At 37.9% G+C, this 121,896-nt stretch overlaps 1 long non-coding RNA gene across 1 annotated transcript; it reads left to right on the top strand.

Moving 5' to 3' along the window:
- Positions 1-15,635: 15,635 nt before the first annotated feature.
- LOC137253713 (uncharacterized) lies at positions 15,636-63,611 on the top strand. Its single transcript, XR_010953867.1, has 4 exons — positions 15,636-16,137; positions 47,475-47,646; positions 63,095-63,252; positions 63,453-63,611. It is a non-coding gene; the product is annotated as an uncharacterized lncRNA (long non-coding RNA).
- The last annotated feature ends 58,285 nt before the right edge of the window (positions 63,612-121,896 follow it).

Raw genomic sequence — 121,896 nt, 5'->3', positions numbered from 1 at the left:
GCGGAAGGACAGACGGACGACTGTGTATAAAAACTGGACGTGGCATCAACCGATTTCGCCCATTTTCACAGAAAACAGTTAACGCCATAAAATCTATGCCCCTACCAAATTTCAAAAGGATTGGTTAATTTTTGTTCGACTTATGGCGTTAAAAGTATCCTAGACAAATTAAATGAAAAAGGGCGGAGCCACGCCCATTTTTAAATTTTCTTTTATTTTTGTATTTTGTTGCACCATATCATTACTGGAGTTGAATCTTGACATAATTTACTTATATACTGTAAAGATATTAAATTTTTTGTTAAAATTTTACTTTTAAAAAAATTTTTTTTTAAAAGTGGGCGTGGTCCTTCTCCGATTTTGCAAATTTTTATTAAGCGTACATATAGTAATAAGAGTAACGTTCCTGCCAAATTTCATCATGATATCTTCAACGGCTGCCAGATTACAGCTTGCAAAATTTTAAATTACCTTCTTTTAAAAGTGGGCGGTGCCACTCCCATTGTCCAAAATTTTACTAATTTTCTATTTTGCGTCATAAGTTCAACTCATCTACCAAGTTTCGTCACTTTATCGGTCTTTTGTAATGAATTATCGCACTTTTTCGGTTCTTCGAAATTTTCGATATCGAAAAAGTGGGCGTGGTTATAGTCCGATATCGTTCATTTTAAATAGCGATCTGAGATGAATGCTCAGGAACCTACATACCAAATTTCATCAAGATACCTCAAAATTTTCTCAAGTTATCGTGTTAACGGACGGACGGACGGACGGACGGACGGACATGGCTCAATCAAATTTTTTTTCGATCCTGATTATTTTGATATATGGAAGTCTATATCTATCTCGATTCCTTTATATATGTACAACCAACCGTTATCCAATCAAACTTAATATACTCTGTGAGCTCTGCTCAACTGAGTATAAAAATATTAGGGTGGATAGTTAGAAATGAGTGTCGGGAGACGTCATTACTGATGATAGTATTTGAAAAGGTTTATTTGCATGTATGCACAGTGGGTCCTTGCAGCTGCTTAACTTGAAAAAAGGTTAACGCTTTAATACTTCAACTGCCATAACCATTTAAACAATAAAGCACCAATAAACTGACTGTTTCGCTAATTTTATACCTTTCATGAAAATGAAATGGTATATTAATTTCGTCACGAAACCCAAACTTGTAAGTCCTTAAAGGAAAATAGATAGACCCACCATTAAGTATACCGAAATAATCAGGATGAAGAGCTGAGTTGATTTAGCCATATCCGTCTGTCCGTCTGTCCGCCTGTCTGTTTGTATGCAAACTAGTCCCTCAATTTTTGAGATATCTTGATAAAATTTGGTGAGCGGGTGTACTTGGGTGTCCGATTAGACATTTGTCGGAACCGGCCGGGTCGGACCACTATAGCATATATCCTCCATACAACCGATTTTTCAGAAAAAGAGGATTTTGCCATATCTTACTCAATTTAACAGATTGAAGCTTCAAACTTCACCATATAATTTCGTATATTGCACATATTGTTGCCTGAAAAAATTGATGAGATCGGTCATATATATAGTATATATCCCCCACAACCGATTGTTCAGATAAGAAACTTTTCGTAATTACTGCCATATTTTAAGAGCTAGCGGCTTCAAATTTCAGCGAATGCTTACGCATATAGCATATATTGTTGTCTGAAAAAATCATAAAGATCGGTGGTATATATAGTATGTATATGGTGTTATATGTAGTATATAGTATATATATATATTTTCGCAATTTTAGCCCCTTTTTAACAGCTAGAAGCTTCAAATTTCCCCGAATGCTGACGCATATAGCATATATTGTTGTCTGAAAAAATCATAGCGATCGGTTGTATATATAGTATATATCTCATACAACCGATTGTTCAGATAAGATACTTTTCGCAATTTCTACCCCATTCTAACAGCTATAAGCTTCAAATTTCACCGATTGCTTACGTATATAGCATATATTGCTGTCTGAAAAAATCATAAAGATCGGTGGTATATATAATATATATATGGTGGTATATATAGTATATATATAGTATATATGGGATATTTCATCCCATTTCGACCAATTTTGAACCCGACCCTTTTAGAATTGGCTGAAAGTTTTTCTTCTTTTTCTAGCTTACGAAAGACGTTTTTCAGAATTTTTTAAAATTTTTTCATCCAACTCAAAAAAAGTTATGAATTTTTAAAAAAACACCGTTTTTGTTTTCAAAATGCTATAACTTTTTCAAAAATTGACCGTTTGGGATAATTTTTTTTTATTGGTTTTTAAATGCACTTTTCGGAAAAAATTCACAAAAATTTTTAAAGTTTTTTTTTTTTTGTAATTTTTCAGTTTTTCGAGATTTTTCGAATTTCGCCCTTTTTTTCTCATAAAAAACTTCAATCAATTCTGCAATCATCCCCACTAATCCCGGAGTGGGCCGAGAATTTTTTTTCTTATTTAATTGAAAAAAAAAAAACTTTAAATTTTTTTTTTGTATTTTTTCCGAAAAAAAGTACATTTAAAAACATATTAAAAAAAAAAAATGATCCCAAACGGTCAATTTTTGAAAAAGTTATAGCATTTTGAAAAAAAAAAACACCATTTTCCAACTCAAAATAAGTTTTAAATATTTTGAAAAAAACCGTGTTTTTTTCAAAATGTTATAACTTTTTCAAAAATTGACCGTTTGGGATCATTTTATTTTTTAAATAGGTTTTTAAATGTACTTTTCGGAAAAAATACAAAAAAAATTTTCGGCCCACTCCGGGATTAGTGGGGATGATTGCAGAATTGATTGAAGTTTTTTATGAGAAAAAAGGGCGAAATTCGAAAAATCTCGAAAAACTGAAAAATTACAAAAAAAAAAAAAAAAAAATTAAAAAATTTTTTTGAACTTTTTCCGAAAAGTACATTTAAAAACAAATTTAAAAAAAAAGATGCCAAACGGTCAATTTTTGAAAAATTTATAGCATTTTGAAAACAAAAACAGTGTTTTTTTTTAAAAATTCATAACTTTTTCTGAGTTGGATGAAAAAATTTGAAACACTTCTGAAAAACGTCTTTCGTAAGCTAGAAAAAGAAAAAAACTTTCAGCCAATTCTAAAGGGGTCGGGTTCAAAATTGGTTGAAATGGGATGGAATACCCCATATATATTTTTTTGCGATTTCGGCCCCATTTTAACAGCTAGAAGCTTCAAATTTCACCAAATGCTTACGTATGTAGATCTGTTCACTATATATTTCTTATCTTATACATCCGATTATTCGGAGATTACGAACGGGATAAGATTATTGTTCAGCCCCATTCATGAAAGGTATGAAATCTTCGGCATAGCAGAAGACAGTCCCGTTCTTACTTGTTATATTTAACATTATTATTATTATATTATATTTATTACATAAATCGCGGGTTCGAATCGAGCATTTATTTTTGCTTTGAGGATTGCTTTTAAGATTATATTGAAGCTTTTGTGAAAAAATTTCGGGACTGCCTCTGTATCACTGAAGCAATGTGTATATATCGTATTATTATTGTTTTCAAGATAATTGCAAAAACCTTTCGCAATTATGCGGGTGTCGTCTTCTGGATTATTTTGAGATCACTTCGCGACCATTTTGGTATTTTCTTGTCTTTTATTTTCAGTCTATTTTGGGTTCACTTCGGTATAGTCAAAGGCTTTTTTTGGATACATTTCCGATAGTATTTCAAAACCAATTGGGGATAATTTTGAGACTATTTCCGGATCGCTTCGGGATAGTTTCGGAATTTTTTTGGGATCATGCATGGAATTTGTGGGACTGTTTCAAGATCTTTTATGCACTATTGCGATAATGCTTTTTTGAATCTTTTCCGAATTGAGTTCGGGAGAATTTTGGGCCCCTTTCGGGATTGTTTTTGCAATTTTTTCTTTTTCGATGTAATATTCTTTTTCTTTTCTTTCTCTTGCATTTTATTTATTTGTTTTTTCACCTTCTCTTTCCCTCTTATTTCTTTTTGTTGATTTTCCGACAGGGTTGATAAATGATGTATACTGGAACGATTTTTTCAAGGGATGATGGAAAATCGTTCCAATATACATAATTTCTCTTTCCCTTCTTTTTCAATTTTTGTTTCTGCTTTTTTTACTCCTTGAGGTTAGTGTTTTCTTTTTCGTTTCCTTTTATAACTCCTCATTTCTTTTCACCCTTTTTCCCCTTGTTTTCACGTTTACTGTTTTTTGTGCTTTTTAAATACTAAATTCTTTAACTAAGATTTTTTATTAGGCTATTTTGACCATTTGGCATTTGATGCAAATAAAACAACTTTTTTCATCTTTCTAGCTTTTTCAAGGGTGATCTCTGTATTTAACAACAGTATTAACTAAGATTTTTTATTAGGCTATTTTGACCATTTGGCGTTTGATGCAAATAAAACAACTTATTTCATCTTTCAACACGACGTTTCGCTAGTCTCCCTAGCTTTTTCAAGGGTGATCTCTGTTATTAAATACGTCGGGTTGAAAGGTGAAATAAGATGTTTTATTTGCATCAAATGCCAAATGGTCAAAATAGCCTAATAAAAAATCTTAGTTAATACTATAAATAAATTGACCGAAAATTTATATACTCAATTTTTTATTACCCCTTTATATTTGCGCATTTCTCGTTCTTTTTCCCCTTTTTTAATTCATTTTTTTTATTTTGCTTTTGTTATGAAGTATAATTTCCTTGCTTGAAACTTTTTAATTTTTATTTTTTTCTTATTTTCCTGTTTCTTTTTTTCTTTTTTTTGGGGTTTACTTATTTTTTTATTTTTGATTTTCATTTTGTTTTCCTTTTCTTTGTTTTCTTTTTTATTTTTTATCTTTGTTTTCCTTTTTCGCTTTTTTGTGTTTATTTTCGCTTTGTTTTTATTTTCCTTTTCTCTTTCCTTTTTTATTTTCCGTTATCTTTTTATTCTCATTTTTTTCTAATTTTCTTTCTCTTATTTTTCTTTGCCCTTTTCTTTGTTTTATTCTTTTTCTTTTTTTGAATCTTTTTTATTTTACTTTGCCTTTTTCTTTATTTTTATTTTTCGTTTTTCTCTTTTTGTTTATTTCTTTATGTTTTATTTTTTTTTCAGGAAAAACTTTTCAAGGCAAATTTTCAATAGCATTTTCATAGCCAACAACAATAGCACTAGTAACGAAAACAACAGAAGCAATAGAAGTAATCGGCCAGCTACAATCGGCCAATGTAAAAAAAAAACAAATCGAAAACTTACGAGCGACTATCAAATGATCAACAACAATATTACGTAGAACAAAAAAAAACGTTTTAACCTCATATTTATATAACAGATAGATACTCGGTTAGGCTGATCAATAGATGTAGGTAGGTAGGTATACCTATATGGATGAATTGACATTAGACCCGCCAGAAATAAGCGATTTTTTTGCTTTCGAGATTCGGTTTTATGTTAAGCGATCATCACATCAGGTGATCTCGGTGATATCACCAATAGTATTTCATAAGATTTTTGAATAGCAGTTAGTTTCTTTACAAAGCCATACCACATCAGTTTGTAACAAACTGTAATGAGTTGATTTGAGGGAAAGCGATGAAGTGAAACTCCTTTACGACAGCTTGAAACAAAATGATGTGATCACAAGATCAATTGAATCAGATGTTCAAATGATATTCATAACATGTGATGATTAAGTACTCATATTGAATATGGTGAGGATATTAAAAAACCACACCAAAATGCCATTGACCGCTATCATGTCTTAAAACTATTGATTATATATAAAATAAATTAAATAATCAAATTTAAATTATCGAAATCACATTATTTTGAATCCTATTAGGCTCATGCGATCTTGCGATCATTTCGCATTTAGTATAGGAAATTATAGCTTTAATGAAGTAAGTTGAAGTTTGGGGAATCAAGTAGTGATATTATAACAACCTGAATAATTGACCACGACGTATTCTTAAAAGCTTTTTGATCATATCATGAAAGATAAGATGAAGAAAATAGCTAAACGAAATCTAGTCAACGTATTGATATTATACATGTGAAAGTTTGGAGATGTCTGCCTTTGTACGCAACCATTCCAGAACGCTAAATAGATTTGAATAAAATATGGCAGGTATATAGCTAATATTCTGGTTCCACGGCCCCTGATAACAATTAATTTTTATATTTTTTTCTCAATCGCCTTTGTGACTAATTCGTGATTTTAGGGATCATCGAAACTGTGTTCGGATTGATTTATGCATAATTTCTGAAGAATTTTGTGACTATTTCGGGATTATTTCTTTGCTATTCTGGATAGAGTTGGGATTGCGTTGGTAACATTTTTAGATTATATCTCCAGATCATTTCGTAATTTTTTTCGGAAATTTTTGGAACAGCTTTCACATAAAAAGCTAGCTAAGGAATGAGGAGGATCAGATTGGTCAAAATAATAGCGTCTTCTTCTTCGACAATGCAATTGAGTGATCATGATATAATTCCAGACACGCCTTGAAACAATATGATATGATGGCAAAGTCACATGATATATTTGATTTATCATACGATATTAGTGAATCATACCCACATCATATCAAATCCCATTAAAATTATTGCTCAAACTGAGATATATTGTGAAAATAAGTGATCAATATGATTACTAGTAATTCTTGATTTTATTAGTAAGGAACTTAGTGACTAATCTTTTTTTTTGAAATCTCTGTATTCAATATATTATGACTCACATATATATATATATGGTAATGCAAGTGATCTTGTGGTGAAATCAAATTTCGTAAATGACAATAAACTAAAATAATATAAGAGATATTGGATTATGACAAATTATACAGTACTTATATTATATAACATTTTAGTGATCGAGTAATCATCATAAGAGGTTCAGATCATTAAACGCAAGATCAGTAAGATCAAAATGAAACAAAGACGAAAAAATGTGATGAGATGCCAACAGCAGCTTCAAATACAATGATGTGATCACAGAATCAAATAATATATTTGATAAAACGGTACTCACAACCTACCACCAAGATCACATTAAACAGGATGTTAATCATCAGAATAACCCAGCCATATTTAAGCATCAGTCGTCGCTACAAAGCTGGATATTGTTGATTTTATCAACAAAGGATTTAGAGATTTTTGATTTCGCTTTCTTCAGAAATGTGTGCCTGTAATTTATATATGATTATTTACATTACGTTACGGTGCTTTATTGAACGATCTGTTCGACCTTGGAATTAGTGATCAGGTGCTACTCATAAATAGTTCAGCTTATAAAAGACCAGATCAATAAAACAAAAATCCTTTCTCGAACCTTCCAATCTTTGATTCAGGTGATCTTGACAGCAAAATTTCAAATCCTAGAAAAGGTCTCATTTCTATGGTCAGTCTATTGCTTATTTCCACATAATTGCATATATGTATATGAACTTTTATGTAGTAAAAATGTATGTACGCGTCAGTGTAATCGCGAACGTTCACTTATCGCATTAGGTTAGTTGCTCAGTAAAAAAAAAACGCGAAGCATGGGCGGTGCGAGGACCGCCACAGTCGCTTAGGAGCTAGTCACAGTGAGAGCCGACGAATTAGCAAATCAACCGCACTGCGCCTAAAAGGCACAAATAGAAAATGCAATAATAACAATAACAAGTGCAATAATAATACAAATTTTGCTTATATTTAACAGTAATTTGCAATAAAAAAGACAACGGCTAAATTTTTGAGTTGTAAAGAAGGAGCGAATTTTTTTTGATGCAGCAGTAAAGCTGATGCTGGTTCGAAAAAGGACTATCTCAGAAGTTTACTCAGGGTTTTTTATTTTTAAAATCACTTTATCTCAGACTTGCACTTCACAATACCCATTTCAGTAATTTATATATATCAAAAACGTTTTTTATAAGAAAAAAAAAACCACCTCATATAAGCGTTTCGAAAATGCTCTCAGCTGACAATGTAAAAAATATATATCTCCAAACAGTTTTCTTCCTAGAACGTTTTTATACTCAGCTGAGCAGAGCTCACAGAGTATATTAATTTTGTTTGCATAACGCCGTAACGGCATAAACTAATCGAGATAGATATAGACTTCTATATATCAAAATGATCTGGGCAAAAAAAGAAATTCATTTAACCATGTCCGTTCGTCCGTCCGTCGGTTCGTGAATACGATAACTTGATTAAATTTTGAGGTACGAACGGGATCGGACTATAACCACGGCCACTTTTTCGATATAGAAAGTTTCGAAAAATCGAAAAAGTACGATAATTCATTACCAAAGACGAATAAGGCGATAAAACTTGGTAGGTAGGTTTACCTTATGACGCAGAATAGAAAATTAGTATAATTTTGGACAATGGGCGTAGCACCACCCACTTTTAACAGACAGTAATTTAAAAGTTTTGCAAGTTGTAATTTGGCAGTCATTGAAGATATCATAATGAAATTTGGCAGGAGCGTTACTCCTATTACTACTTATATATGTTCTTAATATAAATTAGCAAAATCGGATGATGAACACGCCTATTTAAAAAAAAATTTTAAAAGTAAAATTTTAACAAAAAATTTAATATCTTTACAGTATATAAGTAAATTATTCAACATTCAACTCCACTAATGATATGGTGCAACAAAATATAAAACTAAGAAAAAATTTCAAAATGGGCGTTGCTCCGCCCTTTTTCATTTAATTTGTCTAGAATACTTTTAATGCCATAAGTCGAACAAAATTTAACCAATCCTTTTGAAATTTGGTAGGGGCATAGATCTTATGACGTTAACTGTTTTCTGTGAAAATGGGCGAAATCGGGTGAAGCCACGCCCAGTTTGTATACACAGTCAACCGTCTGTCCTTCCGCTCGGCCGTTAACATGATAACTTGAGCAAAAATCGATATATCTTTACTAAACTTAGTTCAGATAGTTATTTGAACTCACTTTATCCTGGTTTTAAAAATGGGCGAAATCTGACTATGGCCACGCCTACTTTTTCGATATCAAAAATTTCGAAGAAAGATAGCAAAGGCAAGTTGCTCCACTTTTTAGTATTACCATTTGTATGTATCCATGAAAAAGACGATTTTGTCTCCAGAGCTCTAAGCTGAGTATGTAGTGTTCGGTTAAACCCGAACTTAGCCTTCCTTATTTGTTTCTAATTATATTCTTTCAAAGAAAGTTGTGAAATAATTTCTGATTGGTCCTCAACCAATTGTGAGATATGGCATTAATAAAAGGTTTTTCAGTTTACATTATGTTCTTTATAAAAAAAATAGAAACTTCTGTTGAATGTTTCGTGCCTCGGAATCATCGCATTTTATTAGCTATAAAAAATGGTTTAAAATTTTATTTGAAGAAGTTATAACTATATTGTTTAAAAACTGTACGCTGCATTTTTATTGCACACCACTGTGAGCATGTATATTTCAGCAAAATAGCCTTATATGTATGGGTATTACTCTGTGCTGGAGGGATTTGGGCGATGGTGCTGGAAGTGCCATGTGTTGCTAGTAGAAAATATTAAATATGACATATACTCATGTACATTAGGCTGGGTAAAATTTTAGAGCAGATTCAAGAGTTCTATAAATAATACACAATTTAACATATAAACCAATATCTAGAGCTGCTTAAATATAATTATTTTTGATTTTAAAAACTGAAGCGCGTAGAAGAATGTTGGATAGCTCTCCAACTTTACGTAAAAATATAGATTTCTAAGACCTTGGCTCTTTTTCCGTCTATCACAAATTTGTAGACTTGGATATTCTTTCAAGTCTTTTCTGAACTATCTTTCAATGGGGTAAAGCGATTACGCAATACAGAGTGAAGCCGCGATCTCTAATCTGCTACGAATGATGGGGGAAAAAACGGTGCTAAAAAAATTTGACCCACTCTAATGTACATGTGTGCCATAATTATATTCACACAAATTGACATAGATGAAAAATAACAAAAGAAATTCAGCAAAAAAACAACAAAATTCTCGCACACATGCAAACACAGTAAAGTATATAATCATCTGAATTAAATATGGATAGCTTAATGTAAGAATATTAGGCCGTTTCGAATTATAAAATGTTGACAGTCAAAACGATTTACATCTCCAAGTTTGTTGGTTTTAAAAATGCTTTCCTGCCCAGCAAGAAGTGCTAATGTTCTAATTGTTGATGGCTCGGTGGAGATTAGTACTGGTCGTGTAATAATTCCTTTAATCCATCTTCCGAACAGACCATCTTAAGTTTTTCAAGCCCTACGAATCCTTGCGCCCGATAAATATTCTTCCAGTGAAACTCCGAAAATTGGACTTTCTACGCATTGTGCCTCTAATTTGACTTAATTGCTTTCAGCTGAACTTCATACTAACTTCAAGTCAAAGAATATACCTGCACCAGCGAATTTTTTACCGATCAGTATTTCGTCGTCCCCTCAAAAAATGTAGGAGCTTCTCAAGATCATAAACATGAATATCCCCAATGAAAAGCGACACAATAATACTCGAGAGTCCACATACAGGGGCAACATAACTAGGAAAAACGGAGGAAAAGAGAGGAGGTAAGATGATCAGACGATAAGATACAAAAGCTCGCCGTTCGGGAGTACACAGCACACCAAGCAAGGTCATCGTAGATCTCTGACTCTGAGATAGAGGCTAAAGAGACGTAGCGGAGAGTACTAGGCTAAGGCAAGTTAGGTAGTTCGAGTTCAAGTTGAATAGGGTTGAGCGAAACCAGTGTGAGATGGTGCTTTCGATACCTACATTAGCCATAACAACCTCCGATACCGCTCGTGAAAAAGTGCTCCAATATATGAAGCAGAATAAGACGAATCCACCCACCCGGAAACCAAGGCGTGGTCATTCCGAACTTTATTAGGAAAGTCGTTAAAATAAGCCTAGACAAACGATTACAAATTTATAGTCAAAACATGTACTTTGAAATATTGTTTTTCGTTGGTGGTTTAATGCTAATATTTGATCTTCTGTTACTGTCTAATGTACATATACACATGCTTAAATATATGTAAATCATAAAGAAGGCCGAGTGCGAGCAAAGAGCGTTGAAGAAATAAATCGCAAAATGTGGTTACGTGAAAAATTATTTCAATAAAATATTATTTTGCTTACGTTTTATTTATGCACAAATACAGCTATTCATATAAATACAAATAAACAAATATAGATGTGTTTGGTTTTTGCGATTATTTAGCAGGTGTCCAAAATAAGATTTGTATGAAATATCAGTTTTTCGAACAAGCGAAACGTTAATTTCATACAATAATTCGTCTTACTTAATAAAACTTAACAGTTATTTCCTGACCGAAATTTATCTCTCTTTCAGTAACAATTAACATGAAACCTTCAAATGTGCTTATAGTTATTTGGGAGCTCTGTTATGTATTAATATGTATATGAATATGGCGCTACATGTTATGAAGTGAATGGATAGTGGAACTGTAAGTACTTGTACAACTGTATTTGTCCAGAGTTGGCTTAGCTCTAATTGAAGGTGGGAAAAGGTGTTTGTGCAAAGAGGGTGAGCGGGGTCAAAACGGGGATGAGGCTTTTTCTGCTATCACAGGCAAAGTAGCTAACTTATTGTATGGATCTATATATATATATATGTTTATATATAAACGTTAGGTCGATAAAACCGTTCATAAATATTTTTTACATGCATTAGTTGATAAAATATTCTTAGAAGAGCTTCAATGGTTAATGGCTATGAATTGTTGGTAATGTGATTATCGTTTGGTTAAAAATTTTTAAGTTCTGTTCTTTGAATATACATATTCGCTTGTTTTTTTTTACTCCAAAAGAGATGAACTAGATGTAAGGAAGTCTAAGTCATATATATGAATTTATATATATGCACATTAAGGATACATTTAAGGAGAATGTGACTAACACAAAATGATATTAATGCTGAAATATACTACTTATACACATGCAAATATCGCCCTGCGTAAGCAGCTTTAAAACAGTTACTCTCAAAATCAAATCTCTTTAAAATTTTCCGCTTTTTGTTCGATTTTGGAATTGAAAGTTTTGTGTGAGTACCAGAACCATTTATAATGTTTTCAAAATTTTCGTACTTTCCTCTAACTTAGGTTTTGTTGAGTTGGCCGGTCCGGTTCAGTTACATACCACAAGCGTGTTGAATAATTTGTTAACAAGCATGTTCGAAAGCAGTTTTTTTAAGTGGGCGTTGTCACAAACCGATTTTTCTAATTTCCCAAGGGGTATTTAGAATAAAAAGGATAACCTTCTTGCCAAATCCTCAATGGATTTTGATCTATGCGCCGCGAAATTTTGAATTTTCTTCCCCTAAATGTAGTCGTAACCCCGCCTATTACTAAACATTTTACCAAGTTTGTATTTTCCATAAAGCAATCCAACATATTAAATTTTAATAAATTATCAGTTCTTGGTAATGAGTTGTAGCATTTTTTTTAATCTTTCGAAATTTTTATAGTTTTTTTTTAAGTGGGTGTGGTCGCCAACCGATTCCGCTTATTTTAACAAAGCACATATCTGTGCTAAATTTCAACATGATATCATCTAGGGATTTTGATTTACTTTTAAATTTTCTTCTTCTAATTGTAGGCAATGCCACGCCTATTATTCAAAATTTTTTAAAATTTCTGTTTTTACTGACAGTGGCAATCAACATATTAATATCCAGCACCTTACTCGTCTGAAGCACCTTACCCATCTGGAGTATTGAATTGTTCCCATTTTTCCAAACTGCAATAAAGTGTTTTTTTTAAGTGTACGTGGTCGCCAGACGATCCCGTAAGGGTAACCTCACTATTAAATTTCAACATAATATCTGCAATGGCCTGGGATTTATGGCTTCTCCCAAATGTAGGCGTTGCCACGCCCATTTTCCAAAACTTTTCCAAATTTTTATTTCTCATTATAAAGTCAAGTCACATATAAAGTTTGGCAATGAATTATCGAATTTTTTCCATTTTTCGCAAGATTTTGATTTCGAAAAAGTAGGCGAGGTTATGGTGTGATTTCGCACATTTTCAATATAGATCTATTCTGCGCCCAGATAAGCTAGTATACCAAATTTCGGAAATATATATAGATTTTTGCTCAAGTTATCGTGTTAATGGACCGATGGACGGATGTACATGGCTAAATTAAACTTTTTCCATGCTGATAATTTCTGATATGTGAAAGTATATATCTACTGATCTCGATTTCTTTATGCCATTGCGTGCTACCGTTTGCCAATCAAAGTTATACTAATCTTGTGTACAAGCACACGTTGGGTATAAAAAGTATTTAAGCCTAGAAGAATACATTGATAAGGTTTTATTGTGATTAGAGAAGGAGAAGAAAGAACTCAACGGAAACATCGGAGATGAGAGGGGGAAGAAGAAAAATTACACTTTCTTTACACAGCAATCATTAATTAACCAAACTGTGGCGACAAGTAAAACCAAACCTGACAAATGAAGTAGATAAGTAGAGCATGAAAAATGATATGAGCTAAATGGCAGGGAAACAAATGACAAAAAAAAAATTGCAAAAAATAACTACGGATATATGAAACGAAAACAAATTGAAAATGTAAAACAAAATTAAAAAGTTCTGGGGGAAATTATGAAACTGGCGACCGCAATTTGCAAATTATGACGAAATCCGTGCACATGTATATCCGAAGGTACACATAGACATAGCCGTAGCGAGAACCAAAGTTAGAGCGGGGAAAAGATATTTCTGAAGATGACACTAAAGTGCCTCAACGATTTTTCCATGATTATTATATTTCTGCAAGTGCGTATCTTGCTTCAAAAATGAATGTATTCGTTCACGTTTTTAACGAACAAGTTCATCACGGGAGGAGGGAATATAATGAAATTGACGGATCTAAGTGGTAATGTCAATATATTCTTGCGATAGGAGGTCAAATTAATTTGATTCCAAATCTTCGGTTGGCTTCAACAACGACAACGACTATGACGGATACGGATATGAACGATAATCAGTACGACTACAACTATGACTATGACGATGAATGCGAAAACGAATGCGACAAAAACTACGACAACGACTAAGATTATACAAAATCAACGGCAATGAATACAATTGTGATGATGCAGCTCTTTTAGTATTAAAAAGCTAATAATATGACTACGGTGAACGAATAATGAAATTTAACTATGAGTGGGTACTATAACTACGGCTACTACAACTAAGTACTTACGACTAAGACGACGATTACCACTGCGCCAGTACTTTAATTTACTATTCCAGGCTGGGTCGAACCAAAAAATTTGCAAAAGTCCGACTTTAAATTTGAAGCTTATGTTGCGAGGGTCTCGAATTCTGGCTTTTTCTGTGATCCTTGCAAATACAATTCAAATTTATTTTGATGTAAGTTGTTATTCTGACATCTGCTTGTAAAATTTTATCTGTCATAGTTTTTATCTTGTGAATCTCTATAAATCCTTTTAATGCCGTTTTTAGCTCTGTAGTTGTAGCCTCTTTATTTTCATCAGGCTAAGGAAAAAGATTATGTGAAAGCGACTACAGACCTTTACAACACGATAAGAGGAATTATAGATCTTCTCAAGGCAAGGGTAGTAAAGAATCAATTTAAAAAAAAAATATGTCAAACAGCCAAGTTTCAAGAAAAAAACAATTTTGAATGTACTTTGAAGTACTAAAACAAACGTTTAAAATTTAGAGGAAGATTGCAGGGTACTATTTTATTCTTTACTGTACTATAATGTACTTTTCTGTATTTTTCTGTATTGTACTGAACTGTACTGTACTGTAATTAACTGTATTTTACTTTACTGTACTATACTTTACTGTTCCGTACATTACTGTACTCCACCGTAATTTTCTGTATTTTACTGTACTGCACTGCATTGTTCTTTACAGTACTGGACTTTATTGTACTGTTTTCTTTAAACCCAACTGTGCTGCACTATACTGAACTGTGCTGTACTGTACTTCCTCGTACTATACTTAGCCGTACTTTTCTTTACTGTACTGGATTTTACTGAACTTTACTTTTCTTTTCTGTTGCACCCAACTGTGCTGTACTTTACTGAACTCTGCTTTACTGTAATTTACTGTACCGTAATTTAGCATACTGTATTGTACTGTACTGCACTTTTTTTTACCGTACTGCTCTGTACTTTACTTTACTGCAGTGAGGTGCTCATTACTTTCCGGTACTGTATTATACTGCACTGCACCGTACTGTACTGCAGTATACAATATTTTACTATACTTTACTATAATGTACTATACTATGATGCACTTTACTGTACATTCCTGAAGGATCTACCTGGTCAGCTTTTTCCTTCGGAGCAACAGCTTTTTTCACATATCTACTAACATGAGTATGTATTTAATGCACTTCACTTGATGATCCGTGCAGGTGAATGTAGCTGCTCTTCGACCACATATTGCCCAACTCATAGGTATTCAAACACATATATACCCGCCAAAAAATTGTCAGCTTGTATTAGCTTATTTTCATTTATTGCAATGTTTTTTTTTTTTTTTTTGTTTATATAATCAGGCATGATTTTCATCTAAGAAGCGAACATTTATACAAAGCTGAAAGGTCATAAATATAATGAAGTCAATACAAGGAAAATACTTCTTACAATAACTTATAGTTTTGTTTTGGGTATTTCAACGTCACACATATGTCCAGGCGTATGTAAATAAATGCATTTATAATAACTTACTTGCACAAAGTTACAACAACTGAAACGCCAGAATGCAGCTGCAAATGTGGCCACTAACAATCACCGCCAGTCACTAAAAGCAGAACTTCAATCTAAACAGAAAATCGTTCACATCATCGGTTTAATATCTACGCAAACATACATATGTACCTACAAATAAAAGCTTAAGTGATAACTTTATACAATACAGGAGAACTCGATGCTTAAAAACACTGCCCATCACTGACCGTTGGTTGCTGACACATGCAAACATTCCCATTCCATTAGCTACATACTCGTCGTCAATGTAGCAAATTATTTCGAGCCGGAATTACTATAGTACGATGGCAACAAAAACAACAGCAATAGCAACAAAATCTCATCACATCACACCAAGTCAAGGATGCTGCACACCAACAATATTTGCCATGTAAGTATGTGCTTATATGGATGGCTATTTTAAAGCTTTGCCGCTGCTTGTCTTTGCTTAATGCGCCCACCCACGTCAACCCGCAAAGTTGTTTTTGCTTTTATGCAAACATGCATTGAGCAAATCTATCCTCCTATATCTCGATTGCATAGAAATGCATATCACTCAGCTTTTGTTGTAGCATATCGTACTAATAATTGTTGTTGTTGTTCTATAATCTTCAACGATTGCTTCTGACAGTAGTTGATGATTTCGATATGTTTGTTGTTGTTATTGTGCTACAGTGTTACCACCCAAAAAAGGCTATGATGGCTCCTGCTGATGCGATAAGATAGATTTTGTGCAATTCATTGAAGTGGCTTTGAAACGCTTTGATTGAGATCGGTATTTTTTGTTGCTGTTATATCTAAGTGTGTAAGTATTAATTGCGTACCTTTTAGGGGCACTCAGCATGCAGTTCGAATAGATAAGATATTGTGTGTTTGAAAAATTTTCAGCTTCATTACCTTGAGTTGGGATTATTAGTAAACAATAATTTTAAGGGCAAAAACTACCCTCAGCTGTATTATTTTAATCCGTCATGGAATACAATTGAAGTCGTTGTTAAAATGAGTGAGGAAAATAGTTTAAATCGCCATTTGATTTGTAATTGGAATTCAGTTGCATTTGATATTTTTGTTAGGGTGAATTAAATTCGCACATTTGGCATTTGTTATCATTTTAGATCTGCACATTTTCTGCATATCTGGATTTCTGGCAGTCGAATGCGTTAACACAGCAGACGCTAACACAGGTGAGATTAGTTTTAGGCCAGCCTACGATAATCGCCAGACAAGCAATTAAATCATCGGTTGGAGTTAAAGCTCGAACGCATAAGATTTGTCGCTTCCCATGCAAACGCATGCAATCTAGTCATCTATCAATGCACGATGCTGCATTAAAAATCTTATGTGTTCGAGCCATTAAATGAGCTTGATTCAAAGTTAAAGCCGAGACACAGTGAAGTTTTTCATATAGACGCGTTCAACGCAGTCTTATGCATGGCATAAGATCGCCACAATGACACGAGATGTTGTGTTTGTAAATATAAAGAACCTTCAGACTTAGAAATTGAAACTTATTTCACCTTGCCCAATCACATACAAAATTTCGCGAAGCACTGTTAGAAATACTCTCACTATGCAAAAAAACAAAAAGAAAATACTTCCTAACATATTTTGTCTCCTATTCATTTGTTAACATGCAATTTATTCACGCAGGTAATGTGCTACTTCTCTTTGTTGCCCTCCTCGCAGCTGCTTCTGCAAATGCAGTTAAGATAGATCCCTATTCTCTGAGCATGGAAGCCAAGCGGGCAGTGGCTCATGATTGTGGCAGTGATCATAAAGATTACCTATTAAGTAGGGTCCTCTGTTCGCTTACTGTTGTAATTGAGACAAGCTTGTACGGTTATCTTGCAACTGTCCGAGGAGTACGAATTGAAGGCTCCTAACTCCTTGAATCGCTATGTACATTTCTTTTGATTGATATAATTGGAATCTGCATCTCGACCGCTTCCGCAGCCTCCAGAAGTGCCCTTGCCCTTGCAAGTTCGTCTACCTTCTCGTTGCCCTCGATGTTCCTGTGACCAGCTACCAATATAAGGGCTATGTTTGCCAAGTTAGCTGCGCCTTGAAGCGATCTCATGCAGCTGCTGACAGCCTTAGACGAAGTGATGGGGGAGTTAAGGGCCATGAGCGCTCCTTGGCTATCTGAGTTAATGCACATAACTCCCTCCATTATTTTCACTACTTTAGCCTTTACCTATCTTATTCTCCCCTCATTGTGTGGGACTCTGCTCCTTCTCCACGCTTCCCTTAGCCTTTAAATTTTGGTTCTATTTCCTCTACTTTTAGTTCTTTGCTTTTCCGGCCCACTCTTTGTTTTATCCTCTGCTTCCTTTCTCTTTGACCTTTTATACCTTCTCGTTGACTCTTATCCTACCCCCTTTCCTATTTCTTCTTATTTCTATTTCACACTCTTATAGATCTTGATAGTATCTTCTTCATCACTTTCTTTCTCCTTTTTTATCATCATTTTATATATTTGTTCTGCTCCATGCACCAATTGCTCTTCTCTTCGTTGCCTTGTTCTCTCTTTTAACCGTTCCTTTTGCCGCCGCTTTTTTACCTGTCACGCTAGGCAGGGGTAAGAGTATTTCACTTCCTCTTCGTTTCCCTATCCCTTTTCTCCTCACACCCATTGGAACCATACGGGAAACATATATGTAGCAAGTATCTACTTGAAGCAAACTCGGACGTTAATAGAATTTTGTTTTCAGATATGCTTTCAACTTTGTGTATAAGAGTGCAATATCACCCTAACTTGGCTTTCCTATCTCAGAAAACTTTTGAAAATTACTCTATTTCAGAATATATTTCAAAAACCCTTTGCTTCACAGTTTTATTCATAAATTCCCAATCTAAGGCCCACTTGCAGAACGACAAATATTTTTTTAACCCAGAGGTCAATTTAAAAAACTTGTCGAAAACTGCATGAGTTTAGCCTCTCATATGAAGTTAACTCTGAGTTATAAAATAATTTGCCATTCTGAAAGTGGGCCTAAGCATAATTTTAAAATATTTTGTTTTGAAGAAAATGATGAAACGCACGTTTGCATCAAATCCTCAGGCAGAGCGTTTTTGAAAAACATTTTGAGAAAGAGCACTTTAGAACTGGGAACAGAATTCATAATTCTCTCGCAATCCTTACCTATATACATTTTTAAAGCTTTATGATTGTTTTTTTTTCAATTTTTTCGATATTTTATATATTTTTTTATATATACATATTGAGTGCTAAACGACTTATGTATATACATAGATAAAAACAAACACATTTTTGTCGTTTAAATTTATAAAAATTGTTCCGAAACTTCGATACTATTTGCACTTCCTTTACTCACCTTTATTTTAAACTAGCCTTTACCCGCGGGCCCGTCCGCAAGGAGAAAATAAAATATATGTGCTATTCACGTTAGATAACTTATTAAGTGATCTGTTTAAAAATTATTTTTGTCTAATGTATTTAATTTTTGTAATTAGGAAAAAAAAAGAACTAAATGAGAAGATAAGCTGAAAGGCACGCTTTCATGAATAGTACAATACAGTTTTTTCGAATTAAAAAAATACATTTTGTTTTTAAATTAAATTAACTAATATGAAAGGGGTGACATAATTACTACTCATAGAACAAAGGAGTGAAACTACAATTAGCTAAAACCAAAGAGAATTTTTAGACGAAAATAGTGTTGCTTTTTCGGGTATTTAGTTGGTTAAAATATTACAAAAAGTGTAATTATAGTTATAACAGTTCCTTACACGATTATAGAACGAAAAAGCTGTTGTTAGATTGAAGATAAAACATACCCAATTTTAATTACGAATAATTAGAAGCAAATCCACGGCGATAAAAGCTCATAATTTAAAAAGGCATGTGTGCTGAACTACCGATTGCGAAGAGACCTAAAATGATCACGGAAGGGTCCCAAGATGATACTAAAATTCCAGGACAGATCCCGAAAATCATCCAGAAATTAACCAGGAGGGGTCCCAAAGTGATTCAGAAATAGTCCGAAAAGTCCCGAAATTACCCTTATGGGTTCTCGTACAGATCCCGAAAACCATCCAGAAATGATACCGAAAGGCTCGCCAAATCATCCCGTATTATTCCCGAAAAAGTAGAGGAGTGGCCCCGAGGGGATTCCTGACGGATCCAGAAAGCCACCCAGAAATTATGCCGGAAGGGACACCAAATGATCCCGAAATGGCCCCGACGGAATCCCGGATGGATCCCGAAAACCATACTGAAATGATGTCGAAAAATACCCCAAATCATCCCGAAATAGCCCCGAAAAAGTCCTGAAATGATCCCGACGGTATCCCGAAAACTATCCAGAAATGATGCCGGAAAGGTCCTCAAATGATCCCCTAATAGTCCCGAAATGACCCTGACGGGATCCCGGACGGATCCCGCAGACTATGCAGAAATGATGCCGAAAGGGTCTCCATTTGAGCACGTATCAGTCGATAAAAAGTCCCGAAGTGACCCCGACGGGATCCAGAAAACTATCTAGAGATGATGCCGGAAGGTACCCCAAAATGATCCCGAAATAGTCCCGAAATGACCCCTACGAGATCCCGAACGGATCGCGAAAACTATCCAGAAACGATGCCGGAAAGATCCCCAAATGATCCCTTAATAGTCCCGAAATTACCCTGCTGGGATCCCAAACGTATCCCGAAAACCATCCAGCAATGATGCCGAAAGGGTCTCCAAATGATCCCGAATAAGTCGAGAAAAAGTCCCGAAATGACCCCGACGGGATCCCGGACGCATCCCGAAAACCATGTAGAAATGATGCCAAAAAATACCCCAAATGATTCCGAAAAAGTCCCGAAATGACCCCGACGGGATCCCGAAAACCATCTAGAAATGATGCCGGAAGGTACCCCAAATGATCCGGAAAAAGTCCTAAAATGACCCCGACGGGTCCCGGACGAATCTCGAAAACCATCCAGAAATGATGCCGGAAGGGACCCCAAATGATCCCGAAATAGCCCCGAATAAGTCCCGAAATGATCCCGACGGGATCCCGGACGGATCCCGAAAACTATCCAGAAATGATGCCGGAAAGGTCCTCAAATGATCCCCTAATAGTCCCGAAATGACCCTGACGGGATCCCGAACGGATCGCGAAAACTATCCAGAAACGATGCCGGAGAGGTCCTCAAATGATCCCCTGATAGTCCCGAAATGACCCTCACGGGATCCCTGACGGATTCCGAAAATCATCCAGAAATGATGCCGAAATGGTTCCTAAATTATCCCGAATTATTCGAGAAAAAGTCCCGAAATTACCCCGACGGGATAACGGACGGATCCCGAAAACCATGTATAAATGATGCCGGAAGGTGCACCAAATGATCCCGAAATAGTCCCGAAATTACCCCAACGGGATCCCGGACGAATCCCGAAAGCCATCCAGAAATGATGCCGGAAGAGACCCCAAAAAATTCCGAAAAAGTCCCGAAATGACCTCGACGTGATCCTGGACGGAAACCGAAAACCATCTAGAAATGATGCCGGTAGGTACCCCAAAATGATCCCGAAATAGTCTCAAAATGACCCCGTCGGGATCCCGGACGGATCCCTAAAACCATCCAGAAATGATGCCCTGAAATTACCCCAACGGGATCCCGGACGAATCCCGAAAGCCATCCAGAAATGATGCCGGAAGAGACCCCAAAAAATCCCGAAAAAGTCCCGAAATGACCTCGACGTGATCCTGGACGGATACCGAAAACCATCTAGAAATGATGCCGGTAGGTACCCCAAAATGATCCCGAAATAGTCCCAAAATGGCCCCGCCGGGATCCCGAACGGATCCCCAAAACTATCCAGCAATGATGCCGGAAAGGTCTTCAAATGATTTCCTAATAGTCTCGAAATCACCCTGACGGAATCCCGAACGGATCCCGAAAACCGTCCAGAAATGATGCCGAAAGGGTCCCCAAATTATCCCGTATTAGTCGAGAAAAAGTCCCGAAATGACCCCGACGAAATCCCGGACGAATCCCTAAAACAATCCAGAAATGATGCTGAAAGGGTCCCCAAATGATCCCGTATTAGTCGAGAAAAAGTCCCGAAATGACCCCGACGGAATCCCGGACGAATCCCTAAAACAATCCAGAAATGATGCTGACAGGGTCCCCAAATGATCCCGTATTAGTCGAGAAAAAGTCCCGAAATGACCCCGACTGGATCCCGGACGAATCCCGAAAGCCATCCAGAAATGATGCCGGAAGAGACCCCAAAAAATCCCGAAAAATTCCCGAAATGACCTCGACGTGGTCCTGGACGGATACCGAAAACCATCTAGAAATGATGCCGGTAGGTACCACAAAATTATCCCGAAATAGTCCCAAAATGGCCCCGTCGGGATCCCGGACGGATCCCTAAAACCATCCAGAAATGACGCCCTGAAATTACCCCGACGGTATCCCGAAAACCATCCAGAAATGATGCCGGAAGGGACCCCAAAAAATCCCGAAAAAGTCCCGAAATGACCCCGAAGGGATCCCGGACGAATACCGAAAACCATCCAGAAATGATGCCGGTAGGTAACCCAAATGATCCCGAAAAAGTCCCGAAATGACCCGGCGGAATCCCGGAAGGATACCGAAAACCATCCAGAAATGATGCCGGTAGTAACCCAAATGATCCCGAAAAATTCCCGAAATGATTGCGACGGGATCCTGGACGGATACCAAAAACCATCCAGATGTGTTCCCGGTAGGTACCCCAAATGATCCGGAAATAGTCCCGAAATTACCCCGTCGAGAGCCCCGACGGATCCAGGAAACTATGCAGAAATGATGCCGGAAAGGTCCTCAAATGATCCCCTAATAGTCCCGAAATGACCCTCACGGGATCCCTGACGGATTCCGAAAATCATCCAGTTATGATGCCGAAATGGTTCCTAAATTATCCCGTATTATTCGAGAAAAAGTCCCGAAATTACCCCGACGGGATAACGGACGGATCCCGAAAACCATGTATAAATGATGCCGGAAGGTGAACCAAATTATCCCGAAATAGTCCCGAAATTACCCCAACGGGATCCCGGACGAATCCCGAAAGCCATCCAGAAATGTTGCCGGAAGAGACCCCAAAAAATCCCGAAAAAATCCCGAAATGACCTCGACGTGATCCTGGACGGATACCGAAAACCATCTAGAAATGATGCCGGTAGGTACCCCAAAATGATCCCGAAATAGTCCCAAAATGACCCCGTCGGGATCCCGGACGGATCCCGAAAACCATCCAGTAACGGTGCCGAAAGGGTCCCCAAATAATCCCGGAATGGTCTGGATATGACCCCAATGGGATTACAAATAAGGCGAAGCTAATTGTAGAACCATTTTAGTAAGGCAGCAGGCGCGTTGGAGCGAATGAAGAGTTACATATAAACATACAGGTAAAGCTAATAAAAGCGTGCTAATAAAAACAATTGATGGAGGGCGGATGGCGGGAGGAGAAGTACCGCTGCTAGTTTTTCCAAAATTGTTTAGATCTCGATCTGTGTGTGCCAGATACCAAAAGCTATTGATTTAGGAGAAAATTTATATTGAGTTATAACAATTTATAGATTTTACACCAGATGGGAGAAAGGGAGGGGGGGGGGGGGGGAGCGGAGGGTGTCTCTGCTCACTTTGTAAGCCCTCGACTTATTTGACCCATTGAGTCTGTGATATTGGTGAAAGCCAGTATACGTACAGTTATTATGTGTAAAAATTATTAAAAAGTAATTGCTCGAAGGGGTCGTGGGACCCCCACCCCTCATTTCATGTTCGAAAAAAATTTCGCTAGTAGACTACTGTCTGTGTCCCAAATTTCATCAAAATCCGTGTAGCCGTTCTGGCGTGATTCAGTCGCAAAGACTAAAAAATATAATAATTAAATTATAACTGTTCGTGGGAGCGGGGACCTCCCCCCTTTTGAAAAATATATAGCTAGTAGATCCTTCTGGACTATTGGCTATATGAGTGCCAAATTTCATCCAAATCCGTCCAGCCGTTCTTGCGTGATTGAGTCACAAAAACAAACGTCTGGACAAACATCCAAACATCCAAACATCCAAACATCTAAACATCCAAACATCCAAACTTTCCCATTTATAATATATACTAGCCTTTACCCGCGGACCCGTCCGCAAGGAGAAAATAAAATATATGTGCTATTCACGTTAGCCGGCTTATCAAGTTATCTGTTTAAAAATTATTTTTGTCTAATGTATTTTATTTTGGTAATTTTGTAAAAAAAAAGAAGAACTAAATGAGCTGATAACCTGAAAGGCACGCTTGCGTGAATAGCACAATACAGTTTTTTCGAATTAGAAATATACATTTTGTTCCTAAGTTAAATTAATTGATATCAGAGGGGTGAATGAATTACTATTCATAGAACACAGGAGTGAAATTACAATGAGCTAAAACCAAAGAGAATTTTTTAGATGAAAATAGTGTTGCTTTTTCGGGTATTTAGTTGGTTAAAATATTACAGTGTAATTATAGTTATAACAGTTCCTTACACGATTATAGATTAAAAATCTGTGTTAAAAAAAAAAAATGTATGTAAGGCGCGATAACCTCCGAAGAGATCTAAGGCCGAGCTTCTCTTCCAATTTGCATCGTGCTCCTCTTATTGGCCGGACAAGACCTACATGTTTTATACCGACTCCGAACGGCATCTGCAAGGCAGATGAGTTTTCACTGAGAGCTTTTCATGGCAGAAATACACCCGGAGCGCTTGCCAAATACTGCAGAGGGGCGACCCCGCTTAGAAAAAATTTTTTGTAATTGAAAAACCTTATTTCCAAAATTTTGATGTTGCTTTGCCAGGGGTGTGAACCCAGGGCATACGGTGTGGTAGGCGGAGCACGCTACCATCACACCACGGGCTGTGTTAGACTGAAGATAAAACATACCGAATTTTAATTACGAATAATTAGCAGCAAATCCACGGCCATAAAAGCTAATAATTTAAAAAGGCATGTGTGTTGAACTACCGGTTGCGAAGAGACCAAAAAGTTTCCCGGAAGGGTCCTAAGATGATAATAAAATTCCAGGACAGATCCCGAAAATCATCCAGAAATTAACCAGGAGGGGTCCCAAAATGATTCAGAAAAGTCCCGAAAAAGTCCAGAAATTACCCTTATGGGTTCCCGTACAGATCCCGAAATCCATCCAGAAATAATACCGAAAGGCTCCTCAAATCATCCCGTATTAGTCCCGAAAAAGTAAAGGAATGGCCCTGACCGGATTCCTGGCGGATCCCGACAACCATCCAGAAATTATGGCGGTAGCGACACCAAATGATCCCGAAAAAGTCACGAAATGGCCCCGACGGGATCTCGGATGGATCCCGAAAACCATACTGAAATGATGTCGAAAATACTCCAAATGATCCAGAAATAGCTCCGAAAAAGTCCCGAAATGACCCCGACGGAATACCGGACGGATCCGGAAAACTATCCAGAAATGATGTCGGAAAGGTCCTCAAATGATCCCCTAATAGTCCCGAAATTACCCTGACGGGATCCCGGACGGATCCCGCATACTATCCAGAAATGATGCCGAAAGGGTCCCCATTTGGGCCCGTATCAGTCGAGAAAAAGTCCCGAAGTGACCCCGACAGAATCACGAAAATTATCTAGAGATGATGCCGGAAGGTACCCCAAAATGATCCCGAAATAGTCCCGAAATGACCCCTACGGGATCCCGAACGGATCGCGAAAACTATACAGAAATGATGCCGGAAAGGTCCCCAAATGATCCCCTAATAGTCCCGAAATTACCCTGCCGGGATCCCGAACGGATCCCGAAAACTATCCAGAAATGATGCCGAAGGGTATCCAAATGATCCCGAAAAAGTTACGAAATGGCCCCGACGGGATCCCGGATGGATCCCGAAAACCATACTGAAATGATGACGGAAGGGACCCCAAATGATCCCGAAAAAGTTCCAAAATGACCCCGACGGGATCCCGGACTAATCCTGAAAACCATCCAGAAATGATGTCGGAAGGGAACCCAAATGATCACGAAAAAGTCCCAAAATGACCCCGACGGGATCCCGGACGGATCACGAAAACCATCCAGAAATGATGCCGGTAGGTACCCCATTATGATCCCGAAAAAGTCCCAAAATGACCCCGACGGGATCCCGGACGAATGCCGAAAACCATCCAGAAATGATGCCGGAAGGGACCTAAAATGATCCCGATAAAGTCGCGAAATAACCCCGACGGGTTCCCGGACGGATACCGAAAACCATTCAGATAGGATGCCGGAAAGGTCCTCAAATGATCGCCTAATAGTCCCGAAATGACCCTGCCGGGATCCCGGACGGATTCCGAAAATCATCCAGAAATGATGCCGAAATGGTTCGTAATTATCCCGTATTATTCGAGAAAAAGTCCCGAAATTACCCCGACGGGATAACGGACGGATCCCGAAAACCATGTATAAATGATGCCGGAAGGTGCACCAAATGATCCCGAAATAGTCCCGAAATTACCCCAACGGGATCGAGGAGGGATCCCTAAAACCATCCAGAAATGATGCCGGAAGGGACCCCAAATGATCTCGAAGAAGTCCTGAAATTACCCCGGCCGTATCCCCAAAACAACCCAGAAATGGTCCCAGAAGGGACACCAAAAAATCCCGAAAAAGTCCCGAAATAACCCCGACGGGATCCCGGGTGGATACCGAAAACCATCCAGAAATGATGCCGGAAAGGACCCGAAATGATCCCCTAATAGTTCCGAATTTAGCCTGCTGGGATCCAGAACGGATCCCGAAAACTATCCAGAAATGATGCCGAAAGGGTCTCCAAATGATCCCGAATTAGTCGAGAAAAAGTCCCGAAATGAGCCCGACGGGATCCCGAAAAACATCTAGAAATGGTGCCGGAAGGTACCCCAAATGATCCGGAAAAAGTCCTAAAATGACCCCGACGGGTCCCGGACGAATCCCGAAAACCATCCAGAAATGATGCCGGAAGGGACCCCAAAAAATCCCGAAAAAGTCCCGAAATTACCCCGACTGGATGCCGAACGGATCCCGAAACCCATCCAGAAATGTTGCCGGAGTGGTCCCTAAATGCGCCTCGTATATTCCACCGAATAGTGCAGATGGTTTATACTTTGCACATGCTGACAATGTTGTTGCATTAGCATCAAATATTGTTGGTGACAACCATCTTTGTGTCCTCGGGGATTTTAATTTATGCCATTTGAATTGGTCCCGAATTGATAACACGGGTGCACTTATGGCCACTAATGTCAACTCTTCAGCCGAAATTCACCTTATAGATAATATTTTAAGTACTGAATTAGTTCAAATTAATCATTTCTATAACGGTTTAAATAGAATTCTAGATTTAGTATTCATTTCTAATAATATTCATTACACTTTGTCGGAATGCATCACACCAATCTCGCAAGCCGATAAACATCACGTTCCTCTTTCTCTGGAGTTGGAATTTTATGAATTTGCCGACGTTGCTCCTGAGTCTGGTATAAAATTTAACTATAGCGCTTGTGACCTATCTACCTTAAATGAAATCTTGTCAAGCATTGATTGGTGCGATGCTTTCTGTGGCAAAGATGTTACATCTTGTTATTCATCTTTTAAAAATAAGGTTTATGAGTTGTGCTTGCAGCATGTTCCTATTTTAAAAATAAAACCATACAAGACACCCTGGCATTCCAAGCGGTTAATGCATTTGAGGAATCTAAAAAACAAATTTGGGAAGCTGTACAAAAAAACTGGGAATGCAGTACACCACTCTAAATTTCAATACTATTTGATGGAGTTCAACTGTTTGAATAAGTTTCTGTATAGAAACTACATTTTAAGTTTTGAGAAAAATATAGTTTCTAACTCGAAGGCTTTTTGGGGCTTCATAAAATCTAAAAAGGCTTCTTCGACAGTTCCAAATAATGTATTCTACGATAGCACATTTGCTAATAGTGCTGTAGATTCCGCTAATTTATTTGCTGATTTTTTTTGCTCCAACTTTGAATCCGATTTGCTCTCTGATTCAAGTTTTCCTTCCACGAAGGATTTTTCTCTTAACTTCGGGTCTCTGCGTGTATACGTTTCGGATGTTATAAACGGCATAAAGAAACTTAAGCCGTCAACTAAGACTGACTCTGACGGCCTCTCGGTCATTTTGCTAAAAAGCTGTCTGTGTTTGGCAATGCCACTCACAATCATTTTCAACAATTCTCTGGCCGCTGGTCTTTTTGTGGATGACTGGAAATTGACAACGGTTTCACCTATATTTAAGAGTGGAAATAAAAACGATGTTCGCAATTATAGACCGATTTCGAAGCTATCTTCGGTGTCCAAACTTTTTGAAATTATTGTCAATGACAAATTGTATTTTGCGGTTAAAAGTTTAATCACTATCAACCAACACGGTTTCGTACCAAATCGCTCAACTGTAAGCAACCTAACAGTGTTTAGTGAATACTGCATTTCTGCTTTTCAGAATAAATTTCAAGTTGATACAATTTATACTGACTTCTCGAAGGCATTCGACAAAGTTTCTCACAGAATACTTTTATTGAAGCTGGCTGCTTTGGGTTTTCACTCTACTTTTTTGATGTGGATTAAGTCTTACTTATCTAACAGGCGCTGTGTCGTAGATGTTGATAATACCACATCCCGTCCCTTCATTGCATCCTCAGGAGTCCCACAAGGTAGCATTCTAGGACCTCTCCTGTTTATACTTTTTATAAACGACATTGGCTCATGCTTCTCGTTTGCGGAATATCTGCTGTATGCGGATGATCTAAAAGTGTTTGCTGCTATAAATAGTTCTGGCGAATCTGAACGTCTGCAATCAGACCTTAATAATGTCGAAAACTGGTGTAGTTTAAATCGTTTATCGTTAAACATTAAAAAATGCTTTCATGTGACTTTTTCCAAATCAGTTAATACCCTTCGTACTTGCTATAGTATCGCTGGCTATCTATACATTGCAATCTGTTGAAGAAATCAAAGACCTAGGGGTGTATTTTGACACTAAATTTAATTTCTCTACGCATGTTAACTATGTCATAACTCGATCTTACGCAATGTTTGCGTTCATACGACGTAATTGTTCCGCATTCACCAGTCCCTACACTATGAAGTCACTATATTGTGCCTTTGTCAGGTCGAAGTTGGAGTATGCGGCTGTCATATGGAGACCCTACCAAATTGGCGTCTCTAATCGGCTTGAGCGTGTTCAGAAAGTTTTTTTACGATTTGCTCTTCGATCTTTAAACTTCTCTGAGCCAATGCCTTCATATGAATCTCGATGCCTTTTAATTGATCTAAACACGCTTGCAAATAGACGATCCATTCTATCTTGCTCATTTGTCATTGGCATAATTTCAGGGACTGTTGATTGTCCATCACTTCTTGATAAAATTCAGTTTAATGTACCATGCAGAAACCTCCGACAGTTTGAACCCTTAAAAATTGGGTTTTCTAGAACTATTTATGGTATAAATGCTCCCATATCTAGGGCTTGTGCTGATCTGAATATGTTTTTTAACTCCTCAGGTGCTGACTATACATTTCCTTACGCTGCCTTAATTAACAATCTAAGATCTTATTTTTCTTAGGATTAAGTTAATGTAAAAATTTGCATAATATAGTCTGTAAGAATCTATAAATTCAAAGACTCAAATAAATAAATACATAAATACATAAATGATCGCGAAATAGTCCCGAAATGATCCCGGAATAATCCCGAAAATATCCCAAAATATAATCCCGACGAGATCCCGGACTGATCCCGAACACTATACAGAAATGATCCCGGAAGTGTCCCAAAATGATCCCGAAATAGTCCCGAAATGACCCCGGCGGGATCCCGGACGGATCCCGAAAACCATCCAGAAATGATCCCGGAAGGGTCTCGATATGACCCTAACGGGATTACAAATAAGGCGATGGTAATTATAGAACCATTTTAATAAGGCAGTAGGCGCTTTGGAGCGAATGAAGAGTTACAAAGAAACATACAGGTAAAGCTAATAAAAGCGTGCTAATAAAAACAATTGAAGGAGGGTGGATGGCGGGAGGAGAAGGAGAGGACCACTGATCGTTTTTCCAAAATTGTTTAGATCTCGATCTGTATGTGCCAGATACCAAAAACTATTGATTTTGGAGAAAATTTATATTGAGTTATAACAATTTAAAGATTTTACACCAGAGGTGGTGAGAAGAGGGGAAGGGGGGACGGAGGGTGTCACTGCTCATTTTGTAAGCCCTCGACTTATTTGACCTATTGAGTTGTAATATTGGTGTAGGTCAGTAAAGGTAAATTATAATGTGTAAAAATTATTAAAAAGTAATTGTTCGAAGGGGTCGTGGGATTCCCACCCCCCTTTCCATGCTCGAAAAAAATTTCGCTAGTAGACTATTGTCTGTGTTCCAAATTTCATCAAAATCCATGTAGCCGTTTTGGCATGATTCAGTCACAAATACGAAAAAATACAATAATTAAATTATAACTGTAACTAGGGGGCGGAGACCTCCCCCCTTTCCAAAAAAATATAGCTAGTAGATCCTTCTGGACAATTGGCTATATGTGTGCAACATTTCATCCAAATCGGTCCTGCCGTTCTTGCGTGATTGAGTCACAAAGACAAACGTCTGGACAAACATCCAAACATCCAAACATCTAAACATCCAAACTTTCCCATTTATAATATAACTAGCCTTTACCCGCGGCCCCGTCCGCAAGGAGAATATAAAATATATGGGCTATTCACGTTAGCCTGCTTATCAAGTAATCTATTTAAAATTTTTTCCTGTCTAATTTATTTTATTTTTGTAATAGAGTAAAAAGAAGAGCTAGATGAGCTGGTAACCTGACAGGTACGCCTACGTGAATAGTACAATACACTTTTTTCGAATTAAAAAAAAATACATTTTGTTTCTAAGTTAAATTAATTGATATGACAGGGGTGAAAGAATTACTACTCATAGAACAAAGGAGTGAAACTACAATTAGCTAAAACCAAAAAGAAGTTTTTAAATAAAAGCAGTGTTGCTTTTTCGGGTATTTAGTTGGTTAAAATATTACAAAAATTTTAATTATAGTTGTAATAGTTCGTTACAGGATTCATTTAAAAATAGAACGAAAAAGCTGTGATATATTAAAGATAAAACATACCGAATTTTAATTACGAATAATTTGCCGTAAATCCACGGCCATGTGTGCTGAATTACCGGTTTCGAAGAGACCTAAAATGATCCCGGAAGTGTCCCTAAATGACACCAAATAGTCACGAAATGATGCCGACGGGATCCTGGACAAATCTCGAAAACTATCCAGAAATGATGCCGGAAGGGTCCCAAAATAATCCCGAAGTAGTAACGAAAAGTCCCGAAATGACCCTGACGGGATCCCGAAAACCATCCAGATTTGATTCCTGAACGGTCCGCAAATGATCCCGATATAGTCCGAAAAAGTCCCGAAAAAACTCTGACGGGATCCCGGACAAATCCCGAAAATCGCCCAGAAATTATCCCGGAGGAGTCCCAAAATGATTCCGAAATAGTAGTCACGAAAAAGGCCCGAAATGACCCTGACGGGATCCCGAAAACCATCCAGAAATGACTCTGGAGGGATCCCCAAATGATCCCGGAAAAGTCCACAAACCATCCAGAATTGATCTCTGAAGGTTCCGCAAATGATCCCGAAATAGTCCCGAAAGTCACGAAAAACTCAGACCCATCCCGAAAATCATGAAGAAATTATCCTGGAAGGGTCCCAAAATTACCCCGAAATAACTCCGACGGGATCCCGGACAGATCCCGAAAATCATCCAGAACTGAGCTCTGAAACGTCCGCAAATAATCCAGAAATAGTCCGGAAAAAGTCCCGAAAAAACTCCGTCGGGATCCCGGACAGATCCCGAAAATCACCCAGAAATTTTGCCGGAGGGGTCCCAAAATGATTCCGAAATAGTCCCGAAAAAGTCCCGAAATGACCTTGAGGGGATCCCAGACCGATACCGAAAACCATCCAGAATTGATCTCTAAAGGGTCCGCAATTTATCCCAGATAAAGTCGCGAAAAAACTACGAAGGGATCCCGAACAGATCCCGAAAATCATAGAGAAATTATCCCGGAAGGGTCCCAAAATGATCCCGAAATAGTCCCGAAAAGGCGCGAAATAACCCTGACGGGATCCCGGACGGATCCCGAAAACCACCCAGAAATGATCTTTAAGGGCAGCTGACCCCGAAATAGTCGTGAAAGTCCCGAAATTACCCCGACGGGATCCCGAAAACAATCCAGAAATTATCCCTGAAGGATCCCCAAATGATCCAAGAACAGTCTCGAAATTCCCTGACATTTTCCCGAAAAAGTAAAAAAATAAACCCGACGGGATCTCGGACGGATCCCGAAAACGATCCAGAAATGATGCCGGAAGGGACCCCAAATGATCCCGAAAAATTCCCGAAATTCCCCCGATGGGATCCCGGACGGATCCCGGATCATCCAGAAATGATGCCGGTTGGTACCCCAAAATGATCCCGAAATAGGCCAGAAATGACCCGTCGGGATCCCGGACGGATCCCCAAAAGTATACAGAAATGATGCTGGAAGGTGAAATGATCCCCTTAAAGAAAGATGAAAAATGAAATGATCCCCTTATAGTTCCGAAATGATCCTGACGGGATTCCCGACGGATCCCGGAAACTATCCAGAAATGATGCCGGAAAGGTTCCCAAGTTATCCCCAAATAGTCCCGAAATTACCCTGACGGTATCCCGGACGGATCACGAAAACCATCCGGAAATGATGGCGAAAGGGTCCCCAAATGATCCCGCATTAGTCGCGGGTTCCGAAATGACCCCGTCGGGATCCCGGACGGATCCCCAAAAGTATACAGAAATGATGCTGGAAGGTGAAATGATCCCCTTAAAGAAAGATGAAAAATGAAATGATCCCCTTATAGTTCCGAAATGTTCCCGACAGGATCCCGGACGGATCCCGAAAACCATCCAGAAATGATGCCGGAGGAGACCCCAAATGATCCCGCTAAAGTCCCAAAATGACCCCGACAGGGTCCCGGACGGATCCCGTAAACCATCCAGAAATGATGCCGGAAGAGACCCCAAATGATCTCGCAAAAGTCCCAAAATGACCCCGACAGGATCCCGGACGGATCTCGTAAACCATCCAGAAATGATGCCGGAAGAGACCCCAAATGATCCCGCAAAAGTCCCAAAATGACCCCGACAGGATCCCGGACGGATATCGAAAACCATCCAGAAATGATGCCGGGAGAGACCCCAAATGATCCCGCAAAAGTCCCAAAATGACCCTGACAGGATCCCGGACGGATCCCGTAAACCATCCAGAAATGATGCCGGAAGAGGACCCAAAAGATCCCGCAAAAGGCCCAAAATGACCCCGACAGGTTCCCGGACGGATCCCGTAAACCATCCAGAAATGATGCCGGAAGAGACCCCAAATGATCCCGCAAAAGTCCCAAAATGACCCCGACAGGATCCCGGACGGATCCCGAAAACCATACAGAAATGATGCCGGAAGAGACCTCAAATGATCCCGCAAAAGTCTCAAAATGACCCCGACAGGATCCCGGACGGATCCTGTAAACCATCCAGAAATGATGCCCGAAGAGACCCCAAATGATCCCGCAAAAGTCCCAAAATGACCCCGACAGGATCCCGGACGGATCCCGAAAACCATACAGAAATGATGCCGGAAGAGACCCCAAATGATCCCGAAATGACACCGACGGGATCCCGGACGGATACCGAAAACCATCCAGAAATGATGCCGGAGGAGACCCCAAATGATCCCGCTAAAGTCCCAAAATGACCCCGACAGGGTCCCGGACGGATCCCGTAAACCATCCAGAAATGATGCCGGAGGAGACCCCAAATGATCCCGCAAAAGTCCCAAAATGACCCCGACAGGATCCCGGACGGATCCCGTAAGCCATCCAGAAATGATGCCAGAGGAGACCCCAAATGATCCCGCTAAAGTCCCAAAATGACCCCGACAGGGTCCCGGACGGATCCCGAAAACCATCCAGAAATGATGCCGGAAGAGCCCCCAAATGATCCCGAAAAAGTCCCCAAATGACCCCGACATACTCCAAAAAAAGTTCCGAAATGGCTCCGAGGGTATCCACGACGGATCGCGAAAACCATACAGAAATGATTCCGGAAGGATTCCAATATGATCCCGAAATATTGCGGAATTGACCCAGATGGGATCCCACACAGATCCAGAAATGAACCCGGAAGGGTCCAAAAACTATCCCGGAAAAGTTACAAAAAATCCCGAAATGGCTCCTACGGCATCCCGGGCGGATCCAGAAATGATCTCGGAAGGGTCCCCAAATGATCCAAAAATGGTCACGAAATGACCCTGATGGATCCGGCAAACCATCATGAAATTATGCACGAAGGGTCCCCAAATGATCTCGAAATAAAACAGAAAAAGTCACGAAACGACCCATAGAGGATCCCCAAATGATCCCGTATTAGCCGCGAAAAGGTCCCGAAATAACCCCGACGTGATCCCGAACAAATCCCGAAAACCATCCAAAAATGGTTCCGAAAAAGTCCCGCAATGATTCCGACGGGATCCCGAACGGATACCGAAAATCATCCAGAAGTGATGCCGGAAAGGTCCTCAAATGATCACCTAATAGTTCCGAAATTACCCTTAAGGGGCCCTGGACGGATCCCGTAAACCATCCAGAAACGATCCCGATATAGTCCCGAAGAAGTCCCGAAATGACCCTGACGGGATCTCGAACGCATCCTTAAATGACCCTGACGGGATCTCGACGGGATGCCGGACGAATCCCGAAGACCATCCAGAAATGATACCTAAAGGGACCCAAAATAACCAGAAAAAGTCCCGTAATGATCCCGGCAACCATCAAGAATTTATCTCTCGAAGGTACGCAAATGATCCCGAAAGTACCCCGACGTGATCCCGGAAGGATCCCGAAAACCATCCAGAAATGATGCCGGAAGGGTCCCCAAATGATCGCGAAATAATCCCGAAATGATTCCGGAATAGTTCCGAAAATGTCCCAAAATAACCCCGACGGGATCCCGGACGGATCCCGAAAACTATACAGAAATGATCCGGGAAGGGTCCCAAAATGATCCCGAAATAGTCCCGAAAAAGTCCCGAAATTACCCCGGCAGGATCCCGGACCGATCCCGAAAACCATCCAGAAATGATCCCTCCATATGAGGTGAAGCTAATTATAAAACCATGTTAATAAGGCAGCAGGCGCAGGAGCGGATGAAAAGTTACATAGAAACGTACAGGTAAAGTTAATGAAAGCGTGCTAATAAAAACAATTGATGGAGGGCGGATGGCGGGGGTAAAAGGAGAGGACCACTGATCGTTCCTCCAAAATTGTCTAGATCTCGATCTGTATGTGCCAGATACCAAAAACTATTGTTTAGGAGAAAATTTATATTGAGTTATAACAATTTATAGATTTTACACCAGAGTGGGTGATAAAGGGGGGAAGGGGGCGGAGGGTGTCACTGCTTACTTTGTAAGCCCTCGACTTATTTGACCCCTTCAGTCTGTGATATTGGTGAAGGCCAGTATACGTAAAGTTATAATGTGTATAAGGGTCACAAAATGATCCCGAAATAGTCACGAAAAAGTCCCGAAATTACCCCGTCGGGATCCCGGACCGATCCCGAAAACCATCCAGAAATGATCCCGGAAGGGTCTCCATATGAGGTGAAGCTAATTATAAAACCATGTTAATAAGGCGGCAGGCGCAGGAGCGAATGAAAAGTTACATATAAACGTACAGGTAAAGTTAATAAAAGCGTGCTAATAAAAACAATTGATGGAGGGCGGATGGCGGGGGTAAAAGGAGAGGACCACTGATCGTTCCTCCAAAATTGTCTAGATCTCGATCTGTATGTGCCAGATACCAAAAACTATTGATTTAGGAGAAAATTTATATTGAGTTATAACAATTTATAGATTTTACACCAGAGTGGGAGATAAAGGGGGGAAGGGGCGGAGGGTGTCACTGCTTACTTTGTAAGCCCTCGACTTATTTGACCCCTTGAGTCTGTGATATTGGTGAAGGCCAGTATACGTAAAGTTATAATGTGTAAAAATTATTAAAAAGTAATTGCTCGAAGAGGTCGTCGGACTCCTTCCCCTCTTTCCATGTGCGAAAAAAATTTCGCTAGTAGACTACTGCCTGTGTCCCATATTTCATCAAAATCCGTGTAGCCATTCTGGCGTGATTCAGTCGCAAAGACAAAAAAATATAATAATTAAATTATAACTGTTCCTAGGGGGCGAGGACCTAGACTATTGGCTATATGTGTGCAAAATTTCATCCAAATCGGTTCAGCCGTTCTTGCGTGATTGAGTCACAAAGACAAACGTCTGGACAAACATCCAAACATCCAAACATCTACACATCCAAACATCCAAACTTTCCCATTTATAATATATATTAGATTAGATTAGAATAGATTAGATATTAGATTAGATTTTTTTTACTTTCCCATGCATTCATACATACATACATTCTTCGAAGTTGGATAATATATATATGGCGGCCACCGTGGTGTGATGGTGGCGTGCTCCGCCTACCACATCGTATACCCTGGGTTCGAACCCCGGGCAAAGCAACATCAAAATTTTAAAAATAAGGTTTTTAAATAAGAAGAAAATTTTTCTAAGCGGGGTCGCCCCTCGGCAGTGTTTGGCAAGCGCTCCGGGTGTATTTCTGCCATGAAAAGCTCTCAGTGAAAACTCATCTGCCTTGCAGATGCCGTTCGGAGTCGGCATAAAACATGTAGGTCCCGTCCGGCCAATTTGTAGGGAAAATCAAGAAGAGCACGACGCAACTTGGAAGAGAAGCTCGGCCTTAGATCTCTTCGGAGGTTATCGCGCCTTACATTTGTTTTATTTTTTATATTTATATATCTAATATATATTATAAATGGCAAAGTTTGGATGTTTGGATGTTTGGATGTTTGGATGTTTGTCCAGACGTTTGCCTTTGTGACTCAATCTCGCAAGAACGGCTGGACCGATTTGGATGAAATTTTGCACACATATAGCCAATAGTCTAGAAGGATCTACTAGCTATATATTTTTCAAAAGGGGTTTGGTCGCCACCCCCTAGGAACAGTTATAATTTAATTATTATATTTTTTCGTCTTTGCGACTGAATCACGCCAGAATGGCTACACGGATTTTGATGAAATTTGGGACACAGACAGTAGTCTACTAGCGAAATTTTTTTCAAACATGGAAAGAGGGGTGGGGGTCCCACGGCCCCTTCGAGCAATTACTTTTTAATAATTTTTACACATTATAACTTTACGTATACTGACCTTCACCAATATTACAAACTCAATGGGTGAAATAAGTCGAGGGCTTACAAAGTGAGCAGTGATACACCCCCCCCCCCCCCTCCTTTCCCCTCTCGTGCAAAATCTATAAATTGTTATAACTCAATGTAAATTTTGTCCTAAAATCAATAATTTTTGGTATCTGGCTCATACAGATCGAGATCTAAACAATTTTGGAAAAACGATCAGTGGTACTCTCCTCCTCCCGCTATCCGCCCTCCTTCAATTGTTTTTATTAGCACGCTTTTATTAGCTTTACCTGTATGTTTCTTTGTAACTCTTCATTCGCTCCAACGCGCCTGTTGCCTTATTAACATGGTTTTATAATTATCTTCACCCTATTTGTAATCCCGTTTGGGTCATATCGAGACCCTTCCGGGATCATTTCTGGATGGTATTCGGGATTCGTCCACGATCCCGCCGGGGTCATTTCTGGGCTTTTTCGGGACTATTCCGGGATTATTTTGGGACCCTTCCGGGATCATTTGTGTATAGTTTTCGGGATCCGTCCGGGATTCCGTCGGGTTTATTTTGGGACATTTTCGGGACTATTCCGGGATCATTTCGGGACTATTTCGCGATCATTTGGGGACCCTTCCGGCATCATTTCTGGACGGTTTTCGGGATCCGTCCGGGATCCCGTCGGGGTCATTTCGGAACTTTTTCCCGACTAAGACTGGATCATTTGGGGACCCTTTCGGCATCCTTTCTGGATGGTTTTCGGGATCCGTCCGGGTCCCGTCGGTGTCATTTCTGGACTTTTTACCGACTGATACGGGATCATTTGAGGACCCTTTCGGCATCATTTCTGGATGGTTTTCGGGTTCCGTCCGGATCCCGTCAGGGTCATTTCGGGGCCCTTTCTCGACTAATACGGGATCATTTGGGGACCCTTTCGGCATAACTTCTCGATGGTTTTCGGGATCCGTCCGGGTCCCGTCGGGGTCATTTCTGGACATTTTACCGACTGATACGGGATCATTTGAGGACCCTTTCGGCATCATTTCTGGATGGTTTTCGGGTTCCGTCCGGATCCCGTCAGGGTCATTTCGGGGCCCTTTCTCGACTAATACGGGATCATTTGGGGACCCTTTCGGCATAACTTCTCGATGGTTTTCGGGATCCGTTCGGGATCCCTTCAGGGTCATTTTGGGACTTTTTCTCGACTAATGCGGGTTCCTTTGAGGTACCTTCCGGCATCATTTCTAGATGGTTTTCGGGATCCATCAGGGATCCCGTCGGGGTCATTTCTGGACTTTTTCTCGACTAATACGGGATCATTTGGGGTAGCTTCCGGCATCATTGCTAGATGGTTTTAGGGATCCGTCCGGGATCCCGTCTTGGTCATTTCGGGACTTTTTCTCGACTTATACGGGATAATTTGGGGACCATTTCGGCATCATATCTGAATGCTTTTCGGGATCCGTCCGGGAACCCGTCGGGGTCATTTCGGGACTTTATCTCGACTAATACGGGATCATTTGGGGACGCTTTCGGTATCATTTCTGGATGGTTTTCGGGATCCGCCCGGGATCCCGTCGGGGTCATTTCGGGACTATTTCGGGATCATTTGGGGTACCTTCCGGCTTCATTTCTAGATGGTTTTCGGGATCCGTCCGGGATCCCGTCGGGGTCATTTCAGGACTTTTTCTCGACTAATACGGGATCACTTGGGGACGCTTACGGCATCATTTCTGGATGGTTTTCGGGATCCGTCCGGTATCCCGTCTTGGTAATTTCGGGACTTTTTCTCGACTTATACGGGATCATTTGGGGACCTTTTCGGAATCATTTCTGTATGGTTTTCGGGATCCGTTCGGGATCCCTTCAGGGTAATTTTGGGACTTTTTCTCGACTAACACGGGTTCATTTGAGGTACCTTCCGGCATCATTGCTAGATGGTTTTCGGGATCCGTCCAGGATCCAATCAGGGTCATTTTGGGACTATTTCGGGATCATTTGGGTACCTTCCGGCTTCATTTCTAGACGGTTTTCTGTACCCGTCCGGGATCCCGCCGGGGTAATTTCGGGACTTTTTCTCGACTAATACGGGATCATTTGGGGTAGCTTCCGGCATCATTGCTAGATGGTTTTCGGGATCCGTCCCGAATCCCGTCAGGGTCATTTCGGTACTATTTCGGGATCATTTGGGGTACCTACCGGCTTCGTTTCTAGATGGTTTTCGGTATCCGTCCGGGATCCCGTCAGGGTCATTTCGGGACTATTTCGGTATCATTTGGAGTACCTTCCGGCTTCATTTCTAGATGGTTTTCTGGATCCGTCCGGGATCCAGTCGTGGTAATTTCGGGACTTTTTCTCGACATATACAGGATCATTTAGGGTAGCTTTCGTCATCATTGCTAGATGGTTTTCGGGATCCGTCCGGGATCCCGTCTTGGTCATTTCGGGATTTTTTCTCGACTTATACGTGATCATTTGGGGACTCTTTCGGCATCATATCTGGATGCTTTTCGGGATCCGTCCGGGAACCCGTCGGGGTCATTTCGGGACTTTTTCTCGACTAATACGGGATCATTTGGGGACGCTTTCGGCATCATTTCTGGATGGTTTTCGGGATCCGTCCGGGATCCCGTCGGGCTCATTTCGGGACTATTTCGGGATCATTTGGGGTACCTTCCGGCATCATTTCTAGATGGTTTCCGGATCCGTCCGGGATACCGTCAGGTTCATTACGGAACTATTTCGGGATCCTTTGGGGTACCTTCCGGCATCATTTCTATATGGTTTTGAGGATCCGTCCGGGATCCCGTCGGGGTCATTTCGGGAATTTTTCTCGACTAATACGGGATCATTTGGGGACGCTTTCGGCATCATTTCTGGATGGTTTTCGGGATACGTCCGGGATCCCGTCGGGCTCATTTCGGGACCATTTCGGGATCATTTGGGGTACCTTCCGGCTTCATTTCTAGATGGTTTTCTGGATCCGTCCGGGATCTAGTCGTGGTAATTTCGGGACTTTTTCTCGACATATACAGGATCATTAAGGGTAGCTTCCGTCATCATTGCTAGATGGTTTTCGGGATCCGTCCGGGATCCCGTCAGGGTCATTTCGGGACTATTTCGGGATCATTTGGGGTACCTTCCGGCATCATTTCTAGATGGTTTTCGGGATGCGTCCGGGATTCCGTCGGGGTCATTTCGGGACGTTTTCTCGACTAATACGGGATCATTTGGGGACGCTTTCGGCATCATTTCTGGATGGTTTTCGGGATCCGTCCGGGATCCCGTCTTGGTCATTTCGGGACTTTTTCTCGACTTATACGAGATCATTTGGGGACCCTTTCGGCATCATTTCTGAATGGTTTTCGGGATCCGTCCGGGAAACCGTTGGGGCCATTTCGGGACTATTTCGGGATCATCTGGGGTACCTTCCGGCATCATTTCTAGATGGTTTTCGAGATACGTCCGGGATACCGTCAGGGTCATTACGGTACTATTTCGGGATCATTTGAGATACCTTCCGGCACCATTTCTAGATGGTTTACGGGATCCGTTCGGGATCCCGTCAGGTTCATTACGGAACTATTTCGGGATCCTTTGGGGTACCTTCCGGCATCATTTCTATATGGTTTTGAGGATCCGTCCGGGATCCGGTCGGGGTCATTTCGGGAATTTTTCTCGACTAATACGGGATCATTTGGGGACGCTTTCGGCATCATTTCTGGATGGTTTTCGGGGTCCGTCCGGTATCCCGTCGGGGTCATTTCGGGACTATTTCGGGATCATTTGGGGTACCTCCCGGCATCATTTCTATATTGTTTTGAGGATCCATCCGGGATCCCGACGGGGTCAATTCAGGACTTTCCCGACTAATACGGGATGATTTGAGGACCCTTTCGGCATCATTTCTGGATGGTTTTCGGGATCCGTACGGGATCCTGCCAGGGTCATTTCGGGACTATTTCGGGTTCATTTGAGGTACCTTCCGGCATCATTTCTATATGATTTTGAAGATCCGTCCGGGATCCCGTCGGGGTTATTTCGAGACTTTTTATCGACTGGTATCGGATCATTTGTGGACCCTTTTGGCATAATTTCTGGATGGGTTTCGGTAATTTCAGGTCTATTAGGGGATCATTTGAGGACATTCCGGCATCATTTCTGGATAATTTTCGAAATCCGTCTGGGATCCCGTCGGCGTCATTTCAGGACTTTTTCGGGACTAATACGGGATCATTTTGGGACCCTGCCGGAACCATTTCTGTATGGTTTTCGCGATCCGTCGTGGATCACCTAAGGACCCTTCCTGGATATTTTCTGGATGGTTTTTGAGAACCGTCCGGGAGCCCGTCAGGGTCATTTCGGAACTTTTTCGGGACTATTTCGGGATCATTTTGGTACCCTTCAGGCATCATTTCTTTGTGGTTCTCTGGATAAGTCTAGAATCGTGTCGTTGTCATTTTTTTTTTTGGGACTATTCCGGGAACTTTTGGAGACCCTTCCGTGGCATTTCTAGATGGTTTTCGGGATCTGTCCGCGATAGCGTCGGGGTCATTTCGTGGATTTTTATGGATATTTTCGGGATCATTTGGGGATCCTATCAGGTTATCAGCTCATTTAGTTCTTTTTTTACTCAATTACAAAAATAAAATGTATTAGACAGAAACAACTTTTTAAACAGATAACTTGATAAGCAGGCTAACGTGAATATCCCATATATTTAATTTTCTCCTTGCGGACGGGGCCGCGGGTAAAGGCTAGTTATATACATATATCTTAGAAAAATTTACCAAAAATCTGAAATTTAATCGCATGGTCTCGGAGTTATAATGAACTAAAATCTTTGCTTATCTGTGGGCGTGCCATCGTCCATTTTGGCTACTAATTGAAACAAAAAGCATTTTTTAGTTTAAGGTAAATTATATTACAGATAATTACGAAATTCGAAGAAAATCGGTTCAGTAGTTTCCTAGTTCATGGCTATAAATAAAGTTGCGAGATTTTACATATATACAGCAGCGAGCAGAAAAATAGCAGTACCAATATTTTTCAAATTTCGACAACTTAATGCTTTTTTTTCGATATTTTAAGAGGAAAGTTCCATACATTTTTCAACTGAATTTAAAAAAATTTTCGAAAAAAATTGAAAAAATTTTAGTCAAATTTTTAACTTTTTATTAGGAGTTTTCTTAATTTTTTTGAGTATACAGTTTTGTAGCACAATCAATTTTATTCCTGCAAGTATTCAGTTATAGGTATCGCAAAATTTACTTAAAATTGTTTTCCAAAAAGCAATGTGAGTTTTGGGAGACCTTGAAATTGTACTTTGGAAGACTAAAATTGATGGGGCTATAAAACTGCATGCTAAAAAAAATCAAAGAACTCCAAATTAAGCACTCCTAGTTTTCGTAAAATTTTCTCGATTTTTCCAATTTTTTTAGAAGACGTGGTTTGAAATCTGCTTCGGTTGGTACCGAAACTGATATTCCACTGAAACTTTCCAGCACTGCTACAATTTAGGTAAAAAGCTATAAAAACTGCGCAAGTTCTTTAACAACCTAAATTGTTTTTTTATGCATACAAATAATACAAACAACTTTTATTGTATTTGCAATGTGCAGTATGTACATGCTTCATGACATGAGCCGTGAAGGATTCACGGTAGGAGCAAATAGCAATACTTGAAAATGCGTCGACTCCCATATTTTGGGGCCTTTTCCGCCGAGAATCTTTCAGCACAAATAAAAATAAAAATAAATAAGAAATAAACAAATTTTTGAAATTGAGTTTTCAATTTAGGTTGAAAAGTATGCTCAAAAAGATTTAAATTTTTTTTTTGCACTGCCTTACCCATGATTCAATCACAAGAGGTTTGCTCGGCTGACAAATTGTTTGAAAATTTCAGCCATTTTGCTCCCAAGGCGAATTGACATCCTTTAACTGTGTTGTTTCTTTACGATTTTTCGAAAAATGTTAGTAGTAGAAATGGGAAGCAATCAGCTTACAAACAACCAATAAGCACTGAACTGCATAATTCCTTACAATAATTTTTTTAATTTTATGATGAATTTGGTAACTGTGCCATGATCTATTAGTGTGGCTGAATATACGAAGCCTAAACCAATTTAAAATTCAAAATTCCTCGTTCAACATCAAAAACCCGACTATTAAATCGTTTCACGTAAAAAGGTCATTAGTAAATAATGGAGATGCCATAAACAAATTTACTCAATGAGCATGTTAACTTATTCAATCCGTATGTTCGGAATATTTATCTGCATTTAAGAATTTGTGGAATCGGTTTATTTTTGGAATATTATGTATATACTTATTTGATATATTCGGACCTCGTGAGGTATTATCAAACGAACGTGTTCCGAACATTCTAAACTAAAGGTTTTTCTGGAACACTTCCATGAATACTTAACGGACCGCACAAAAGCTGAACCCTTCTTTCAAAGTCAAGGCTGGAATATAAAGATCTAAGACAGAGTTGAGTATCACCTCATGTAAGCTGCCTGTTCAAAATCGTCCTAATAAATATTTTTCACAAATTTCCCATTTCAGGATTTGTCACAAAAACGCCCTATATTAGAATTAGATTGAAGAACGCCTTATCTCATTTCCTCATTTCATTAACTCCCCCTTGTGTCAAAACGCATTATACTTATGCTAAGATAGGGAGTTTTTGAAGTAAATTTTGAGATAGTGTATTTTTGAATAAAAGTACGGCATTCTTCAAACAAATTCTGAAAGAATGACCAAGCCAACATAACCCTTTATCAATTCACGAAATATTTTGTAGAAAATGAATTATTTCTCCCAAAACTTGCTGGCATTTTCAAATTTATTATCACTACTAACATACTACTAAAGGTGCTTTTCTACTACAATTTTCGCTGAAGCGGATTGAATTATAACCCGTTTTCCTTACTTCATAAAAGCAACCAGTCCAGATTTTTAAATTTGGGGGTGTCAAAGCTCTGTCATCATTGGAGAACAAACCTATGCTAATTGAATTACGCCCTTGCCGAAAGTTTACAGTGTTTTAGTTTTTTTGTTTTATATTTAGGTAGCAATTTATGCAAACTCGCATCCAGCCTTAGTTCAAAAAAAAAAAAAAAAAAAAAAAAAAAATACAAAATTAGTTAAGAATTTGATAAAAATTGCCACTGCTTTTTTTCTGTTCGCTGCTGTACGTACATAACTACATATATATAACTTTTTGAAATCAATTACTTCACAATCCTTACAAAATTAATTAATCAAAATTAAATTTGTGATTCCCATAAATTTTATTCCATTCTCATGCATACATACATATGTACCCACACATAACAATCAAATACACAAGCCAGTACTTATACACAATTAACTACTACTTAATAAATACAAAATCCACACAAAATGCCAAAGCGCATAAATAATTTGTCGATTTCCCACAGCGTGGGTACACTAATTTATCCACTCAAGCTGACGAACAAACAGGCAACAAGAACAACAATAGATACAAACAAAATGTATGTACCTACAACGTAAACAACCACAAAACTACGAAACAAATTTACAGAATGGTATCAACCCCAGCAAGTGTTTACTCATACTCGTCTAACTGAGGCATCTCCGTCTTCGTCCGCTACGTCTTCTTCCGCACTACATCACAATACTTTCAAACTCCATTGTTTGTTTATAGGCGCGCGAGAGCCTTTCTAAATCTGATCCAATCTCTCTCTTGTTGCTTGCTTTACAAATGAAGTGAATGGAAGATCTGCCCTTTCTACAAGTCAAACGCCTCAAATGAAGCATCATATGTAGCATGAAACTCTCAAACTATTTGTGAAAACATAATTTAAATCCAATTTCCAAACACTTCACTTATTTCTCAACACTATAATTTTCACAATTAACAGTTGACTCAACGATGAACAACACAAACAGCCATGGAATATACTCGAGCAACAATTCTATAACATAATATGTTGGTAGGTACATAGGGTACGACCAGGGTAATAAGAGGAAGACTTGAAGTATAACCGCAGCGACAAGCAGAGTCAAAATAGCGTCAATTGAAAATCACGAGACAATTTGAATGGAAAAGAGATGATGACGACAATGACGACGACGATGAGGGCTGTGTAAAACGAAGATGAAGATGGCGTTGATGACGATAATGACGATGGCGATCATGCCGACGTCGACGACGACGACGCACCGATGACGGAACAAGCTGTAGAACAGAACCCATAAATCTTCGAAGACACAAAGTGTAGTGATATTGTTTGAGAAGAAGACAAGACAAAAAATAAAAAGCGAAAAAAACTGCACAAAAGCGTCTCCTGAGCAACAACAAATGAAGTTGTTGCATGTTGAAAGCTGCTATGGGCTGCTATGGGAACGAAGACACAAAAAAAAGAATTTAAAAGACAAAGCACCATATCACAACAATCCGAAAGCGTCTGTAATAAAAACAACATTATCCATGGCAATAAGGTCAACATTAAATGCGGGAAGAAATGAAACGGGTGCTATTTGAATGCAAATGTACGAGGAAAGGTTGATAATTCATCAGTATTTCTCCTTTCTCTACCTTGCCCCTTTTTAATTCTTTTCCGCTTTCACTTCCCCTCCCACATGCAGAGGTTCCTAAATTTTTTTTGCATTTTTCTTTTTTCGTTATTATCCCCTACTTTAACATCATAGCTTTCAATATAAATGAGATGTTTTCATCCAGACCGGACCCAGGTCCATTTTCCGCTAAAAGAGATATTTTGTAAACTAATATAGTCTTGAAATTGCCTGCCTCAACTGTGGTTTTCAAGAAGTTTTATTGCAAACCCTTACTTTCGCACATGCTCTATCCCTCTTCTTTCCCCGCCTTTCCTCTTTCCCTAGCTAATCCTACTTACTTTCCCATTACCTCTTCCTCTATACTTGTCTATCTACTTATGTTCTTATCTCCTCTTTATCGCTCGTTTTTACATTTCTCTCCTTTCCCCTCCATCCGCCTCTTCATCCGTTCTTCAGCGACATCTAAAACTTAAATTTTATCTCTCGCCTCACAGATTTAAATTAGAAATATCATTTCATTGGGACTGCTAATGCTTTCCCCTCAAACCTGTGCCTCGCTTAAAAGTGCTGAAAGATGCAACCCTTTATGAGACTATTGGTTGGAACGACCTCTTTCGCTCAGGTAACATCAAGATCTGATCTATGCCGCACAAACTTATCGAAATGTGACTGGTTTATAACAACTCCCAGAGCCATTGGCAGCTCCCTATTCTCACCAATCAGACTTAATACTATAGCCGTTAGTCTGAGAGCTTGAAAATTCGCCGCTATCTCGTAGATAGCAAAAATAGGCGCTGAGTCCAGAATACGAATAATAAAAAAACGTGGACGAGAATACCGCCCAAACTTCTTCGTCTACTCCACAATCCAATTTAGGTCCTTCCGTGAAAATTTAGGCGTCGAGTACCCTAATGTGCTCCCCATCCTTGCAAACCTTTTTTGTTTTCGGAAGAATGTAGTCTGATATAGGACCTATTTTTATTGAGCATTATACGGCTCTTTCCAAAGGCCCAAATTATGAAAGCTAGGGGAATCTTGAAATGCAATTCCCTTTATAGAGATATCGTATGGTGGAACATGGGAATGCTTTTATCGCACCTGAGATTGGCTCACAGGTGGATCATCACACTTTCCCTTGAATGTTATTTATGTAGTCCAACTCGATCGTCTTTTAGCAAACCGTAGCTCCTTATGTTAGGTTTGTTAGGAGTTACAGGCATAGCGGCTCAAAGTTGTTAGCCGGAACCTCCTCAGCAGTCTTAAGAGGATTATGGACGTAGAACCAACCAAACTTGACAAGTTTGTCTAAGAAAATATATTGTGTGGCAAAGAGCGAAACTTCGAACCTAACAAGGAAGCCTTGCGGATAATCTAAGTTTACAAGCTTATCAGCCAGCCCTCGTACAAATTCCGTCATGTGTGTACACTTTTACGATTATCGATTTAGATAATATTTTGACTGCAGTTAGCAAGTAAATATATAGAACACTTGACTGAAGTCCTACGGCTCCCAAGTTCGAGCCTAACACTCAAAACAGCAATTTTTTTTTAAATATAGTGTGAGTAGGGATCGGCGATCGTCCTATAAGTAAGTCTTCCACGAAATTTCTCAGTAAGGCGAACATGAATCGTAGTTTAGCATAAATATACGTCACTCAGGAGAAGTGCGGCCTAAAGCCTGAACAAATTAGTGCATGTGCCGAATTTGTGTATACCTACACATACATACATAGTTTTGTTATTATTTTATTTTCCATTGCATATTGACGTTATGCCTGTTGCCACAAATGAGATACACAAATTGATCGCGCACAGATATTCACCACAAAATGCGCGATATTTCGATATGAGACGGATGGCGCGCGAGAAAGACGACAACATAAGGAAAAATAACAAACAAAAAGCAAGTAAGAGCCCCTTGAAGAGCAACTACAGCAGCCAAGGAAAACCAACCAAAACAAAAGGTAAGAAGAAATTGAATTTACAAAAAAACAAGTAAGGAAGGCTAAGTTCAGGTGTAACCGAACATTACATACTCACCTGAGAGCTTTGGAGACAAAATAAGGGAAAATCACCATTTAGCAAAATGAACCTATGATAACCCTGGAATGTGTTTATATGACATGGGTATCAAATGGAAGGTATTAAAGAGTATTTTAAAAGGGAGGGGGCCATAGTTTTAAACGTAGACCAGGGGTGACTCTCGAATGTGTTTGTACGATATGAAAGGTGTTAATGAGTATTTTAAAAGGGAGTGGGTTTTAGTTCTATAGGTGGACACCTTTTCGAGATATCGCCATAAAGGTGGGCCAGGGGTGACTCTAGAATGTATTTGTACGATATGGGTATCAAATGAAAGGAATTAATGAGTATTTTAAAAGGGAGTGGGCCTTAGTCCTATAGGTGGACGCCTTTTCGAGATATCGCCACAAAGATGACCAGGGGTGACTCTAGAATGTATTTGTACGATATGGGTATCAAATGAAAGGTGTTAATGAGTATTTTAAAAGGGAGTGATCCTTAGTTCCATAGGTGGACGCTGTTTCGAGACATCGACATAAAGGTGGACCAGGCGTGACTCTATAATGTGTTTGTACGATATGGGTATCAAATTAAAGGTATTAATGAGGGTTTTAAAAGGGAGTGGCCTTCACCGTTTTCGAGATATCGAACAAAATGTGGGCCAGGGTGACCCAGAACATCATCTGTCGGGTACCACTAATTTATTTCTATATGCAATACCACGAACAGTATTCCTGTCAAGATTCCAAAGGCTTTTGATTTCGCCTTGCAGAACTTTTTCATTTTCTTCTACTTAATATGGTAGGTGTCACACCCATTTTACAAAGTTTTTTCTAAAGTTATTTTTTGCGTCAGTAAACCAATCAAATTACCATGTTTCATCCTTTTTTCGTATTTGGTATAGAATTATGGCATTTTTTCATTTATCGTAATTTTCGATTTCGAAAAAGTGGGCGCGGTTATAGTCGGATTTCGGCCATTTTTTTACCAAGATAAAGTGAGTTCGAGATAAGTACGTGGACTAAGTTTAGTAAAGATATATCGGTTTTTGCTCAAGTTATCGTATTAACGGCCGAGGGGAAGGACAGACGGTCGACTGTGTATAAAAACTGGGCGTGGCTACAACCGATTTCGCCCATTTTCACAGAAAATAGTTACCAGTCATAGAATCTATGCCCTTACCAAATTTCAGAAGGAATGGTAAATTTTTGTTCGACTTTTGTTCGACTTATGAACTTATTAAACGCATTCTAGACAAATTAAATGAAAAAGGGCGGAGCCACGCCCATTTTGAAATTTTCTTTTAATTTTGTATTTTGTTTCACCATATCATTACTGGAGTTGAATGTTGACATAATTTATTTATATACAGTAAAGATATTAAATTTTTTGTTAAAATTTGACTTAACAAAAAAAATTTTTTTAAAGTGGGCGTGTTCTTCATCCGATTTTTCTAATTTTTATTTAGCACATATATAGTAATAGTAGTAACGTTCCTGCCAAATTGCATCATGATATCTATAATGACTGCCAAACTACAGTTTGCAAAACTTTGAAATTACCTTCTTTTAAAAGTGGGCGGTGCCACGCCTATTGTCCCAATTTTACTAATTTTCTTTCTGCGTCATAAGTTCAACCCACCTACCAAGTTCCGTCGCTTTATCCGTCTTTGGCAATGAATTATCGCATTTTTTCGGAAATTTTCGATATCGAAAAAGTGGGCGTGGTTATAGCCAGATATCGTTCATTTTAAATAGCGATCTGAGATGATTTCCCAGCAACTTTCATACCAAATTTCATCAAGATACCTCAAAATTTACTCAAGTTATCGTGTTAATGGACAGACGGACGGACGGACGGACGGACATGGCTCAATCAAATTTTTTTTTCGATACTGATCATTTTGATATATGGAAGTCTATATCTATCTCGATTCCTTTATAGCTGTACAACCAACCGTTATGCAATCAAAATTAATATACTCTGTGAGCTCTGCTCAACTGAGTATAATAAAAAAACAACAAACATCAATAAAAAAGTGTATGTGGTCTGAAATAATCGAAGGGCCAACATCATCGACGACAATAACCCCTACGAAACTAAAATAACGCATTATGAACAGCCACAATAACATGCAGTTGCAATACGACTGCGGCACAAAACCAGTTGATCGACCGGTTGCTGTATCAGCTATTGGGAAGGCCACAGACTTTCAGATTTTAAAGCGGTGCATATGACCATTGATGTGTCTTGGTCGTTGGATGTGTGCATATGTGTGTGGGTAGGTAAATCTTCGACGATCACACGCAACAAATCAAGAAGATTTCCATTTAATATGCGAACCTAATAAAGCAACAATAACAATTTAGGTGCGATAATGGAATTGTGTGGTATGTGATTTTGAATGATTCTAAAGAAGCTGTGAGCTACTGAAGAGAGTGCACTAAGGCGCTTTTACAATGAATACTTTGCTCATAGTTTGCTTGTGAGAAATGTGTTTAATTTAAAGTTTGTTACGGGCCTGCTGAAAAGCGTTTGTAGAACGTTAACTGAAGCAATCTGCTATCTCTTAAAGTCGAAGTCTTTGTTGAATGATTCATTGTAAATCAGCATTAAGAATACCAGCAAAGGCTGCAAAAGATGCAAGAGCTAAAAAATAGATAACCATGGCATATTAGGAAAAGCAAGAAAACTCTGAAATTGAAAAAAAATACGGGAAGGGCAAGAAGTAACTAAAGAGGTGGGCATGAAATTATCAAAGCAGAGAGAAAACACAGCAAGGAGTAGATCCAGTGCGTTAAGGAGCTTAGAATATTCTTGTGATAGGCATGCCTGCAGTAAGAGAAAGAGTAGCCAAATTGCGCTGCAACAGAACGATTTCTGACACCAATCTGTGTTGACAGCCAGACCACCTCAAATGTGTTCGCTGTCGTCCATAAGGCACCTTAAGTAGGACGAATTTGCGCCAACTAACCCCCACTTAGGGCATTGGAAAGTTCCAATCCAGTCCTATCCTAACCTAAGTAGTGACTAAAACCCACAAACCCAAAGGAGGAAAAAATAACCAGGTTTATATCCGGCAAAGAACCATATTCTTGGAGGTGTTTGGTGGCTTAACCACAGCAAGGAACACCGAACGGAATAGAGTTAAGGACAAAAGAGAGACGGAGCTCAAAATGCAGAAGGAGATAGTGGTGAGTTTTAAAATGTATCATTAAAATATGTGTCTGCCATGATGGCCATGTAGGAGAGGAGCAATTAAGGTGATCCAATAACTTTTTTTGCGGTTTCAAATTCAAGTTTGTTTGTATGTATACAGTCACTGAACAAAGTTACTTGCCTGGTATCATTGCTCCTATAAATAATGTCAGTATTGATGTCCGGTGGTCGGTACAGATTTGGAATCCAGCTATTAGATGTGACATCGGCTATAAGATCTCGAAGCTGAGAGCGGGGAAGTTGCTTTAGAGCTTCTTTGCGAGAAAGCAGAGTTGTTTTACAAAAGAGATCCTGAGGTATGGTCCCTACATATCAGCCGGTTCAGTATCCGTAAAATATTGACGAAGTTTTGAAAGCCAGGTAAAGGTAAATGTGAAGGTAAAGGTAAAGGTAAAGGTAAAGGTGAAGGTAAAGGGAACGGCAGAAACTACAAAAAGCGTAAAGAAAATGAAAAGGGAAAATAAAGATTCAGGGTAAGGAAAAACTGAAACCCACAGAGAAAAGCAGAGTAAAATAGAAGGAGCTGGGTCACACAGATGAAATTAACAATGGGAAGTGTAAGGAAAATAAAACGAGAATGAGAAAGATATCACCCTTAAGAAAGATATGCTATTTTACAAAATGCAATTCTCATACACGTCGGTGTAAAATTCTACACTCAACTGGTATGCTCACATATGTAAATGATTCCATAACAATACTTGGAAGTCATTTGTGCGGAATTCGACAAGGCCGAGTTTGCTTAGTGTGCACGTGTACTACACAGCGATTCAACGCTAAAAATCCTTAATTTTGCTATGCCTTTTACCTTTTGTCTACAAACTACGTTCACTGTTTGCATCGTTTTTATGAGATAAAATCTACCCCGCATCAGCAAATTCAAAAGCGCAAAAATTAACAAAAAAATACTCACACTCAATACTCCTCCCTCCCCACCATCCATCGACGTATTGCCTTTGACAGTCTGTCAACTAGTTACGGTTGCTTGTCTGTCATCAGTTCATGCTGTAGTGCGTCAAATTATTTGTCGTTTGTGAGAATGACATTACAAGTTTAAATGTATACGCTTTTACGCACCCATGTATATGTACGTACATACGTACACACACACATACATATCATACATACGTAAGCCTTCTTGTTTTCGCCTGATGTAAGTAAACTTATCAACATATTTTGTGTCTTTTGCTAAAAATTTATTGCTTCCAGTTGCTTTGAGGTCGTTACTGCTGTTATGCTTATTTGTTGTTGTTGTTGTTGTTGCTACTGCTACTCGTGTGTATTGAAGTATTTGCTGATTTGTGCGTCTTTAAAATATTGTACAAACGGCTTGAGCGCCTTGGGTTATGCTAATAAAATTTTGTGCACAGCGTGTTGATTTGTATTGCCTACAATGAAAAAGATCGCCAGGAGCTATCAACCAATTCATGTTAGCAAATACTTATATGTGAACTACGGTCATGCTCGAGTGCGAGAAGTTAAATTTGGTCTAGAATCACTTTTTCAATGCGTGTTTTCCGGTTTGTCCTTGATTTTATGCACACGTTGGCAGCTGTTATACACATATTTTCTGCTTTTTTGTGTGGCTTCCAATCTTTGAATGAAATTTTGTGTAAGTGGATATGTACCCTGTAAGAAATTTTAAAGCGCACTTCGAAAATGGCTAATCACCATTGGTTACTACACCGATGAGTGCACGATATTAGAAAGAGGTCCTGGCCTAGCAACCATCTCCCTAGCTTTTCCACTCTTTTTGCCTAGCGGAAATTGGCACTATCACCCACCAAGTATTCGGCAACCATATTCACGACGGAGTGTAACGTTTGATAACAACCTGCATTTTGGCGAGCATGCAGCCTCAATTGCACCTAAAGTTCAGAGCCGTAAGAAAATCTTCCCGTGATGAAAAAAAAAGTTCATAACTACCTTTAAATCAATTGGCCAGCCGCATCCTCCAGGTATGGTCGCCAAGCTTAGAAGAAACACACTTGATGAAGCTGTAGGCTTGTTAAAACACGTTGCTCAGAGCTGCCACGGAATGTCATCTTATGCCGCCAGAACATAGGGGATAGAAATGAAATGTAATACGAACAGTTAATGTTAAATACTCAGCATCCTGTGCATTCTGACAGACACCTGATTGAACCTAATATGTATAAAAAGACCCCCATCCTCGTTCACTATCAATAGGCCAAGTTCTATCGGTATCGGTACTTTTTAATAAATTTCAATAAAAAATCGAAAATTTTTTTATAGTAAATCGACAAGCTTTCGATAGAAAACCTATGACTCGTCGATAAAAAATGGATGACATAATATCATAGCCCGTTGATAACTAAACGACAGCTCATCGATAACATACCGTTAGTTACTTTGGAGAAAATGTTGTTTTGACTTTTTATCTTCTCTTTCCTCTACCCTTTTTTCTGAATTCCTTTCCTTGCCTTGCATTAGAGAGGAGTTCTGTTGCCTCTCCTATGAAAAATGGTAATAAAGGAAATCTGGAAAGTCTTAAGAAATTAAAGAGCGTAGCCTCGTTTGAAGTAGAGAGGGGGAATCCCGCAGACATGGGGCTTGTTCTCTTCACTAGGAAAACAAAAACTCCCAATTCAACATGTCGAAGCTGAACATTATAGAAATAAAACCCTCTCCTGACCCCAAATATCACTGCACAATACTGGTAACTAAACTAAGCTGAGAAAGGAATGTTGAGCAGCAAAGAAGGCCCTGGCCCGGGAAGTAACGGGAATATCGGGCAAGATATCTCAGCATAACTCGGCTTTTTTGTAGCGAGTCGTGGACATTATCACTCAAAACTAGTTTAACAAGGAGAATACGATGGGAAAACCGTCGCATAACGCAAAAAGGAGTAAAGGAATTTTGACTATAGCCACCCTCGTCAATGAAGAAACGATGAGACGCATTGCCCAAGTATAACATAATTGGTGGGGAAAATTCCCTCCAGTCTCAAATAACTCAGGAAAATGCTTGATGCGAATTACATCAGCCTTTTTAACTTGTCCGATATTTCTCTTTTAAGTATCCTAAGTGAAAATTTGCCGTAGGGTTGTATCCCCTTCGAGGTAGTTGGGGTCAATGCAGGTTCGCGACAACAACCAATCAACTACTAGCAAGCTCAACTGAAACGTTGGCTGTATTGCCTACAGGGTCACTTTTAGTGCATATTGTCCTTTAGGTATGTGCGTGACCTTTCAAAGTGATTTAATGTTGTTAAACAAATTAACAAGAAGTCATTTGATTTAGATTATTCCGGCTATATCACCTAGCAATGGACATCACATGCATACATATAAAGTTTATGTAAATACGTATACCTATATACATGTGTACATGTGTGTAGGTGAGATGGAGTGATTACGCATTTAAATTAGTCAAATTGACTTGAATGCTCTTATTTCCTTTAAATAAAGGGTGGAAATTTTAATTTCAGTAGCAATGGCATTAATGCGACTTTGCCTCTGGCAAAGATTTGCATCAACAATCTGCTTTGGCGCTTAACTTTGGTTAATTACTTTGGGAGTATTATAAATAAAGTTAGGAAGGTACAAATTACAAAAGAAAAAAAAAAGAATTTTGTTAAAATTATCATTAAGTCTGTCGCCGCAGCATAGATTATTCATTTTGTTTGGTAAAAAGGTTGAGTTCCGAAAGCAATTACCAATACCCTGAAAGTTTGAGGATTAGCGAGTGCGAATCGAAGGATTCGCTGTTTTATTAAAATCTTCTTTCCGAAGGAATAAATTTGTGCATATTTTGATTGTGATTTGAAAGTCTTGGATGATTTAAGCGGCCGTAATTAAAATTTTTAAGGACTTCGAAGAAAAAACCGCTTCTGAGAGGAAGTTTTTTTCAGACTCAGTTGTCATCGATGACTAAAGTAAATCTGCAATGGTTCGGGAAAAGGACGAAGGCCTTTCATGTATATATGCCTGTTCATATTTACACTCAGCTGAGCAGAGCTCACAGAGTATATTAACTTTGTTCGCATAACGTTACCCCGTAACGGCATAAACTAATGGAGATAGATATAGACTTCTATATATCAAAATGTTCTTGGCGAAAAAATTAATTCATTTAGCTATGTCCGTCCGTCCGTCAGTCCGTGAACACGATTGTAAATTTTGAGGTATCTCAAAGTTATAATGTAAGTTCCTGGGCACTCATATCAGATCGCTATTTAAAATGAACGAAATAGGACTATAACCACGCCCACTTTTTCGGTATCGAAAATTTTGAAAAATCGAAAAACTGCGATAATTCATTACCAAAGACGGATAAAGCGATGCAATTTGGTAGGTGGGTTGACCTTATGATGCAGAATAGAAAATTAGTAAAATTGTGGACAATGGGCGTGGCACCGTCCACTTTTAAAATAATGTAATTTTAAAGTTTTTTGGCTGGAACGTTATTCCTATTATTATATGTACATATGTGTTCTTAATAAAAATTAGCAAAATCGGATGACAAACACGACACTTTAAAAAAAAAATTTCAAGTCAAATTTTAACAAAAAATTTAATATTTTTACAGCATATAAGTAAATTATGTCAACATTCAACTCCAGTAATGATAGGGTGCAACAAAATACAAAAATAAAAGAAAATTTCAAAATAGGAGTGGCCCCGCCCTTTTCCATTTAATTTGTCTAGAATACTTTTAATGGCATAAGTCGAACAAAAATTTACCAATCCTTGTGAAATTTGGTTGGGGCATATATTCTATGACGATAACTGTTTTCTGTGAAGATGGGCGAAATCGGTTGCAGCCGCGCCCAGTTTTTATACACAGTATACCGTCTGTCCTTCCGCTCGGCCCTTAACACGATAACTTGAGCAAAAATCGATATATCTTTACTAAACTTAGTTCACGTACTGATCTGAACTCACTTTATCTTGGTATTAAAAATGGGCGAAATCCGACTATGACGCGAACACGCCCACTTCTTCGATATCGAAAATTTCGAAAAATGAAAAAAATGCCATAATTCTATACCAAATACGAAAAAAGGAATGAAACATGGTGATTGGATCGGTTTTTTGACGCAAAATATAACTTTAGAAAAAACTTTGTAAAATGGGTGTGACACCTACCATATTAAGTAGAAGAAAATGAAAGGGGCGAAATCACAAGCCCTTGGAATCATGGCAGGAATACTGTTCGTGGTATTGCATATAGAAATAAATTAGTGGTACCCGAGAAATGATGTTCTGGGTCACCCGGGTCCACATTTTGGTCGATTTCTCGAAAACGCCTTCACATATACAACTAAGGGCTACTCCCTTTTAAAACCTTTTTTTTTTAATTTGATACCCATATCGTACAAACACATTCTAGAGTCACCCCTGATCCACTTTTATGGTGATATCTCGCGTCCACCTATAGAACTAAAGTCCACTCCCTTTTAAACTACTCTTTCAAACCTTTCATTTGATACCCAGGTCATACAAACACATTCCAGGGTTACCCGATGTTCATTTTCCCTTATTTGACAAAGGATGAAGGAACATTTTTCCAAAAAACGTCACTCTTGGTCTACAATTTCGGACCCTTATCGGACTCATAATTAAGAGCGCTTCGAAAATATTTCAGGGGTGATTTAAAAAAAAAAAAGGTAAAGAAAAGCATTCAAATTTAACCACATTTTCATATTTAAAAAAAATATTCAAATAAAGCGAATTGATAGCTGAAGAAAGATAGCAGAGGCAAGTTGCTCCACTTTTTAGTATTACCATTTGTATGTATCCATGAAAAAGACAATTTTGTCTCCAAAGCTCTCAGCTGAGTATGTGGTGTTCGGTTACACCCGAGCTTAGCCTTCCTTATTTGTTCCATTTAGTTAGGGGTCATCAATTAAAACTCAGTTTGGGTTTAGAACATGGTTTCGGCCCATTACTGCCTCTGTGTCTATAAAAAATAGCTTATGGTCTACCGAAAGGGATCCAAAAATGTGTAATGATACAGATTTTCTTAAATGGTTCGCAGAATGCTGGAATGCCCAAACATAATGTCACCTCAGGGCATGACTGTTCTCAGTCAGCTTCCAGCTTTATCCTGGATTTCTCTTATCCCGATCTTTCTATAGTAATCTTGTGGACTTCTGCTTTTGTTTCACAAGAGAATTCTGCGGTCCAGGCATCTGGGATTTCACTTGAAATATGACTGCAACATCGTTGTTATCTGTCTAGTGACGGAAGCCCTCAGACTGACTCTCTATAAGTCGCTCATCACACCTGCTCTCATCTACGGCTCGGAATCATAAACAGCGTGGGAAGAATGATGAGATGGCCTTTGGAGTATTCAATGTAAATGTTCTCCGGAAGATTTATGGTCCTGCCCCTGATGCAGATGGCGAGTATAGAAGGAGGTAAAATGTGGCATATACGAGGTAGCCTCCAAATTAAAACGACGATGGAAGATTTATTTCACGTAAAGTTGGGCAAAATTTTCTGGCGTATAAGCCCATCGGTATTTTGATACACCGCAAAAAGCGAGGCCCTTATTATAAGAATCATACCACGTTAGAAGCAGAGGATTCCCAGACGGACCTCGAGATCATAAAATTAGCATTGCAAGAGGGAAGTTACACGCTACCAAATTCTCAATGATGTTGCGTTTCCTAAACATAAACCTCCAGCACAGAAATGTGTCATCGAGCGAACTCTTGAGGAAATGGCACTCATCAGGAAGAATAGTTACAATTTCAAGACGTTTATTTTTAGGAGTAAGATTTTCCTATCTAGAAGCAGAAAATGAGATGAAGCCCGGCACTTGCGAAGAAAAAAGATTTATATTATTGCATAACTTTTGGCTTTTTCAGTTTGGTCATCGATTAAACTTTCTGTAATACTATGTACCCTTTAAGTAAGAGTGAGGTCTTTACGTATCCTTTTTTGTTGATTTATCCCACAGGGTAAGGGTTTCGGAGTTATACCATGTACTGCCTTCATTTCGTTCTCCGAGAAAATTCTCCTCCAACCTTCCCGTCCAACTTCTCCACACTTCTCCAGAGGAAATGACTGTTAAGAAGCTTGCACAGGTTCAGTTGTTGACACACAATAACCTGTCTTGTTTTAAATTAAGTCAAGGTTGGTAGGAATGAGTGAATAGGCCGGAGCCGCCTTGCCCGCAATATCCATTGGATCTATGTTCAGGATGTTGTTTAGTGGCAAGAGTTGTGGTGTTCTAAGAGCGCCGCTGATATCAACCTACGCTGTACATTATATTTTAGCAATACTCGCCTATAAAGCAAGACCGGCTTGACTATCATCTCAAAAAGCCAGTTTACTACTCTTGGAAAGAGTCCCCAGTTTTTACCCGTGGTCCCCCCGCAGCAGTAGAAGGCAACCGCGACCTTCTCGCCCTATACTTTACATTTGCTCTCCAGGTCAGTTTGCTGTGCAATACTTTTAGTTCCCAGATACTTAACTCTATCGGAAAGTATCAACGAATTTTCTCCAATCGAGGGTTTTCTGATAGCGGAGATGATGTGCCTCCCGGGCAAAAGTACAAAATCGCTATATCCAAGGTTGATTGCCGCACATATGATTAAGCCCACCTAGTCACTGGATCCAGATAGCCCTGAAAAATATAGCGCAGGGTGTTAAGAAATTTACCACTGTTAATGAATGCCAAATCATCCGAATAGGCTACAACTCGTCAGCCACTGCCTTCTAGCTCTACAAGAAATTCGTTTAATATAACAACCCGTAGTAGAGGAGAAAGAACACCACCTTTGGTGTGTTTCTGTATGCCTTACTCTCTATGTGGTCCGTTCCTATTTAGCTGGGACAATTCTGTTGTACAGAAATTTGTTATTGAATTCATCCAGAACCCCCTCGATTCCTAAGGCAACCAGGGTAATACCAGTGACACCAGGCAGGACATTAATAAATGGAATGTCAAGAAAGGAACCAAAAGAAAATATTTTGTTCTACAGAGACCCGGTGGTTAGGTAACGTTTAAATGGCTGGCCCATGAGGACCCCACATGGACTGAATGAGTCTGTAGTGTAACTAGAAGTCTATTAAACGATCGACCAAACTGAAAAACCCTATCAATAACCAGGACTATGTTATAAAATAACAGCGTCCTCTTGGCAACTATTAAAAGTTTACTAGGACCTTTTCCATTTGCTGCTTGTAGATCTGACAGCTGTATCACTCCTTATAGCTGAAACCTTAGCCTGGAAAGTGCAGGGCACAAGCGCAAAACGTGCTCGAAGGTTCCCTCCTCCAACCCGTACTTCCCACATGTGTTCTCACTGACCAAGCCTTATTTAAAGGCATGTGTTGCATGAGGGCAATGCCGAGTCAGAATACCCGTCATGAGTCTACAGTCCTCTCTTTTTGGACTTGGGTCTACACCTTTCCCGCTCTGTCGATCATGTTCACCTCTCACCTTCCCTCAATCTCGCCTAATAGAGAGACGTGTCGTTTTCATTCCCATCTATTCCCATTGGCCCCGCGGTAAATTGAAGCATTTCATCGTTGTGCTGTACAGTAAGACCTTACAACGGTTCGCAAATTGATTCAGATCAGATGCTTCATTGTAACAAAAAAAAATAAAAATAAGAACGGTGTACATCAGAATTGCATTCTGAGCTGGCAAGCATCATCCTACTGATGAAAAGGATGATGCCGGTATAATTATTTTCTTTTACTCACCCTCTTTTAGTAAGATTCTAGTTTACCGTTTCTGCGAAAAACAACTCAACCGAAGAATTTTATAATCCTTAACCTGTCTTCCACAAAAAAATATCAAATTCTTCTTTTTTTGGACCAACAAAAAAAATTTTCAAATTGATATTCTGCAATCTTTTCAATTTTCTATAAATATGCAAATACAAAAAAACATGAAAGGAACCTTGTAAAGAGGTTTGAGAGTAAATTGCATGACAGCCAAGTAAATATGAAACCAATATCTGCCCATTGATTTTAAAATGAAAATTGCAAATATTACTTAAACAAAACCCCAAAGGAACGCACGTGGTTGAAAAGGTCAACCAAAAATGAAAGTTCAAAACCGAGCGATTGAGCGATTGCATGCTTAAAAAAGGGCTAAAATTGTTTCACAGCAATACGTTTTTTGTTGTTGTTTTCTTCGAACCCCTTTCTGAGTTGAACACAATTGGCAAATAGAGTTCAATACAAAACCCAAACAATTCACAAATCGTCAAAAAAGGACGTTGAAAAATGAAATTAAGATTGCTTGCACGTATTGCTTCTGTTTACTCAAAGGATTATAATGCATTTTTATATTTTGCGATATTTTATTTAACCCTTTATGCGGGAACCCGATTTTGATTCATATACATTTGTGTGCATGTGTATGTACGTAAGGAAATCATATTCATAGCCGTTGTTCCCATATTTCATGGCACTCAAGAAACACAGAAACAATCTGGGTAAATGAATCTGCTTCTTATTATATATTATATATATACAGTGATACCTTGAGCGGATATTCATTGTCAGCCAAGGGAGTGGGTAGCTGTTTCAATTTGCTTTGCACACAGAGTATATTAGCTTTGATTTGATAACGGTTGGTTGTACAGGTATAAAGGGATCGAGATAGATATAGACTTCCATATATAAAAATCATCAGCATCGAAAAAAAAATTGATTGAGCCATGTCCGTACGTCCGTCCGCCTGTCCGTTAACATGAGTAAATATTGAGATATCTTCACCTCTTTTTTTATAAATAATTTAAGTCTAGTATCATTAAAATCGCTATGATTTTAGGGACTTGAAAATTACTTAGCTAACAAAATCCAAAAAAAAAATTATTTTGAAACTGGTTTAAGTCCACTGAAATAAAACTTACTATTTAATATTTATTTAAAATTTATTATTATTAATTATTATTTGGAAGAAGCAATTCATAAAAGATTAAAAACTATATTGGCGAACCTGTAAATTGGCTAAGGATATGTTGGATGCGATTTATAAGGAATGCACTATAAAATGCTTTAAAAAAATCTATGGGAGTGGATAAGGGTTCAAAATACTTTATTTATTACCTTGTCGGGAAAGACCAAAGAACTTTAACAAAATAAAATTAACACCTTTGTACAAAAATGTACGTCCCATTTCAACTCTTAATCACGCATAATCTAAATGAGCAGAAAGATTTATGGCAAAATCTTCAATATTATCATTAATAAATAAATGAATGTAAATTTAATTTTTGATAAATGAATTAATATTTATTTTTAACAATATTTTTTTAATTACATAAAAAAAATCTATATCTAACATGAAAACTTCCCTATTTATTTGAAAGCTATTACATTCATCTACACCAAAGATAAAATATTGGCTAATTTCTATTATTTAATTTCTTAAAAAAAAGTGGACTTAGTCCTTGTCACAAACAAAAAAAGTAATTTTATTAATTTTGAAAGTGGTCTAAGTCCATTTTAGGTTCTGAAACACAGCTTATTTTTATAGTAAAGTTTACATAACATATTACGTTATATATTCTAACATGTTTAAGGTCACAAAACAATAAAAAACAAGTAAACGTGTCAAAGTTCGGGTGTAACCGAACATTATATACTCAGCGTGAACTTCAATTGTACATTTAATTTCAGATAAATTACTTTTCTACATAACACGTGGCACCACCCGTTTAAAAAAAGTGTCTCCCAATTTCATCTTACAATAAAACTTAATAAGTGAAATATCATTGATTCAAAACTATTTTTTGCTAAGTTATAGCTTATTATTCTAGTCTACGACCCTTTTAAACTTGTTTTGTATCTAAGTTGTCGTGGTCTTTAACCAATCCCGTCCATTTTTACTAGAAATATTTTCTGCTATAAGGAAAATAGGTGTACACAATTTCATTATGATATGTTAATTTTTCTTCGAGTTATGGCTCCCGAAATATAGAAAATTGCTTAGTCATAAAAGGGGCTGTGCCACACCCATTTTCAAAAATTTTAGTATTTTCCAATTTAGTGTTATAACTCAAATTAAAAAGTAAAATTCTATTGATCAAAGCTCCTCTTCGCTAAGATATAGCTTATTATTTTCGTCTATGACCCTTTTAAAAATCTTTCATATAAAAGTGGGCGTGGTCTTTAACCGATCTCATCAATTTTTTCTAGAAATATTTCCTGCTATAAGGAAAATTTGTGTACGAAATTTTATTACGATCCGTTCGTTTTTCTTCGAGTTACGGCTCCCGAAACATAGATAATTGTTAGTCATAAAAGGGGCGGTGCCACGCCCACTTTTTAAAATTTTTAGGTTTTTCCTATTTGTTGTTATAAATCCACTTGGGAAATGAAATACCATTGATATAAAGCTCTTTTTTGCAAATATATAGCTTATTTTATTCGTGCCGAAAATCTTTTATATAAAACTGGGTGTGGTCCTTAACCGATTTCGTTAATTTTTCTTCAAAGCATTCCTCATAGTAAAGGCAACCTCTCTGCCGAATTTTGTTACGATGGGTTTAACGACTTTTGATTTATGATTAATAATATTTGTAAAATTGATTTTATCACAAGTGGGCGGTGCCGCGCCCATTTTAAAATTTTTATTATCAAGAGTCTCAATATCAGTCCACGCGTCAAATTTTAATATTCTAGGTGTATTATTTACTTAATAATCAGGCTTTTTGTGTTTTCCAAAATATTATATATATAAAAAGTGGGCGTGGTTATCGAACGATTTCGCTCATTTTCAATACTCATCCATTCTGGGTACAGATAAGCTCGTGTACCAAATTCGGTGAAGATATCTCAATATTTAGCCAAGTTATCACGTTAGCGGGCAGACGGACGTACGGACATGGCTCAATCAATTTTTTTTTCGATGCTGATGATTTTTATATATGGAAGTCTATATCTATCTCGATTCCTTTATACCTGTACAACCAACCGTTACCCAATCAAAGTTAATATACTCTGTGTGCAAAGCACTCTGAGTGTAAAAATTATGCAAATGGAATTGCATTATCTTGAAAGTGAAAAAATATAAAAAATATGTAAAATAAGATACTGAGTTTAAGAACTTGTTCTCCAATATTTCTATTAAATTAGTATTTTTTAGAAGAAGTAATGCAAATTAAGTTACATTACCTTCAAACATTTGTTTCCACAAAAATTTCACGTTTACTTTAAAAATATACTGGCATTTCAGTACGGCTAAAACAGGCAAATGGAAATGCAATGTGCCCTTCTATGTTGTATGCTCTGTGCCCAACAAGGAGCATGCAAACCGGATATGCTTTACGATATAATACAAGACGATGCGCATACTTTTTCAAAAAAACGAAATACAGGAAGACGTAGAAAGAAGTAAGTAAATAAGGAGTTGCAAAAGTAGGAGGAGCAGCGTTGAGCAAACAGTGGCTGTAGAAAGATTCACTTGGCAAGTGGATTTCCGGCAAGCCGATAGGAAGCCGCCAAGCTGTTTGCCTTCACTGTCGTTTAGGTGGCATCACAACAATGGCACGGTTATTTCACAGAATAAAATTTTTTTATTCATTTTATTTTAGCTTACCGAAGAAACGTTAATGGAGTGCACATGGAAGATATGACATATAGACAGGCAGAGAGACAGACAGGCAAACCAAGTAGACAATCAGGCGGGACGTGCAACATCAAAAGGGTTAAGCGCAAACCACACCAACTCTTCCAAACCAATTCATCCGGCCAAGATGGCAAGTAGCAACCTTTTGTGGTGTAATAAGTTTTATTTGAAATTTTCTTTGCGTCTAAGTTTTTTTCGTTTGTCTGATCTTATTTGTGCTACTGCTTATTTTTGATTTCATAACCCTTGTCGACTGTGAACAAATTCAGTCAAGTAATTGTTGTAGTTTTACCCATTGTGTGGTGGTTCAGTTTGTCGTATTATTTATTTGAACTAAGTACTATGGCATGAGAAGGTATTAGTCCGTTGAAGGATGTATGGCTTTGAGTGGGGGTAGTAGTGGTATGGGCGTAGGTGTGTGAGAGCTGTATTGGTAAAGGCATAATAATATTTGTATATGTGCGGAAAATATTTCGGTTTATATTTGCTTTTCCCATATGTTCGGAAGGCGGTCACCGTGGTGTGATGGTAGCGTGCTCCGCCTATCACACTGTATGCCCTGGGTTCAACTCCCGGGCAGAGAAACATCAAAATTTTAGAAATAAGATTTTTCAATTAGAAGAAAATTTTTCTAAGCGGGGTCGCCCCTCGGCAGTGTCTGGCAAGCACTCCGGGTGTATTTCTGCCATGAAAAGCTCTCAGTGAAAACTCATCTGCTTTGCAGATGCCGTTCGGAGTCGGCATAAAACATGTAGGTCCCGTCCGGCCAATTTGTAGGGAAAATCAAGAGGAGCACGACGCAAATTGGAAGAGAAGCTCGGCCTTAGATCTCTTCGGAGATTATCGCGCCTTACATTTATTTATTTTTTATATGTTCGGAAGAAATATCGAATTGATTTTGCTTTGCCTTGGTTTTGGTGAAATCATGTGTTGGTAAAATTAAATTGATTTTTGTCAAATGCTGTCTAAAGGACAAATGTACGTGAAGTTATGAATTTACAAATTACTTACCCAAAGATAAATATGCACATATTCAAACTAAAAAAGAGTCCTTCCATAGATATGTATACCATATAACAATAGGGTGGATCAGGTGAGAGAGAAAAAAAAGCTTTTTAAATATTCTAAGTTGACAATACACGCACAAAACCGATAGGGCCTACTGATCTCAATTAACATTTGCTCAGGCTCGATGTTGTGAATGAAATGTGGCAAAAAACAATCTTTGCAACAACAACTATCTTGAGATAGCTCGTTCTTTTAAGATCGTTTTTCTCGTAATGTCCAAGTCAAGCTGTACATTAGACTGGGTTGATTTGGAAACGAAATGAAAAATTTGCAAAAGTCCGCCCTTAAATTTTGAAGCTTGTGATGAAACGAAAAAGCCCCAATTAGGTACCAGAACATGTGTTATAAAATAACTTGGAAAATACTAAATGTTTTATTGAACTTAGCTGCTTAATAGCTGCGTCGAGATTTTGCAACTCTACCGCCACCAGAAGCTGGAAGCTTGACTTCGCACCTCCTAAATCTGCCGTTATTAGCGAGACCTAATTTAGATGCATGTGACGTCAGAAGGCAGTGTGCAGTTATTTTTCCCATCATGAGACTCAGATCTTCTCTTTTTGGAGATAGAGCAACCTTGTTAATCTGATATTGTTCCAACTTATTTGTTCGAAATTCGATTTTTAAGATTGATATGTCATTTTTTTTACTTTAGAAGCATTACTTTAAATGTCCTTTTGAGGTTCACACTCGGTTTTATCATCAGACAGTTTGATTTGGTACCCGCCCAACTTACGGCGTACGCAAATGATGTTGGTGTAAGCGGAGAGAGCCTTCCAACAATGAGCTCTTTGATGGGTTGGGCGATATACATACCTGGGTCAAGCTCCAACGGTCTTTCTCCACTAGGAGGTATTATATCCCAAAATCGGTCTAGGCCTAAGCTTATAGGTACGACCTTGCAGGAACAACTTTGTACCCTTCTAGACAGTAAGCTGTCGTGGAAGCTCAACTTGATGGAGAGAGTAAAGAAGACCTTTACGGAACTTAAGGAATATAAAACAATGCTGTGGTGTATGTGGCATCGATCGGTGTTACACTCCCATTGGATATTTACAGCGATTGTAAAATTTATCTTATACTTTGTTTCGTAGATGGCCACTCAAAAAATAACGTAACCAATATCTCGAGGCAGCTTGAGCGCAGACCATGATTCCAAAATAATGGAAATCCCACAAGCTGCCATATCACTGTAGAGTTTTCAGTGGGAAGAAAATAGCTGTAAGAAAATAGCTTAAACTGCAGCCGTGTCGGTTTTCACAAGTTAGGTCATAAACTCTCATGAGCATATGAGAAAAGATGGAAATGAAAAAGCGGATGAGCTAGCTAAGCAGGACGCATTGGTCGAAGCTTGTACCGTAGATGTTCCAATCAAATAAGGTGAGATTAGACGAACGCGAGAGCTGCACATGATAAATAAATCAGGAAAGACGTGGAACTAAGCGCGACTCGAAGTTCATGCATATCTTATAAGCTTAGACTAACAAAGTGTGATGCACAGTACGTTCCCGTGTCACATAAATTTGGCCCCATCAGTAACAACAGAGGCTGGAAGTGCGGGTTGGAGGTGGAAATGATCGAACACGTTTTGTGCTCGTTACCTGCATTCGCCAGACTCTGAATTTACCTCTCAGTAGTGGCACACCTATTAGATTTAGAAGCAGCATATAGCATGGATTCTAGAAAGTTTTAAGTATGTTCCAAAAGAACAGAGCTATTTTATAAATTAGGTCTTGGCTCTTGATAGGGTTTGGTCGTTAAGCTAACTTCTGATAACACTATCGACTTATTTGGATTTTGTGAGGTCCTCACGGACTGGTAGTTAAACCTAACCTATGCGTATTTTTATCATTCTTTGCGAAAATATACAAAATTCTGTGTCATTATTCTTTTACACGAAGCAAAGTACCTATTGCTAAACAACTTTTCACACCCTAATGCTTTCAATTTAAATTTTTGGTGGGTGTGTCGTCTCGTCTTGTTAGCAAAGGCACTTCTCATACATACTCAATACATTTTTTGACAGCATTATGGATTTTGGCATATTCCTTTGGCAAACTGATGACAAATACAAATACACACAGAAATACTCACACTTATTGTTGTTGCATCATACTTTTGAGGTAAATTTCAAGTTCTGTGATATATTCACGTAAATTCACAAAGGATTGCTATTAAATAAACCGTAACGTGGGTTGGAAGGGTGACTAAAATTGATGAATTGATTTTTTAACTGACTTGGAGTATAAAAATTGGTTGAATTTATTATGTGACCAAAAAAATTTATTTCGCAATTTCAAATTCTTTATTATCCCTTTTGTATGCTGTATTTTCTATTTGTGCATTTTTACGTTTATTGTTGAACAAAAAATTCATACAAAGCATAAACTTCTTAAGTAACCAGAAAAGTTTCGTTTTACCAATCTTTGCCATTTCCTATGGCATGAATCAACTGTGTGTTTTTAGAAAAAATAATATAAAATTCTAAAAGTGAAAGGCTCACTTAATGGCAGTTCTTTTTTGTTGCATTTTATTTTATCGCCATACACACACACACACACACACACACATGTAAGTCAAATGTGGGTTGGATGTATCCTTTGATAGCCTCCCGCGCTTATCTAAATAAATAATCTTCATTATTTCAAAGAAAAATTTGACCTTTTCCTTGGAAAAGTAAAGAGCGAGAGAAAATTTTTTAGAGCCCCATTAAAAACAGAGGGGTTGACAATCTGAAGCGCAAATTATGGAGAGTAAAAAAAGATACGAAGTAAAACGGAGGGGTTTAAAATAAAATAAAACGAGGCACATATTTTAATTTTGTGTCCACATTTTAATTTTTCACTTAAAAGTAAACATAATAAAAGTAAACACATAAAGTAACATTTTTTTTTAAACAAAGTTTGCCGACGATATTTGGGGTTTAGCAGGCTTCGAATATAACCAGCTAAGGCAGCTGTCTTAAAATGTCTTATTTAACTACATTTTTATACCCAGCTGTACTTGTACACAGGGTATTATAACTTTGATTGGATAACGGTAATTGTACAGGTATAAAGGAATCGAAATAGATATAGAATCATCAGTATCGAAATAAAAATTAATGAGCCATATCCGTCCGTCCGTCCGTCTGCCCGTTAACACGATAAATTGAGTAAATATTGATATATCTTCACCAAATTTGGTACACGAGCTTATCTGGAGCCAAAATAGATTGGTATTGAAAATGAGCGAAATCGGATGATACCTCACCCACTTTTTATATATATAACATTTTTGAAAACACAAAAAGCCTAGTTATTAAGTAAATAATACACCTAGAACGTGGAAATTTGAAAAAACATTTTTAAAATGGGCGTGGCACCGCCATCTTTTGATAAAATCAATTTTACAAATATTATTAATCATAAATCAAAAATCGTTAAACCCATCGTGACAAAATTCGGCAGAGAGGTTGACTTTACTATAAGAAATGCTTTGAAGAAAAATTAACGAAATCGGTTGAGTACCACGCCCACTTTTATATAAAAGATTTTTTAAAGGGTCGTGGACGAATAACATAAGCTATATCTTTGTAAAATAGAGCTTTATATCAATGGTACTTCATTTCTCAAATGGATTTATAACAATAAATAGGGAAAATTTTAAATTTATAAAAATGGGCGTGGCACCGCCCCTTTTGTGACTAAGCAATTTTCTATGTTTCGTGAGCCATAACTCGAAGAAAAATTTGTTCAAAATACAACCATATGTATATGTATTATTACGCAGCCTTGTAACACTATTAAGCACACAAAACAAACAACAACAGCATTTCAAGTGTACATCTGGGTATGTAGTGTTCGTTTTCACCTGAACTTAGACTTCCGTACTTGTTTAAATTAGAATCTGAATTCGGTTTATTGGATTTTGCTCTCTGAAATCCATATTTAGCATTTTCAGATCAAAGCAAACCTTTTTCAAGTCAAATGAAACTTTTTTCAGGTAAGATGAAACTTTTTTCTAGTTAAATTAAACTTGTTGTTATTGTTTTATCGGCCTTTTATTTTAAATATATAGAATTTAAACTACAAATTGATTATGTGCAAACATATATTTGTCAATTTTTATTTATATCGATATATTCGGTCAGTCGACCAGGTGCATTCCACGGTTCCTGAAGATGCCTTCAGAATGAAGTCGAAATATCGACATAAATAAAAATTGGCAAATATATGTTTACACATAATCATTTTTATACTCAGTTGAGCAGAGCTCACAGAGTATATTAAGTTTGATTGGATAACGGTTGGTTGTACATATATAAAGGAATCGAGATAGATATAGACTTCCATATATCAAAATAATCAGGATCGAAAAAAAATTTGATTGAGCCATGTCCGTCCGTCCGTCCGTCCGTCCGTTAACACGATAACTTGAGTAAATTTTGAGGTATCTTGATGAAATTTGGTATGTAGGTTCCTGAGCACTCATCTCAGATCGCTATTTAAAATGAACGATATCGGACTATAACCACGCCCACTTTTTCGATATCGAAAATTTCGAAAAACCGAAAAAGTGCGATAACTCATTACAAAAGACAGATAAAGCGACGAAACTTGGTAGATGGGTTGAAGTTATGACGCAGAATAGAAAATTAGTAAGATTTTGGACAATGGGCGTGGCACCGCCCACTTTTACAAGAAGGTAATTTAAAAGTTTTGCAAACTGTAATTTGGCAGCCGTTGAAGATATCATGATGAAATTTGGCAGGAACGTTACTACTATTACTCTATATGTGCTAAATAAAAATTAGCAAAATTGGATGAAGAACACGCCCACTTTTAAAAAAAAAAATTTTTTAAATTCAAATTTTAACAAAAAATTTAATATCTTTACTGTATATAAGTAAATTAAGTCAAAATTCAACTCCAGTAATGATATGATGCAACAAAATACAAAAATAAAAGAAAATTTCAAAATGGGCGTGGCTCCGCCCATTTTCATTTAGTTTGTCTAGAATACTTTTATTGCCATAAGTCGAACAAAAATTTACCAATCCTTCTCAAATTTGGTAGGAGCATAGAGTCTATGACGGTAACTGTTCTCTGTGAAAATGGGCGAAATCAGTGGAAGCCACGCCCAGTTTTTATACACAGTCCACCGTCTGTCCTTCCGCTCGGCCATTAACACAATAACTTGAGCAAAATCCGATATATCTTTACTAAACTTAGCCCACGTACTTACCTGAGCTCACTTTTTCCTGGTATAAAAAATGGGCGAAATCTGACCATAACCACGCCCACTTTATCGATATCGAAAATTACGAAAAATTAAAAAAATGCCATAATTCTATACCAAATACGAAAAAAGTGATGAAACATGGTAACTGGATTGGTTTATTGACGCAAAATATAACTTTGGAAAAAACTTTGTAAAATGGGTGTGACACCTACCATATTAAGTAGAAGAAAATGAAAAAGTTCTACAAGGCGAAATCAACAGCCCTTGGAATCTTGGCAGGAATACTGTTAGTAGTATTGCATATATAAATAAATTAGCAGTACCCGACAGATGATTTTCTGGATCACCTGGTCCACATTTTGGTCGATATCGCGAGAACGCCTTCACATATACATCTAAGGGCCACTCGCTTTTAAAACCCTCATTAATACCTTTAATTTGATATCCATATCGTACAAAAACATACCAGAGTCACCCCTGTCCCACCCTAATGGCGATATCTCGAAAAGGCGTCCACCTATAGACCTAATGCCCCCTCCCTCTTAAAATGCTCAGTAACACCTTTCGTTTGATACCCATATCGTACAAACATTCTAGAGTCACCCCTGGCCCACCCTAATGGCGATATCTCGAAAAGGCGTCCACCTATAGACCTAGTGTCCACTCCCTCTTAAAATGCTCAGTAACACCTTTCGTTTGATACCCATATCGTACAAACATTCTAGAGTCACCCCTGGCCCACCCTAATGGCGATATCTCGAAAAGGCGTCCACCTATAGACCTAATGCCCACTCCCTCTTAAAATGCTCAGTAACACCTTTCGTTTGATACCCATATCGTACAAAAATTCTAGAGTCACCCTTGGTCCACCTTTATGGCGATATCTCGAAAAGGCGTCCACCTATAGAACTAAGGATTACTCCCTTTTAAAATACTCCTTACCGCCTTTCATTTGATACCCATATCGTACAAACACATTCTAGAGTCACCCCTGGCCCACCCTAATGGCGATATCTCGAAAAGACGTCCACCTATAGACCTAATGCCCACTCCCTCTTAAAATGCTCAGTAACACCTTTCGTTTGATACCCATATCGTACAAACATTCTAGAGTCACCCCTGGCCCACCCTAATGGCGATATCTCGAAAGGGCGTCCACCTATAGACCTAATGCCCACTCACTCTTAAAATGCTCAGTAACACCTTTCGTTTGATGCACATATCGTACAAACACATTCTAGAGTCACCCCTGGCCCACCCTAATGACGATATCTCGAAAAGGCGTCCACCTATAGACCTCATGCCCACTCCCTCTTAAAATGCTCAGTAACACCTTTCCTTTGATACCCATACCGTACAAACATTCTAGAGTCACCCCTGGCCCACCCTAATGGCGATATCTCGAAAAGGCGTCCACCTATAAACCTAATGCCCACTCCCTCTTAAAATGCTCAGTAACACCTTTCATTTGATTCCCATATCGTACAAACACATTCTAGAGACACCCCTGGTCCACCTTTATGGCGATATCTCGAAACGGCGTCCACCTATGGAACTAAGGATCACTCCTTTTCAAAATACTCATTAACAGCTTTGATTTGATACCCATATCGTACAAACACATTATAGAATCACCCCTGGTCCACCTTAATGGGGACATCTCGAAAAGGCGTCCACCGATAGACCTAAGGCCCACTCCCTCTTAAAATGCTCAGTAACACCTTTCATTTGATACCCATATCGTACAAACAAATTCTAGAGTCAGCCCTGGTCTACCTTTATGGCGATATCCCTAAATGGCGTTCATCCATAGAACTATGGCCTACTCTCTCTTAAAATACTCTTTAATACCTTTCATTTGATACACATGTTATACAACCACATTCCAGGGTTACCCCAGATTGATTTTCCTTATTTTGTCTCCATAGCTCTCAACTGAGTATGTTATGTTCGGTTACACCCGAACTTAGCCTTCCTTACTTGTTTGATTTAAATTCTATATATTTGATTTGGTCTAGAGCTGGAATATTGTTTAAAGTTAAATTAAACTTTTCTGAAATAACCTGCAATTTTTTTACAAGTTATATAAAACATTTTTAAAAACAAATGAAACTCTTTTCGAGTAAGATTAAACTTTTTTCAGAGGAAATTAATTTTTTTCTATTCAAATGAAACATTTTTCAGAGGAAATGAAACTTTTTTCTAGTGAAATGAAACTTTTCTCAAATCAGATGAAACTCTTTTCAAACTTAAACTTTATTCTATTCAAATTAAACTTTTCACAAATAAAATAAAACATTTTTCAAATCAAATGAAACCCTTTTCGAGTAAGATTAAACTTTTTTCAGAGGAATCGCATTTTTTTCTAATCGAATGAAACTTTTTTCTAGTCAAATAAAACATTTTTCAAAGGAAATGAAACTTTTTTCTATTCAAATGAAACTATTTTCAAAGCAAATGAAACTTCTCACCATGTTCCTTAAGAGAGGATGGAGCTAAATTACCTAGAACGTTCAACGTGGTCATATCAATTTGTTCCCGCGATGGTGAGGCTACTACCTTACTGGTGCTACTTCCCAGAATGGACCAAATCAATACTCGACAAAGAACCATCAACAGCGATAATAATAATGGTTTGCTCTATTTTCGTTGACCTCTAGTATGATCTCGTTCGATTCTACAGAAGCGGTGAAGGAACTCTCCCTGCGAGTTCTTCTGCTACGAGGCCGACGGTTTTTACCGATCTCATTTAATTTGCGTCCATTATTATATATGGATTCTCATACCAGCTCTCATGAAGGCTTTGGTGATCTATTTTACTAAAAGCTCTTTCCATAACTGTAAAAGCTGCAGAGTATATCGTTTGTAGCAAAGGCACTCTCAGTGGCATTTTAAAGGTCACGAAGGACAGTTTGCTAATGTTCATTCGGAAACGGTCTTATGGGAATATTTTAGAACTTTCCCAGGACCTTCAACATTAGTAACGCGAGGCTTATGGCTGTGGTATGCTAAGCTTATCATGAGATTTTCTATGCCAACTCTCCACAATCACCACTTAGGACACACTACTTCTCGAACACAAAAGAAAGCGTCGGCTCGTTATATTACCGCTGAAAGGGTTCCGGATACTCAGCTACATTATTCAACGGAGGCCACACCTTTAGCAAGAGAATGTGACCTTATGACAGAGCAAGACCCTGGCATACCTTAAATTAGGGACATAAACCTGCGCATCAGACAGCTTGTAGACAAACTCAAGCTGGAGAAAAGGGAGGACCACCGAAAGAAACTAATATCTCTGTCGGTGTAGGAAACTTTGGTCAACCGTAAAGTTCCTCTCAAGCCCGACTAAGCACAGCATTAAAATATCTATCGCCTTTGGCGATAAGTCCTTATCGGTTGCGAAATATGTGCGAGCGCGTTTTGTCGGAAATATGTAATACATTCTTCGGTTTACAAATCTAGACGGAGGGCCAACCGACGTGCACACAAGCAATGATACAGTGCGTTCGCTATTAAAGGTTGAAGAAGTCATCAAACTAGCTAAAACCAACCAAAGCAGCGACCATGAAGGATTAAAGTAAATGACGAGGTTGGTACCGCTACTAAAGCATGGGAAACCAGCTAACGTAGCAGACCCATACCGTCCAATATTTCTCTCATCGTCAGTATCCAAGACAGTTCAAGCGGCGTTGCTTCTTTATTCCACCACAAACCTCCAAAAAAAACATAACACCATCGCCGCGCTAAACGCCATAAACACACATATAAATTGCGAACTGAGTCAATAACCCCACAATAGAACAGTACTCGTACCGCTAGACATATCGAAAGATACAGTCAAGAAGAGACGGTTACTGCAAGACTTGAAAGGGTACACCCATGCTCCCAGTCTAAAAAGGTGTGGCTGCAAATTATCTGTTTGGTCGGTAAGTATCAGTGCTGTTCAGGAACGTGACATCAAAACCTGGAACCAATGAGCAAGGGGTGGCACAAGGTGGTGTCCTTTCGCCACTTTTGTTACACTTTTTCATAACGCAACTCCCTTCCCACCAAGATAATGGCAATAAGACCCGGACTATCAGTCGATGAGCTATGCTATAAAATCAGTGACTACTTCCTAATCATCGCAGTTCTTTCATCTCGCGAAATTTGGTATTGTCTCCGACCAAATCCTCAGCGACCATATTTAAAACTTCGACACGGCACATGTCGGTCATATTGGACAACCACTTCGATGGCATTCCACAACCGACTGCCTTTCATCCAAAAGTACTGGGTGTGACGATCGATCAGGATCAACATTTGGCGAGCATTCAGCATAAAGTGCATAGCCGTAAGAAAGTCCTCAACTCGCTTTCCGGCAGCGCTTTGGGAAAAGATAAAGGAGCGTTCTTAACTCATAATAAAGTAATTGGTGGGCCGCTTGTATACTACGCGCCTCCAATATGATCTCCGAGCTAAAAACTAGAGAAAGCTGCTGGCTCGTTAAAACACCACGCTCAGAGCTGCCACGGCATGTCTTCATATGTCTCAAGAACATCATCTGCACAGCGAGGCGAGAATATTACCCATAAAGGAGATAAAGGAAATGCTGAACACACAGTTTTTAGAAACCTTGGCATCCCAGAATTTCGACACTTAAGATACCAGCCGTCTGAAGATAAGGAGTATGAAAATGCCCTCAGAGGCATCCACCAAAAAGCGTCGGACTACTATGCCAAAGGTTGCCCGGTGAATCCGGTTCTTAAATACAAATACCCTAAACTCGAACTTTAGAATGTAAGCATCCCCAGGGAGATGCGCGGCACTCTAGCTCAACTTTGATATGGATACGGTAATAGGTTAAACCTTTACATATCCAGAATCAACCCCGACATTTACAAAGTATGTTGACACTGTAAGGTTCCTCGAACTACCGTCAGAGGATATTTGTGACAATTAGTGAGTGGTCGCACCTAATGAATGGGACGAAGCACTGGTACAGTTACAACACACAAAAACTATTTTTCTATTCAAAGTGCACTGAAACTTCATATATCGACTTCTAATTAGAATATTACTCCGCTATCTCATGAGATGACGTTCCGCCGCCAAATTCTAAAGTAGGGTGTTTTTGTATTAAATTCTGAGATAAGGCGTTCTTCAAGAAACATCCTGGGGTACGGCGTTTTCGAACTGGCAGTCGAGATATAATGATATTCAACTCAACAGTTGATATGTTATTTTAATTGCATGAGCTAACTAACATTTTTTTGGTATAATCAATATGTTGTTCATGAAATCGAAAACTCAACCCGTAAAAATTTAATTTTCATGTTAAAAGGTGCCGCATCGCGGTTTCATTTGACCTTTAAGTCGTAACATATACGTATATATGTGAGCTCCTGTTTAAACATGCGTGTGCAGCCGAAATTCATATTCCTTACTCATATTACATACATATTTGAAATTAGGATGACATAAATAAAGTCAGCGTGAAGTAACGCCATATTAGACTAAAATAATTGATTATAAATTGACTTTAAATTTGACATTCGGCTAGTGATTTTTTTCGATGATAGCGAAAGGGTTGTTAAAAAATCAATCGCCAACACAAACACATACATACATATATCTACACATAAATATACATGTGTAATTGTAGATGTGATTATGTAAGTTTCACTCATGCATAAACTCTTACACTTGACGTGGATTTTGTGGTAACCACAGCGTTGATAATCATTTGATAAATTTCCAAGAAACAAATGTAGAATAATCCTGACAATTCTCGAGTGAATACGCAAGCGAGCAACATCGAAGTTATGACTAAAAAAAATATCCGATTTCCCAGTGAGAAGCTAATCAATGCAATTTGAGAAATTTGATATGCTCATCAGAGTATTGTAAGAGCATATGAATGCCGATGTAAATAATATTGTAAGTAAATGTTATAGAAAATAGGTGTGAGTGTTGGTATGAGAGGCAGAAAGGAATGTACGCATGTGCATATGTATGTGGGTATGCGCAGGATAATATCTTGAGTGGTTGTTTGGACACATGGGCTTTGTTCAAGAATTGTTGGCAAATGTAACGTATGAAAATTTACGCACATATGTAAGGATGTAGTAGGATATGATGGGGGTTGTTTATCAAAAAATTGTGTAAGTAGTTATAAGATTCATTTATTTATTTACTAGCGTACCCGGAAAACATTGTTCTGCCCGAAAATTGATTTGCATTCATTTGAGAAGTGGTCGTTACTTCCTTCTATCACTTTCCATCCCACCTCGTTTACTTTGTTCTCCATTTCTCCTCCTTATTCCTATACTTCCACTACCGCTCCCACTCTCATTCCCACTCTCTTTTCCATTCACATTCCCACTCACACTTCCTGTCCCCCTCCCTCTACCTTTTCCGCCTAAATTCCCTCATTCACGGATTCTATTTTTGAAAACCCCAACGGTTGCCATTTTACCTGTTTAGTTTTTAGCTCCGGGATATTTAAAATGACCATGATCTATGTAATATTTTTTTAACGGAACTCGAAACATTTATGGTTATTTTAACTTGAATTCACCAAAATATCAACCGTTTTAAGCAGTTTGAATATTTCCAGTTATTTTTTGGAAAAAAAAAGTTTTGTTATCTTTGAGCTTCATACTTCAACATACGCCGACTTCTCCAATATGTATGTAGGAACGGATAACACTGAGTATAGAAACACTGTGCATTTAGATAGAAAAGCAACACGCTCAGGAAAAAACTATTAAATTAACGTAGTAGTTTCTAAAAACAGTCGTCGTCTTCTCGTGAACTTGAAAACGTAAATTTAAAATACGAGAATTTAAAAATATGAAATATTAAAAATATGATATGCTTTTTTACAACATTCAAATAAATAATAATTAGTTTTAAAATAAATATATAAATATAAAAATGTAATACAAACAATGAATTGAAATAAACTATGTTACAAAATTGACAAAATTGTGAAGAATAAAACATTATTTGTGTAAACCCACAAATAAATTGGGGGCTCAACCGGGATTAGAGTGCCGTCAAGCAAATATTCCAAAAGGAAGAACTAAAAAATTAGTAAAATTTGCATGTGTTTAAAACAAATAAACAGTGGTGAAAAGTTCATGTGAAAATTTTTCAAAATTTCTGAAAAGTTGTAAAACCGAAAAAAAAAAAAAAAAAAATTTATGTACTTTTAGTGGTACCACAATTTTTTTGGTGTACCAAAGCAGGCTTTGTAAGCGCAAAGTGTCCACGCAAACTAAGTAGACTTGACAAAGCGAAAATACATGTGTACATATGCATATACGCGTCAACGTAATTTGTTCCATGTATGTATGCTGAAAACGAAACGAAGCTACATCGTGAGCCCGAAGTCATCTGCACTTTTAATTTTCGTCGTTAAACGAAAGCGAGTGAGCATGTACGTTCCATGTATGTAGGAAAAGCTAGTAGCAAGAAGAAAGAGGAGAAACGAGAAGAAAAAAGAAGAATGATGTCAAAATGAAAGTATAAGAAAATAAAAGAAGTTCAAACAAAATCAAAATAAGAGATAACCTAAGAAGCAACAAAGGAGGTAAGAAGAAAACTATTTAAAAATAAAAATTAAACATCAAAGGAGTCAAGAGCTAATAAATAAAGAAGAAAAAACCGCCGTCAAGCGGGATAAAGAGAACAAACCATAAGCATCTGCGAAGCTGAAGGGAATACGAATTGAAATTTGAAGCGAAACAAATGCCAGTTACGTATCTTTAAAATATATAAAAAAAAAAAAAAACAAAATAAAGAAAATTGTCTAAGCAAACAAAATATTTGTAACAATTTCATAGAAAGGAAAATACAAATTTGTCAAAAAATTTGCTGAAAGTAAAATTTTAAATTTAAAATGTGTTCAAAGTTTCCATAATTTTTTTTTCTTCCTTCTTTTTCGTGAAATTTAGAATCTGTAAAAAATTAAAGCACAAAAAAAAAAAAAAAAAAAAAAAATTGAGAAATTTGTAAAAGAACGATTGAAAGAGAAAATCTTGGTATCTTAATTTGTGCATATGTACATATGTTCAAATGATTGTACAAACATAAATGCGAAATAATTTTTGAAATAACAATTTGTGAAAGATCTTGGAAAGGAAACATTGAAATTTTGACATTTAAGCATATGTATGTATGCAGGAAACGGAATGTAGGAACGGATAACACTGAGCATAGAAACACTGTGCATTTAGATAGAAAAGCAACACGCTCAGGAAAAAACGATTAAATTAACGTAGTAGTTTCTAAAAACAGTCGTCGTCTTCTCGTGAACTTGAAAACGTAAATTTAAAATACGAGAATTTAAAAATATGAAATATTAAAAATATGATATGCTTTTTTACAACATTCAAATAAATAATAATTAGTTTTAAAATAAATATATAAATATAAATATGTAATACAAACAATGAATTGAAATAAACTGTGTTACAAAATTGACAAAATTGTGAAGAATAAAACATTATTTGTGTAAACCCACATGTATTAGATTTGTAAGTGAGGTTAAACTAGGAAACGTTCCCACGATCGGAGATCTCAGTTGAACATAACATGGAGTTGTTTGAGTAGATTTTCGAGTAGGTCAAGATAAGGATGAACTCGACATGGAATGGTTCCAAAATATAGCGCCGTACTGACGAGTCTAATAACCATCGGGGGATAAATATTGGCTTAGAGAAGAAGTTTGAATGAGAAATTGGTGTCCATTTATCGGTGAACAGTGACGCTGAAAAAATTGGGTGATGTTCAACCGATCGATAAAATTAAGAGCAAAGGTGGGGTAGACAAACCGTGGATCCGTGTGAGTAGCAAAATCAGGGGGGACATTTTTGTTCTGTGAAACGGTGATATGAAAAAAAAAAAATTTGAAACGTAATATTTTTGAAATGCACGGACATTTTGTTTCACTTCATCGTTTCACAGAACCAGAATGTCTCTTCGACTTGCGTGGAATTTGGGAATGGACCTGTTTACACATGATTTTGTGATACAAATTTAATCTACCGCAAATCACGCTTTCGATACTTAAGTTAAGCGCAAAGATTTGTACTTAGGTAGAAGTCCTGATAAACGGTTTGAGAAGTTCCTCCTTCATCTCTTTCCAGTGATATTTTGATGGTCCCTTGCCGGATATTGATCAGGTTTGTTCCTTAAAGTGACGAGAGTGACGTGCTTGAATATGCTACTGTGGTCGGAAAAACGGAAAGATATCTCAAGTCCCAAGTCCATTGAAAAGATACATCTTCCTATATTTACATCAAGCTTAGAGCCATCGGTGTGTTATCTATTGGCTCACACTTTTAGACTGCGAGTGCACACTGAGTAGCTCTAGCCAATAGGAAAATGGAAATTTTTTGTTGGCTACATTGATGTAAGACGATACACAAGCGCCAGTTTGAAATGCACAAGAATTGGCATATATTTGAGCAGGAAATACGCAGCAATCAATGTATAAACAATAGGATACTCACACATAAGCAGGACATCACAAATGTATGTAAGTGTATGTATGTGTGCTTTTATTAAGGATAATTTGGGAGGGAAATTACTTACGTATTGTTTTTACGTTCACACAATTTCCACAATATGAAGTTAAATCTTGCTATCGGAACAATAATAATGAAATGTAACACCAAATTGTTAACATAAATACAATACAAATTTTGATACCTACATACATATGTAAGTATTTACACTACATATAAAAAGTTATGTTACCACCAAAGGTAATAACAGGAGGAAAGTTTATGCACAACTTTAGGGCAGAAACTATATTCTAAATGTTTTATAGGAATGAATAAATATGTGAAAGGTAAATAAATACATATTTAAATACATACATATGTATTTTTGTACATACATTTGTATATCCTAATATATTCTTTACAGAAACTTTAGTCAAAACAAGTAAGGAAGGCTAGGTTCGGGTGTAACCGAACATCACATACTCAGCTGCCAAATTACAGCTTGTCCAAATTTTTACTAATTTTCTATTCTGCGTCATAAGGTCAACCCACCTACCAAGTTTCATCGCTTTATCCGTCTTTGGTAATGAATTATCGCACTTTTCTGTTTTTCGAAATTTTCGATATCTCAAAAGTGGGCGTGGTTATAGTCCGATTTCGTTCATTTCTAATACCGACCTGGGATGAGTGCCCAGGAACATACATACCAAATTTCATTAAGATACCGCAACATTTACTCAAGTTATCGTGTTTACGGGCAGACGGACGCACATGGCTAAATTAATTTCTTTTTTCGCTCAGATAATTTTGATTTTGTGGCGAATTTTAGCATCACTATGTTGTTGGTAAATAAATCCACAACAACAATAAAGGAAGCTGTCACTCTTGTTTATATGAACAAATCAATCATCATTTACACACATGCATACAAGGCAACGAAGAGATATCTCACAAACACATGTAATCATCAGTCGAAGTAGTTACTCATACATACACCCGCATAAGACTATAAGAAAGACAAAAACTACAAATATACATGCATATAGATGGTAACCAAGCAGGAGCTACAAAAGTTCTAGAAGGTGAAACGTCTAGACCTTAGGAGAAATATGCGAACGAAGCAACGGAGAGTATAAAGGCAGCACCAGCTGAGTAATCAGTAATCAGTTTTGATTTAAACACGCTATTGGTTGTGAAGTATAATTGCGAAATACTCCCGAAGTAATCCAAATGAGGATAATTTGCAATACTGAAAATTGGAGTGTTTTATTCAACAGTTTTGCGATTCGAACGTTAGCAGAAGGTTTCAAATGAGTGGAGTTTCCCAAAATTCGTTACAATATATGCGAAAAAAATTAATATACTCTGTGACCTCTTCTCAGCTGAGTATAAAGAGTGCTTTTCATAATCAATGCTTTCTCAACAAATATTTAAAATTTCAGAGGTTATTGCGAGTCAAATTTAGTTATTAAATAATTTGGTTTTGCCACAAGGTTACCGGCCTAACGTGAATTCTTCACAGCGAAGAACTGCGAACGAACATTGCACAAGCTGAAAGAAGTTTTGCGTACCTCTTAAGAGGGTTGAGTGAGGGGCTCCTACGCTACAACAGCAAAAGAGAAAACTTCTATCAATACAAGGGGATGAATCCCGACTTTCACGAAGGTTAATAACATTTCAAAAGAGCGAAAAAGAAAGAGTTTTCTTTTGAAGTACGCTGATTTTTAAAAATAATTTTTTTTTATGGAAAGTGACATAAGTTTTTTCTTTCTGTACTCTTTGTCATATTGATATATACTGGAATCATTTTCCGTCATGCCTTGTAAAATTTGGTTTGGAGACAAACTGGTTTCGGCACCATCTCCAGTGTAATTCGCATTTTCCACTATCAATCAGATATGGTTGCATAATGCCGTGATATAGTGGCAAGACATAAGCGGGAAAGAGTAGAGGGTGCTAACATAACAAGGAAATATATTGAAGTGAGCGTATAAGCGTAAACGCGCACTCTTAAATGCGTCAATCTGGCAGCATATAAGTGATGAGTTGCAACGCTTTGTCTTTGAAATGGTGCACGGAATGAAAATCAACTCTGCCTTAATGATATTGTTTCAAATCCTCGCATTTTGCTCACAAAAAATGTGTCGCATTCTGTTATTTTATGTGCCAATTTTTTGACACTTCGTACTCATGCGTGCTATGCCTCGCTATGGGGTGCTCTCGTAGTCTTGCGCAGGGTTGAGTCATTCTGAAATGAAACAAATCAAAATAAAAAATAAAAAATTATTCATCATTTTAAATTTTTTGATTGATGAATAAAAAGTTATTTTTTATTCAAGCATTTCTTGATAAATGAATAACATTTTCTCGTTATTCAAAATATTCTAATTGATGATAAACGCCCATTCTTATTTTTGCAAATTTTAAATAAAGAGTTGAGTTATTATTCATTATTTACAAAATTTGGAATAACAATAAAATTTTAGTTTTTATTCAGGTATTCAAAAATAAAAAAATAAACCATCGAGATGCCCTGAAAATATACCCATATGCGTAACAGTTCGCGTGTAGTTCTGAAGCTTCTTAAGGTAATATTGAGATGATTGTGGGGAGTATTCGCAGGGTTTTTTGGGGGCCGTTTGGGGGTAATTTCTGGGAAACTTTGGCATGGTTTAGGGGAGTACCTCGGGGTCCTCCCGGGGTCATTCCGTGACCTTTTTGGGACTTCCTCGGGGTCATTTGGGGGTCATTCCGGGATGATTTTGGGGACTTCCTCGCGGTCATTTCGGGATGGTTTTGGGGACTCCCTCGGGGTCATTTGGGGGTCATTCGTGGGTCATTCCGGGATAATTTTGGGGTCTCCCTCGTGGTCATTTCGGGGTAATTTGGGGGTCATTTCGGGATGGTTTTGGGGACTCCCTCGGGGTCATTTCGGTATGGTTTTGGGGAATCCCTCGGGGTCATTTGGAGGTTATTTCGGGATGGTTTTGGGGACTCCCTCGGGGTCATTTGGGGTCATTCCGGGATCTTTTTGGGGACTCCCTCGGGTCATTTGGGGGTCATTCGTGCGTCATTCCGGGATCTTTTTGGGGACTCCCTCGGGGTCATTTGGGGGTCATTCGTGGGTCAATCCGGGATCTTTTTGAGGACTCTCTCGGGGTCATTTCGGGATGGTTTTGGGGAATCCCTCGGGGTCATTTAAGGGTCATTTTGGGATGGTTTTGGGGAATCCCTCGAGGTTATTTGGGGGTCATTCCGGGATGGTTTTGGGGTCTCATCCTGCGTCTCTATCACTGAAGATAGCCGTATGATACGACCTACATAACATTAAAAAAGTCTCAAGTGACATAACTTGGATATCTGCGTCATAAGAAAAAATTTTGTTTTAATTTGCATGTTTTCTTCTAGAGAGTGCACGCAGAAGCTTATGAAAATCAATATAAGCCATATGTGCAGAAAAAACGGGAAAAGCTGGTGAACAGTACATCTGGTGCTAGAAAAAAATTGAACCGTTCGAGCCGTCAGAAAAAATATGAAGACAATGTTGTTACCTAGTATGTGCTCGAAAGTATGAGTCCCTTTTCCACAGATGAAATGCTGTCATTCAGAAAATTAATAGATGGTGAATAACTTTAATTGGGAGCGTGTCATTATTCTGTATTACAAAATTCTGGGTGACAAAATTCTGTAAATTGCAAAAAAATTCTGCTTTTTTAAAATTCTGCTTTTTAAAATTCTCTTTTCTTAAATTCTGCTTTTTCAAAATTCTGCATGTCTAATGCGAAAAATTCTGCTTTATTCAAGTTTTGTGATTTTCGTCATATGCAGAAGGGTGAACTACGCAGAAGGACATCACCGTGCCGAAGGCCACCTATGCAGAAAGGTGTCCTACGCAAAATTGCTGTGCATGGCGCAGCCGTTGTGGATCGGCCTTTTCCAGAATATTGACTCCCATAATATTGATTTCCGGTGTTTCGACTTCCGGAATTATGAATGCATGACCTCTTTAACATTGTTAATATTATATTTTAATACAGAATTTTGCAATACAGAATTTTGTAATACAGAATTTTGAAAGCAGAATTTTAGAAAGCAGAACTTTAAAAAAGCAGAATTTTGTTCAAGCAGAATTTTTTTTCAATTTACTGAATTTTGTCACCCAGAATGTTGCAATACAGAATAATGACACGCTTCCAATTAAAGTTATTCACCATCTATTAATTTTCTGAATGACGGCATTTCAACTGTGGATAGGGGACGCATACTTTCGAGCACATAGGTAACAACATTGTCTTCATATTTTTTCAGACGGCTCGAACGGTTAAATTTTTTTCTAGCACCAGATGTACTGTTCACCAGCTTTTCCCGGTTTTTCTGCACATATGGCTTATATTGATTTTCATAAGCTTCTGCGTGCACTCTCTAGAAGAAAACATGCAAATTAAAACAAATTTTTTTTTTTTAACGCAGATATCCAAGTTATGTCACTTGAGACTTTTTTAATGTTATGTAGGTCGTATCATACGGCTATCTTCAGCGGGTGATAGAGACGCAGGATGAGACCGTTATAGAACCTTAAAAATCAGGTGATCGAATCTATTTGTCCTTAAATGACCCCGAGAGAGTCCGCAAAAAGATCCCGGAATGACCCACGAATGACCCACAAATGACCCCGAGGGAGTCCCCAAAAAGATCCCCGAATGACCCGAGAGAGTCCCCAAATGACCCCCAAATGACCCCGAAATGACCCGAGGGAGTCCCCAAAACCATCCCGGAATGACCCTAAAATAACCCCGAGGGATTTCCCTAAACCATCGCGAAATGACCCCGAGGGATTCCCCAAAACCATCCCGAAATGACCCCGAGAGAGTCCCCAAAAAGATCCCGGAATGACCCCAAAACGACCCCTGGAGGACTCCAAGGGAGTCCCCAAAACCATCCCGAAATGACCCCCAAGTGACCCCGATGTGACCCCCAAATAACCCCGAGGGATTCCCCAAAACCATCCCAAAATGACCCCCAAATGACCCCGAGGGATTCCCCAAAACCATCCCGAAATGACCCTGAGAGAGTCCCCAAAAAGATCCCGGAATGACCCCCAAATGACCCCGAGGGAGTCCCCAAAAAGATCCCGGAATGACCCCAAATGACCCCGAGGTAGTTCCCAAAATCATCCCGAAATGACCCCCTAATGACCCCGAGGGAGTCCCCAAAACCATCCCGAAATGACCCCGATAGAGTCCCCAAAGAGATCCCGGAATGACCCACGAATGACCCCCAAATGACCCCGAGGAAGTCCCCAAAAAGATCCCGGAATGACTCACGAATGACCCCCAAATGAAACCGAGGGAGTCCCCAAAAAGATCCCGGAATGACGCACGAATGACCCCCAAATGACCCGAGGGATTCCACAAAAAGATCCCGGAATGACGCTCGAATGACCCCCAAATGACCCGAGGGAGTCCCCAAAAAGATCCCGGAATGACCCCAAATGACCCCTAGGGAGTCCCCAAAACCATCCCGAAGTGACCCCCAAATGACCCCGAGGGAGTCCCCAAAATCATCCCGGAATGACCCCGAGGAAGTCCCCAAAATCATCCCGGAATGACCCCCAAATGACACCGAGGGAGTCCCAAAAAGGTCACGGAATGACCCCGGGAGGACCCCGAGGTACTCCCCTAAACCATGCCAAGTGTCCCAGAAATTACCCCCAAACGGCCCCCAAAAAACCCCTCGAATACTCCCCAAAATCATCTCAATATTACCCTAAGAAGCTTCAGAACTACACGCGAACTGGTTACGCATATGGGTATATTTTCAGGGAATCTCGATGGTTTATTTTTTTATTTTTGAATACCTGAATAAAAACTAAAATTTTATTTGTATTCCAAATTTTGTAAATAATGAATAATAACTCAACTCTTTATTCAAAATTTTCAAAAATAAGAATGGACGTTTATCATCAATTAGAATATTTTGAATAACGAGGAAATGTTATTCATTATTCAAGAAATGCTTGAATAAAAAATACCATGTTATTCATCACTCAAGTTTTCTTGAATAATGAATAAAAATTTATTTTTTATTTTTTCGTCAGTGGTTATTCAAATTTGTTGATAACGCCCATCCCTGGTCTTGCGTATTTTGTAAGATGACCTAGAAAGTTTAATATGGTCATATTAACCGTTCCCGAGGTGGATGGGCTAGTACCTTAATGGTGCTTTGTTACTGGAATGTACGGGATCTGTATCTGGCCGAGGACCATCAACTTTCCAAAACCTTCGGGGAGTGTACTTATCGTTAATATAACAACAACAACAACATCGGTGGCATAAACAAAGAAGCGTTGATGTGATAGCGTGAACGTCGAATGATGATTTGACGTTAACGTAAGTGTAAGAGCGTAGAGACGCATAGGCGTGAGCGTGTAGTAGCATAAGCGCAAACGTAGAAACGGTGAAGCGAAACATCGCGTGCGTAGTTGCGCAATCGTATCAACTGAAATCATGGAGGAGTCAGCACTGCTGTTAGGCTAAGTCGTAGCTACCCTGGGAAACCCTAACATGGAAAGCATACAAATCCGTTGTGATACCACATAAAATAACGGTGATGTAAGCTATAACTGCTAAGAGAGTCGTTGCGTAGCAAGGATATATTTTTGAATGAGACTGATCTCAACCTTGGATAAATCCTCCTGGCATCTAGATGACTCGCGACCAAAATACTTTCGCCAAATTCTGGCAAAAGCTGGGCAATCAAGCATAAAGTTTCTCGATGATTCCACCTAATCATGCTACATACAGCTGCAGTAGGATGCCTTTTCCAGTATATCGAGATGCACTGCATGGACTCCCATGGAACAGTGTCATGTCAAAACCTTAATGAGCATTGACAAATGATCCTTAGTGAGCCCAATCATTTTGGAAATCCTTCTGCTGATAATCTTTATCATAAAACAACTCGATGTAATCGCAAGCAATTTTCTAATAACAGCACCGCGTTCTGATTAGTTTTGATTCTTGGATCTTGAGCAACATGATTGAGGCTAGCGACGACACTGACGTTGAACAAGTCATTTGGATGGATCTTCTGAACTCACACTCACAGTACGCCAATATTTCTTCAATGCCAACAAACATCTATGGACTGATCGAGTATTCTGAACCTATTGCTGACCGAAAACTCTTCACAGTAGGCCTAATATCCCGCTCGTGCAAATAAAACTATATTTATGAATCGAATCTTGATGGAATTTCTAAAGATGCTCCTTTGCTTTTAGTTACCATTCCATATTGCACCAAATTGATTTATCCAATTTTCCACTACACGTAAATCTTCTAAATATATGTTTGTTTCTATTAAGTTCTGCTAATCACGCTTTTGAGTTAAATTGAAATTAGTTATGTTAAAAGTGCTGAAGTCATAGCAAAGAAACTCGTGTTTTTACTACGTTAGGGGTAGTCTCTCACAAAATGACACATTGAGTTTATATATTTAAACAGCTTTCCCTGTTATGCAACAATTGCTGTATTATTCAGCAAAATAAGGCCGATAGTTAAAACAAAATAGCAATGAGAATATAATCTTAGAATCAATATGTGTATGTCTGTGTGATGGCACACATCTGTATTTACATAAATTTATTTCACTTTATTCTCTGCAAACGAACCTCAACAAAAACGAATCATAGATCCCTATGTGGCTATTCATATCCTGCTCGCTCCTATCGGTTTATTAATATTAATTTTGGGATAAAATTATCCTTTCATTTATTGGGGTATCAACAAAGATTTTCCTTACGTACATAAATGAGTGCAAATAAATAGTAAAAATCGAAATGAAAGAAATATTTACATGGTATTGATGAAAAGAAGAAAAAAAAATTGAAACAAATAAAAATCAGGAAAAGTTCCATAAATAAAAGCAAAACTTTTGTGGCTACATATGTACGTCCATATTTTTATATACATACATAGGCATCCCAAGTACCCGTAGCATCACTTTGGGGGTGCTTGCAGGCAACATTAATGAAATCGATCAGAAATTGTTAAGCGTAGATATATGAGGAGGACGAGTGCCTTGGGTAAAGTAAAGGGAAACAGAATTTCGGTTGCCAATATTGAAAACGTTTGTTGGATGCTGATTTTCATCGCACATAAGTAGAAAGAGCGATTGAAGTAAAATACATTTTATGGTGGAAATGTGTACAATACCCTGTAGCAATTGCACTTTCGCTTTATTCGAAACCTATTTTAGTTTGCTGTCTCTACATATCTCTTTTAGATGTTTCACTTTGAAAATTAAATATGACGATGTTCTAGGCGGTGCAAATTTTCCACGCTATATAACCTGTTCCATAGTTCTAAACTAGTTAAAAAATGGTTTGTGTAGATCTAGTGCGGGTATTGGTACTATTCGGAATTAGTCCGACCTACACCTTTTCGGAGAGAAATTTCGAGAAACGAAAACGTTAATTCAATTTTAGTAAAATTTCATATGGACTTTCGAAGAGTCAAACGTTCCTTTGAATTCATAAAATGAACTTTAGAACTATGAAATCAACTTAAGAAAGGAAGAAAAGTATTTTGAATCAAAAGTTCTGTGAAAGTATGAAATGTTTTCTCTTTTAAGATAGTTCCAAACTAAGGTTGGGCATAGTAATCTAAAAACTTAGTTTTCACTAGCGATCTTATTTATCACCATAGGTTTTCACTGTTACTAAATTTTTAATGAAAAATATTGCAGAATATATGCTAAGCATGAAATATGAAAACCAAAACTGTTGACTTTTAAACTAGAGAAAATGTAATAACAATAGAACTAGTACTTATTTGGTACTTTAGGTCTAGTCCTGAAGTAGAAATTTGCATCACTTATTACTAACTTCCCTACAGGGTTCTTATGTGAATATGTATCATATAGCCATACGCATTATTAAACAGAGTACTGAAGTCCATTTAGTTTTTCAGAATCGGAACTGAATCCTGAAAAGTAATAAAATAATTCTTATTATTACACTTTTCATGCCAATAGAGATAACGGTATATGTACGTATAGAATAGGAAAGTGTTAGCAATGTAGAAAATATGCTTTCCAATCCCTAATAAACGTCGACTGTTTCTTGTACACTCGACTAATATGATCATGTAATGCTCACAATCACGTCCACTCAAACAACATATTTCATAATCATTTAAATTCATACTTAATTCTATTTGATACAGCCGGCATGTCAAGAAGTTCAAATATACCAAGGATAAGACAAATGTTTAAGTAAGCCTTTCTAGCCTTCCAACAAACTCCACTTTGGTGCTCTGAATCGCGTCCATACGGACATTATCAAAAATTGGCTTATAAATTCATATAAACTGAGTTATATGTTGAAACTAAATCCAACATGTGAATTCTTAGTATAATTGGAGCCCTAACGCCTTCCCCGACAGCAGCTTTGCATGCCATTCTATACATCCCGCCTGCAGACGTAATGGCCGAAAAAATATCGCATATGCCACTGCAACAAGGCTTAAGGCCTCGGGACAGATTGAATGCAGGCCGTATGGTCATAGAAAAATAGCGACATCTAATATCTAGCAAACGGAATATATGGTCCCGTGCCTGAGCTTCGACCGACCACAATTGAGCCGGAGAGTTGGCGCCAGAATGCAGAAATGGCAGAACACACTGCACATGTGTGTACGGATGGTTCCAAATTAATGGAAGGGATCGGGTGTTTGTTTAGTGTGGCGATCCAGAAATAAGTATATATGGGCTGCCAGATTACTGCAGCGTCTGTCAGGCAGAAATTATAGCCGTGAAGAAAGAAGCAGAAATTCTGGAGGAAGCGTGCTTAAGCTGCAGTCGCGTCAAGGCAATAACCTTACACAGTACTTCATCAAGAAGTTTCCTGAAATGCAAAGTAGCATTGGAAAAACTTTTTCAAACCGGAACATACATTTATACCGGTAGACGTCCCAATCCGTTTGTGAGAAATCAAGAGGAGACAGGATTTACATATGTTCCTAAAGCAGGAAAGCGTTTACAGAAGCGCGGGGCTGTGAGATTTCTAAGATCATGTGGAAATCTTCTGAAATTACATTCACAAAGTGGGTCATATTTCTGAAGAGAGAAGATGCAAGGCTCACGATGGGCATAACCAGACACTACCTTCTGGCGTCACAAGCTTTTAAGTTAGGCCTCGCCAGTACCGGCAGCAGATATATGAAGTGCGAGCTGCAATAAGAAACATTTGAGCACGTTCTGCGTTCATGTCCTGCGCTCGCCAGGTCAAGGCTCCGGCTATGAGGGTTGGTAGAGTGGCTTGAACCACAGGAATCAAAAATTCTAGTATTTTCCAAGAGGTCGGAGTTATTCTATAACATAAGTTCTGGCCTCTTATTGGGGTTTTTCGTTTCGTCGTCAAACAAATTCTGCAAATACTGTGGACACATTCCGTCAATGTGAGGTTTTTGTTGACCAGCCAATTCGACCTAACCTACATATGAACGTCTGAATTTTGCCCATCCTTATTGTACAACTAGTCTGTAAGATTTTAATAATCTGAAGATTAAAGGAATTTATAAATAAACAAAAAGTGACTACGAGTACAGAATAATAAGTGATAACTATCTAACGTCCCTAATTAGCGCTAAGCAGTTTAAAAGGTTATGTGCGTCCAACAAAGCCCTCTATTCCCTTCTTCTTAGAGTTAACTGGCGCCAATTGGTCACAGCAAACGAATTTCAATTGTTTTCCACTTGGTCCTTCCAGGGAAGTGGAGGACGCCCTCTTCTTCTGATTTCATAAGCTGATTCCAATAAAAATACTTTGTTAGAAGCAGCATCGTCTTTAAGTCGCATAACATGGCCAAGCCAGCGTAACCGTTTGACTATATTGGTGCCTGCGTAAAGCTGGTTCAGCTTATAATTAAATCTTATAGGTCTGTAAATCTTTGGAAGAAGTTTTCTCTTGTCAACAGACGCCATTAATTGCACGCTTTTATAGAATATTGTTCCACCTGCTGTAAGTGCTCCAGCTTGCACAATTTTCCCCAGCAGCAAATTAAAGAAATCGCACGAAATGGCATCACTCTGTCTGAAAACTCGTTTTATTTCGAATGGCTCAGAGAACTCCTTCCCAGCTCTAACTGATTTGATAGTGTCTTTAACGTAATTTTACACAGTTGTATGAGATTTGCGGGAATCAAAATTGAAACGCAGCGGCACATAGGAAGCTCCTTTTCGTGCTATCCAAGGCCGGTTTTGAAATCGACGAAGATTCTTTTTCGCGGGTTTTTTTCCAGGTATTGGCGCATTGTGGAAATCTGTCCGATGGTAGAAGCCATACCGATAAGGTCCAATCAGCAGATTCACGGTAGGCTTCAATCTTTCGTACAATTCGCTTGACAGGACCTTATACGCGATATTAAGAAAGCTGATTCCTTGGTATATGGCGCAGTTTGCTGGATACCCTCTCTTGTGGACTGAGCAAATAATACTTAGATTCGAATCGTCGGGCATGCACACATTCGATCGTAATTAAAGTAATCTCTGGATATCGGTTACAATGTATCCCTTTCGTTCTTACAGGAGTTTGCCCCGAACTTAAAACCCTCCTTCTGTCGCTGATTTTTTTCGGTAAAATTGCGGGCGTTATTCCTGATGGCTTGCAGCACTCTAAATTCAGTATATTTAATTTAACAATTTTTGCTGCCTTTTTTTTCCACACAGGTGTATTGGATTCTGTTGTCATTTATACAAATTATGTGTGCGAGCGATGAAATACTGCATCAAAGTAAATGGAAAAACTTTTTGTTTCTTTTTCCCTCATAAAAGCTCGTAAAAATCAACAAATACTCCAATAAAACATAAAACAGCAGGAAGGTTTGCACAATACTGCCAAGTTCGAGATGTGACTTTTTCCTTGCTAAATGTATTAAGAGCAGCTAAAGATGCAACAAAGGAAATAAAATCGGAAAATTTCATAAATAAAAGGAGCAATGTACGGCAATAGTAAATACCGAAAGATATTTATCTTTTTATACGTTGTAAATGACTTTACAGCAGTTATGGGCAAAGTAGGTTCGGTTAGGATAGGTTGAACTCGCCGGTCCATGAGGACCTCACATATACTGAATAAGTTCGTAGTGTTACCAGAAGTTTATTTTAACGACCAAACTGAAAAATCCTATCAAAAACCAGGACCTATGTTATAAAATAACTCCGTCCTCTTGGCAAATACTAGAAGCTTCCTAGGACTTAAGCCACTTGCTGCTTCTAGATCTGACAGCTGTATCACTCCTAAAGCTGGAGTCTTAACCTGACAAGTGCAGGGCATGAGCACAGAACGTGCTCGATCGCTTCCTTCTCCAACCCGCACTTCCTATATCTGCTATCACTGACCAAGCCTAATTTAAAGGCATGTGACACCAGAAGGCAGTGTCCATTCAGAGTACCATTCATGAGTCTACAGTCCTCTTTTTTTAATGATAGAAGCAACTTTGTTAGTCTAAGGTTGTAAGACCTACACATAATCTTCGACACTTTACAACCCCGCGCTTGGTCGATCATGAGCACCTCTCGCCTTCGCTTAATATCGCCCAGTCTAATTGGGACATCTACGGAGCAAGCTTCAAGGGATGCGCCCTTTTTAGCTAGTTCATCCGCTTTTTCATTCCCATCTATTCCCATATGCTCTGGGACCAAATATAGATGTATGCTTCTCCCTGTCCCGATTCTCTCCAGGGACTGCTTACACTCTAACACGCATTTAGATGTTGTGCTATGCGGGATTATTGCCTTAATTGCTGCTTGGCTGTCAATATAAAAGTTAGCACGTTCGCAGCTTAAGCTATTATCTTCCAGGATTTCTACTGCTTGGTTACGGCTAATATTTCCATTTGGAAAACGCTACAATAATCCGGAAACCTGTAGGATCTGCTTATTTCCGGAACATCACAGTATACCGCAGACCCTACTCCTTCCACTATTTTGTAACCATCGGTGTACACATGTACCACCTCGTCCGCCATTTGCGCACCCTTGCGCCAACCGTCCACCTCTATTGTGGCCTTAAGATCTCCCTCGAAGCGCAGATGGGGAATAAGGTAGTCTGTTCGTCTTGTGATTGATGACGCTATACTATAATGGCCATATGGTCGGCGCTCAAGCTGCCCCGAGGCACCGAGCCTGGTTGCGGTTGTTAATGCTTTATTCTTTGCTACCAGGTCTACAGGTGGAATGTGCAGAATGGCATACAGTGCAGCCGTCGGGGTTGTTTTCAGGGCTCCCGTAATGCTAAGCATCGATAATCTGCATACCCCTCTAATTTTTGAGGTATGTTGTTTTTTGTGTGGCTTTCCACCAAACAAGAGCTCCATAGTAGAGAATAGGGCTTACAGTGGCTGTAAAAACCCAATGAGAAAGAGAGGGCGATAAGCCCCACGTACACCCCAGCATTCTTTTGCATGTATAAAGTGCCGTTGAAGTCTTCTTTACCCTCTCCTCCACGTTGAGCTTCTATGACAGCTTACTATATAGACTTATTTCTAGATATTTTGTGCACGGTCTCTCCTGTAAGGTCACCCTTCCTAACAAAGGCCTGGTCCAATTTGGGACCTTGTACCATATCCGTCTTCTCCCCCTTTGACTTTCACCCCGACATTAGATGCCCAGGTATGAATATCCCGAAGCGCCCGATCCATCAATGAACTAATCGTTGGAAGGCACTTTCCACTTATGACAATTGCAACGTCATCTGCGTAAGCCGTAAGTTTTACGAGTCCCTCATCGAATCGCCTGAGCAGTTGGTTGATGACCAGCGTCCACAGCAGAGGTGGTAGCACCCCTCCCTGCGGCGTGCCCCTGTCCACTGATTTCGTGGCCTCGTAAAACCCCATTGTGATGTAATCTTTTCCCAATTTAACATGCAGCCGATCCATCTGATTAAGGCCGGATGTACTTTAATGTAATTAAGACCATCCATAATCGCCCATTTTGCAGCATTATTGAAAGCCCCGGTAATGTCCAAGAAGACTCCTAGAGCATACTCCTTTTATTCCAGGGATTTCTCTATGCTTATTACTACCCTATGCAATGCGGTGTCTACCGGCTTGCATTTGGTGTACGCATGCCGTGTTATGGATAGCAGCTTTTCATCCACGTTGGACTTTATGTACACATCTATCAGCCTCTCAAAGGTTTTGAGCAGAAATGATGTTAAGCTAATGGGTCTATAGTCTATAGTATGGGCAAAGTAAATCGGTATAATTTTGTGAAAGACTTGGTGCGTTGTGCTTACAAAGGAAACATAGCGCATAAACACCGCCATCTGACATGAAAAAGTAGCCAACTTACAACTTTTCTTGGAAGTAAAGCTTAAAAACAAGAATTCGACATTTGCTTTGGGTAAGGTGCTTCCCCACTCTGCAACTGGTATTATTTTTCCATTCTTCTGTACCTTTCCTCGGTTTTTCAAAACTAAAACCTGCATGTTAACAAATAAAAAAAGACAAGAGATGCTAGCAAGTATTTTTCTTGTATAGTGAGAATGTTTATAACAGTGCTTCGCGAAATTTTATATGTGAATGGGCAAGGCGAAATAAGTTTCATTTGCTAAGTCTGAAATTCCTTTCTATATGAAAACAAGTAAGGAAGGTTAAGTTCGGGTGTAACCGAACATTACATACTCAGTTGAGAGCTATGGTGACAACATAAGGGAAAATAACCATGTAGGAAAATGAACCGAGGGAAACCCTGGAACGTGTTTGTATGACATGTGTATCAAATGAAAGGCATTAAAGAGTATTTTATGAGGGAGTGGGCCATAGTTCTATAGGTGGACGCCATTTAGGGATATAGCCATAAAGGTGGATCAGGGTTGACTCTAGAATGCGTTTGTACGATATGGGTATCAAATGAAAGGTATTAATGAGTATTTTAAAAGGGCGTGGACCTAAGTTCTATAGATGGACGCCTTTTCGAGATATCGCCGTAAAAATAGACCAGGGGTGACTCTAGAATGCGTTTGTACGATATGGGTATCAAATGAAAGGTGTTAATGAGCATTTTAAAAGGGAGTAATCCTTAGTTCCATAGGTGGACGCCGTTTCGAGATATCGCCATAAAGGTGGACCTGGGGTGACCCTAGAATTTGTTTGCACAATATGGGCATCAAACGAAAGGTGTTAATGAGTATTTTAAAAGGGAGTGGGCCTTAGTTCTATAGGTGGACGCCGTTTCGAGATATCGCCATAAAGGTGGGCCAGGGGTGACTCTAGAATTCGTTTGTGCAATATGGGTATCAAACGAAAGGAGTTAATGAGTGTTTTAAGAGGGAGTGGGCCTTAGTTCTATAGGTGGACGCATTTTCGAGGTATCGCAATAAAGGTGGACCAGGGGTGACTCTAGACTTTGTCTGTACGATATGGATATCAAAAGAAAGGTGTTAATGAGTATTTTTAAAAGGGAGTGGGCCTTCGTTTTATAGGTGTTCGCCTTTTCGAGATATCGCCATAAAGGTGGACCAGGGGTGACTTTAGAATTTGTTTGTATGATATGGGTATCAAATGAAAGGTGTTAATGATTATTTTAAAAGGGCGTGGGGCTTAGTTCTATAGGTGGACCCCTTTTCGAGATATCGCCATAAAGGTGGACCAGGCTCTAGAATTCGTTTGTGCAATATGGGTATCAAACGAAAGGAGTTAATGAGTATTTTAAGAGGGAGTGGGCCTTAGTTCTATAGGTGGACGCCTTTTCGAGATATCGCCATAAAGATGGACCAGGTGTGACTCTAGAATGCGTTTGTACGATATGGGTATCAAATGAAAGGTGTTAATGAGTATTTTAAAAGGGAGTAATCCTTAGTTCCATAGGTGGACGCCGTTTCGAGATATCGCCATAAAGGTGGATCAGGGGTGACCCTAGAATTCGTGGGCCTTTCTGGAGGGTGACTCTAGACTTTGTTTGTACGATATGGGTATCAAATGAAAGGTGTTAATGAGTATTTTTAAAAGGGAGTGGGCCTTCGTTCTATAGGTGTTCGTCTTTTCGAAATATCGCCATAAAGGTGGACCAGGGGTGACTCTAGAATGAGTTTGTACGATATGGGTATCAAATTAAAGGTATTAATGAGAGTTTTAAAAGGGAGTGGTGGTAGTTGTATATGTGAAAGCGTTTTCCAGATATCGACCAAAATGTGGACCAGGGTGACCCAGAACATCATCTGTTGGATACCGCTAATTTATTTATATATGTAATACCTGCCAAGATTTTAAGGGTTTTTTTATTTCGCCCAGCAGAACGTTTTCATTTTGTTCTACTTAATATGGTAGGTGTCACAACCATTTTATAAAGTTTTTTCTAAAGTTATATTTCGCGTCAATAAAACAATCCAATTACCTTACCATATTCCATCCCTTTTTTCGTATTTGGTATAGAATTATGGCATTTTTTTCATTTTTCGTAATTTTCGATATGGAAAAAGTGGGCGTGGTCATAGTCGGATTTCGTTCATTTTTCATACCAAGATAAAGTGAGTTCAGATAAGTACGTGAACTGAGTTTAGTAAAGATATATCGATTTTTGCTCAAGTTATCGTGTTAACGGCCATGCGGAAGGACAGACGGACGACTGTGTATAAAAACTGGGCGTGGCATCAACCGATTTCGCCCATTTTCACAGAAAACAGTTAACGCCATAAAATCTATGCCCCTACCAAATTTCAAAAGGATTGGTTAATTTTTGTTCGACTTATGGCGTTAAAAGTATCCTAGACAAATTAAATGAAAAAGGGCGGAGCCACGCCCATTTTTAAATTTTCTTTTATTTTTGTATTTTGTTGCACCATATCATTACTGGAGTTGAATCTTGACATAATTTACATATATACTGTAAAGATATTAAATTTTTTGTTAATATTTTACTTTAAACAAAATTTTTTTTTTTAAAGTGGGCGTGGTTGTTCTCCGATTTTGCTAATTTTTATTAAGCGTACATATAGTAATAAGAGTAACGTTCCTGCCATATTTCATCATGATATCTTCAACGACTGCCAAATTACAGCTTGCAAAAGTTTTAAATTACCTTCTTTTAAAAGTGGGCGGTGCCACGCCCGTTGTCCAAAATTTTACTAATTTTCTATTTTGCGTCATAAGTTCAACTTATCTACCAAGTTTCGTCGCTTTATCTGTCTTTTGTAATGAATTATCGCACTTTTTCGGTTTTTCGAAATTTTCGATATCGAAAAAGTGGGCGTGGTTATAGTCCGATATCGTTCATTTTAAATAGCGATTTGAGATGAGTGCTCAGGAACCTACATACCAAATTTCATCAAGATACCTCAAAATTTACTCAAGTTATCGTGTTAACGGACGGACGGACGGAAGGACGGACATGGCTCAATCAAATTTTTTTTCGATCCTGATTATTTTGATATATGGAAGTCTATATCTATCTCGATTCCTTTATATATGTACAACCAACCGTTATCCAATCAAACTTAATATACTCTGTGAGCTCTGCTCAACTGAGTATAAAAATCCCGTGTATCCTATTCTCATCTACTAGCTATATGATATGCTTACAAAAGTAAAAATAATTCATTCTTAAATATGTAACAACTAAACAGCACAAATGTGCTCTAATGTCAGGAAAGAATAATTGCGATGATAGTGATGATTTTTGTTGTTGTTCTCGACTGTGGTGGATGTGGTGGTGGTGTTCGGTACGTATTTGTGGCAGACATTGATGGTTAGTGACTCCCGCGAGATTAGTCATACTTGCCGCATAAGGATGCTCCACAGATTTTATAAGAAGTACAAAAAGAAATGCCGAACATCAGCTAAAGAACAGCCATTTTATTACATATACAAACAAACGTATACTAAATACATAAATATTTACACACACACACATACATATCTTATACTCACACTAACTTATATATTTAGTGCTCAGCATTTATATTATAAAACATGGCGCAGATGATAAAGTACTCTGACTTAGAAAGTTACAAAAATGTATTCAATGTTGCTGAGATGTGCATAGAAATGTTGTTGGTGTTGGCGTGGGTGTGCATGAGGGTGAGTGAGAAAATTGATGGTATAAGAAGGATGATAAGAGACAACAAAAGAATGAGAAAAATTCTATCTGCTCGAAAATTCAATTGACACGTGCAACATTTTTACCATCTAAGAGCTATAAAACTGGCGTTGAATTTATGTATGAGTGTAACACACACACACACATATACTTATACACTTGATATGCACTTATTACAATATTTATGTTTCTTCGAGTGAACATGTATGATGTGCCTTTGAATTTTTTCTTTGCACTGTAGATACCATAAAATGCTAGCAAGAGGAAGTTATATTTGAGATCTAAAAGAGGTTACACGCATACATATGTACACACATACACACTTATATATAATACATTTTTATGCTCATATTATTAAAAACGTAGTAAATGATTGTGTGCGCATATGTCTGTTTATGTATGTGAGGGTTCTTGGGTTTAGAAAATTTCCAGCGAAAAATCGTGCGACTAATCCCTAAAGAGAATGTGTCGTGAATGATCCCCTTTCGTCGACCATATCTTTTTATTGATCCCCATCATGCCATTATATATACATATGTAGGTATGATTGCTCAATCTTAAATATAATACAGAACACTTGTCCGAAAGTACATAAAGGGATGCATAGTGGACCGGTCGACAGTGCCCGTTGGGGAACTACGAAAATCTCGAATCGACAGTACTAGTTGAGGCATAAGAGGATACGTTTGTCTCTTCATAATATGTGCTCAAACGCAATGCCGAGAAAAGAGTTGAAAGAGTACCTTTCCACAGTGGTCGGCCTTATATGGAGCTGGTGGCCAAAAATACTTCCAGTAGAGATATTTGTCTATCGCAAATACAATGTTTAATAGGATTAAATAAAGAAATTAAAGTTATTAAAAGATCTTGCATACATAACAATAACAAAACCACAAACACACATAAAAGTTTACATTTGCATATCGTCGACTGGATAAAATAATATCGTATGTTACATGTGAGCACATATAATATACGACAATAATTTATCAGGGTGACGCTATCAGAAAACTGTCGCAAAACATAGTTAGTGGCAGAAAGTGGCAGCTGATATTAACATTATAGAATCTTAAAACTTTGACTAATAATATGATATGAGTCCTCACGTGAGGATCGGTGACACAACAAGCTAAAGATACTCAAACTGCAAAAACCAACTAATACCATAACCTCAATTTTGAAGCTATTCTTAAAGAGTGCAGTTCGAATACAACAAAAACAAATATACATTTTAAAAGGCTGTTATAATAAGAGATACTAATGACATATTTGGTGACAAACATTTCACTTTGAGTTTTTTTTTTTTTGCCCTATGGAACCGACCAATTTGCTGACCGACAGTTACCGTAATATATTCCGACTATTCCGATAGTAACATTTAACAAATTAATTCGGTCCATACAAACAAATGTATTTTGTGTAGGGTTTCTTTTGCTACAATGTATGTATGTTTTAGTACGTTTTTACGAAAGATATAATTTTTTTTAGAAAATGCCAACTACCACGCAATCTGCACATTAAGGTTCCATAAACATTAGGGTTATAGGGATAACGAACATTACGGAAGTCCATTCAAAATCCTAGATTGTTGAAATTGAGGTTTTAGCAAAAGGTTGTATGTTAATTTCCTTAATATCTCTGAAGGATCCTTGATAGATCATTATTCTCATACCATGCATGACTGTGATATTAAAATACCCCTAAAGTGGGTAGAGAAGGACAATGCCTTTAGATACCTCAGGGTAGCCAACTTTAGACATTTGTGAATAGGACAATGGGGTAACAAAAGGAGGCAGTAATAGGACAGAAGTTAGAGAAGCGCAAACAAATGCATATAATAAACTTTGCCCTCTGATGAAACCTCGACAAAGAGAACATCTTACATATTTGAAGAAAGAGTTGGAGATTCTTCGGAACCAGAAGAGTAATATTTGCAAACAGCAGAAGTCGTAGAATGCGAGGAGGGCTGGTATAAATAAAGAGGCGTTTTGAAAATCTACATACGAGAAATAAGCAGGGTAGTGAGAATGTCAAAAAATTCTGTGAGGACATATAATGATCTAGCAAAGCTGAAAAAACTATCCAGGGATGAAACAGGACAAGCAGTGATAAAACACTAAAACGGGGATTGGAAATGTAGTAGCGAAAAACTCCATAAATTGGTTCGCATATTTCATCGGGTATATAAAACGTAATCAAGCTTACGCATTCTTGCAGAAATGTCCGCGTCGGTCATCTATAAGAGGCGGAAAAGATACGTACCCAAAGGACCACGGATCCATTGGCTTAACATCATTTATGCTCTAAACCCTTGAAAGGCTTATAAATCTACACATAATGTTGGATATGGTTATACAAAACACAAAACTCTTATACCAAAAAAAAAAAATTCGGTAAACAATGAGCTAATACATATTGTAGATATAAACATAGAGAAGGTGTTGAAAACAATAAAGTGCTGATAAGTTGAATGAGCTCCATGATGAGAAGCAAGATGATTACTCCGTCATGTGGGGCGAAATAAGGTCAAGAAATCAGTGTATTAAGGCACACCTCTGGTCGGGATACTGTCACCTCTGCTATGGAGGCTGCTCACAACCATTGAAATTTACGGTGTATGCAGATGACGTTGTGGAAATCAGAGCTGAAAAAAAATTAAAAAAAAATTACCTTCATGGATTGCGCGATTGAAATTTAAAAATGTATAGGCATCTCGCTTCGTGGTGTCCGCAATACGTGCCTAGTTGGGTAGCCCTGAAGGAAAATCATATAGCAAAATACGTAGAGAATATTGCGGAGATTGACGTGAAGGAAACCAAATACCCACCCCACTGCATGCACTTAAAATGATGCTGGGGTTGGATCCTCGCCCCCCATTTGAGGAAACTATTCAAAAAGAAACCTTTGTTATGGAAGAGATAACAATTTGTTGTTGATGTGTAAATATCTTTGCTCACCGTATGGGGGAATACAGAATGTAAGCGTAGTGGGTAGTGTAAGTGTAATATGCGGGATTGGTATGCTGGAATATAAGCGTATGTAAGTGTTGTCACTACGATATAGGATGACGTAACAAGGCAAGGAAAAGTTTGTTGTAAATGTGTTATTGATGAGGTATGAACAAGCTATACTATCGCAGTTATATATTTTTATCATCGATTTGTTATAAAAAATTATCGATTATTTGACAAAGGTTATCCATATCTAAAAAAGTAATCGAAAAATTAACGATGCTGTATCAAAGAGCTTTCAATTTGTTTTCGAAATGCTATCGAAAAGTTATCGGTCATTTCGTGAAAAGTCATCGATATGTTATCAAAAGTAAATCGGTTTTTAGTATATTTTTTATCGATAATTTATTGTTTTTTAGCGAAAATTTTCGATATATTATTAGAGTCTTGCCAATTTGTTATCATCGTGTTATTGCTTTATAATCGATTGGCCATCAAAAATTTACTGATTTTTTATCGAAAATTCAATTGGTTTAAGGTGTTTTACCTATGTATATAATATCGAAAATTGATCGAATTACTATGAATGTTATTGATTTTTTATTTAATGGTTTGATTTATTATTGGAGAGTTAACAATTTCTTATAGGTGTGTTATTGGTTTGTAATCGAAAATTTAACGATTTGTAATCGAAAAGTTGTCGATCTTTTCACAAATTTACGATTTACTATCAAGAATTTATTGATTTTTAATCGAAAAAATATGTATTGTATATTTGATATCGAAGTTTTATTGAATTCTTATAAATGTTATCGATTTTTATCGGTGCCATTGATTCATTAATTAAGATGCATATTGCCCAGATTTATCTGCTGTTGGTACAAGTGTGGCTACCGAGTGTTATACTAATTTCACACAGACGGCTTATTGAATAATAAAGGCAATTTTCTACATTAAGACGCTTATTGAGCTCAATCTTCCCTACAAAATTCGAATCTATTATTATTTCATTAGTAGCTAATCGAATGCCTAATGAAGTCAAAAGCACAATGCAACTCTGTTGGCAGCGTTCCGCTTCCGTTTCTTAGTTTTCAAAGCAAATGTCATTGTCTGCATGGCGGAACGATACAAGGTGGCCGCATCGAACAGCTGATTATAACCGTTTTTATTTGATTTGATACATCAACTACCGGCGCAGTACGATTTTGACATTTGTCCATCGAATTTACAGGTACATGGAATTTTTTTTTGTTTGTAGGTATGTCAACATGCTGCCACCTTGTATCGTTCCGCCATGATTGTCTGTCTCATCCTTCATACTAATCGAGCAGTTACTTCTGCGTGAAAGCAAAAAATTTACGTCATTGTCATTCAGTCTATTTTAACCGGCAAGTTAAACCTAACCTAACAAAAATATGGAATAAAGTATCATGCCTTGAGTTATAGAACTGAAAACTGCTAGAATTTTACAAAAATAACTGCATATATAAACATGCACACAAAAAAACAAATAAACACAATGCCTGCTGCACGTAACCAGCATACATAATATATATGTATGTATGTCGGTGTACCAAAAATATCTGCAGGATGTTGATACTTAGGATGTCGCAGCAACTCTGACATAACCTTCTTAACCCTCGTCGCTGTTGCTGTAAATAAAAACGCTATCACTACCCTGCTATTTTTTTATATATTTAAATACTTATGTAAATCTGGCTGGAGTCATATGAATTCCCCCCTCAAGAGGATACGCAGTTATACACAGAAGCAAAAAAAAAAAAAAGAATTTTTTAAAACGAAGTAAGGAGCGCTAAAAGTAAATTTGAAAAAAATGTATATAATAAGGAAAAAAATCATGAATATGAGCACTCATAAACTGGCGCAGTTCAACTCTAAGGAGGAACATGAAACATACATTTTGAAACATACATACATATATATATGCACATATGTATATAAAAACAATTGTAGAATAAATGAAAAAAATGAAAAAAATCCATACCAACAAAATCCAGTCATAAAATTGTGAGATTATAAAAAAAGTCTATGCGCTAGCGGTGGCGGCGACAACTACAACGACAATGGCAAAGTCGTCAACAGCGGAAACCGGAAGAAATTTTCAGTTCAACATTCGACAAGGCGACTATGCGACAAGTCTTGTACGTGGATTCACGCGCCAAGCTAAGTGAATGAGGAGTGAGATTCGTGGTTGAAACGCAATTTTTAAACATTTGGAGTTTGGGTTTATAAGATTTGTTGTTGTATATGACGAACTGACTGACTGTCGCCGTCTGCTTTTGAGAGCTGTCAGCGTGGATTTTTATAAATGTACAAAGATTTTTCTGGGTGAAAATGTATATATTTTAATACATTCATATATGTCTTTAACTTGAAGTAAACGCTTCTCTAAGCTTGTGTTCAGCCAAAAAAAATTATGTATGCGATCATATGGAATAAAGAACACAGATTGCGCCTGGCAGCCATGTCAAAAATTCGAAACTATACAAGGCTTAGTATACTCAAGTGCTATCTTCAGCTGATTACGCAATAGGGAGCCTCTTATCACCGTTCTCAAAAATCTTTTTAGTCCTCACCGTGTTGTTGTTATTGTTGCAGCAGTGCTTCGCCCCATCCAATAGGTACGACCACTCACTAATTGTCATCAAAGTCCTCTGACGGGGGTCCGAGGTAGCTTGCAATTTCAATAGTGTTGGCCCAGAAAGATAAGTTTCCGAAACTGAAGTCCAAGGTATTTGTATTTGAGATCGATGTTCATCAGGCAATTGTTGGAATAGTAGTCCGACGATTTTTTGTGAATATATCTGGAGGCCTTTTCGTGATTATTTTCTCCATACGACTGACTTCTGTAGTTCCGGATTTCTTCATAATGCAAACGGAGATGACTTCTTAAGTTTCTGGGAATGGGGCCTCTTCAATCAGATGTTTGTTCGGACGCCCAGGTTTTGGGTATTCATCAAAACAGTTTGTACATCATTTAATTTCTCTTCTTCATGGGGAGTGTTCTCGCCTCATTGAGTAGGTGACGTTCTCGGGACATAAGAAAACATCCCGTAGGCATTCTGAGTGCGGTGTTTTGAGAGGCCTAAAATTTTCGTGTGGCCTAAAGTGTGTTTGGTTTAGGTCCGGCGACAATATTGGGTACGCGTGGCATACAAGCGACGGGTCACTTTATACGTGGTTTTGAGCATTTCTTTATCTGCTGCTTGTAAGAAACAGTTTGTTGGATTTTGTTGCGATTTCTACCGTGATGTCAGTGGGTTTTATCGAAGAAAATTTAATGGTTAGCTGTACTGTATCCGGCCTGATTTTCTCATGCTTACGGCCCTGACAATACCTTTACCGACATTAGAGTAGGGAAGTGAACTCAACCGAGCTAGAAAACTAAAAGTGGTGGAGGATTTGATCTTCATTGCTGCTCTCAAGTGGCGTTGGTTATATCAAAAGAGAAATGAATGTTATGACTTGCGACGCAACGGCAAAATAGACTTAAGTGATTTAGATCCAATAATTGTGTGAATAAATTATTGGATGATTATATAACATCTACCTAATACACAAAAGAGAGACGGTTAGATGATCTTAATCCTTAAAACAATTCGAGACAATCAAAGGTTCAGAGTGTTTGGATACGTTTACGCAAGAGGGGAAAGCTTCTGACCGCCATTCACCTCGAAATAACCAGGTCTATTCTCGAATGCTGGTGACCAAGTATCCTTTTGGAAGCCACTTAACAGCCGTCTAGTGGTGAGTGAGAAAACGACAACCTGGCTAGGACTCTACGGCTTAATTGGCTTAAGCGATAACTGGAGGATATCATTCGCTGCACCTGAACACGGGAGTCTGTCTTCAAACAAGCGGATAGCTATACAAACTTGCAAGTAATAGTTTTATCCCCGGGAGAAAGTCGAAGTGCACATATCACGTTGACTAATAAATGCCCCCATAGCAGCCACCTTGCTGGAAATAGCGACCGCATTTTCTGTCCGCTATGTTCAGACATTAGGTGGATTAATTTTTAGATTGCCGCTGATTCAAATTAGTGCAGATCGTTATATAGAGACCAATCATTTTGAAATGCTTGCCATTTTAGTGCGTCCCATCAGACTGGCGTCTCCTGTAATAGTGTCGTCTCGGCTACCATCTTGTTAAGCCAATGTATGCCCTAAACGAGAGGTAATGGGTGCCTTCCTAGTTACATATCCAAAAGTTCAAACATCACTCCCCATCTTGGAGAGTTTAAAAGTAGGTCTGTGTAATCAGGAGCGGCAGCCACAGACTTCGAGGTATTTCTCGTTTACTACCATAATCGAAAGTAAATGAGACAGAACATCCTCTTGAAGTGTGGCGCTGCACATCATTTTTTCTCGATTTTGTGGGTCCCAATATTTTGGGACAATTCTCTTGAATGAAAGTTTGTTAATTAATTTTACCAAAGCCCTTACGGCTCATTAATTTTCCGATTCTAAGAACCATACTTTTTACCTGAATCTCCACAAATATAATTTAATAAATGGTTTTGAAGTATGACAAACGGTTGACTACTGCCAATAAAAATTTTATTCATTCTCAATTTGAGATGCATTTGAAAATTAACTTTAGTCCCAAATCAAGGAAATATTTTAGGCACAATCACATAAATGCCATTCCTAAATGTTTCTCAAATAATGAACAAGTTGAGAAAAATGCTCAACTCAAATATTAAACAGTACCGTTAATTTGACTAAGCTTTAATATTTTGTGATCAAATTTTTTTGGCGGGTAATACCTATGAATATGTGCGCCTGTGTCACTGCTTCCTGCTTCCTTAGTTAATCGTCCATTGAAGCATTTGTCGTTGGTCGTTCGCTTCACTGTTAGGCTTTCGTGCTGACTTTGGTTTGGTTTTTGAACTGAAGTACTTCGTTTTGTATGCTTTTGTGCCCAATAAACTCCAAACAGTTCAGGATATTTATCTGTTTCCTTTATTTATTCGTTTGTATTGTATAATTTTTTTCTTGTGTGTTTTCATCTTTTCTTTTCTAGGCTTAAACCGCGAAGTATGGCAAAGTTAACCATTATTAGGTTGTTGACTTAAGTGGCGTAACGTGGTAAAGAAAATATTCAAATATGCACAATAAAAATTTTAAAATGAAGTTTTGTGGTTAAATAACGCATTAAATTAACTTGATTATTATTTTTCATAGGATTTTAATATTTAAAATATGTTTGTTCATAGGAGGATATTTATGCATATAGAAGTTTGAGCATATGGGAAGAGTTGCAGGTGCTGGAGAGTCTAGAAATGGGTACTGAAGTTTTTTATATATCGTCACAGGAGCGTTCTACTGCTATGTAAGCCTTATGAATGTAAGTTTTTCCCCTAGTTAAAATCTTACAGCGATTACTCAGAAAAGCTTTTCCCACGTCCCCCGAAAAGAGCCTTATGTACAGACAATTTATTTAGAGCGCTGCATCTAGGCGGAAACCAACGGGTCCGCCGCGCATGCTCACAAGCAGGCGTGATTTGCAGCAGATATGTTCCTGTTATAGATCAAGTGGGTTTCCAAACTAATATGTTCATATTTCTTATTAAGGAGTGGATCTTATGAACCTGCAGGCAAAACAAATTTCTTATGAGAGACCAGAATCAGCAGAAACCATATCTCCTGACGGCGCACAGTGGCCTGGATTTGGCTTTCAGTGGACTTAGGGAAAAGAAAAAAATTTTAGTTAATAACACGAAAATTTTGATGGGGATCGATTTTAAGTCTCATTACATGACGTTTTTATATATGAGTATTTTTTCATAAAGTCGTAAACAAAAAAGTTATAGCAAATAAAAAAATTTAGTGTATGGGAAAAATCACATTTTTACCGTTAACTCATTTTCCTCACATTTCCTCAAAACTTCATTAATTTATTTATATAATTAGGGTTATATACTATGCAATGTACTCGGTTTCATGGTTCGAAAAGGTTCGGGTTTTTTTTTATTTTCTTTTTTTTTTCTTTTTTTTTTTTTTTCTTTTTAGTATTGCGAATCGCTTTTTAATTCTGGGTAATATTTAAAAACAAAAATATTAGATAATTCATATTAGACATTTAATTTTTTTATATTGAATTTACATTTAACAATACAAAAAAGGCTTAATCAAAAATTTAGCTCTTCCAGCTTGTTCGTTAATTTTTTTTTGTTTCTTTTGTTTATATGATGCTTACTATTCCATCTTGTTCGTTAGTACCAAAAGAGTAAATAAAGTCAAAAATTATTCTATCGGTCAAAATTCCATGAAATCTCCAAATATACATATAGGTATATGACCAAAAACAAAAAAAACTAAAAAACAAACAATTTTTATTATTTTAAGTAAATCTTGCGTTTCATATGTAGTATGTATATTCGTACCCAATTAAAATTGAAAAACTAAAATATTAAATTTTCTGTACCATAGTCGGGGTTTTGCGGCAGGAGTAGTAGAGATTTCACTTCGTCGGATATTTCCTCATACTTACTAGGTAATTTCGATATCCTCGATGAAATAAATTGGTCAGAAGTAACAAATTATTTAAAATGTCCTCATTTGTGGCTCTGCGGCTAATTTTTCTTGCATGGTCTCGACGATATGCTCTAAAATCTTTATTTCTGGATTCAGCGGCTTCTTTGGACAACTTTATAAGAATGGAACCAAAATGCTCTATTATTGAAGCTCCGTGTACTAAAGTTTTATGTACACTTGAAGGTATGTAATACCATTTATATAGTTCGACGTAAACTCGAATGGTTTCTCTGGCGTACATGTTGAACTTTTGTACATTTATTGGACACCCAAAGCCAAATTTGCTGGAAATTGGAAAAAATACCTAGATGTACACATATGCTCTTTCTCCGTTAGGGTATGTCGATATGAAGCCCGGTTACTAAAAGTGTCATAACTTTTTAAATTAGGTTTAACGAAAAAATGTTATATAACAATAAATTATGGAAAAAGATCACAGAATACGAAAATGTACATTTAAAGTCCTAAGTCCCAAATTTTCAATTTCGGTCCACTGTGCGGCGCCTAGTTTTAAAATGTTCTAAAAAAGTTTTGTGGCTAGCCAAGCATCCGTGAGAGGGTCAAATTTTATTTAGGATTTTCTTTATATAGAGAGTACTCTCTACAGGTTTCCACTATATAATTAAATCCACTGACGTTGAGCAACTTCAATGGATTAGCTAGGATTAGAGATGGTTTTACTGAGGTTTAAAATAAGGGCAACACTCCCCAGGTGTACTTAGAGGCTTAGAATACTTCCGCATAATGCATGCATGTGTTAGAAAACGATTAAAATAAAAAGGCTCAAAGGTTCGAAGGGTCTCGACACAGCCCGACTACTATATGGAAGGCTCCTAAAACCACGTATCGCATTTGCCGTAGAACAATGTTTATGCCTGAAAAATCTACCTTAAGCGCATTCGAAGACGCCCTTAAAAGCGTAGGAATTGCACAGCGAGTTTATGCAAAATCCAAACGAGCTTTCTTCTTTGCAACTTTAGACATAAGAAACGATTTGAACAGCGCGTGGTGGGCAATGATCCTGGCCACTTTGGAGCAGCGACTCCAAATACTAGGCTGCCACAGTGCATCACAAGAAATTATCTCAGTGAACGTATCCTTTTTTTTAAATAATGTTTATTTATTTGATATTCATGAGCTTAGATACTAAAATAAACAATAGTTTCAGTTGTCTTGTTTAATATAGATATACAATGACTCTAGACGAGTTCTCATGTATTTGACGGTCTTCATATTGATATAATATAACATTTTATTAATTTATACAATTTAAATGTTACTGCATTAACTTAAAGCTTTTCAGGTCCTTTATAATTATATTGCAAAGAAAAAAACATGTAAAAACAATGCCTGATTAGCTATTTATGGGAAAAGATAAAATGATAAAATCAGGTAAGGTAAAGTTATGTCGGATGTCCGGCATGAGTTAGTGTTTGTGGTTATATATTGTTTAGCCACCAGCATTGCTTTATGATGGCAGCTGCTTCTAATTTGTCTCTGACAGAAACGTATGTATCAAAACGTTTGTTTTCTGCGTTAAGTGTTTTTGAGGTCACTGCTTTTACGTTGGCTCTTCTAAAAATATGGTAAATGATCGGTATGTGATCTTGATTTTGTATAAATCCATTCCTGTCAAGGTAAAAGAATGACTCTGGGGATGTAAATCCATTTTTTGCAGCTAACGAAAAGTATTCTTCGCTTTCGTAAAAGGGTGCACTTATCAATGTGTTATTGGCCTTCTCGAGACAGCGTATTATGTGTCTTCTTGTCAGATTTATTATATCACAGTCAATTCTAGGTACTTTTGCTATACCCTAAACCTTCGCATTTGATACGTATTTGGTATAGTTACTGCTTGCTGATCTATACAAGGAGGTGCAAGATCTCAGAATTTTCCGTTAAAATTTTCTCATTCTTTCCATGTATGATGGTGATATGTTATACCAAATCGGACATCCGTACGTAAGTATAGGTCTTAAAAGTGGTTGATACATGATCGTTTTTAGCCTGTTATACAAAAATTTAGTGGAGAACATTTTTTATAAGCATGGAACGCCCTAGTGGTTTTCTTTATTTGGTGGTTAATGTGGTCGTTATAATACAAAAATTTATCTAGATATATGCCGAGATATTTAACTCTATCGGATTGTTTAATTATACAGTTAGATTCGTTAGACATAATTTTGAATCTTTTCCAGTATTTTTTAATATTTGAGTTGCATTTTTTGATGGGGGCGAAACAGAACAGTTCCACATTTATTGGCGTTTACTTTGAGTTGCCAATCTATTGTATATTCTTCAACAGTATTATATTTGATTTGCAGATTTGTGATTATATTAGCAATAGAACTGTCTGAGTGATAAATTACAACATCATCGGCAAAGGCTATAATGTTGTCTATTTTATCCAGCAAGTCTAGTATGTAGATGTTAAAAAGAAGAGGGGCATTTACAGTACCTTGCTGTAGGCCATTTATTATATTAAATTCTCGCGTACATTTTATACCGTTTGTATATACCGAAAATTTTCTATTAGAAAGCATATTATAAATTAATATTATAATTGAAGGGGAAATTTATAACCAATGAGTTTTGTTATAAGTTCTTTTATCCACACTTTATCGAAAGCCTTTTCTATGTCCAGGAAGCAAGCTCCTGTGACGTGTTTTTTATTCCAGTTCCAGTTTATTTCGGAAATGAGAAGGCTGATGGTATGAGTAGTTGAGTGCCCATATTTAAAACCAAATTGTTTGGGGCTTATTAAGTCATTGTTTTCAATAATTCTATTGATATTTATATTTATTACTGCCTCGAATACTTTACTACTGTTTGGAAGCAAACTGATCGGACGAAGATTTTTAAGACAGTTTTTGTCTTTGTTCTTTTTGGGTATAACTATTGTTTTGGCGGTTTTCCAAATGGGTGGGAAGTATGCATCTTTCAACATATTGTTGAAAAGCGTACAATATTCTAGAATTATATCCGTTGGAAGATTTTTTAGGATGATATTTGGTATTTGATCTAAACCTGATAACAGTTTTCCCTTCAAATTCGCAAATACATCTGAAATGTCATTAGTAAGAATGAAGAATCTTTCGGGTTGTTCTTCGGTAAGGTTATTTACCCTTTTTTCTGCGCTAAATGTTGTTTTGGTTACCTCGATGCTATCAAATAAAGTTTTAGTCTTTAAAAACTCATTGAAGCATTCTTCAACCTGTGAATGGATTAGATTGTCAGGATTGTTTTCTTTTAAAGAGTGAATTGATTCAAGATGAACGCCAATTATATCAACTATATCTTTGTTATTTTTGATAATGTCTTGTATGAGTGGGGATGAAGTAAAGGGAATACAAAGGTGACTGATGGTCTCACTCTGATTTGGAAGAAATGATTTTTTAATCGAAGACATTTTAGAGGGATCGTCAGTCTTGATATAAGATAGTTTGAGTTCGAGTTGCTTATTTATATGAATTTTGATGTTGTCCTGAATTAGCTTCTTTATTAGTTTTAGTTTAGCTTTTTCTTGTTGTATAGCACTATAAGAGCAATGTACTTGTAGGCGGTTATAATTTTTTATAATGGTGAGGGTTTTAATTTTTTCTAAAAGTAGAGATTTTAAAATGGGTGTGTTTGCCAGTGTGTTAGTGATGCTGCCAGATCTTCTTTTTGGCACATTCCTTCCTATGGCGGTTAGAATTATTTTGTTTAGTTTGTCTAAGTGATGGTCGATTTCAACGTTTTTCAAGTTCCTATTGTCTGTTGTCCGAGCTGCAGTTTTGCAGTTCTGAACTTAGGGTGTTTTTTTTTAATCCAACGTTTTTATAACGGAGTTATCCAGCAATGTAAAGAAGCTCGTGCTGCCTCTGCGAGAAATTATTTCTATGGCGTTATGGTCGCTGTCATAGTTAAAGCATCTTAGACAGTTAACCGTGTCATTGTCTTTTTGTATGTCTAATCTGTTATCGGCAATACAGATGTCTAAAAACGAGTTAGATCTAAAGTATGAAGGTGATACGGGAGCGTACAGGTTGCATCGGTATTTTATCTCATTTGACATAAGCCAATTTCTAAGTGATTTGCCTTTAGGATTTTCTTGTGCATTTCCCCAGTCCGTATGCTTACTATTAAGGTCCCCTGCTAGTATGTAGTAATGATTAGGTTGTTCAAGATTTAGAGCTTCGAAAACTGTATTTAGTTCCGTTTTAAATGCGTCGTTATTATTCCCCGCCGGATAATATGCTGCTGTTATGTACAAAATGTTATTTGGAGGCATGTGTATTTTAATTATGCAAGTTTCTAAGACTGTTAACCTATCAATTTTATGATTAAAAACTTTCGTAAACTTTATGTTATCTTTGATAAGTATCGCTGTTCCACCACTTCTCATGCCTACCGACCTTTCTTTCCTTGTTAAGTTGTACCCAAGAAACTTTAGTTTATGTTTCGGGTTTAACTTAGTTTCATTGAGTAATAATATATCTGGATTTCTCTCCTTTAAAAATTTACTTAAGTCTAGTCTTCTGCTTAAATTTATAAGGGAGTTAACATTAAGAGAAAAAATATTTAAATTATATTTAATCAAAGTTTGTAAGGGCCTAACGCTCATACAGAGTCCATTAAGCCACAAATTGCATCGACTCTGGCAGTCTGCAATTCTAATTGTTTCTGAAGGTTTGTAATTTGTTTACCTAGAGATAGTATTGTATTTTTTAGTTTTACTAGAAATGAGTTTTGTAGGTTTTGGTTATTGGGAGTGTTAAAATTGACCTGCGCTACTTTAGCTGCGTTTGCATAGCTTATATTAAAAAATAAAATAAACGTAAGGCGCGATAACCTCCGAAGAGATCTAAGGCCGAGCTTCTCTTCCAATTTGCGTCGTGCTCCTATTGATTTTCCCTACAAATCGGCCGGACGGGACCTACATGTTTTATGCCGACTCCGAACGGCATCTGCAAGGCAGATGAGTTTTCACTGAGAGCTTTTCATGGCAGAAATACACCCGGAGCGCTTGCCAAACACTGCCGAGGGGCGACCCCGCTTAGAAAAATTTTCTTCTAATTGAAAAACCTTATTTCTAAAATTTTGATGTTGCTTTGCCCGAGGTGTGAACCCAGGGCATACGGTGTGGTAGGCGGAGCACGCTACCATCACACCACGGTGGCCAAGCTTATATTAGGATTAGTAAAATTAGAGTTGGTTGTGTGGGTAGCTTTAGCCGTAGGTAAACTTTGTTTTCTCAATCTCATTTTCTGCTGTAGCTCTTTATAACGCTCATAGCCTTTGTAGGATGCTGGGCGTCCATGCTTCTTGCATAGTACGCAGTAAGGATTTGGTTTTTCTGCAGAGTCTCGTCCAGAAGAAGGGCATTCTTTGCTGTTGTGTAGCCCACTACATTTCACGCACCTGGCTGCCATATTGCAATTGGTAGCGCTATGGAACAAGTTTTGGCAATTCCTACATTGTGGAATCTCGGGTCTGCGTAAATGTTCCCATTTGATACAATGGTATAGTATACATTTAATGGCCTTTAATTCATTCACGTTGTTGTCGGCGCTTACTTGAACCATGAATATAGGTAGCGTTATGTTTTTCTCTGTCGATTTTTTGGTAGTAAATTGACTAACTTTAAGTATTTTAAGGTTACTTTAAGTATTTTAAGGTTATCATTTTGATATTGACAAAGCTCATTAAAAATTTCTTCACATTTGCACATATTGCCATTCAAGCCTTTCAGCAAGTATGTTTTAGTTTTTAAACATTTGGGTGTGTATGAATAGTATTTCACATTGGCTTTTTCAAGATATCCGCGAACTCTTTTATAGTCTTCGAAATTTGTTGAGTAAATCGATATTTTATTTTGGTTGTGTACTTTTATTTTAAAATTTTTAACTTAAACCATCTTTGATCAGCTCAATTATTTGTTTAGATTCTACATCGAATGTATTAATAGGTGGAATGTTTTTAATATTGCTTTTGTTTTTTGAATTTGTAATTGTTTTTGCTTCATGTTTGTTATTTAGACTTGCAGGTGCAGCTTCGGCTGCTGCTGCGCTAGTTGATGGGTTACAGTCGTTGTTTTGAGTATCAGCTCGTGTTTCTTCGCTGTTTTTGTTTAATTTGGTGGTATACACATTTTGTTGAAATTTTTGGAATGCATCATTACACTCTTCCAGATCTTCATCTAGTATTGCATAGTAATTGTTTTTGCAATTTTTTGACATCGTGTTTTCTGTTACAGTATCATTTCTTCTTTTTCTTTATAAGTCATTATTTGCAGTATTTATTATTTTATTTAGCAAAGAGTCAAGCGCATTGCGCTCGCACATAATTATGCCTCACTATTTCCTCCGGTTTTAAACCACTATTGTGACTTTTGAAACAATGATTACGATATTAGATAATTAAATTTTCTATTTTTGCACAAGGCAACGAAAAGAACCATATCCGAATACGTGTTGTTCGCTACGTAGTCACGATCAAACTCCAGTGAACATATCCTTATATATATAAATGAAATGGCCTATGATTTATTCAAAGTCGGATATACAGACGACATTGCCGTTGTCATTACTGCCCGTAACACATAACAAGCACACATAAAGCTCAACCAGGTCATTATGCACACAAAGGAGTGGCTAAGTTCTCGCTGGCTCCAGTTGGTAATAGAAAAAACAGAGTTAATACTCCTAACAAGGATGCATATAAGGTAGAAGGTACTATTTGAAATCTTCTCCCGAAATATAAAAGAAGTTAGTCAATAACTTAGGAGCAAGGGTTACTCGCGACTAACATATTGGGCGCAAGTTTACTGCGACTGAGAACGAATCTAAACAAGTATCGTTGCTAAAAAGGCTCTTGGAAAACATCGGAGGAAAAACGGTAAGCAAAAGGAGACAGTTGACGGACATTACCTCACCTACGTTACCGTATGGCTTCGAGCTGTAGGCAAACACACTTCGGAAGAAAAATCGCTGTAAGCATCTAGCAGCGTTAAAGCAAACAGCAGCTCTGAGCGTAGCCACCGCTTATCGCACTGTATCAGGAACAGCCGTACAAGTGATTACAGAAATAATTCTCATCGGTCTATTATGGCTGGAAAGAATAAGGTTATGAGAAACAAAAACGCAGATGGATCAAGAGCTGATGAAAGTCGTTAGCAAAGAGAGCAAAGAATTAACGCTACGGCTGACTAGTTTTACCCGGCGTACGTTGTAACGCCCGAGATCGAATGAATGTTGCGTTATTTTTTCCGTTTTGTTTTTTGATAACTTAGTTTATTTTTCTGTAAATTGAATTGAATTTTTACGCATATTTGGTGAAATTTTCATTTAAGACATTTTATTATTGTATCTTATTGTAATGCATGTGGGTACACAATATTTTTGGTTTTTTCGTTCGGTGCAAAGATAAACAAATTGTTTGGCATTCCAACTCTAGATCAAGCAACATATAGCTGGCCATAGGAAAAGCATGCACTCTCTAAATTTAAAAGTAAGCGATTGTCCTTGTGCTTTGTTGATTGTAATTTCAAAAGCAAGCCGTACAGGAAACTGTAAGCGCTTAAAATTGAATAGCAAATCTGTAGAAATCATTGGGATCCGTGGTATGAGCACATCTTCACCTTTGCTTTTACCGCTGATTATTGTTGCTTCGATTACATTCGGCATTAATTCCTTAATGCAAAGTCTGGTTCCATTGTACAATTTTGGTGGGTCTAAATTCCGAAGAAGCGTGATTGGTGAGCCAATTTTCAAAGTTAATATATGTGCAGGCATTCCAGGTGGTTCTAAAGAGTTTAGAAATTCAATTGGATAATTCACAATTTGATCTTCATCTGTATCTGTGTAGATCGATTTATATTTATATTTTATATATTCCATTTGTATGGGAGGTGCCACTCCCCCTTCTTCCTAATTCCACATTTTCTTGGTGGTGTTAGGGATTGACTTCATATAACTCCTTACTGAATTTCAATGTTCTGGCATATATACCTTCAGAGTTATGCGTTACCAAACATTCCATTTATATGGGAGGTACCACGCCCATTTTATATATATCGAAATTATTTTTAGCCTTAAACATTCGTGTTGATCTAAGGAATCTATAGCCAAAATTTGGTGATGATTGAAGTGTGGGAAACACGTTTCCATAGCGAACACTCACACACACACATACACACACACACAGAATTTGATTTTTATATGTATATATAGATGTGGAAGCCTGGAGCACCAGTAGCTTTGGTGAGGTAAACAACTATGTAACCCAAATGCTCTCTGGATATGGATACTACAACAGTTATACAGAATAAACAAGTAAAGGTGTCTAAGTTCAGGTGTAACCGAACATTATATACTCACCGTGAGCTTCAATTGTACATTTCATTTCAGATAAATAACTTTTCTAAATAACACGTGACACCGCCCGTTTAAACAAAATGCCTCCCCATTTCATCTTACAATAAAACTTGATAAGTGAAATATCATTGTTTCAAAACTATTTTTTGCTAAGTTATAGCTTATTATTCTAGCCTACGACCCTTTCAAACTTGTTTTATATCTAAGTTGCCGTGGTCTTTAACCGATCCCGTCCATTTTTACTAGAAATATTTTCTGCTATAAGGAAAATTTGTGTACAAAATTTTATCACGATCCCTTAATTTTTCTTCGAGTTACGGCTCCCGAAACATAGAAAAGTGTTAGTCATAAATGGGGCGGTACCACACCCATTTTCAAAAATTTTAGTGTTTTACAATTTAATGTTATAATTCAATTTAGAAAGTAAAATTCCATTGATACAAGGCTCTACGACTCTTTTCGAAATCTTTTGTACAAAAGTGGGCGTGGTCTTTAACCGATCTCGTCCATTTTTTCTAGAAATATTTCCTGCTATAGAGAAAATTTGTGTACCCAATTTCATTACGATCCGTTAGTTTTTCTTCGAGTTATGGCTCCCGAAACATGGAAAATTGCTTAGTCATAAAAGGGGAAGTGCCACGCCCATTTTTTTAAATTTGAAGTTTTTCCTATTTATTGTTATAAATCCACTTGTGAAATGAAACTCCATTGATATAAAGAGATAGCTTATTTTATTCGTCCACGACCCATTTAAAAATCTTTTATATAAAAGTGGGCATGATCCTTAACCGATTTCGTTAATTTGTTTTCAAAGGATTCCTTATAGTAAAGGCAAACTCTTTACCGAATTTTGTTACGATAGGTTTATCGATTTTTGATTTATGATTAATAATATTTGTAAAATTGATTTTATCACAAGTGGGCGGTGCCACGCCCATTTTTATCAAGAGTCTCAATATCAGTCCACACGTCAAATTTTAACATTCTAGGTGTATTATTTACTAAATAATCAGGTTTCCAAAATGTTATATATATAAAAAGTGAGGAAGGCTAAGTTCGGGTGTAACCCAACATTACATACTCAGCTGAGAGCTTTGGAGACAAAATAAGGGAAAATCACCATTTAGTTAAATGAACCTAGGGTAACCCTGGAATGTGTTTGTATGACATGGGTTTCAAATGGAAGGTATTAAAGAGCATTTTCAAAGGAAGTGGGCCATAGTTCTATAGGTGAACGCCTTTTCGAGATATCGCCATAAAGGTAGACCAGGGGTGACTCTAGAATGCGTTTGTACGATACGGGTATCGCATTAAAGGTATTAATGGGGGTTTTAAAAGGGAGTGGCCCTTAGTTGTATATGTGAAGGCGTTTTCGAGATATCGAACAAAATGTGGACCAGGGCGACCCAGAACATCATTGGTCGGGTACCGCTAATTTATTTATATATGTAATACCACGAACAGTATTCCTGCCAAGATTCCAAGGGCTTTTGACTTCGCCCTGCAGAGATTTTTCATTTCCTTCTACTTAATATGGTAGGTGTCACACCCATTTTACAAAGTTTTTTCTAAAGTTATGTTTTGCTTCAACAAACCAATCCAATTACCATGTTTCATCTCTATTTGCATATCGACAGACGGTCGACTGTGTATAAAAACTGGGCATGGCTTCGACCGATTTCGCCCATTTTCACAGAATTCATTTATCGTCATAGAATCTATGTCCCTACCACAGGGACACAAGGATTGGTAAATTTTTGTTCGACTTATGGCATTAAAAGTATTCTAGACGAATTAAATGAAAAACGCCGGAGTTACGCCCATTTTGAAATTTCCTTTTATTTTTGTATTTTGTTGCACCATATCACTACTGGAGTTGAATGTTGACATAATTTACTTATACACTGTAAAGATATTAAATTTTTTGTTAAAATTTGACTTTAAACAATTTTTTTTTTCTTTCTGATTTCGCTAATTTTGACTGCCAAATTACATCTTGCAAAATTTTAAATTACCTTCTTTTAAAAGTGGGCGGTGCCACGCCCATTGTCCAAATTTTACTAATTTTATATTTTTCGTCATAAGGTCATCGCACCTACCAATTTTCATCGCTTTATCCCTCTTTGGTAATGAACTATCGCACTTTTTCGGTTTTTCGAAATTTTCGATATCGAAAAAGTGGGCGTGGTTGTAGTCCGATTTCGTTCATTTTAAGTAGCGATCTGAGATGAGTGCCCAGGAACCTACATACCACATTTCATCAAGATACCTCAAAATTTACTTAAGTTATCGTGTTTACGGACGGACGGACGGACATGGCTAAATGAATTTCTTTTTTCGCCCAGATCATTTTGATATATAGAAAGAAGTCTGTATCTATCTCGATTAGTTTATGCCGTTACGGATTACCGTTATGCGAACAAAGTTAATATACTCTGTGACCTCTGCTCAGCTGAGTATAAAAAGTGGGCGTGGTTATTATCCGATTTCGCTCATTTTCAATACCAATGGAAGTAAGTACGTATGTACGTTCGTTTAGTATTGAAGCGCAGTGGCTATCTTGTTGTTTTGAGCTCTAGCAGCTTTCGTTCTAGGGGTTGTGACAGTATACATAACATGATACGAATATTGGGTAAGCAACCAAAAAGGTTTAAAAATATGCGACCTTAATGCCCAAATCTTATCAAGTAAAATTGATGAGTTTAGATACATTTTTGAATCGTTCGCCGTTGATGTTGTCTGTGTCTCAGAGACTTGGTTCTCTGCATGGCATAGCGACACTTCGCTACATGTTGATGGCTATACATTGCTTCGCTCAGATCGTAAAGGACATGGGTGGGGGGGGGGGGGGGGGGGAGGGGTGTTGTGGTGTTTGTGTTTATCATGCCGATTGAAATGTAAATCAGATTCTTCCAGCTTGATTGAATATATCTTTATCGAAATCGATTCCAAGGTCTCACAATTACTCATTGGATGTGTTTATAGACCGAACAAATATATTTAATTCGACAGCTTTACTGATTTTATTGATGATCTTAGCATAAATTATAGCAATATTGGGATGGTCGGTGCCTTCAACAGTGACTTGTTCTCCGAAAATAAATTCTGCCTTGCCATGCAAGCCCTGTGACTACTCCCAGTGAATACATTATTCCCTAAGCACTTTACCCAGTCAAGCAGCACTGTCTTGGACGTATTTTTTGTCAAAGATTTGTCCAGAAGCCTGCTCTTTGATCAGCTCTCTGCACCAAACTTTTCCAAGCATGATATAATTTTTCTCACGTACGACTTCAAATTTTCATCTACTACATTCACCTACTCGTATCGTGACTTCGCACATATTAGTTATGAGCTGCTCAAAGAGGCCGTTGATAGAACTCCATGGGAGTATGTTTATAACCTGACTTCTGCTAATGACCAAATAACTTTCCTTCAGTCCAACATTTTTTCCCTTTTTGATTTTCACGTGCCAGTTGTAACAAAACCTTGTAATGTTTATAAGCGTCCCTGGGTTAACAACCATATCAAGGGCCTTATTCTCAAATGCAACCAGGCGTATCGTAAGTGGAAACGATTAAAATGTGTGAGCAGCTATGAGATGGAGAGATGTTACCAAAGCCATAAAATTTCAAAAACTTAATTATTATGAGCACCGGTTTAGCACTGCAATGGAAGTACATTAACATGGAAGCACATTCGTGATATTGGTTTTGGGGCAATGTTACCGCGGCTGATATCGATGTCTATGAGCTAAACGAAAAATTTGTTCAGATATCTAGCGGTGAGAGTAACATATGTATCGATAGATATAGCGATTGTTTGGCCAATACGTTTCCTGGTTTTTCGTTCTCAAACGTGAATGATTGTGCAGTTGTTGAGTCCGTTCTCAGTTTAAAATCTAATGCCACTAGCCTAGATGGTGTTCACCCTAAATTTTTTAAGTGCTTACTCCCTAAAATATTGCCATTCGTCACCTTTGCCTTAAATACATTCTGACTACGTCAACTTTTCTCCCATGCTGGAAGGTGGCTAAGGTTATTCCAATAAAAAAAAAAAAACAATGGTGAATATAGGCCCATTGCAATTCTGCCATTTTAGTCTAAGGTCCTTGAACGCACAATGCAGGTTCAAATAAACTTCTTTTTGAGTCGCAATTCTTTTATTAATATGACACAATCCGGCTTTAGAACGAATCGCAGCTGTCCAACTGTTTAAATAAAGTTATCGGACGATATTAACAACAACCATGTTACTTTTCTAACGCTGTTGGATCATTCAAAAACATTCGACACGGTCAACTACACGATTCTCGCCCTGAAGCTCAAAAATCTCTTCAACTTCTCACCGCCAGCATTATGTTTATTGCTTTCATATCTCAGCGATCGATCCCAAGCTGTATGTGCCGGCAGCACTTTATCTAATTATTTACTCATAAAAAAGGGGGTTCCTCAAGGTTCGATTCTTGGTCCACTCCTGTTTGTGTTATATGTCAGTTACCTCCAAAGCGTGTTAAAATACTGTGATGTTCATATCTACGCTGACGATATCCAATTATATTTCAACTGTCCTGTGGTCTCCGCCAACAACTGTATCAGTACCCTCAACTATGATCTTGAAAGTGTAAACAAGTGGGCATGTGATAATTGATTACTTTTAAACCCAAACAAATCCCGATGTATCGTAATTTTAAAGAAGATTCTTGCAATTGACGGCTACGATAATGTAATCCTAAACAACTCAGTTGTAAAATTTGTTAATACTGTAAAAAACCTTGGAGTAATCTTCAATCGAACTTTGACTTGGAATAAAAAAAAAAAAAAAAAATAAATGTAAGGCGCGATAACCTCCGAAGAGATATAAGGCCGAGCTTCTCTTCCAATTTGCGTCGTGCTCCTCTTGATTTTTCCCTACAAATTGGCCGGACGGGACCTACATGTTTTATGCCGACTCCGAACGGCATCTGCAAGGCAGATGAGTTTTCACTGAGAGCTTTTCATGGCAGAAATACAATCGGAGCGCTTGCCAGACACTGCCGAGGGGCGACCCCGCTTAGAAAAATTTTCTTCTAATTGAAAAATCTTATTTCTAAAATTTTGATGTTGCTTTGCCCGGGAGTTGAACCCAGGGCATACGGTGTGATAGGCGGAGCACGCTACCATCACACCACGGTGGCTTGGAATAATCACATATTTAATGCAATAGGCAAGACCTACGGCATGATTCGCTCTCTTTTGAACACTCTACACTTTACCCCAGTGAAAATTCGACTGCTGTTAGCGAAAACATTTCTATTACGAGTACCAACCCTGTTTTATGGATGTGAATTGTATGTCTGTTGTGACAGCCTGTGCCGTAGTAAACTGAATGCCTTATACAACAATATCGCTAGATATGTTTATGGTGTTAAACGTCGTGAACACATATCAGCTTTTGCCAAACAATTATCTTCCATAACGTTAGATAACCTTCTTAAATTAAAATGTCTGACACTTCTACACAGGGCCATTGTATCTGAAGAGCCTAAATAATTCAGGCAACGCCTTCAATTCATTAAATTCCCGCGATCGCGAATCTTACTCAATATGAAGTTCAGCAACCTAACAACTGAGCATCAATTTTTCGTTTTTGCTGTCCGCCTCTGGAACGCACTAACTGTCCGACTTAAAATTATACAGAACACAGTGCGTTTCAAAAACGAGCTGCTACATTACTTCGCGCAATAACTGACATACATGTATATGGCCTTTTAGTTCCAACCAATCTGTTTTTCCTCATCCTCCTGTTTAGCTTTACCCAAGCACTTTTTATGCCATAAATACATATCTACCATCCTGCTCCCATACTCTAATCTTAATGCTACGTGTTACTGTAACATTAATTGAATATTGTAATTAGGCTAAGCTTGATTTAAGATCAAACACTGTAATGTAACTTGTTGTTGTATGTTTGCTTGACAAATAAATAAATAAATCTATTCTGGGTCCAAATAAGCTCGTGTAGCTCGTTGGTGTAGATATCTAAGTATTTACTCAAGTTATCGTGTTAGCGGACAGAGGGACGGACGGACGGACGGACGGACATGGCTCAATCAAATTTTGTTTCGATACTAATAATTTTGATATATGGAAGTCTATATCTATCTCTATTCCTTTATACCTGTACAACCAACCGTTATCCAATCAAAGTTAATATACTCTGTGAGCAAAGCGCGCTGAGTATAAAAAGGCCGATGCAGGTGAGAACGGCACTGAACATGCTTCCCTAAAATGCTCGAGAAAAGGCTCGGCCAAATAACAGCCGATAATGTTACAGCAAAAATACTGAATGGCACAGAAAAGTGGGCACAAATCAGCAACTTCGTAGAAATTACACTCAGAGAAATAAAGCGAGACCTGAATACAGAAACTATAAAATACTCTCAACAAGCAAGAAATAGGGAAAGTTGTCTGAATGTAATTCAATAGTGGTCCCGGCGTAGTTGACGATTCCAAATGGGGTGGTTTTTAGTCCGCGGACTCGCGGTTGCTGCGGCAGCAAATATGATGCATTAAGCATTTTCCATTCCTATACGAAAAAAAGTTTTGATAAAAATAAAATTACTCCCCAATTGGGTTGATGGGCTTACAACATTTCCACTTGAGGCTTCCTTGCGTTAAGAGGC

Source organism: Eurosta solidaginis, chromosome 5 (genome assembly GCF_040869045.1).
Source record: "Eurosta solidaginis isolate ZX-2024a chromosome 5, ASM4086904v1, whole genome shotgun sequence".
In the NCBI taxonomy this organism is placed as follows: domain Eukaryota; kingdom Metazoa; phylum Arthropoda; class Insecta; order Diptera; family Tephritidae; genus Eurosta; species Eurosta solidaginis.
Note: the sequence above shows the minus strand (reverse complement) of the source record. Positions and strands in the feature narration are given on the sequence as shown.